This window comes from Ruditapes philippinarum, unplaced genomic scaffold, assembly GCF_026571515.1.
Source record: "Ruditapes philippinarum isolate M1 unplaced genomic scaffold, ASM2657151v2 ctg2432_1_1_1_1, whole genome shotgun sequence".
NCBI classification, from domain to species: Eukaryota; Metazoa; Mollusca; class Bivalvia; order Venerida; family Veneridae; genus Ruditapes; species Ruditapes philippinarum.
In genome coordinates this window covers 30,268-174,446 of record NW_026852842.1, presented here as the reverse complement: position 1 = coordinate 174,446, position 144,179 = coordinate 30,268, and the positions used below count along the sequence as shown (strand labels likewise).

Sequence of the window (144,179 nt, the reverse complement as noted above, 5' to 3'; positions counted from 1 at the left end):
ATAAGAAATAAACTGGGATACGCCTTTTTATTGTCTAGTTAAATGGTCTCAGCCCAAAGGGTGTCCAAAAAACATCTGAAATTTTAAAATAAATGATTTAGTTTGTATAAAACGTGTCGGGGAAACCCCCCACTTAAATTTATCCAAGATTCTTTCCCATCTGACTAAGGGTATGTTGCCAAGTGTGAGTTTGTCTCTGGATTCCCCGTAAGAAAAGGGGTACCCCATTTTTTTTTTTTTGACACCCCAAATTGTAAGGACCTAACCCCCCCCAGGGTAGGGTTTCCAAATTCCCTTTTTAACGGAATCGTCACTGTATTTAACTAGTTTTGTAAAGGCAATACTTTTTAAACCCCCTATTACAACACTTACAAGTAGGTTTTTTAAACATCAGACCTAGCTTAACACATCTTTGGGCCCTCTTTTTTAGATTTTTACCTTTTCATATAAGAGGGGGGCTCAAAACAAAAAAGGGCATCATAGTTTCATCAAAAGGGGTTCTTTGTAAGTACTTTGGGCATCTTGTCAGGGTATTTATATAACCAGGATTTATACCCAAACCCATTAACTTAAAAAGGGTGGGGGTGTTACAAATATAGTAAAATTTCCCGGGATTTTGGGTTTAAAAACCCGGAAACTGTACAAGACATCAGTAACTTTGAAATTTAAAATGTTTTAAAAGCCTTTAAAAATTGACATATATATAAACAAGAATCCAAAAAAAGTATTAAATGATATTCCCCTGCCAAAACTTTCTTTTGTGACGTTTGATCTATCGTTATAAAAGGAAAATTTAAAATGGGGCATTAACCCAAATTTTTCTTCGATGGATTAAATACCGGATTGGGCAATACTCGACAAAAGAGGGGCCTGGCTTAAAGCAATGGGGGTCTTCTTCGGTTATAAAATTTTTTTACAAATAAAAAGTAAAATGACAGGATGTTGGAAAATTTTTAAGCCAATACATCTTTTTGGGTTTTGCCCCCCAAGTTATATTCAAAATTTGGGTTCAGCATCAAATAAATTTTTAATAAAACTTCTGTAAGTAAAATGTTTTGTTTACGATTACTGGTAGCTTAAAGCCAGCAAATTAAGGTAAGTTATTATTTTTTCTAATATAAAAGTAGAAAACCTTTTAAGTAAGCCAAATAAATGGTTGGGAAGGGTATATTAAAAATATAGATAAAATCAGACGTAATACACTTAAGGCTCAAAGAAATTTAAGCTTTGTTGGGGGTTTGGTAAATTTCTCAAATTTTTACGGTTAGAAGAAGATGCCAAAAGAAAGACAGGGCACCCCCCCTATTTATAAACTTTTGGGGGGCTACAAAGAGGGGGCCCGCCCAAAGAAAAAACCCGGGTTTAAAATAGGGCCAAATGATCGTCTTTAACAATTATTTAACAATATAGCAATAACAATCAAAAGTTCTAACAACATAAGTAGCACAATATGGCTTTAATTGAAAAACCACAAACATATCTGAAATAACATTTAAAAATAACAATTAACAAAAAGCCGTCCAAAATACTCGAGCGCTAGTAATATATGCTAGACGTATTCTATTAACGCCAGATAAAAATACAGTTTCTCACTTAATAAAATATAAAATAATGACAGAAAAATCATCCGGCTCAAATCAGGCTTACAATTATTTTTACATAAATAAGAAATCCCTGAAAGTTTAAATGTAAACAAAAATAAATCATTCATAAAAAGCCAGACTGAAATAACAAATAAATACGTTCCAAAGTTCTCTGTGTCCCGCCATTTTTTAAAACATGGAAAATTGACAGAAGAAAGCGCCGTCTGAAATCTTCCAATAATGTCTGTAAATACACTTTGTGATAAATTATAGTAACTGTAAAATTTCCAAATTATAGATATTTCTCAGGGAAAAAAATTAGGGTCATCTGACCATTTGTGGCGAGAGTTATCTATCCAATGTGAACTTCTTAAAAGAGAACTGTCAAACAATGCTGAATTTCAAGTTTACGTTGTGTTTCGTGAAATAAAGTAAACATTTTGTTAAAAAGGTAGCCTATTTGATCATTTTAAAATTACATTTTAATAAGAACAGTCATGAATTTATGAATATATACCTGCACAGTTTGATCTGTCTGTTGAAATATAACGTAAAATTGTCATGTCATTTTTGGGAAATGTCCAAAATTTGTAAAAGGGAGGTATTCCCCATTACATTATCATGAAATTCTATTTCAACGCATATTGATGATTCTGTAAGTCACTTTCGCCAGCTCACATAAAGCGAAAGGAAGATCAATGTTGATCTTGTTATAAAAATATTATGCTAAAAATGAAAGTCAAATCATATTGATTAAAGAAAACTAGTTTTGATAATATACGTCTACAAACTGCATTCTTAATATTTTAATGCAATTTTAAACACTATATTTGGGAAATTTTTTAAAAAAAATTACTTTCGCTTCCTCTCCCTAACATTGAAAAATATCGAAAGTGAAAGCAAAAGTTAAGATCTCTAAAACGCTATATAAAAATAATGAAAAATGCATGAATATTAAAACCTCATAATGATTTTTAAGTATTTTTTATTCATTTCTGAAAACTATGCGTCTAAAAACTGTTCTATTAAGAATATTTTATAAAGTCACTTTTCGTATTTTTTCAATGTGAGCGAAAGGAAGATCTATGTAATAGTTGTGCAAAAAATAGCGATTAAATCATCATATATAAAATGATTTTTTTTGAAAAAATGAATATTAATCAAATTTTGATAAATATACGTCACTTTAGTATTTTTCAATGTGAGCGAAAAGGAAGATTCTGAACTTGTGTACAAAAATAATGCAAATAAATAGCGATTAAACATCAAATAATCGAATTTTTTTAAAAATAATACCCACAAGTTCGATAATATACGTCTAACAATTGTAATTTTAGGTAAAAAATTTCAATTAAAACAGAATATTTAATATTTTATAAGTCACTTTCGTATTTTTCAAATGTGAGCGAAAGGGGAAGATAATAAGAAACTTGTGTATAGAAAATTATGCAAATTAGTTAGCGAGATTAAAATCATCATTATGATATTTCTGTTAATAAATATAATTATTTTTCTAATAATATACGTCTACAAACTGCAAGTTTTTTTTGAAAAGTCTATTAAAATTTATAATTACTATTTTAAAAAGTCACTTTCGCTCACTTTCGCTCACTTTCGTCAAAAAATCATCACTTTCGTTTTTTAGGCATACCGTAATTAAATTACTTGTTGTTAATTAATTTAATTAATTGTCTGTACTATATAATAGGGCCGAAACGTCTCGCGGAAAAGGGTCGAAACGTCCTGGGGCCGATTTTTTCCAACTTGGGCCGATTTTGGTTTGGTGGCCGAAACAGTCCTGTTTGCTTAAGATTACCTTTTAGAAGTGCGCAGGGGACCACTACCACTTCGGGCGAATGCAGTTATTTCATTGGTTAAATCGATATATGTTAAACAAATAATGGCTGCCAATGGATGAAAAAGCGTACAAAATTTAGTAAATATTTCTGTAATTTTTACTTTTTCGAGAGGTTATATTTGCGAAATTTATTTTAAAAACCGAATATTTTAAATAATTGCCGGCAATTAATCATGACTACAAAGAGGACTGTTTGTTTTAGCCTCTTTGGGAATAATTAAAAATGTATCAAAAGCCATTGATTAAGATCCTCCCAGTAACGATTCGACCCCATATAATTCAAAGATTATATGAAATAAGATCATATTCAGAAAATGGTTGTGGCTTTTTTTCAAAAATGGTTATAAATTTATAAAACATCAAGAAAACAGTGTTTTCTTCTTTTTTACATCCATAAATAGCACAAGAAATCCAGGGACAGTTTCCTGCAGGGGGAAATTTCATTTTAAAACATTTTTCTTCCCCCTAATCAAAAATTTAAATGTTATTTCCAAATGGTTTTCAGTCATCACTAAAATGATTTTACAACACTACATAAACTTAAAGGCAAGAAAGTCTACTTCCTTGAACCAACTAGTACTTGTGTCATATGAAGAAACATGGTTTTGTGAATCCCAATTAGTGCTCAAATCCATGATCCATAATTTCAAATTCAATTAAATGTTTATTTGGCTTTCAACATATTTACAATGTTTATCGCCAATACATATAGTATTTCCTGGCGGCACAAAACAAAACAATATTATAGAGAGAGAGTAATTCGCCCTTGATTAATGGCGGCAACAATTTTTTTTCTCGAGTTTCTATAAATCTTGATATTTTGGATTTAACCTAAAGTTTTATGGCTCATTTTGATAAGAATTGTGGTTTTTCTGAACTGCGGAGGGTAATAGTTCTACTCTGAGAGGGGATATTGGTTCAATTGGCCATCAATTTACCCGCTGGATCTGTGAGATTGGAAAATCCTTTGTTCTTTGAAATTGTGTTGTTGTCAAGATGGCGGACTCAGAAGAAAACCTAATGTCGAGGCCATTATCTGTGCATTTTTCTAACAAAATTCATAAATCGAATATCAACGATGACAGTGTTATCTTCAATAACAACATTTATTGATAAAAAAGGATATTAAATCAATACAAATAACAGAAAGTGAATGTATTATCACATTGAGTTCAGCAGAAATCAAAAACAAGGTCATTTTACATGGATTGAGAATTCAAAACCGTTATATTTACATAACAGACGTTGAACAAATCATCACAAATGTAACCGTTAAAGATGCACCGTATGAAATGCCCGATTGTGTTTTGATGCAAGTACTGTCTCAATTCGGAGAAGCAAATCGAAAATAGTATTTTCACATGGAAAAAATCAAGGGCAAGGACATTGAGAGAAAGGCTCAAAGATATCTAAAAATCTTAAATTGTGTTCCGTTATTACCACACAAACTAGATATCGGTAGATTTTACCGTAAGACTATTCGCTGACAACAACAGAACCAAATGTAAACATTGGTGGCGCTACAACTCATCCGTACTTTTAAATGTCAAAACAAGGCCTGAATAGGCGACACAATCCTCCTCAAAATTGAAAATCAACGAAAATAAACTTTGCTACAATTGTAAAAGAACTGATCATCAAAAGAAAGGACTGTCCGTTCGAAATCATTTGTAGAAATTTTGCAATGAGGAAAGGTCATTCGCAAAAATAAATGTCCTAAGGAGAATCATGGCGGATACGCCTCCGAAGTAGATGAGAACCCGTGGCTTTTCAACAATCTCACAAACAAAACACTCAAAGTTTTAACATTCCGCAGCTCGGACGAACGAAACTCCAAAAATCTTCCATCCCTATTTTGATATTCCAAACTTCTTGTAAAGATACATCTTCAAAACCTGATTTGAGGAATACATCTTTCTATATTAATTGGGGACTCAAAACACAAAAAAACTTAAATATAACTGAAGAAAATATCAAATAAATCTGTTTTAACCAGGGATTATCATTAAATAACAACTGTGAAGACGTGATTGACTCAGTCAAAGACAATAATGTAAGTCGTTGATAATTCCATCTTGGAACAAATGATATGGTAGGAACGTAAAAAACAATGTTGTACAAAAAGCCAAAAAATGCACTTACTGCGGCCAATAAAAAGTGGCCAACTTGGGATTCCAATTCATTCTCTAGCATGCATTTCCGAGAATGGGGAAATTAGCGCTGCAGTCAAGCGTATCAAATTCCCTGATGCAAAAATTCGTAAATCAAAAAAAAGTTTTACAGTTTGCCAAAGTAATGGATATTACTTTTTTGGACAATGACAAAATTTTTTCAAAGAAAATAATAAAATAGTCCCATCTCTGTATGATGATAGTGATCCTACGGGTATTCATATTTCAAAATGTGGTTGCAGACCAATTTGTACATCAGTATGACTGCGTTTTTTCATTAATGGAAAAAACAGATCAGAGTGGCACACTTTAAACAGTACTCTCAACAAAAAAGACCCAGTCATAATGATTAACGGTGATACAGATGTAATTTACTTGTTTGATATTATCTCGAAAAATATTATGGATTTATTTTATTTAAAAAATCATATTTTTTTTACTGATGTCATATAACATCGCGCATCTATTAATGTAAACGGGTTAAGAGATAACAAGAAGAGATCTCTGATATTTCAATGGCTGAAAATGAAAAAATTTGATATTATTTTTTTACAAGAAACGCATTGCAAAAAATGTATAACGAATCTAAGCTCTGGGGAACTCAATGGGGTGGCGAACTTTTACTGGTTGTAATAATAACAACGGAAATCCGAGGCGTAGCGATCTTGATAAAACCGTTATTATCAACCCGGTAAAAAACATTTGAAAAAGATGACGGGGGTCGATACATCTCGCTTGAAATTGAGCGCAAATGAGAAAGTTTACCGCTTAACGAATGTGTACGCCCCGAACAAATGGAAGCGGAGCGCAAAGTTTTTTTTTTAACTCACTTTCGAATAAGTTTATGGATTTAACTGAAACGCATATAATTGGCGGGGATTTTCAATTGTTTTTAAACTCTAAAACTAGATAGAAATATTGCGGTTATAACAGATATGATAAAGCAGACGATGGTCTAAATGAACTTATTACAAATGATTCGTGAGTTAGATGTGGAAGACAGTTGGCGAAAACGCTTCCCTGACATAAAGCAATATACTTTTTAATGCGAAACGAGTCCAAATCAAGGATCGACTATTTTCTTACTTCAAAAATAATTGACAGCGGAAGTATCAAGTCCAAAAATACAAACATTTTATACATTCAGCATCATGATCTTGTTTCGTTGACTTTAAAAAAATCGATAATGTTCAAAGGGGTCCGGGTCTCTGGAAACTGAATGCAAGTATTTTAAAAGATATTGAATACGTTCAGCTCGTAGAAACATTTTGGAAAGAGTGGTCAAAACATAAAGCTAATTTTAACTCAAAACGCGAGTGGTGGGATATGACAAAACATAAAAATTAAACGCTTTCAATTGAATATACAACACACATTTCAAAACCACCACAGACGAATTAAAGTAATAGAAGAAAAAATCACAAAGCTTAAAGAAAACCAAATTCAGACCGAGGCCCAAACTGAAATCAAAAATGTTAATCAGAGGAACTAAACTTTTCTATTTATCAGAAAGAGCCTCGAAGCACTCAAAATTAGATCAAAAAAGCAAACACATTGGCTGAAAATCGAAACCTCTTCGAAGTATTTCTTCGACTTAGAAAAAAAGAGGGCAAGCAAAAATTATGGACGCAAATAAAATCCGAATCTGGAAAACTTAAAAAGCGACATAAATTCAATTTTAAAAGAAACAGTGTGCATTCTACAAGAAATTTTTTCTTCTGAAGGAATTGATCTCTGTTCGGCAGAAAAATTGGTTTCAAATATTACTACTAGTATTAAATAATGATGAGAAATTTGCCCCCCTTGATTCAGATTTTCGGGAGGAAGAAGTTTGAAAAGGTTATTATGGGTTTTAAACTCAACAAAATCCCCCGGTGAGACGGCCTCACTGCAGAATTTTATCAAAAAATTTTAGTACTTAATAATAAAACGACTTTCTTGAAGTAATTTTAGAAAATTATTGGTTCCTATAATTTATCAAATTCACAACACAGGGGTGTTTTATCATTGCTTATAAAACGGGGATAGGTCTGATCTTAAGAATTGGCGTCCACTTACACTTCTAAATGTCGATTACAAAATTATTTCGAAATGCTTAGCAGAAAGACTGAAACCATTATTATCGAAGTTGCTTCATTCAGATCAAAAAGGTTTTATTTAAGGGTAGAAACAAATTTCAGAGGCAAACAGACTCATACAAGACGTAATAGATTACACTGATCTAGAAAAGAAAGATGGTGTTATAATTTTTTTAAGATCAAACTAAGGCTTTTGATAGGGTAGAATGGGATTGGCTAGATATCTGCTTAAAAAGGTATGGTATAGGAGACAAATTCAGAAAAAATGGGTTCAAATGTGTTTAGTCGGCTCGGAAACAGCTATACAAACAAACGGTTTATTTCTGAATATTTTTCAAATTTCCCGCTCTATTAAACAAGGTTGTCCAATAGCGCCGTTTCTCTATATCTTACAAGCAGAACCAATGGCTTGTGCAATCAGAAATAAATATTAATATACACGGCATTAAATTGCCTTCGTTAAATGGCTATGAGCTTGAATTAAAAGTATGTCAATTTGTTGACGATACACAATTTTTTTGTGAGAATGAGTCTTCAGTTCCAGAAATATTTAATACTTTAAAAGAATATGAAGTTTCCTCTGGGGCCAAAATGAATAAGGATAAAACAACAGGCATCTTTATTGGAAAATCAAAAGACAGGACTCCGAAATTTAAAGATATAAAATGGACGAGAAATTATGTTAAAACTTTAGGAATTTGTCACGGCTATAATATAGATACGAACGAAATTTGGATGAAAAAGATAAACAAAATTAAAAATTGTCTTCAAGTATGGAAAGCTCGGGGCCTGACTTTTAAAGGGAAAATTCTTGTTCTGAAAACATATGTAGTTTCTATTATTAATTTTGAAATTGAAACGCGCGGTATACCGACAAAATACATAGAAGAAATAGAAAAAACTATGAGCGATTTTCTTTGGGAAAATAAGCGACCGTTAGTTTCAAAAAGCACAATTCTCCTTGACCTGAAAGACGGAGGCCTTAACTATTGTAATATTTCAAATATTCAAGCCAGTTTGGATGTTAAAACAATATACAAAATTATACACTCTGACATACAGAACTGGAACGCAATAGGAAAATATTTTTTACAAAAATATGATACTAATGGAGAAGATATAATTGATTATTTTCTATGTAAATGTTCCTCATTAGAAAATTTACCTCTCAAATTGAACATAAGTACGTTTTACAAATCCGCTCTCGAAAATTGGTGTCGGTTTAAAGCGAAGTTTAAGCCAAAGTCTCTGTCGATGTAAAAGATATATTTCTTTTTTGTAACTCTGAAATTCGTTTTCGCAAGAAAAACACTTTACTTCAATTCATTTGTTAAAAGTAATATATTGTTTTTAAAAGATATTTGGGACTTTGAAAATAATAATTTTATATGCATAGACACTCTTTTAAGGAAATTAAAATGTAAGCGAAACTGGATTGCCGAATGGCATATTCTCAAATCGAGCATTCCTAAAATGTATATAACTGCTTTAAAAGAACACCATTATGAAAACAGTGTCGAATTACACTCGCTTAGACGATATTGTATTAACGAGCAAGACGCAAACAAAAATATTGCCTGAAAATATTAAAATTAAACAAATTTCTCATATATGGAATCAAAAGACTGGTAAATTGAAAAGTGAAAGAAAATGGGAAACCTTACTTAATATGGAGTTACCATGGAGTAAAATATGGTGCCACGTTTATGATTCTTTTTCTTCATGCAAAGCTGTACAATTTCAGTGGAAATTTTTACACAATGTTATTTATACAGAACACAAGCTGTCTCTTATGAATTTATCTGACGGTAAATGTTGTATATGTAAATCTCACAGAGAAACTTTGTTTCATCTCTTTTTGGGAATGTGATTTTTTTCTAAGAATGTTTGGACATATGTAATTCAAAAACTTAAGTCCGCTAAAATTTTGGAAAATGATTTTTCAATTTCCCAATCTACTGCACTTTTTTGGATCTTTTGAACACGCAATTAATGATAAATTGATCAATACCGTTATATTCGAAACCAAATGGGCAATTTGGAAATATCGTAACAATTGTAAGCATAATTATTCATATCAAAAACCAATACCTATTTTTTTAAGAAATTTGTTCAATGATATAAAATACCAATTTGAATACAAATGTAGAAATAAAGACGATTCAGTGACAGAATTTTTAAAATATTTGTAATTTGTATGGACGCAACTCAATTGAAATTATAGATTTAATTCATAAAGAGTTAACTCGCTTTTCAACCTTGTCATTTTTCGTTTTTCGGACAAGTAAATGATACCTTTGCGAATTGTATATTTTTTACATTAACTATACTGCTTCTTATTTTGTAAGAAATCAAATATATATACTTGTATTATTGTAAGGCTGATAGGAGGATGCTCCTCGACCCCTATTATGCCAATGACGGGGAAAATAAATGGGGTTACCCTTAACTGGGCGCCCGAAACTGAAAAAAAAAAAAAAAAAAAAAAAAAAAAAAAAAAAAAAAAAAAATATATATTTTGAACATGAGAAAAGCATGATAATAACAATTATATACTTTGAACATAAAAAACATATAAATTATTTATGACATTACAACAAAGGTTACACAATACATAAATTATTTATAATCATCCTCTTAAAGAAAATGATTGGTATATATATTTAGCTAGCTTGATAATAGTACTGCTTTGAGAACTGTTAAGAAGATTTTTAAACTTAAATTAGGCCAATGACAATAATAATTTGGCAAACATTTGATACGTAATTTCTATAAAACGGACAAACTAAGAGGAAGTGATATTCATTTTCAATGACATTCATATGACATTCATATTACATTTGGTACAAATTCTAAGGTTTCTTTCTATATTTCTATGTCTTCCTTCTTCTATAAGTAAGTTATGTGCAGAGCATCTAAATCTGGTCAAACTAATTCTATGAATTTCATTCTTAACACAAGAAATATATTTTTCTGGTTCAAAATCTGTTTTCAGTAAACAATACGTTTCAAGTTTAGGTTGAGTTCTAAGATCAGAAAACCATTGTTGTAAATATTGGTCATATATGCGTTGTATTACATTTTGGATTTGCACATTAGACAAAGAGACATTATTCCATAGATATGTAAATCCAGTATCATCTAATATTTTTTTAACATTTTTCGACCACATACATATATGATTGCCATGTCTATCACGCATATTAAATAATTTGTACATAATTGAATCTGGACTTTTCGTAATTTTATACCAGTATCGGATAATTCTTATCTTACGTATAATAATCATAGGGAATCTACCTAATTCCCCGTATATTGTAGCATTGGGTGTTTGTTGTCTTACTTGCAATATTTGTTTCATGAATTTCATATGCAGCCGTTCTATATCCGGGGCCTTATGAAACCCCCATATTTCACACCCATAGTTCATAATAGAAGCAATCATGGAATCAAACAACTTAATTTTTTCCGATACAGTCAACGATACAATATCAAATAATGAAGCAAGAGAAAACATGGCTTTCATTGCCTGTTGCGATAAAGATTTTTGAGCCTGTAAAAAACAACCATTGGAAGATAATGTAACTCCAAGATATGTAAATTTTGTGACAATATTAAGTTTACAATTATCATAGAATAAATCTATATTTTCTGGTCTGTTGCCCTTTTTAAAAACCATAACAACTGTTTTATCTATATTAACACTTATCCCCCAATCTGTACAATATGTATGTAAGTTATTTAAAATATTCTGAAGACCATCTCTAGAATACGACATTAAAACAGTGTCATCTGCAAATAACAATAAATACATTCTAATTTCATCAATACAAAAAGAATCTATGGTATTATCATATATGCAATGTTGCATATCATTAATAAAAAATAAGAATAGTAAGGGCGATAAAGGTTCGCCTTGCTTAACTCCCTTTATACTATCAAAATTTTCAGTATACTGGCCATTAACACGAACACAACATTTTACTTGTTCATATATCTTTTGTAACATCTTGACTAATCTAGAGGAAGCACCACACTGTAACAATTTAAACCATATACCATTCCTGTAAACCATATCAAACGCTTTACGAAAATCTACGAATGCACAATAAAGTTTTTTCTTCTCATGGGAGATAACTCTTTCTATTATGGATGTAAAACAAATATACAGTCGACCGTGCTTTTGTTCTTCCTAAAACCAAATTGGAAATCGGACAATAATTCATTTAATTCGGCCCATTTACGAAGACGTGTATTTAAAAGTGTAGAAAATATCTTAGAAACAAGAGCTGTCCGTAAGACAGCGCGCTCGACTTTTTTATTGCTTGCCAATAAAAAAAGTTTTTGCAGTAAAAGGCAATACAAATTCAAATAAAATCTTTGACAGAATTACCTTCTCCTGGACATGTTTGGGAATCATGATTGTAAACAAGTATTCCAACTTTCAAATTAATATCTCAAACAGTTCAGTCAAAAAGTGGACTGGTACTAAAAACTTAACCAAGATTCTAAGTCGATAAAAGGCCTTAATTTTTAAAACAAATCCTTGACAGAGTTACCTTCTCTTGCGTACAGATGGGGGTAATGATGTGAAATAGCATTAAAAGTTTCAAAGCAATATCTCAAAGGGTTAAGGCAATAAGTGGATTTTACCCATATTCAATGTATTTTCTAAGTCAAAAAGGGGCATAATTCTGTCAAAAACCTTGACAGAGTTATGTCCTCTTGTCTGTTGATGAAGGTCGTGATGGTAAACAAGTATGGTCAGTTTCAAAGCAATACCTCCAATGGTTTTGAAATAAAGTGAGGTGGTACAAAAAACTTAACCAAGCTCAATACACTTTCTAAGTCAAAAAAGGGCCATAATTCTGTCAAAAACCTTGACAGAGTTATGTACTCTTGTCTGTAGATGGAGGTTATGATGGTGAACAAGTATGGTAAGTTTCAAAGCCATACTTGTAATACTTCTGAAATAAAGTGGGGTGGTACGAAAAACTTAACCAAGGTGTGACGCCGACGCCGACGCCGGGGCGAGTAGGATAGCTCCCCTTTTCATAGAAAAGTCGAGCTAAAAATGCTAGTAAGAGTAATTCCTCTATACTTATTCACATTATTTTGATCTCCTTTTTTAGGAACTGGGACAATTACACCTTTAGTCCAGCTTTCTGGGTAAATACAATTAATATACATATGGTTAAAAAGTTTACACAATAACGGTGCAAGTATATCGTTGCAATCAATAAACATTTCTGGAATAAGGCAGTCAATACCTGCGCTTTTTCTTCGTTTTAACTCTGAAATAGCTTGTAAAACTTCTTCAACAGTAAACAAAATGTCAAGTTGTTCTACATTATTAATATTATTATCATTTGACAAATCATTCTCAACATTTTCATTACAGAAATTATTATCACCAGAAAAAACATGTTTAAAATGACTAAAAAATTCTTCTGAGCTTATGCTACTATTTTGAGGCTTCTTAGATTTAAGCTTACGTAACTCTTGCCAAAACTGCTGGGGCTGTGACGAAGCTAGGTTATGTAAATGACTTTTTTGTTTGGCCTTAAAACATGCGAGAGCTTTACGCTTCACTGAACGGTACATTCGACGCTTTTCTAATAAAATGTTTCTGTTATAACTGGATTTATTTTTCCTATATGCTGTTTTAGCTGAACGAAATTCACGTTTAGCCCCTGTACATTCATGATTAAACCATGCATTTTTGATCTTTACTTTTGGTTTCGTCACATTTACTGACCTGCCAAAAATTGTATAAGCATTTTTATATAACACATTAGCAAATTGATCTATACCTGTATTCAAATCAATATTGGAAAGTACAATATTATCGACTATACATTCTAAATTAATAATTTGTGAGTCAATTAGTGTCGTATATTCATAGCTTTTATCATTGCTCCAGAAGAGCTTATCTATGAATTTATCATCCACGGTCGTATCGGGTACCATACTGTTAACACTTAGATTAATTTGAATAGGTGCATGATGAGAACATGTATATAAATCGTGAACAATAAAATCCGTTATATATTTGAAAAAATCATATGGCATAAGTACATAATCAATAAGACTATTTCCGTTCGATGACATATATGTAAAGCTACCGACACCAGCGTCATCACCAATACGCCCATTAACAATGTTTAAATTCGAACATAAACATAAATCAAGCAATTTGTTACCAGAAGAATTAACAGTTTTATCCATGCTAAACCGTTCAGGTAAATCATAATTAAAATTATCGTCTTCATTAGTTTCTAATGATGGAATATACTTGTTATAATCGCATACATTTTGTAAAATGTCCGATCTATCACCACATCTGGCATTTGTATCTCCAATAATTGACACTTTACCATGCTCCTGATACTTTCGAATGTTATGTTCTAATTTTTCAAAAAACCCAATTTCGTGATTTAAATAATAAACTGAGTTACTTGGTGGTATATATACAAAACAAATATATAAGTCATCTTCAAAACCAAAAAATGTTTTACACAACTTCACCCATATGAACCCTGCACTATCAGTCTCTTGTATTATTATTCCTTGCTTAAGACTGTGTTTATAGAAAAGACAAATTCCACCATGACCTCTCTTTGATTTTAAACTTTCAGGCCTAGGTACAGAAATAGACTCATACCCGTTCAATGAAAAATTGTTATTACTTTTTTGCCATGTTTCATTTAGAAATATTATGTCGAAATTATACACAAAGTTGAGAAAATCTGCGTCATTTATGCTGGTATTTAATCCCTCTATATTCCACGAAATAATGCTGACAGTGTCACACTTTTCTCCACCCCCTATGCATCATTTTTACCGCTATATTGGACATTGTCGATAAACAGTTTTTTTTTTAATTTGTAACTTTATTTTCTGATTTCACATACAAACATTATAACATATCTTGAAATTCACAAAGACATACAATAGTATATAAATGCATATAAATTCACAAGGACATTACATACTTATAGTATTTTCTAAATGTATATGAACAAACATTAGACATTTTCAGATACTTCTTTATAATTTACAGTTAACATTTGACCTATTCTCTATTTTACTATAAATGAATATAGCAATGTTTTTTTTTTTTTTTTGAGCTCGTAAAATCAAAACTGAACATTGATTTTCTTATAAACAAACTATTCTCTGAAATTGTTACAGTCTAAGTCTAAGTTCGATTGAATATTCAATATCACCTTTTCTGAGTATATAGGAAATTTAACATGTTCTGAGACCTTGTTACAAATTCACAAGTACATACAAAAAATTATAATCATATACAATTCTTAGTCATTATAAAAGACATTTATTAGGATATATATCTATTACTTATACCGAACTAAGAAAACAAAGATGGCTAGAGAGAATATTACATCCATTTACTGGAAAGGAAAAAAACAACAACAGTAATATGCCTTCTGAACAGTCATGAATAATAACTAATGTCTTTGTTAAAATTATTATAGTATATATACCTTGTTATAATGATTTGCCTGTAAGTCCAGATTGAATTTTTTTATATATACAAAAGAGTTATCTAAAATATGGAAAAACATATGCATTAAGGGGTCAATTTAAATCTTAGAATTATCTACATGAACTCAAGCAGAATGACACTATTCTTGCATAGTTCTAACAATATAAGATGTTAAATGCATAGTTCTAACAAAATCATATGAATGTTTAAAGTTTGAAGAAAAAAAAATAAGAAAAATAAAGGTTCAAGAGTGTCAGGTGGATATTTTTTATCTAGCTTGTTGAACAAAAAAAAAACATTTAAAAGATGGAGCAAACCAAAAGTCAAGCAAACCATGATTTAAACAAAAATCACAGCATAAAGTTATACATTAATTAAACACATATATAAAGTAAACAAATATACTACCTGTCCTGTGTCGGTGTAAGTGATGCTAGTGGGGCCCAAATTATATTAAACTTATTTAGATTAAAAGTTTGGACAGCGACCAAATGTTCTGCTTTAAAATAGGAAAAGAAATGCTTTTTAAAAGTTGAAAAATCAGGTACTGTCATTTTCATCTTACTCTGATATATATAGTATTTAGCAAGTATGATTAACTGGTTTATCACTGATTTATTTGTTTTATTACCAAGAATGATATCAAGTTTAGACCAATTAACATTTACCGAAGGGGAAGATTGGTTCAGCCATGTCTTTAAGTTTTGCCAAAATATATTCACCAAATTACAGTCAAAAAACAGGTGTGGTATAGTTTCACTCGCTGTGTGACAAAAAGTGCACAAGTCATCTTGTCGTAAACCCATCTTAAGCAAAAGTTGATTGGTGCCTAATATTCTGTGATTTATCCTATATTGGAACCACTGTAATTTAGTTTCATTTAAAATTTTAAAAGGTAACTTGTATATATTTTTCCAATCTAAATGATTGGTGTTAAGATCTCTTAACCATTTTGATTTAGAAACAATATTAGTGGATTTATATACAAGTGTATCATAGAATATTCTGCAACCCTTTACTGATGTATTCATCATCTTAATAAATAAAGGTTGTAATGGATTTACTTCTTTTATTGATTTATGGGAAATTCTTAAGGAATCTAAATATGATCTAAAAGAATGTATGATATTATTATATTGTAAAAAGTTTGTGGTAAAGAAATATTTGTTTTGAAATTCCTGTAGAGTATAAAAGCTGCCATTTTCATTCATAAAATCATTTATAAATATTATTCCTCTGTTAAGGTAAGATTTATCAATGAAGGATTTTCCACTTATCTTAAACTTATGATTATACCAAACAGGTAGAGATAAAATTCCTTCCATGACTTTATATTTAAAGATTCCATATAGGAAACATAGCCAGACCAAACATCTTTCCAGAATATATTTTTGATGTCCTTTATTTTATATTTTACAAAATCAGAAAACCAAATTTATCATATGATTTAATAAAAGGACATATAGCTTCAACTAAAGATAAGTATTTACCTTTACTATTATAAAGTCTCCTGAGCCATGTAAGTTTTAAGGCTGGTAAGAAGGATGTAAGATCTACCATTCTTATTCCCCATCTTCATAATTTTGAGTTATTACAATTCTTTTTATTTTATCAGGATTATTGTTCCATAAAAATTTATAAAATAAGCTTGGTATCTCTTTAATCAAATTGTCTGTAGGACTAGGAAGACCCATTATTAAATGGTTTAATTTTGGAAGTGCTAAAGTTTTAATTACTGTATTTTTCCCCAATGGTGTAAGAATTCTTTTTGACCAAATAGAAAATAAAGTTTTGATTTCTTCGATTTTTGAATTATAGTTAACTTTAATAATTTCATCCAAATTCAGTGTAAATATTACCCCTAAGAGTTTAAAAGATTTTTTTTTCCCATTTTAAATTTAGATGTGGACATAGTTCCATGTTATTATTTTTCCTAGATCCGATCCAAACTGCATTTGTTTTTTCAATATTAACATGCAGACCAGATATTTTAGCATAAAATTTTAAAACATTTATAGAGGTATTTAAAGATTTTTCTGAAACCATCCAAAATTAATGTAGTATCGTCTGCATACTGTGATATAAGAAATTCCTTATTATTTATCTTAACACCTTTAATGTCTTTATTTTGTTTGATTAGCATTGACAAAATTTCTGCGCAGAGAATAAATAAATACGGTGATAGGGGATCACCTTGTCTACAGCCTCTATGAATGAAGAACCAGTCAGACAAATGGCCATTTACAGTGACACAAGACTGAATGTTATTGTAGAAAATTTTTATCCAAGACTTAATGTCTTCACCAAAATTAAAAAACTCTAAAACCTTTTGACATAAATTGCCATGAAATAGAATCAAAAGCAGTGGGCAAAATCAATAAGTAAAAACATTGCTGGACGCTCATTTTGTTCAGTAAAATTCATTAGATCATATATTAATCTAACATTTTCACCAAGGAACCGACCTGGAATAAATCCTGTTTGATCTTCACTTATTAAAGAACTTAAAATAGGTTTTATTCTGTTAGCAATTGCAGCAGAAGCCATTTTATATGAAACATTTAAAAGTGAGATAGGTCTCCAATTTTTTTAATATTTGTTTATCTTTATTACCTTTTGGAATACAGGTGATCACACCTTGTTTTTGGGAGATTGATAATTCACCCTTTGTAAAAGCTGCATTCATTGAACGGGTTAAAAATTGACCAAGTTTTGACCAAAATACTTTATAAAAGGCGGCAGTAAACCCAGAATTGCCTGGTGCTGAATAATTTGACATTTTCTTTAAACTCAATAATAATTCATTAGATTTTAAATTTCCTTCCAGAGATAATTTTTCATTTTCTGATAATTTTATTTGAAATTAGGATGAATGATATTTTCAAGATCTATATCTTCAGTCTCTTTATAAGCATGTAAGTTTTTGTAATGATTTTCCGTTTCTCTCAAAATTTCATCTTGATTTTGTAACAATTCACCAGACTTAGAGTATATCGAATTCATTAGTTTTGAAGTAAAATTTCTATTTTCTAAGTTACAAAAATATTGAGTTGGTTTTTCACCTTCTAGAATCCATTTTGCTCTTGACCTTATAAGTGCTCCTTCTAATTTCTTTTGTCTTATTTCAAAAAGTTCTTTCTTTTTTCTTCTAGCAAGATTAAATCACTTGAATTTGAATTTTGGAGCATTGAAATGTCTTTTTTCAATTTTTTCTAACCGTTCCCTTTGGTCTTTAGATTTTTTTGAAGAATATGCTATGGTTTTGCCCCGTATTTCCATCAGTAATGTTTCAAAAAATAATTGATCACTTATATTCAAAATAATATCTGTATCGCTTATAATATCTGGGTTTAAATCAGATGTTTGAAACTCTGAAGTATACTGACTTCTTACACATTTAATAAGATTATTTATTTCAGAAACATATTGATGATCTTTAAGAAGAGAGTTATTAAATTTCCAGTAAGAATTTCCTTTTTTAAATTTAACAAGATCTAAAACTAAAACTACTATTGAATGATCAGTCCTATAACCAGGAAGGATGTCTGTGCGTTTAACACTTGTATATAAATAACTTGAAATTAAAAAGAAATCAAGACGGGCTTTTTTGACAGGGTTATTTTTGAACCATGTATATCTGTTAAGTTCAAGGTTTTGTTCTCTCCAACAGTCAATCAAGTCATTTTCCAAAATCATCTGTAAAACTACTTCCCTAGCTTTAGGATTATTTATTGATTTGTAATTAAAATAATCTATTAATGGATTCAAAACTAAATTATAATCACCTCCAAGTATACAATAATGATCTATGTTATTAAGTTTTTGTTGAATTTGACAATAAAAGTCTGGGTTGTCTCTATTAGGACCATATAAGCAAAATAGGCTAAATGTTTTTGAGTAAATTTTACAATTCAAAATCAAGAGATTACCATCAGTATCAGATTCTTCAGAAATAAATTCAAAATCAAAAATTATTATTTATCATTATAGCTACCCCTCTAGACTGACTATTAAAATTGCTGCAATAGCATTCAAATCCCCATTGACTTCTTATTATTTTCATTTCTTTTATCTGTAAAATGAGTATCCTGAAGAAAATATATATTAAAATGTTTGGCCCTTAAATAACTAAAAACATCTTTTCTTTTTAGTTTATCCCCAAGTCCTTGCACATTCATAGATATAAAGGAAACATTCTCAGTCATGGTCTAAAATAATTAATACCTTAGTGTTCATTGGTCTAGCATCACACACCGACACACAACAGGTCCTTTTCAATATACTGTATATAATCAATGATCTCACTAGATTTGTTCCATCTGTAATAGTAAAGAGTACAACATAGAAAAAAAGCCTAAGGAAATAACAAACATGTATACATAGAAAAAAATAAACATTTAAACACATGAGAATATATATATATATGAGATTGAAACAGCAAATTGAGTATATATAATCGATCATTTAACTAAAGGAAAACACCAAAATATTAAATCAAAAAACAAAAACCTAAGAAGAATATTCTGTTATTTAAATTTGCACAATGACAGCTTTAATTAAAGCCCTGACTTAATTTACTGTACTGTATAAGTTTTTTTTACATCCTTAGAATTTACATAAAAAATATTTGAAAAATGATAAAATCATAAATGTTTGTACAGTATATGGTTTAATAAATACTAAATTGTATAGATCTTACTCAGTTAAAAGCTTAAGTGTTAAATCTTTTTATTATTATAATAATTTTAAATTAATTCCAGTTATGTATAGCATTTAAAACCATTCATGTACATCTACACAAAAACTAATAATAATACAAAATGTATACCAATACTGTACCCTTCCAGTTCCATTATCTCGGGTCATATTTTGTACTTATCAATAGAATCCTCAGCCATACCATGCTGACTATATACAAATATGGCAATACATGTACTGTAAATATGTACTGTAAATATAATAAGTCTTTTCATTCACTGATCTAGATTCAAGAAAAAAAAAAGAAATCACATTTGAACATTTATAATATCTGACTCTATATTAAGCTACAACAACAGTGCAGTATATGAGTACATTTTGTATTAAATACCGTACTAAACTATTAAAGTTATTATGCATGTAGTACACGTAACATTAGGAAACTTCAGCGAGGTTGCGTTGCACATATACATGTACAGTAGTAAATACAGAATATTCCACACAGACTGAGGCATAATGTGCTGACAAAGAGTAAATAAACCCCTATTACATGTATATAAATATAGAGCACATCTCATACAGTATTATTTATAGAATCTATATTAATATGCATGGTCAGTCTAAAAACATTGTAATACATGTACATTACAGTATATTGTATACACGGATTATATGTAAACAAACATGTACAGTACACGCGCGCAATACATAACATTAGAAAAAAAAGAGCAAGTTTACAGTACAATATTTAAAACCGTCGAGCTACAGTAAATATTTATTCAATAAACGATATCTAAAATGTATCAACTTATGAGTACTTTATTCCACACTGGATAGTATACCTCAACAGTCAATTCCTCCACTCCAATTACATGTGTACATGTAGACTAGTCTGCTGCGTGAAAGCCTAGATACGTCATAGAAATTTGCGCAAACGTAAAACATTTTTTACACATGATTTTTCTATATATATAGACAAAAATCTATAAATACTTGTGTTTCGGCCATACGTCATAACATTATAGCCAATCAAGGTATTCCATTGTATTTGTGTAGTTATAAATGTAAACAAAAGCACGTGGTATCTGTCAAAGTTTACTTAGCTTTATTGTGGTCGTTGTAGTTCTGTTCGCGGGATAAATGGGCGTGATAAATCTGAATGAATGTCTAATCTATTGTCGATTGCTTTTCATGTAAAGTTTCATTCATTTTGTCAACATGACTTTTAAGCCTTTTATTTTCATCTTTCATTGATGCAAGTTCATGTGATATATCACTTACTTCATTTTTCAACGTATTTATTTCACTCTTTTGTTCCGAGATTTTTGATTCTAACTTTTGAATTTTCTCATAGATTTTGTTTGTTTCCTTTTTAATTTCATGCTTTATTTTGTCCACACTTCTATCTATCACGCTTTCCATATAATCTTTCGAGGCTAATTTATCAATCTTCGTTTCAAATGAGTTCATGAGTTCTATCACATCTTTCAATTGTAATTCTTGTTGTTCTTCTGATTGTTGAAGTTTTGCTGCTTTATTCTTCGGTCTACCTGACATTTTGACGACTTTCTAGTAAATATTTACACTCAATATTTATCATTACACACAAGATAGTTCTGTGTTAACGCCTGTGTGATAATGGCGCCGATAAAACCGGTTTGGTCAGTTTATGGTCAGATAATAATTCACAAAATTTAAACTTCAAAATATAACTCAATTTGCATGCTGCATATTTTCACAGTTCCATTGCGTATTTTCAAATGTTTCCCTAAATATACGTGTGTTTTTCTGCTTTAAATCCGTTGTATTTACTGAAAAACTGTCGATGAAAAACAAGCGATAAAAAACACGTCCTCCTCCATTGACTAACCTTGTCGATAAACAGTTTGTCTCTCACAAGAACAGCTCGTTTGCCCGATTTTCTCGCCTCAAGCATGACTGGGATCAACTCTTTACGCCGATCTTTGACTTCTTGCGGATATTGTTCCGACACGTTATAGTCGGTGTGTTGAAGCTTAACCTTTTTCAGAAAACTTTTGATTAACATCTTAGAGTCGGTATCAAATTTTGCCACAATTGGTCTTGTTTTACCAGGGGTTATCTTACCAATTCTATGTGCTCGTATTATACGAATTTTAGCCTTAGGATCACTGATGTGTAAAATTTTTTCACAAAATGTAAACACTTTTTCGGCACAATTTTCAGTTGATTCACTGGTACCAGAATATGTAGGAGGGTCGGAAGAAAATGTACTAGGGATACTATCCTGGGTGCATGTAAAGCCATTCTCAATGGATCCAGATTCAAAAGTCGAGACTATGGGATCGAACCTTGGGCCTTCGTTAACACCAAAAAACAACAGATTATCCCTCATCGAACGACACTTTAAATCAATGATACTTTCTGTAAATGAGTTATTGTCTAATTTCAACTCTGCATTTGCATCTGATAAAGACTTTACTTCAGCCTGACTTATCTCGCCCGAGCAGACGAAAAGTTGGTAAAGGGGGTGTGGCAATTCTGTGGCATAAGAGACTTGATAATTGTATTACGCCTTTAGCTATAGATTATGATCATATCATAGGTATTCAGATACAGATACAACCACAATCATATGTGTTTCTATTTCAGATATATTTACCATGTTCTAATCACCCTATAAATGTTTTCAGAGATTATATTGATAAACTTTATAACCTGTGGTATATGTATGCTGAAATTGGTATACCCATATTTGTTGGAGACTTTAATACTAATTTGCGTAGTAATTTAAGTGCTAGAGAACATATTCTATCTGGATTTTTAAATGATACAAACTTGGTCGCAATTGACATGTTAGAAAGTTGTCAGGGTGCTAGGAACACGTTTGTTTCATATGATAATTGTCAAGAAATCATTTATTGATCATATTTGCATGCCAATTGAATTTGAATATTGCTCTGTAAAATGTGAAATTATTGATGATGATTGTCTAAACGTCTCCCGACACAGACCCATTATTTGTTCATTGAAATTTCCTTTAACCCTACTGACGGCACACGTACGCTTGATAATGACTGTTCTTCTAAAGTCAACTGGAGTAAAGTTACTGCAGAGGATAAGCAACATTATACTTCCAAATTAGCAGAGCGCGTCGCCATAGAAGTCTTAAGTTTGGTCCCAACAGATACACACGGCATTGACAGGGCATATCAAACTTTCGTAGATAGCATAAATGTTGCATCGTCATGCCTACCCGTACCAAAATTTAAACGTCACGTCAAGCCGTACTGGAACGAGGAGCTAAACAAACTTCACAAAATAATGGAAAGGAAACGCGTTTCTTGGTGTATGGAAGGCCGCCCGCGTAACAATGACAATAGTGTTTATCGTGAATATAAAGACGCGAAACGCTTATTTCGACGAGCGCATAGACATTACACAGAACTATTTATGTCGAAAATGGATAGCGAAATTGACCAAGCAGCTGAAGTCGATTCTAAATCATTCTGGAAAATGGTGAACTTGCGGCGAAAATTATTAATTCTAGTGCAGGTGCAGGAATCAAGTTTAACGGAGATGTATACAGAGATCAGCAGGAGTTGACTGAACAATGGGCTATATACTTTCAAGACTTATATACGCCAACAGAGAATCCAGAGTATGATAATCAATGGCGAGATTCCGTTAACAGTTACGTGTCAAATGTTATCAACACCAGTGTTCCGGATACGAATGCAACTGTGTCTGCTACAACGATCGCTGACCTTATAAAATCTTGCCCCAAAGGAAAAGCATGTGGTCCAGACAAAATAACTTACGAACATCTCATAATAGCTAATGAGATACTTTCGCCTCTACTCGCAAACCTATTTACGGGTATGTTACGACTTTGTTATATCCCAAAAACAATGAAAATGGGTTCAATTATTACCTTACATAAAGGCGGGAAATAACGTAAAGATAACCCGAACAATTATAGAGCAATAACTCTTACATCCGTCGTTTTAAAACTGTATGAAATGGTCTTACTGCAACGATGTAAAGAAACAATATTGGACACCATAAGTACTCAGCAAGGCGGATTCCAGGAACAGCTAGGGTGTCTCATGACGTCATTTGTGGTACGTGAAAGTGTTCTCTACGCTGCTGAACAAGACAGCAAGTTATACATTTGCTTTCTAGATGGACGCCAAGCCTTTGACCGTGTATGGCATCAGGGCTTGCTATATAGACTACATGAAACAGGCATCGACAGCACTTCTTTTCTTAACTTTGTTGAAATGTATAGGGAAATTTCAAGTACCGTCAGAAATAGAGGTTACGTATCCAATCCGATTTCAATTCGCCAAGGCACACGTCAAGGCAGCAAAAGTTCGCCGTTATTATATTTATGCTTCATAAATGGACTAATCAAAGAGCTTGAGTCTTGTCAAGCTGGTTTTTGTATGTACAATATGAACATCTGTGCACCGACTGTAGCAGACGACATGATACTTGTAGCTTTCTCGAAACGAGGACTTGAACATATGTTAACTATTTGCAGCGAATATTCACGTAAGTGGCGCTACGATTACAATTCAGAAAAGTCTGGCATCATTGTGTTTAACAACCGTAACAAACACCCAGCAGAAAGAGTGTGGACATTAGGGTCACAGCATGTGAATGAAGTTGACGAATATACACACCTTGGAATTACTTGTGATAAAAATTTATCTTCAAAGAAATTCATACAAGAAGCTTGTTCAAAACTCAGAGGAACCTACTTAGGCATCGTGAACAGTGGTCTACACCCGGAAGGTCTTAATCCGTTGACATACAGAACTATATATGCATCGGTAGTTATACCCAAGGCTATGTATGGCTGTGAATTACTAAATAGTTATTCCAAAACTGATATGAACTTACTTGAGCGTTCGCATAGATTCTGCATTAAGTCAATATTGGGACTCAAAGGAAACACAAACACGAACTACAGTCTAGCTACAATAGATATGGACTCATGTGAAATTATAATAGACAGTAGAAAATTAACATTCTTTGGACAGCTCTGTCGACTACCGACTCGATATATGGCTAAGACTGTCTTCTTGAATCGTCTTACTAGATATTTGAACTGCGACGAACAAATAATGGGGTTTATTCCAGATATCTACAGAATTTTAGTGAAATACAACCTATTACATGTGTTACAAACATACACCTCAACCGGAATATTTCCATCTAAATGTCAGTGGAAAAATGTGATACAAAGATGTGTATCAATGCCTGCTAAATATGAAAGACTTAACGCCCTTGTGGAACTTCGACCATCTGCTCCAGAGTTCCTTCCAAAGGTCAACAATCCATGTGCACTTTTCTCTCGTGAAATATATTCAAAAGATGTGCGGCTATGGATTATGTCCCTTGTATCCGTCGTCGGGAACTTGTTCTCTAGACAATACATTCAGAGTTGTTCTCTGTGCAACGCCACGTGCATTAATATCGTGGATCATGTTCTAAACTTTTGTATTAAAAGGACAGATATTCGACAATTACTTTGGTCCTACATGTTTGAAACTATGGGGATTAATGCGTATGTAGAATGGATAATGTGTGCTCGAGAAAGACAGACAGATCAGCTTATAGCGTTTGCGTTTTATCAAGCGACTTGCCGTCAGTACACATTCTTGAAAATGCTCCATAACATGTTTAGAAATACATTTACTTGATTTTCTATGCTATAATTTGGAACTGTGTAATGTATATTTATGAACTTATTTGTTGGCATTTAACACTCGTACGCTAAGGTTACTTGTACAAAATTTAAGACAAGCAATATTGTATAAGCATTTGTATCAAAGTGTCAAATACCTTATGTCATTTCAGAAGCCTATACTTTTTTCGATTCGACCAGCATAGGTTATCGTTTAATATGGCAGACCCGATAGCATAAAATGTGCCTTACATAGACCAAGTTCTTTAAGTAATTTCGTTTTCGGCTTTAAGATATTGAATCTATATAAGACACAATGTTGTATTTTAAAGAAGTATACGAACCTATATGAAAAAAAAATCGTAACAGTTATTCAAAGTCAAAATGCAATAATAGTAGCAGCATTAGTAATATTTCTTTACTTGCAGTAATTTATATTGTTCAATTCTCTTGAATGAAGTCATAATGACTCTAATATGACAATGTTAATATCGTTATATGGTACATTTTTACTACTTATTGGTATACTAAGAAAGATACAGCTATTTTCCAAAATTGTCTCTCTAATTCTAAAATAACTTAAAGCATAATGTTTTCAATTTTGATAATAAATGACTGCTAAAGAACTAACCCAAAGTTCTATTACCATTTAAAATGTATTGTTAAAAATATTTGTTGAACACATTTTATTATTCTATTCTTAAACTTTAACAACGAGTTATATGCGTCCTTTTGTGGAGAGATGCTTTATGTAATTAAAACACCTGATGGCTTATGCTCATAATATTACATATGCATATATTTGTTTACCATTATAAGGAAACTTGAACGTAATTTATGTACATAAATATTTGTATATTATGTCAATGTCTTTATGCATGTATATATGTTCATTTGTTGTACTCTTCAAATTTGGAGGAATAAAAGAATCTATCTATCATGTTATTCAGTCGGTCCGTTATCTTACTGACACTAGCCTGTATGGTATTTAACTGACCTAGCTTGTTGTCCATGCTGTCTAGTCGTTGAATTATACTTTGTAATAAATCAGAGTTCATCAATGGCGGAGGCTGCATTGGCTGCATAGGAAATACAGGCGATGTGTGCTGATAGTAGTTAGGTGCTGAATACATAGGAGTCATTGGAGTCATTGGTGTTATAGGCGGTAACGCAGAAGATTGACTATTTTGAGATGAAATATTATTACCGTTATTACTTGACGCCATTTTCTTTTTTGGTTCTTTGTTCCCACTCGGTGGCAATGTATTGTCCTTTTTGCGCTTATTGGTCATCAGATTTAGTAAACTGAACTATCAAGTTAATAATAATATAATTGTAGTAAGTAATCCATTCAGTCTTTGTCCATTTATTATTGAAAAATGCATAGGTTGAAACGTAGAATCCTTAACACCTGCAGGCCACTGCCACTCTTAATTTTTTTTATTTCACACTGACCTTTCAAAAAATTAAATAAATGATTCAAGCTTCAGCCAAAATAGAGAGAAAGGGAGGAACAAGTTTTTGATTTTGTTTATATGACATTCAAAATTTTGATTTGATATTAAATTACTGGTGATAAGGTACTTCCCCACAAGAAATTATTAACAATATGCCACAATAACAATTTGCCAGAGTTAAATAGAGATTCACTATTGTATGATTAAAGCAAAAATTGAGTTAAATTAACTCAAGGAATGAAATTCAAAATGGAAAATGATTAATAGGATTTCAGCAACAGTTTGAAAATGCCCCATTATGGATGTGAAAAAAAGGTATTTAAACACATGGCGATTTGTTATGTGATGAATTTTTATAAATTTATTGTTGCGAATCATAAAAGTGTCAAGTGGAAGATTGACCTACAGACAATAGCATGTATTTGAAGCAGTTTTTGTCAACTTCACTTTTTTTTCGGAATCCACCAGCTTGCTTGAAGCCTTGTGAGCAACTAGCTATGACTGATAATATAATCCATGCTATCATCAATAATGATTTAGGATATTTATGTGAACTACCATATTTGGAATATTTATTTATTTATAAATTGTTTTTGTACATGTTCATAGTGTTAAAGTCTTAAAGAGCTTGAAATATAGATAAAGAATGAGGAGTAAGTAATAGGGAATTGATGGTCTACAGAATTTTATTTTATACGGGAAGTCAAGGGCCTTTGGGCTTTGGCTTGTCCAGACTACACATGTATATTTAAAAGGAAATCAAATAAGAAACAATTAAAATATATTTAGAATTCTATATCTATCAATAAAATTTTTCAGTCTCAGTTTTAATAGGGTGCCACTATATTAAATGTAACTCAATGATATGGCTGGGTTATCCGATAATGGAACAATCACAACTTTTCGGATCAATAATAACATAGAGTTTTCCAAGTGAAAACGGAAGTGGTACATGAAATACCAAATGGGAAAATGAGTAATAACCGACTTCCCTGTCCATAGACTTTGCCTTATTTCATATTAAATAATTCAAATCAAGCTTCAAATCAGGCTTCCTAAAAAATAATGCTTTTTTTTTCATAATTCCAAACTTTCTTCATGCATTCCTTCTACATGTTGACCTGTGCTTTTCCTACATCTAATTGATTTTTAAACAACTTATTTGTTTTTTTTTTTTAAACTTTTCATGCCTTTTCAGATTTTAAATATGTGTATGATCATATAATCTGTCACAAGTCAAAACAGTTAAATTTTTCTCAGGTCTTGAAACAGTTTTTTTTTATTGCTATTTGGATTCTTTCTTCTGAAATTGGGAAATTGAGGCTATTTTACCAGCCAATGGTGAAAATGTTTTGGAGGGGAGGGGTGTGCCGTGGTAGAATTAACCATCTACACAGTATATAAACGATTTGTACCCCAACCGGATTTTGTGAGAAGATATCAACATTACTGCCGTACAAAAAGGCGGTGTGACCCATAAAACTTTTTAAGACAGCTTGCATTTAATCTGTGATGGTATGTAAACATTTGAATCATATTAAGAAATATTTTTTCTTTGCTTATAGATACATCTATAACCAGCTTCTTTAAACTTATGCGCATAAAACGCTGTGCTCTTCGCTTCATGTTTTGTTTATGTCAACACACGCCGATTACACAAGCAAATTTATCCCTAAAATTGTTTTATTTCATTATAACTAATATCTGAATCTTAACTCTATTGTCTTACCTCTTGTTACCGCACAGACACTTGTGTAGATATCTTTGAATATTGATAAAAAACATAGTAAATAATAGAGGCGAACATTCTGATAACTGTACCAGTCTTGCTAAAACAATTTTAATGATCTGTACCCTACTTGTGTTTTCACTGAACCATAACTTGCGAGTCACCTTTGATGATTTTTATTGTTTTTGTCCTATGTTCCAAATTATATCTTGCAGAATATGAAGTTATTGTGTCACAAGAGCATGACACATCTTTTAGTTCTATATAAGTAACCAATACTGTACATGAATGGGCCATCATCATGTTTTCACTTTGCATGAAGTAGCTGGCAATACGAATTAGGAAGAAAATTATTTCTTGACAGGAATTATCAACCAAAAAATCTTATCTTCATTTACCATTCATTTTTCTTTGAAAAGATATAGAGCTAAGATATAACATAAGAACTATAAACGTTTCTACTAATAAGTCAACGGCATTGTTGTTGGTTTTGACGTGACCGTTGTATAACGTCACATATCAATCCATCCTCCTCGAAAGATCATCACAGGCTTTTTTTGGCAGATTACTTACTAGTATTTCAACATGTTGAAAGCTTTACACCTACCGTTAATTTCAATATGCTTTTTGAACCATGGTTTTATATTCTCATAAATGCCTAAATAGTTTACTGTGTTGCCAGTGTCTAAAGGTGCCCTCACACATAAACCACGACCTTACTGCGACCTGAAAACTAGTAAAATAGCATTTTTCTTTCGAAAATCGTTGGTTTTCTTTCAAATTTCTCTCGCAGACGGTCCGGGGCTCTGCAGTCTTGTGTTCAGTACGTTTTCTCTATGTCCTCAATACGACCCTTCTACGTCCATGGCGTTTCCACTGCGACTGTATTGCGTCCCCAAGGCGACCCCTAGACGATCATCGGCGACCCAGCTGCGACTGTGCTATGTTCTCTGCGTCCTTACGGCGACTCTACGACGACTATTGCGTTTGTCCGGCGACTGTCCTGCGACTGTACGACGACCCTACTACGTTCTTGCTACGTCTATAAAAACAATACTTTTTACCAGTAAATTTCATTCTGAGTCTGACCTTACGGCGTCCTTAGTACGAGTGTACTACGTCTATTGCGTTCTAATTGCGTCCTTACTACGATGCTACTGCGACTATGGCGACTCCACTGCGATCCCACGGCGACCTAACCAGGACTCAGCAAGAACGCAGAGTTTCTGCGACTGTTTTGTGCATGTTCAAAATAGTCGCCGACGGTCTGCGACCTTGTGCGTCCTTCTGCGACCTTGTGCGTCCTTGGGTTCCTCGCTACGACCTCGCTGCGTCCCTGCTGCGTCCATGGCGACTGTGCTGCGTCCTGGGTCGTAGCAAGGTCGCAGTAAGGACGCAGTAAGGTCGCGAGGTATGTGTGAGGGCAGTATTAGATAACTTGTTAGTTTTCTTTTCACACTACTTAAAAAGTTTATCATTGGCTATCATAAGTTATCTTAAAACAAAAGATATATCTAAACCCAGTTCCTTTCTATAAATTGCCATATACATGTATTTCAGATGGATTTGGATGAAGTATTTGTAGTTGAGGATCTCGACAGTAGCTTTCGTGTAACAAACACTCCCCTGAAAACACTATCATGACAACATAAATGTGGGATCTGTGGAATAAGTTGACACCAAGTTTAAACTTAAACCCTTCCTTATCTGTACTAAAAAACGTATCTTTGGTAAATGTGTGAACATCTTTAACAGGCGTTTTAATTTTTTGACATTTCTTGATTGGAGATTATTTTTCAAGTCCTTCTTGCCTTGAAATTTTTACTATTTTTGTAATATCACTTGCTTTTAAAGTCCTTTTTAATTTATTCAGTTCTTTTGGAATACATTGTAATTCTAAAGTCTTTTGAGTATGATTTTAATGTTTCTGTTATTGTGTTCAAACTGAGAAATGTTATTTTTTAAGCTTTTGTTCTGATGTCCAAATTATGAACAATAGTGTTTCCGAATTTTTTTTTGAAGAGAAGGGTGGCAATGAAGACAACAGAATTCTTCCATTTGCCTGTTAATAAACAAATAAATACGTTAAATAATAAACGTTCTCTCCATTAAATCTTTAAAAATACTCACAAGTCAGGGTACAGAAAAAAATTGTAAACTCACAAGTAGGGTTCACAATCACCAGCAAGTAACGTTCAGTTTACGGAATTGACCTCCTTGGTTAAACTCTTAATTTAATGTTCAAAATACAGCAATGTTTTTCGCAGATGACTAAATTATCGTTTGTTATTGATTATTTTAGAAGTTCGATATCACAATTCAATGTTTGACTAAATAAACCTTGAAACAAGACGGATTTTTGCTAGTGTACAGTGTTTATCACCTGAAAGCAGTTCGTGAGTTTCGATTATTTTATAGCTTTAATGCTAACATTTATATTTTGCATAACTTAAACTCTTAATAAAGTTTCTCTTCTACGATATAAATATAGATTAACTAACATAACGTCCATAAGTATCAATATAAATATCAATATATTAAACAAGTGAAGGGTCAGAAAATGGCTGACACTGACATCTTCTCACAAGATCCGGTTGGGGTTCAAATCGTTTACATACTGTGATCTATAATGAGGTATAAAACATTGAAGCTACAAGCCTACATTTGTGATAATGACAAATTAATGCTAGCTTTACCACAGGCACGAGTATTGGACCTAGCTGGGAAGAAAAAATATGACCAGATTGATGTTCATCTTAAAAGTGTCAAAAACCAAAAAAAAAAATGTAAATAATGACCCCCTTTAAAATGTACTATAAGTAAAGTATTAGTAAAGTATACTTTAAAGGGGGTCATTATTTACATTTTTTTTTTTTTGGTTTTTGACACTTTTAAGATGAACACAGGTTTTATTATCAATCTGGTCATATTTTTTCTACCCAGGTCCGATACTCGTCGAGTCGTGCGTGTGCTGTCAACTACATTGAAAATGAGGGCCGTGGGTTCAATCCCCAGAAGGGTCAACTTTTTTTTTCTTTTTAACATTATTTATGTATCTCTCATTTCCCATTTGGAAAGGAAAAAGTGTTTAATTATGATTTTTGTGTCGCCTCTACGGAGTAGTGGCGACATATAGGGATCACTTCTCCGTCGTCTGTCCGTCCGTCACAAAACTTGTCCGGACTACTCCTCATAAACTACTGGTGCAATTTCATCCAAACTTTACAGGAATGATCAGTACCAAGTCTAGTTGTGCATATTGTCAGCATTTTCCGGTTAAATGATTTTTGTCAGAGTAATGGCCCTTTAATAATTTTTAATTTTAAAGTTTGTCCAGACTACTTCTCTTATACCACTAATGCAATTTCAATGAAACTTTACAGGATTGATCTGTAGCTCAAGTCCTTGCGCATATTGCACGGGTTTTCCGGTTGAATGATTTTTGGCCGAGTTATGGTCCTTTGATAAAAAGATGTTTTTTTCTGTGTGTTGCCAGATACACAAAAGCTTGTCAGGACTACTCCTCATAAACTACTGGTGCAATTTTATCCAAACTTTACAGGAATGATCAGTACCAAGTCTAGTTGTGCATATTGTCAGCATTTTCTGGTTCAATGATTTTTGTCAGAGTTATGGCCCTTTAATAATTTTTATTTTTAAAGTTTGTCCGGACTACTTCTCTTATACCACTAATGCAATTTCAATGAAACTTTACAGGATTGATCTGTAGCTCAAGTCCTTGCGCATATTGCATGGGTTTTCCGGTTGAATGATTTTTGGCCGAGTTATGGCCCTTTGATAAAAAGGTGTCTTTTTCTGTGTGTTGCCAGATACGCAAAAGCTTGTCCGGACTACTCCTCATAAACTACTGGTGCAATTTTATCCAAACTTTACAGGAATGATCTGTACCAAGTCTTGTTGTGCACTGTCCGTCTGTCTGTCCGTCTGTCACAAAATTTGTCCCACCATGAAATTGGCCATCATGAGGCAACACATGTGATTACTGATTGCTCTTGTTTAATTTATATAGGTATTTATTGGCTAAATTATGCTAAATCACGTAATAAATATGGTACCTGATATTTTCAAAGACTAGTGTAATAAAATCAAAACTAGACGGTAAAAGTATTTCATATTTTACAAGATCAACCATTTAACTAATCTTTAAAAATTTAGGGAAACTTTGGGTAAATTTTAAGGATTTTTTAAATTAGGCTCCCTTAGTAGGAAAATGGTCAGACATGTGGTAAAAATGGGTGGGGTAGGGTAACATTTTTATACAGATTTCATAAAATTTATGTAGAAACCATAATTTTGCTTATGTGGATTGTTAGCTGAATGGTACTATTTGTTTCTTACCAAAAATTAAAGGGAAAACATTTTTCATTAGAATGTTATTGCAGATTATTTAAAGGTTCCTCATTTTTAAAAAAGGGCCTCATAACATCCTAGCTAGAGTTCAGAAAAGTGGCCATAACTTCCGTACGGTTAACTTTGTTTAAATTGTGCATACAGATGTACTTTAAGGTATATATCTGACCTATGATGTCAATTTTTTTAGTTCCTTATAGTGCCCATTAGGGTGGTAATACCTTAAGTGTACAATGACATAATATAACTAATAATGGAAATAATATGGAATAAAGTGAGCATTACTTGAACAATTCATGTTAGGACAAAGCATATGATTCGGATAACACATATTACAATATTGTCCTGTCTTTGTGGGGCTTTTGTATTCATTTATATCAAAAGACATATACCGATGTGGATTGTCCACCTTGTCGTTTTAGTTGTGCAGAAAATTTTCTGGTTCAGAAAATAACACGAGTGGAAAGGTCAAGAGGTGACAAAACAATGAGCATGAAATAGGCTGAGATATATTTTCCTTGTATATCAGACTGGCGTTTCCGTTAGTTTTACCCATGCCGGAAATTTCATCTGGCATAGGGGGTGTCATGGCATGCTGTACAGTGGTACACTTGGGATGACTTATTTTATTTACCATTATGAATGAAGTTGTAATTTCATATGCTGTTGTAAGAAAATAGTTGTGGGTGTAATGACATAAACTTCCATGGAAAATTGTTTTATTAAGGTAAAGGTTTTAAAATATAATGGAATATGGTAGAATATGCAAGAAATAATATCTGTCATATGTTGCAGTTCGGATCGGAATATCCTTCCCGAAGGGACCCGCCCATGGGGACAGATATTCAGATATGAACTGCAACATTTGACAAATATTATTTATCCACTTTCAACTAACACTAGAATCAAGAAGAACAAACAATTACATGATTATGTATACATTTATTTGGAAATATAAAGCATGACTAAATTCTATAGATAATCTAGATTCTACACATAGATATCTAAATAAATATATAATTACAAACTAACGAGTCTGACTCTGAAATAATAATCATGTGCTTGTCTATTTTGAAAAAAAATAAGATTATGAAAAATACTTTGAAATTCTTTTTTTAAACCTATATTGTGCTTAATGCTTATAATGGACTTACCCGACTTTAAATTTGGAACAGTCCATTCATAGTTCAAGGTCATTCAGTTACAGAATTAAACAGAACAGAACAGCATATAAAATAGACACATTACTAATGTCAAAATGCACAAAAACTAACCAGTAGCCTGGCCTGACCATAATGGAAGCATCAGTCTATTTATACTGTCACAAGACAGTCAAAGATTCTATATAATTTTATTAAAGGCACATTATGCCTCAGAAATCCATATTTTTTTCAATTCTTGTTAAATGTTAAACATGTGTTTAATAATGTTTTGACAATGGTTTACGAGTATGTAAATGATCAACAAGTGAAAAAAGGAGCGCTGAACATGCAGTTATGTGTCGCAAAGATAGCAAAATGTAAACAAAGTAGTATTTTGACTTTCATACAAAAAACTAATTCACTATGATTATACAAATTATGCCAACATAACAAAATCAGCAGAAGATAGTTTATGTATATGGCAAATGAGTATTTTTTGGAAACTTTTAAAATATACCAAAAATAAAACAGTTTTTGAGAAATAAAATGATGGTTATATCTGAGACATAATGGGTCTTTAAATAGGAATATATTGTAACAGAAAATGGCAAGATTTTTTAAATATTTCTTTGATTAAACCAATCAATCAACTAGAATGAAAGTAATACTGTAGCAAAATTGACTAGGTGAAATCTAGAATGATTTATCGTTGATTAAACCTAGAATATACCAGTTAAATTGAGTTATGTAAAAACAAACTTAAAATAAATATGGTTTATGCATAATATATAAGTGAGGACTAGTGCAGAATATTAAAACTAGAACTATCACTAAATGTGATTAATACCCCCACAAGACTGCTTTTGAAATGAGGATGTTACTAGTAACAGAATACCTTGTAAAAGAATTGAAATATAGAGTTATGGTTGTGGGCAATTAAAGATAGTTGTGGTTCTTGTATATTGCATTTCCTTTCAATGTGGTTGGCCATTGATGAAGTTTTATTGAATTACTCTGTAATAAGTCCAGAAAGACAAAGAAAAGGAACAAAGGGCAATAACTCTATAAACACTGAAGATGGAGTTATAGTTCTTGTGCACTGCACTTCCTCTTTTTGTGCTTGACCATTGTATGAAGTTGTTTTGAATTTCAACCAGTACGTTTTAAGTTATGCTCCAGACTAGGAAAAGTATCAAAGGGCAGTTACTCTGTATTTTGTCAAAATGGAGTTATGGCTCTTATGCACTGCACTTCCTTTTAATGTCCTTGACAACTGTATGAAGTTGTATTGAATTCCAAACAGTAGTTTTCAAGTTATGCTCTGGACAAGGAAAAGTAACAAAGGGCAATAACTCTGTAATTTGTCAAGATGGAGTTATGGTTCTTGTGCACTGCACTTCCTCTCAATGTGCTTGACCATTGTATGAAGTTATATTGAATTCCAACCATTAGTCTTCAAGTTATACTCCGGACAAAAGAAAGCAATGGAAAAGTAACAAAGGGCAATAACTCTGTAATTACTTTAGATAGAGTTATGGTTCTTGTGCACTGCACTTCCCCTTATTGTGTTTGACAATTGTATGAAGTTGTTTTGAATTCCAACCAGTAGTGTTCAAGTTATGCCCCGGACAAGGAAAAGTAACAAAGGGCAATAACTCTGTAATTAGTCAAGATAGAGTTATGGTTCTTGTGCACTGCACTTCCTCTCAATGTGCTTGACCATTGTATGTAGTTATATTGAATTAAGTTATGGTCCGGACAAGGAAAATGCAACGGATGTCTGGACCGACCGACCGCCCGACCGACCAAGGGGTGACTCCTATATACCCCCCCAAACTTCGTTTTTGGGGGTATAATAAAGGCAAGCACAATTTGTATATAAGTTTCAAGATTCTTGTGTTATTTTTTAGACTAGTGCAGAAAAAACAACAACAAAAAAACAGGAACATAATCATGAAGGAAAGCTTTAACAAACAAAATGTACACAAAAATCTTATAATAAAGCAACTATCCATCAAATATATAAGGGAATTCATGAACACTTTACAATATTTTACTCTTAAATACATTTTCCAAATATTTATGAATATTAGCAAGTATCTGGAGGCTTTAAAGAAAATGAAACACTACATGTATATAACTGTCAAAATATACAACAATAAAAATTGCACAACTTATATGATACACTAGTATTCCTTTCTCAAAAGAGATTGACACAAGAGTCCATATCGTCCCCTTTGTGCAGTAATTGATCAACCTCTTAATAATTAAGAAGTAAATTTATCGCAGCTAACCCATTACTGCACTAAGTTGGTGATATCTGTAATTTAATGCCCCATAGTATACAGGATGAAATTATTCCTAACAAAAAAAATCCATTTACATTGAAAGACAAGTTTGTCAATAATTCCACATCCCAGATTATAATTAAAAACATATCTTTTATTAATTCAGGTACTTTGCCTATAATGATGTAAGAATCCAAAAATAGAATAGGTGACCTGGGGGTGTATCTTTTGTGTGGTAGGGTGCCTGTGCAGAGGTGCATGTGTGGGGTGTTGCATGCAAGAGGGTGAGGGTGCATGTGTGTGTGTCCGGGTGAGGGTGGGTGGGTTTTGGGTGTGTGTAAGCAGTTGATATATACAAATGTATCCAATTTACCCAGATCCTTAACCAGTACTACCCTTTATTTCCTCTCAACTCATATTCTGCACATAAATTATTTGTAGCAGGATTGGAGAACAAAGGTTTCTGAGTTTGGTTCTTTTAAACTAAATCAACATATATCAATGTGCAAAATTTAAAAAAGGTATGTTATAATATGTTTTAATGAACCCACCTCAAGCAAAATCCATGTAAATTCTCCACTTGTTTATACAAACTATAAAACAACAAAATTTGTAAAAAAAAAAATCAGTATCGTATTGCAAAAGCATTCTGGTTAAAATCTAAAAAAGCATTTTATAGAAATGCAAAATTAATAACGAAAATCAAATAAAATAATGACAATAAGCGGAACACAATTCTGGTAATAAAAACAAATCAAATAATGGTTTGAGAAAACATATTAAAAATAAACCACTCTCACAATTTCAGCATAAATCAATGCATATAAGAGAAACAAAAATTGAAGAACATAATCACATAAACACATTGAAATAAAAGATAAAAAAATGAACTTAATTTTTACCATTCTTTCAAACACAAAAGATTTTGGTTTCTCTGCTTAAATTGGCACAACATTCATATATTGCTAAAATATAAATTAAAGATATTATAAGAGTTTTATATTGTCTATATGAAAAAATACAATATGACTTTAGTTTTACATGTCGGTAACAAAAATTCAATTACAATTAAATAAAAAAAATTTCATAAAGCAATTGGTAAGGATGTAATAACATGTATGAGGGTGGTCCTTAAATACAAATGTTTTGTAGACAAAGTCTGTTACTCAATCAACTATTACACAATAGAATAATCCAGCTAAGGAAAAGTCAATACACCTTCTATGGGTGTCTGCGCAAAATAAAAACAAAATACTTCCAAAGTTGACCGTGTTATCGAAATTTATATATTATCATATAATTATGGGAAAAGTACTTTAGGTAATTTACCACATCTGAATCACTATTGCAGCGGCTTTAACAGGCACAAGCAAATCTTTACGAGTACATGTTATCCATTGGCACTTCAAGCTATGTCTTTGAAAAACAAAAAACGAATCTGGAAAAAATTCCACTCTGTACAGGTTTTTTTTAAAGATATTTATTTAAGCTCAATTGCAAAACAAGTTCTTGCAACTTAAATTAATCACTTTCGAGTCTACTTTCAAGAACCAACCAGTAATCGTGTCATATGAAGAAACATGGTTGTGACCCCCAAGTAGGGCTCTTACCCATGATACCTGAGTTGAGAGGCAGACACCTTAACCACTAGGCCACTGCTCCCCATACAGGGGGTTAGTGACACACTTATGATATAAGTTGTCGCACCCAAACTCAAAACAGTGATGTTATTGAGCGATAAAATCACTGTTGGGGATATATCATTTCTTAAATAGAAATCAATGTCAAGGCAGTAACACCTTTACTCTTTACAATAATGAATGGTGTTTCTCCTTTACTGGTATAAGAGTAATTTTTATAATTGTGAGATATGTGAGATGAAATAAGTTGTTTAAAATACAATAATAAATAGAGGATATTCAAGTTTTTTCTATGAATACATGATTTATTTTCATCGAGTGGTATGAAAATTACCATATTTCATGAGTGGCGGTAGCCACGAGTGAAATATGGTAATTTTCATGCCACAAGATGAAAATAAATCATGTATTTATAGAAAAAACTTGAATTTTCTGTTTATTATGTACATTTTTCTCTTTTTTGCGATAAAATTTGAAAAACATTCCCTTAAATTTTGTGTACTGGTAGAATTTAAAAGAAAGTAGTCCGGCAAGACACCAGTGAAAATACGGAAAATATATTTCACTGCAGTGAAAAATAAATTTTTACAGTGAAAATACGGAAAATGAAAATACGCATTTTATTTCATCAATATTTCTCAATATTTCATTTATAAGTATATAATAAAAAGTCAACCCCCGCTAAGTAACCAATTAGGTCTTACAGAAAAAAGCAGCATATTAAAAAAATACATGAATAACAAATTTAAATTTCATATAAATTTGAATAACATAGAGACAGACTGTATTAGCACCAATACTTTCATATAAAAATAAAGATATATGTTGCTAAGCAACATGATTCAGGACAGTGATGCCATTTACTTATACAAAGCCAATGAAATATTTATTCAACAAAACAATCTTTCAATAAATGACCCAATATTACTAGACATACAAAAAATAATTTTGTACCATTGTTTACTTTTAAAAAAAACACACCCCCAAAAACAAGAGCTTTCAACTATTTTTGTGCGTCATAGTAAAATAAGAGCCTCGATAACAAAGAATTTATCAAGTTCAAAAAGGCCAAAATTCTGTCAAAATCCATATTGGAGTTATGGGCCCTGAACAGTGACCTCCTATTATGCACTAAAATAAGTGGGTAAAGTTTCATCCCACTCAGTAGTTTTGGAGATACCAACTTGCATGCAGAAACTTAACCAAATTATTAGGCATCGTCCACGCCTTCGAATAGTTGAACTAATACAAAATTTGGATTTCAGTCATTGTAATAGAGACAAAAAAAATTTAATATTGAGCAATCAATAAATTAGGAGGTCAAAAGTCAAGCAGTTTAGACTGCTAAATGTGACTTTTCTAAAACTGATATTATATTTCTCTTTACAAAATGTTCAAGGTCAAACAGTTCTGACTTTTATAAGTGACCTGGTTTTACTTCACGATTTTGAAAATTTCACAATTCCAATTTTCAAAATTTAAAATCATTTCATGGACATATATGTACTAGAAAGAGAATTGAAACACAATTTAAGGCTATCTGATTTGTCAGATATCAGTTTGACAAGTGTTTTGATGTTCCTCTCTTTTGTATCATAGGCAAAAAATAAGACCATAAAACGGAGGGGATAATGATAGAAAAGTCATATTCAGATGCTTGTTTATTGATTGGTTACTTTTTTCTGGAGTTTAGTATTGTGACAACAGGGAATATATTTTTATTTTTACCTATGATACAAAAGAGAAAGAACATCAAAACACTTGGCAATCTGATTAATACTCAGTGGCTACGCCCCCTCATACAAATCAGATATTCTCGTGTTTCGATGCTCTTTCTATTACTTTTACAAGTTTTGATACTCAACATAAATTTCTGATCAGTCTAATATTTACCTATTGTGTTTTTCAAGCATAATCTTATCTACACTTACCCTGACATGGACTAAAAGACATCTCAAGTACACAACCAAAATTGAGAACATCCCCTTATAACCATTTCCAACCAAAACATCTTAAAATTTTTAGACATGTCTACATTTTAAAATAACAATATTCCTATGCAATAAAAACAATAAATAACAGGTAATGCATTACATGGTTGTAGCAAAATTTTGAGCAATTTTTGACAGCATTCAACCTTAAAAAATGTTCCATAATTTCTTAATAATATAAATAGTAACAGACACCTCATCAAAATGCTACGCCTAAAATATCATATAAAAATATCATACAGACTTTGAGATTGTCATATATGCAATATTCAAATCATACAAAAATATATATGTAAAAATTCCCGCAATATTCAATTACAAGAGCAACACATGTGGTGTTAACACTCGTCTATTAAGGTCAACAAGATTTCACAAAAAGTTTAAAAGGGGCATAACTCCAAAAATTCAGCTTTCAGAATTATGTCCCTTGTCAAACAACTGCACTTTGTCAGGATAAGAAAATATTCCCATTTTCTTAACTTTTAAAATGACTGTATAATGGATTACATTAAATTTTTTGCTCATCGATGACGCAGCGATTATAATAGAGCTAATAATATACCATACTGTCTCATATTAATGGCTCGTGGGGCCTTGCATTTTTTCAGGGGGGGGGGGGGATAGGCACTTCTTAGATTCTTAGAACATTTTTTCTTAGAACTATAAAAATGTGCTTTAAAATATGTTTATTTAAAATAAAAATTCAATTATAAAAACCATTATTCATTATTATGTAATACATGATACAGGTCAGGATTTTATTTATTTAATGATTTTAAATTACTTGAGTGTCATTAATTGTTATTTTTAAATAAAAATATATATATTCCGATTTTTTTGGATTGCTCTTTCATTATGGATTAAAAAAACTATTAATTTTTGTCCCTCCAAATTGTGATAGGGGTGGGGAAAAAGAGGGCACTAATTAAAGAGGGGGGCGTTAATTTGCAACAATACGGTATATGTATTATGATTAATCAGTATTGACAGCAGTAAAATGTTGACTTGAGGTTTTTTTGGAGTTTATGGGATAAAATTTGTTAATTGCATAGAAAATCGAAACTGCATAAATATTATAAACTTTCACTTAGCTTAGATACAGCTATTTCATAAAACATACATACAATCATAAAATATCTTTAACAAGTTCAAGTTCTAAAAAAATCATTTATATTACAAGGAAAAGAAAAGTCCGTACGCAAGATTCACATAAAACATTTTTTCTAAAAATCAATAATGAAATTTTTTTACAAATGTCATAATCAATTAAAAAGGAAGTAAAACAACATCATTACACTTTGAAAGAGGTCGCGAAAAATGGTTATGTCATATCATCAGCCAACTTAGAATAAACAACCACCAAACAGCCAAACATACCCGGATGTCTGATTTGGATGGCTGTTTCAGCTCCAGATAACATCCCTAGAAATACCGTCTGTACCCAAGATTTATATTAAACATAAGTTTTTTTTTCTAAAATTTAAAACGTCTCAAAATATCAAATGACCTCTATTTACAACAAGCTCCCGTTTGAAAGGGATATTAAAGAGGCATTCTATATTTTTTCAAATAAATTCATGTCTACAAAATAATGCCTAATAAAACACTTAACTTCAATGTATAAATCATGTCAATATTTTAACTTCATAACATAAAAACAATCCCATCAAATCATTAATACATTGAGAACAGTTCAATGTAATGAAAGAATAATGAAATGTTACTAACATATCTTAAAAGCTCATTTGTTAAAGACAGCAAAACTTATTTCCAAAGGAAAGTTCTTTAAAAACAACAAACAAACAATAACATCATCCCTTACAATGTTTGTTTTACTACCCTGATTCACCCTGTTTTCTTCCAAATTTTAATGAAGGTCAATCCCCAAGGTCATTCTAACCATTTCCAAGTACTCATCTGTCACCTGATTGGCCGTCCACTCAAGGTCAAGGTCATGATTGTCTCCTTGGTGATCCATGTAGTCATGGTGATTGCTCAGGAATATACTATCAGCAACATCAAAATCTCCCATTGCGTCTGCTGAATCTTCGATATCCTGTATAGAAAATGTACCATTTTTATATATTTATTTTTTTAGTATAAAAAATCATTTTTCACTGCAGTGAAACATATTTTCTATATTTTTCACTGCTGGCTTGTCTGACTATTAAATTCAGCCAATATACAAAATTTAAGGGAAATTCTTTCCTCTAGTAATGCCCAAAAAGGGAGAGAAAAATGTATAAAGTAAACAGAAAATTCAAGTTTTTTCTTTAAATTCAGGATTTATTTTCATCTTTTTGAACGAAAATTATCATATTTCACTCAAATATATGAAATATTTATTTTCATACCACTTGATGAAAATAATTCCTGTATTTATAGAAAAAACTTGAATGTCCTCTATGTACATGTATTTGTAACTGATACATATGTACATATGTTCTTAAAGTATGGTTAACCCTTTCACTGCTTGGGTCGCATTAAGGTACCTGCAGTTAAGACTGCCATCAATGTGACTTTTATATGAATAAAATCACTAATTATGAGATATATTATTGTTATAATTTATAGCGACAATAAATCATGAATTATATTACTGATTAATTTAATTAATTTACAATCAAATTCAGCTTTTATAATAAATCAAATTAAGTATAGAGTACTTTCTGAATTTGTAGTTTTTTTCCAAAGATTTCCTTTACCTTAATGTTTGACAATAGTTTAAAAAAAAAATTAGCAAAAAAAAAAACCATAATTACTACAAAACAATATATACTAACAAATTGAGCTGTTAATTACGGCTCCCATGAGTTAAAAATTTTGAACAAATCTTTGATTGGGTTTTACATCACACCAACACAGTATAGGTCATATGGGGGTGTTCCAGCTTTACTGGTGAAGGAAGAGCTCAGGTGTCCTTCCGTGCATTATTTTAGGCTCGAACAGGCACCTGAGTAGAACCACCGATGTTCTGTAAGCTAGCTGGATAGCTTCCTCACATGAAAGAATGAAAAGTCCCTGTCAAGATTCGAACCCACAGCGTCCTCACATGTGACCTTGGAGTCAACGATCATGGATGCCACCCTTAAAATTGTGAAAAAATCTTTGTTTACATTACACTGAAGGGTATACCTGATGTATAGGTTGAAAGTCTTCTGGAAACAGAATGGCAACAACTTTCCTCATTATCTCTTTCTCTGACTGCCCCATGGCTGGAAAGAAATAAAAGCATTTTTCATAATTTGAAATGTTATGAAGCACCTCAAGACAAATGGTTAGTCTGGAACCCCATTGTAGCGATCTATTTACCTATAAATCACAACTGCAGTTAAAAAATTTAAATCTCCCTGAATCTTTATTATGTATCATTTATTTTGATCCTTTTGTCATAATATTTACATGGCAAACATCACTGATATATAGTTTTTAGCTTTGGAATATACGGATATTTACAAACATGTCAAACAGGTTGGAGAATTAGGTAACGCCATTATATCGATGCATTACTCAGTTAGTCAAAGTTTGGGAAGCCTGAACCATCTTTATGTTAGATTTTTCAGTCAATTAGAAACAAAGATCTATGTCTGTTTTAAAATGTCAGCATAAATTTAGGAACTTTTAAACAGATAGTAAATGTACTTATAATAAGAACACACTATTTATAAGTCTATTTATTATCTACAATGTCTACAGTACATGGAATCATGTTTTTGATCATTTTTACGGCACAAAAACAAATGCGAAAGATTTTCGTGACACTGTTGTAAATGTAAACAATTAGTAGAAGGTGCATTTTGCAAAACAAACAGGTGGAAACAGCAGTTCAGTTTATGATAATTGTTGGGTCTAAAGGCCTGAAAATATCATACATGTATTTGAAATTCTTACATAGATCAACAGCATGTGCATTATACAGTTAAACAGACTCTACTGAGTTTTTTTTGACATGACTGGAATTACTTTCCAAGATTTACATACCATCTGATGTAGTTCTTGTTTACAATTTTCAGATAATTTCTTTAGAATATAATTTAATATTATGCAAGATGAGCCAAATGACTTGTCACTGGGGCCAGGAACAGGAAAAACTATCAATTATCAATTTTATTCCGAGCATATTTTCTATCATTTGTAAATTGTTCCATTTTCACTCAATCTATGTAACAATTTAAAATTTAATGTTGTTACACTTTTTGTTGAAACCACAGGTCAGATGTCACTTCTACATTTGAAACACTAAAATCTAATAGTAAGCTGTTCAAAAAGCCACTTGCCAATCTAAAGACAACACATGCTCAAATCTAATAAAAAACTGTTAAAAATAACCCCAAAAAAACCCTGCTTTCCTAACAAATCAACAGTCTTTATAAAATTTTGTATTTTACCTTTTCCAAGTTCTGTCTTCACTTGTTGTCTATATTCTTCCACTTGATTTGGATGGACTACTTTCAGAGCAGCATCCACGAGACAAAATAGTTCCTTCCTGTCATCAACATTCATTTTCATCATTTCTGTAACCTGCAAATTAAAACATGTGTACACCTATTAGAAAACAAAGCTTTAAATATGAACAAGAACTTTCAGCATATTCTCAATGCTTGATAGTAAAATAAGTTCACCAAGGGGAGTAATTACAGAAATTGCGAAAAACCTTGACCTTTTCTCAGTAACCAATGTGTGCATACTTGTTACATAAATGTTTTATTTGTGGTGAATGTAGTTCGGCAAAATCAGTACCTGTGGGTTCCAAAGATGCCTTCACCAAGAGTTGTCAATCTCCTGGGTAAGTAAGAAAGGTCCCATATTGTATGCGCAGTAAGAGATTTTTATCTTACTAAAATCAATTAGAAATATGTCCAGAGAACATAGATGCATCTCATTTTGTCAGTCAAGAGATGGACAGACTGACAGACAGACGAGGGCAAATATGTATTCCCTCTTGCAAGAGGAAGGGGGGGGGGCATAAAAATATATATCCCTAGTCTGACAGTTTGCTTACAAAATAGTATAGTCACAGGTAAATTATTCTCATTTACTAACAAGCATCCCTTATAAACTCTGTAAGGGGAGAATGATAATACAGGACTCAAAAATTGGTAGTTTAAGAATTAGGTTTTGCTGCCATTATTTAGGTGACACATTGTTTTATACATATTCAACTATAATTTAACCATTTGTGTCATAATTTAGTCACACAAAATTTCATACGTATTCAACTAGGTAACTAGCCAAAAATAGATATCCTAAAGTGAGCACCACTAAAATTCAGAATTATAGCTGCAATATAACACTTTTGTTTTCAAAATAGAAGAAAAATCCCTGTCTTATAGCGGGGAATTATGGTACCTCCGTCAATTTGTCTTTCCAATTTTTACGAAGATCAAGCACATTATCAAATTCTAGCCCTCCAGTGTATAAAGCGCTAAACAGACGGACAATCTCCCCAATATCCGCATGAAATCCTCTATAATTTAAACCATTGTAGTCTTCCAATTTACGAGCCAAGCCGAAATCCAAAACTTTAACTCCAAGTTTCTCCTCTCCTGTTTTCTGAACCATAACATTACCACCTTAAACAAACATATTTATTCCATTAATTCAAAAGAAAAGAAATACTTTATTAAAAATTTATACATCTATTTTACAAAGCGCTATGAAGAACTTTATAGCTCAAAAGTTGATGATGAACATCTTATCGAGGGAAACTGTTTCTTAACATTATATCGGGGGAAACTGTTCCTTAACATTTTATCAAGGGAAACTGTTCCTTAACATTTTATCAAGGGAAACTGTTCCTTAACATTATATCAAGGGTAACTGTTCCTTAACATTTTATCGAGGGAAACTATTCCTTAACATTTTATCGAGGGAAACTGTAGAAGTTCCGAAATAAAGATGTATGCATTACATTAAAGACTGAAGAAGAAATTACGGGACCCTGAAAACTGTTCGGATTTCAGAAGTTTCCGAATTTTATAAGGTCCGGAATTTGAAAGTTACACTCTACAATAAATGTGATGAGCTAATAACAGGGTTCGTACAGACATTCAATGCCACAATTCAAGCACTTTTTAAGCATGTTTTTCTATTTTTCAAGCATAATTTGTTGACCAAATATCATTTGTAACCAATGATAGTTTATTAGCCATTTTTGTTGAATATACGTTTTCAAGTCAAAACAAAAGCACAACTACGATATATTCATACCCAAAACAGTTCGAATCAACTGCAATTCATCCCCTAATACTTATTACTGTTATCTTTGAGCAAACATTTCATTGATTTTGGTACTAAATAGGATAAGTTTTTTTTTTCTTAACTGTCGATTTTTACAAAATCGGATAAGTGTCGATTTTTACTGACACTATGTCATTCAATAATTTTCAAGCATATTTGCAGCAATATTATGCACTTTTTAAACACTATTCAAGAGAGTAATCAAATTCAAGGACATTTAAGCAATTTTATTCATTTTTAAGCACTTTTTTAAGAATGAGACTCAAATTTAAGCACTTTTTTAAGACTGTACAAACCCTGTAATAGAATGTACAAATTCCTCCAATCTTTCATTACGAGTATTTACCATGTAAATCATGATGAACCCATCCCTTGTTATGCAGCTGTGTGACAGCTTCAAGAGCCCCATCTAAGACGTACAATGAAAACGGCTTTACAAGAGATCTATTCTCTGCATTCTCGTAAAATCCTGCCATGTGCTCGTCTATAATACTGCGTAAAGTTTTAGCTTAAAATAAACAAAAATTTCAAATTCAGATTCTGTCATTGCAGTATTTTGAAAACTTTTTAATTCAATTTTTGTGTTTTTTTTTTCCATTTATGTCGCACCAACACAGTATAGGTCATATCTTGACTTTCTGGCTTAACTGTTGGAGGAAGCTCCTCTGTGAATTATTTCAGGCTTCAGGCACAAACGAGCACCTGAGTAGAACCACCAACATTCCATAAAGACGCAAAATTGATATTTCCTGATTGAAAATTCTAACTTAAAAAGGGGCATAACTCCAAAAATATTGCTTTCAGAATTATGCTCCTTGTCTAACAACTGCACCTTCGTCATGATAACCAAGTATTCCAAGATTCATGTTCATACTTTTTGAAATGTTTGAATAATGGGCTACATTAAATTCTTTACACAACCACAATGAGGACAATGCCACAGAGATCCTTATAGCTTGACTTATTCTACAGAACAGATGAGCTTAAAATGACAGCAGATGTTAGCTGCAAATGTTTCTAAATTCAAAATTTCACCACTTTCATGTTAAAATGTTGAATTATGCTTTAATCAGTGCTAGGTGGTTGGACGGTAGTTTGAATTTGACAATATCGTCCATGAACAGGCTTAATCAAACCGAGCCAGCAACATTTTCAATTCTGACTTTTTTTGACTTTCTTTATGGATTCCAATTTTTCTCAATTTTAAGGAGACTGTTTGAAGGATAGGTAGTCAAAATTTTTCCCTTAGAACAAACTGATATTAAAAAGAGACATTTTAGCAAAATTGAATAAAATGTAAGCATTTTCATTGGGTTACCATTTTTCAAAATCTCCATATGTATAGACACTTTGTTGTTTTCTATTTTGAAGAGGTACAGTGCAGGGACACAACCCGAATCTGACATATCCACCCAACATTTCACCTCCTCTTTACGAAAGTATGAGATCATCATCTGAAAATTAAATTGAATTCTATTTTCATACATTTTTTAGGTTATTATACTGTTTTTTATTTATATGCTTTTTAATATATTACTGAAATATTACAGTGAACACTGTAGCCAAATTATATTTAAGTGTTGCACATGTATTTAGCATAAAAAGCATACTGAACTTAAACAAATCTGTTAGCATTACATGTAAATCTATACATCAAACATCTTAAAATGATATGAAACCATTACTGTTTTATATGCATGTTCCTGGCCTGTCTTTTTATCTTTAACTACTACAATATCCCCTGCAGAGTTCCCTTTTCCAAGTATTTCCTTTGTCCGCTCAAACTCGTGCCCTAATCTATACTCTTTTGTTGGAGATAAGGAGATCTGAAATAAAATCATCAATTATCAAATAATTCTTTCACAAATATTTCAAACACCTTTTCACAAAATAAAAAAAAATGCTTTTGAAAGCAAGCACTTCATATTTTCCCAATACTGTGGAGCTAACTCCGTATTTCAACATGCATTGTAGAGCTGTCAGGGCAAAAGTTTGTTTGTACATTGGGATATATTATTAGATGGGAAAAAGTTCCCTATAATATCTGATGGGACAGGTATGCACATATACAATACCATGATATTTCTAAGAGAGTGTATGACAAAAGCCCTCCCAGACAAAAGCCCTCCCGTCCAAAAATGACAAGGTGGACAAAAGCCCTCCCATGAAAATTACAGGGGAGACAAAAGCCCTCCTGCAGCAAAGACATTTATGTACTGTATGTTGAATACTTTGTTTTTTCTTTTGGAAGGGAGGGCTTTTGCCTGGACGGCTTTAGTCTGTTTCCCTTTTTCAGCACATGGTTTCTTTGTCTGAGTGCCTTCCTATCTTAAATTACTATGAATACATCCTCTGAAAACTGCCTCATGAAGTTTTGGTTCTATGATCTAGTGGGTTGTCTTTGAGCCCGTTGTCATATTTACGATTTACAAATTTCACACCAGGAGGGCATTTTTCATACTCATTTGTGTCTTTCTCTTACAAATAGGGAATGTTCTTAACAATATATTCTAAGTAATATTTCTGTAAAATTTGTATGGATTTATTCATTTCTATACAGGGACTACCTTGAACTGAAAATTTATGGAGAAGTGACTTCCCAATTCAGGAAAAATAGGCTGAAGTTAAGAAATTAAGAGAAAAGTGATGCTTACTGTTACATCTGATCAAATAGAGCTTTCCCCGTAAAAAAAAATTTTTAAACATCAGAAAAAGTAATTCTGCCACTCACTTTAGTTTTATTCAATACAACACCAGAAGGAGGCTTCTCTGATTTCAGATAATCAATCAGCTCCAAACATGCATCGACCTTGACCTCAATGTCAAGGTCAGATTTCGGTTGAGCTATAACATGGGCGTTTGAGCCGTCCCAATGTATTTGTCTGGAAATAGGGGTGAAAATACAAGATAAAAGTAAAGAGGATATATCAATATGTACTTATATCAGAAATAATAACTTTTAGGGAAATGGCGATTTACTTCATTAATATTACAAATGCTGAAAAACACACAACAGCAACTAACCATTATACAAGCTAATTTTACATTAGAATAAGTAATATACACAAAAATGTAATGATTTTATCACATTGAAAACAAGTGAGGTCATGATATAATTATTATTTCAACTATTTCACAAGTATAAATTTATATAAGAGGATCATGGCAATGTATAAATTTATATAAGAGGACCATGGCAACAGATAAATTTATGTAAGAGGATCATGGCAACCATGAATCTCTACTACTGATCGATGAACTCCCAATATGCTCTTCCATGTATTATTCAAGGAGCAGATATAAACAGCTTAGTAGAGCTACCAACCTTCCATAAGTTAGCATTGACATCTTCCCTAGATAATGAATTCATTGTTCCTGTGATTGGTTTTGAACTCACTTAGATAATGAACTCATTGTTCCTGTGATTGGTTTTGAACTCACTTTGATAATGAACTCATTGTTCCTGTGATTGGTTTTGAACTCACTTATTTTATATACTCATTGTTCCTGTGATTGGTTTTGAACTCACATAGGTAATGAAGTCATTGCTCTGTGACTGGTTTTGAACTCACTTAGATAATGAACTCATTGTTCCTTTGATTGAGTTTGAACTCACTTATATATACTGAATTCATTGTTTCTGTGATTGGTTTTGAATTCACTTTGATAATGAATTCATTGCTCCTGTAATTGGTTTTGACTCACTTAAATAATTAATTCATTGTTCTTGTGATTGGTTTTGATCTTACTCAAATAATGTTTTGCGTTGTTCCTGTGACTGGTTTTGAGCTCACTAAGGTACAAAGAAATTAATTGTTCCCATGATTGGTTTTTCGAACTCACTAAGGTATGAGGAACGTAATTGTTCCTGTGATTGGTTTTGAGGTCACTAAGGCACTAGAAACTTAATTATCATAAACTTACTTTGCAGGTTTATATTCTATCTGAGCTCTTCCCTCTGCATCTTTGTCAATCAGGGCTGTAAACAACAATGTAGTATTTCAAACCACTTAATAATAACTTACCATACAACATCTTACCATACAACATATTCTAAATTTCTTTTTCTCTCACTGGTTATAACAATATTTAGTAAAACTTTTACAGTATAATGTAAAAAAGAGCAATGTTTATTGTCTCCTTATTATGACACCACTACTTGTTAAGGTTATGGTATGCACACCAACGAGTAATGGAATATTTCTTGACATTTTTGTGTCAAATAAAATGACAGATTCTCAAAAATTCTTTACAATAATCGCAAATATATTATTTCGATTCTAAGTCAGGTACATAGCCAGTATCATGGCCCAATATGAGTTGAAACTAGAAATGTGTCCATAGGACACAGATGCCCCCACACGCCACTGTTCTGTCAATCTTATGACTCTAGGTCAAATATTTTTTGGACAAAAAATCAACAAAGGGCCATAATTCTGTTAAATTTAGTCACAGCAAAAATTCTTTCCTTTACTAACATCTACACATTAAGGTTGTAAATCCCTGGAAGTTTAAGCAAAATCTGCCATCCGGTTTAAGAAAAGTTACGTTCACAAAATTTCTACAAAGTATATAATGAAAAAATCAACAAAGGGCCATAATTCTGTAAAATTTGGTTGCAGCAAAAATTCCTTCCTTTACTGCCATCTACACATTAAGGTTGTTCATCCCTGGAAGTTTAAGCAAAATCTGCCATCCGGTTTAAGAAAAGTTGCATTCACAAAATTTCTACATAGTATATAGTGAAAAAATCATCAAAGGGCCATAATTCTGTAAAATTTGGTCGCAGCAAAAATTCCTTCCTTTACTGCCATCTAGACCTTAAGGTTGTTCATCCCTGTAAGTTTAAGCAAAATCTGCCATCCGGTTTAAGAGGAGTTGCTTTCACAAAATTTCTACATAGTATATAGCTTTCACAAAATTTCTACATAGTATATAGTGAAAAAATCAACAAAGGGCCATAATTCTGTTAAATTTGGTCGCAGCAAAAATTCCTTCCTTTACTACCATCTACACATTAAGGTTGTTCATCCCTGTAAGTTTAAGCAAAATCTGCCAACCAGTTTAAGAGGAGTTGCGTTCACAAAATTTCTACATAGTATATAGTGAAAAAATCAACAAAGGGCCATAATTCTGTTAAATTTGGTCGCAGCGAAAATTCCTTCCTTTACTACCATCTAGTCATTAAGGTTGTTCATCCCTGTAAGTTTAAGCAAAATCTGCCATCCGGTTTAAGAGGAGTTGCGTTCACAAGATTTCGGGACGGACTGACTGACGGATTGACGGACGGACAAGTGCAACGCTATATGCTCCCACATTTTGGGGGCATAAAAAGATAGACAAACAATAAGAACAAACACAATAGAGGGTTATTGGGGTTCTACAGATGCAAATGCAAGGTGTAGTTCTGTTTTGATAATAAAAGTACTGAGGCCGTCATGGCATGAAGCTGTTTTTACATTGCACCCCGAGTCATGCATATTTAAAATGTGCAACAATGCCACATTGTAGAAGGAATATATAAGCCGTGTCACAACAAAACCAACATAATTGGTTTGCGACCACCATGGATCCAGACCAGCCTGCGCATCCGCCCAGTCTGATCAGGATCCATGCTGATCGCTTACCAACTCTATTACAAGTAGAGAAACTGATAGCGAACAGCATGGATCCTGATCAGACTGCGCGGATGTGCAGGCTGGTCTGGATCCATGCTGGTCGCAAACGCACTATGTTGGTTTTGTCGTGACGCAGCTCATAACTGTTAATGCATGTTTTCTTTTCCCGTTATTGTATACCTGTGTGGGCAGTTTTTATACAAGAATACAAATTATATCATATGACAGTATATTTCAACATTATTTACTAAATAATTTTTTTCTTCATTGGTCACACCAACACAGCTAAGGTTGTATGACGACTTTCCAGTTTTAGTGGTGGAAAGACCTTAGGTGCTCCTCCATGCATTATTTCAGTTACAAGAGGATAACTTAGTAGAACCACCTACCTTCCCTTTGCTAACTGGATAACTTCTTTCACCCCTTACATTACAAAATAGTAAATGGTTACTCTTATTAAATAAAAGAAAATATTTTCTAAAATTACCCGTTCCATTTGAAATACTTCTCAGCAGTACACCTAAATGTTCTTGTGTTGTTGGCGATAAATTTGAAATGTTCTGTACTAAATCAGCAACATCTGAAATACAAAAATCATGTTTTTATACTTTTAAATTAACATATTCCTTCTAAAATAAAGGTAATTATTGCTCAGAAAGTATATAGTATCAGACATTCATTTTGTAACAACAAACCACGGAAGATTTGTTTGTTTGTTTGTTTGTTTCATTTTACGCCTTTTTCAACAGTATTTCAGTCATATAGGCGGGTAGTTTCCTAACCATCGTTCCTGGAGAGTTACACCAGTACTAAACTACCTTCCTCCTCGCTAAACTACCAAAGCATCTCCCGGGGATCGAACCCACGCCAGAGAGGTAACTGGATTAGAAGTCATCGACTCTAACCCCTCGACCACGGAGGCGGTCTAAACCACGGAAGAATTAAACATGGAAGTTGTTGGCAAGTGTGAGATATATGATGGGATATATCATAGATTTTTATTATAAGTTATAAAGATTGTTGACAGGTTGGTTATATGGCCCTATATAAATGGCTGTTGGTAAATATAACCCGAGCCCCTAGGAGAGGGTTATATTGCAAACAGCCATTTATATAGGGCCATATAACCTGTCAACAATCTTTATAACGAATTTATAATACAGCAAGCATTATTTTGTACAGAAAAAGTAAGATATTTTCATAAATCGACAGCTGCCATGTATATAAATCTATATATATGTCACGATTATCCAATGAAAAGCGACATTACAAACGTGCAGTATTATAAAGCAGATAATAAAAAAAATTATAATGTTCTAGAACAAAATATTTTTACTTATCATATAAATGTTCATTCTACATCACTTAGAACTTTATTGGATTATATATATCCAAAGGTTCAGCTGTGTTTAAAGGGTATAAATCTATATCTTATGAAATATTTCTATGATATTTATCAACAGTAAAATTATGTTTGTTCCATTCTTATATGGTTGATTCCCGAAAAAGTTGTATGAATGTCTCTGTTATTCAATACACATGGATAATGTATGTAAACAGAATAATATGTTCAGGAACTGAACTTTGCTATTTTTAGTAGGGTTTTATCCGTTTGGCAATGATTTGTGCATGCCCCATTCGTTTTTAAGGCAATTAATACATATTTACTTCATACAAGCATTTTGGAAGTATTCTTTTATAGAAGTCAAACAATTATGATTTTTGCAGCAGCTTTATACACTTTTAAATTTGTGCAAGTTTCCTTGGATTTATAACACACTTCTATTAGATAGGATTTAGCAGACAGAGTAATTTTTATGTTTAAAGCAGAATGTCTCCAGATTCATGTTAATTTTCATGAAAATTTTGAAATGATGCTATTTATAAGTAAAATATTGTGATGTGAACAAAGAAGGTAATTTAAGCACTGAAAACAGCACATACATCCATACAAATGACCAGAAAGTGGTGCAAAATTAGCTCTTACTAAATTTGTCAAGCTGAAGAAATATGGTGAAAACTACAGGAAATTCAATCATTAATCTCACATACACTGTAAATTATCACTTCAGTCTTGAATCTTTTTACTTTTCATAAAATCTTAGAACATTTTTCTTACATTTGATTTTATTAAAATGTTTTGGCTCCTTTTGAGGCATGTATTTTTAAAAAATTTACCTTCTCCTTTTGTTTTGATATTCAGCTTTCCTATGTCTGGCTGTAGGCGTTCACTCACACCCGCCATATTCCATGTATCTAACAACTATCTATGTTTGTTGTCATCGAAAACTTTTTTGTGATGTTTATATTGGTATTCATTTACAACAAGCACAACTTGTCCCAAAGAATAACCTACGATTCATATTAAGAGTTTGTAAGTCTGGTCATCTAAAAATAAAGGAAATACACCATTACAGAGAATGAGTCAGAAAACAAACATTTATACAATAACGTGTACAGAAGCTTATCACTTTGACCGATTTTTATCTCAGCTTCTGTCAATACATTACATTGTTATAATAAGTCAATACATTAGTTGTAATTGATAATCAAGTTATTAATTGCCAATAATATTGAAAAATAACTGAAAACATTTGTTTCCCTTGTGTAAATTATGATTTTATGACTCATAGAAAAGATATTGTCACAGGAAATTTGTACAGTTTGTTACTGTATGCTGACATAATACTTAGTAATACAAATTATCATGTACCTTTGTCAAGTTACTGGAAAATTAATCTTAGAAATAAAAAGCGTACATTTTGTCAAATTTGCCAAGAAAATAACTGGACAGTAGTTAAAGGAACTCCACTGAGGTTTAAAAGTATAAAAACATATTAATTTCTTACACAGAGAAACTTTAAACAGAAAGATATGCAAAAGTTTATATAAGAAATATATTAAGAACTATATTGAAAATGACATTTTTGTGCTTTTCTTAGTCTTATTGGAGTGAAAAGCTATTCAATTTTGGGTTATTTTTCACAATAAGAAAAATGGAATAAATGAATTATCTGAAATTCTGCACACACATTATTGGTCTATATTTACAGAATATGGGACATTAATATCGAAATTTTTATCTCCAGTCCTATCATTTCAATAAACCCCCGTGGAGACCCCTTAAAAGTTGATGCATTTTCACTATAATCACCAAGAGCTGTTTTTACTTCATACAAGTTTTGGCTTTTTAATGCTCCTCCTACTCCTAGACAATGCTACAACAACTATTACTTCATCTTAATTATAGCACAAAGAAATTCCAGCCAATGAAACTAAGGGTTATGTTCTAAGCAGGGCCGGCAAAATCAATTGTCCGTATTGCCCAGGTTGTACGGAAAATGAAGATTTTCAAGAATTAATTATGAAAATATCATGATTATGGACAATTTAAAAAATGGTTCACATAAAAACAGACAAGTAAGTCAATATCAGATTTTGCTGGCCCTGCTAAGTCCTTTAGATCATGATAACTACAGTACATGTATATTTAATAATTACAAAGTTATTGATTACGGAGAAAGAAATCCACCCCGCCTTACCATACAAAGTTTTAATGCAGCATGCCTCCAGATACATGCTTATTTTCATTAAAATTTATTCAATTTTAAAAGTAAAATATTGTTAAATGATCGAGATATTAACTCATTAGTCACACATAAAATGTAAATCATTTCTTGATTCTTGAATCTTTTACACAATTTTCTTAAGAATATTTTGGCTTATCTCGAGGCATGGAGCTTTAACTTATTCTATCTACATTTGTATACTAACAGTCCATTATAATTCCATACAAAAATGTTTCCTTCCTGGCGGCATAATTCTAACCTGGGCCACTTTTAAGCAATTACTCACTTCACATATTATTACAATATAAATAACTTCACTTAAATCCAGCTTTACATTATTCATAAAAAATAATTATATCACATAAAACTACAAATAATTTTCTACCTAATGCAAACACTTACATCAGTATTTATATTAAGTAATCCATACTTAAAACACCCAAACAAATCACCCAATAAAAACAGTCGATAAAATTATGTCTCAACATTAAGCTATTATTTTTAGCTTAAATTACACAACCCATATATTTACACAGTATAGGGTGAAAACAATTTATATTTTATGGTGGGAACAATTTTACTATTTTATCAAACTTTGCTACAGTGTTTTACCCACAAAAGTAGTGGTTTAATGTACGATTTAACAATGTTTCAATGCTGTACAAAATTAAACATATTTTTTTTGTATTATTAATTTGCACGCCCGAATGGGTACCTAATGCTGGTGAAAATACATAATGATCAAGTTGATAGAACATTCAATTTGTATAAAAAATGTTTAAATACCCTTAAGGTTTAACAATTTATAAAAACATCTTGAGTCATCAGAATCTACACAATGTACAAAATCTAACAACATATTATTGTACTTCAGTGAAAAGAACAATATATTAAAGGCCCATTATGCCTAAAATGCTATTATATTCATTTATCAAAAACTTTTTCTTCATTTGGACGGTGTCCTGTAAAATTTTCAGGAAAAATTCTTATTGGTCATATAACTATACCATCTTTCACTTCTTTTATTTTTTTGGTGATTAGTGCAATTTTAGTGATTTATTATTAATATTAAGTATGAAAGTCAAATATAAATACCAATTTGATTACACTTTGTTACAATTTTGACAAATTATTTCACATTCTGGGATACATACTTTCAGTAACTCCATCCAATAATAATGTTTTAATTCCCTTTTTTAATTACATACATGTATTTGCCTTTTCTAAAGAAGAAAAGAAAAATCATTTCTATGGCAATATGTGCCTTTAAAGAAAAACTAGAGGTTGGCATAATAAATAAGCAAGTTTAGTACTTAGTTTAAACATATTTATTTCCCGAATATTTACATGATATACATAATACAATACAATCAGAATACAAATATTTAATATATTCAAAGAAAAGGATGAGAATGAAAGACTAAGTCTTATAAAATTCTTCTCCTTTAGTACTTGCTGTGGCACTAAATTTCAAATCATATTTTGCATACAAACGTACATTAATTGAATTATCAAGATTGTGGTTTACCTTAAAGGCACATGATACCTCAGAAATCAATATACAGAGTATATTTTAATTCTTCAGAAATGTCAAACACATGTTTAGTAATGTTTAAATAATGGATTAAGAGCATGGTAGATGTTTTTAAGAGAAAAAGTAGCACTGAACATGTATGTGCCGTAAAGGTACATGTAGCAAAATGTAAACAAAATAGTATTTTGACTTCCATGTAAAATACTAATTCACTATAATTACACAAATTGCCAACATAGAGTAAGATGCAAAAGATGGTTCAGGAATATAGCAAATTAGTATATATTTGGATACTGTAACAAGATAGCAAAAATAAACAGTTTTTGAGGGGGGAAATGATATGCTTTCTGAGACATAATGGGCCTTTAACAAAAGTATCAGTGAATGCACTTGTGTGAGAGTACAAGGAATTTAAAAACTTTAAAATAAAGAAGTTTTAATCCTACTTTAAACAGATGTTATTACTACTTGAAACTGAATTACTAGTGAGAAACTTTAATCCTTAATAAAAAACATCTATAAATAAACCATGTCTTAGTTGAATAGGAGCTTTTGTGGCAAAGTGGTTAAGGTTACTAACTTTAAATCACTTGCCTATCAATTAGCAGCTGCTGTGGATTTGAATCCCACCAGGACCATCCAGCTACCTGGCAGCAGACTCAAGCAACACAACCGAGCCAGACCAAGATCAGCTGGCACATTTAAACCCTAAACTTGCTGGAACCACTTAACAATAGTTGCATGCATGTATATTTCATATTCTTAATTTCATGATTAAGTATATATGAGCCCCGTCACGACAAAACCAACATAGTGCGTTTGCGACCAGCATGGATCCAGACCAGCCTGCGCATCCGCGCAGTCTGATCAGGATCCATGCTGTTCGCTTACAAACCCTATAACAAGTAGAGAAACTGATAGCGAACAGCATGGATCCTGATCAGACTGCATGGATGCTCAGGCTGGTCTGGATCCATGCTGGTCTCAAACGCACTACGTTTATTTAGTCATGACATGGCTCATATCAGATTGCTGCTACTGGGACAGTCTTAATGCTGAACCTTGACTATTTCCTCAATTTTTGTTTTAATTTTGCTTATTATGTTTAGTGTACATAAAATGCATTCTACGTGTAGTCTGTTGATTTATATTGTGATAATTAATAGTAGTCAATTATTTTATCCATATGTGCTTATTTACGGGTAATTCTTTAATATATTATAATATTTTACAGCTTTTATCACAGATGGACAATTGTCTCTTAATCTATTTTTTTCATACAGGTTATTTGTTTGCATGTTAAAGGATAGTCTGTTATGTCATGTTGGAAAATAGCTTTGTTAGTGTTATAATGTTTATTGTAACAGACTATAAATATAAATCTTATAGATAATAATAGATCTATTATTGATGTTGAAATGATTTTTTTTTAAAACAGCATTATGCAACTTTTATTGATATATATATTATATGTGCATGTGCTGTGATTGACAAATATACATTTTACTAGGAATCGAAGGCATTTGTAGCTTAAGGTCTTCAGCGTACCCAGTAATCGAATTCAGCCCTGGCCCCGTGGCCCATGGCCAGTGAAAATTAGTTAAGGCCAGTGAAAATTTTAAGAAAATTTAGCCATAGGGAAAGTACTGTTCTAGGACCCTCCTACTTCATATATAAATGACCTCCCACAAAACATAAATTCCCGTGTGTGCTTGCTTGCAAATGATACTGCAATATACATTGCTCTGACATCTGCAAACCAATTAGTTACCCTCCAAAATGACCTAGATCGGTTAGAAAAGTGGGAGTTGGAGTGTGATATGGAATTTATCATCTTCAAGTTATCCACATCACAAAAAGGAAATATTCTATCCCAACACAATACTACTTTGATAGAAATGGTTACCTCAGCTAAATACATAAACATGGATATATCAGAAAACATTACAAGGGATGCCCACATAAACAGGACATCCAAGCAAGCAAACCAAACCTTAGGAATCATATGTAGTGACAAAGGTTAAATCCCAATCCATTTTAAAGTATATTGCCTACCAGTTGTTAGTCAGATCCCAGAATGGTCTCCCAAAAGCAAAATACAAATAGATCAAATTGAAAATATCCAAAGAAGAGCAGTCCGATGGATTAAGCTAGATTATGTTCAGACCTCTGGTGTCATGGACATGCTTCACTCCCGTAAGCCTTGAAAAGTGGAACACATTAATATAAGTAGAGGCTGATGCTACAAGGTTCACCATGATCTGGTTGCTATCCCCAGAGAAACTTCACGCCATGGCCACCCCATTGTGTGATGTTGTGGCCACCCCCTGTTATTGGTTATTCACAGCTTCCTCAGACATATAAATTTTCCTTCTTTCCTAGGGCTGTATACCAATTGAACCACCTATCTCCTGCAGTTGCCCTACTCCCTACCCCAGAGCAGTTCATTGCAGCCATAGCTAGCATTGAACATGTCTAATCCTAGTTTTTCCAGTCTCAATTTTTACATCTAAATATCCTTGTTTTATCCTCTTTTAAACTTTCTTGCGATTTTGAAGCACAGCAGAAATGTCTACTTTTCCACGATTGATTTGACATAATTGGAAGATAAAGTTTTGGAAGCCAGAACTAAGGCGTTTGGAGCTCAACACCCTCTGTGTCATCAGACTGTCAAGTTATTAACTTACCAGGTTTTTTTTGGCCGATTTTATAGCCGTTATTTGGTCATTTTCACATGTTAAGTAGACGCTTGATTTCTCAGTATTAATTTGTCAAGCGTCTAACAATAGCGACGACCTTTGAAAGTGAAAGTAGATCAAAATGTCTCACAATTCAAAATATTACGTAAAAAAAACTTTAAAAAGGCACTGATAAAAACAGAAAAATTGATTAAATGTTTAAGCAAGCGATTCTCTCGGAAAAGAGTTGTACTTTGGAAACGTTTACGGCAAATGAAACTGCAAGTACTAGTGAGAAATTGCCTTCAACGGTGACCGTGAGTTACCACGATGATGTTCCTTTTCAGGGTTTTAAAAGTTCTAGCGACGAGTCTAAGTCAGATATAGTTGTCCCTGATCAAAGGCTATTTAGTTCCAACAAATATGAGTTGAAGTATGACTTGTTGTATTATAGTGGTGCAAAAGATGGGTATTGTTGCAAATTGTGCGAGCTTTTTTCAGCTACAGATGACAACGTCTTCATAAATGGTGCAGGTGATACAAACACAGTTCAAAAATATGAAAACCAGAGACCTTCTTTTGTGAACTAAATCCTATTAGAAAAGGAATATATTGCCTCAGGAAACTTGAAACTGTTGTGTTTTTTTCCCCAATTTTGGGCAAAATGACGCTAAAATTCCTAATCTCAAGGGTATGGGTCATGTTCCCAAAATACTGGAAAAAAAACCCTATTAGGTAGAGCTTTGGAATGTGAATCAGGCAACCATAATGGAGAGCCTGCCCAGGAATGAAGCAGTGGCTCCTCTGGTATATTTAATGTGGCTTACTGCCATGATCCTCAGTGAAAACTATCACCGCCACAACCCTTTGTGTCTGGGATTGCTTACAACAGTACAAGTTACACTTAGTCCAACTAATTGTACTGCGCTACGAGATATTGTGCTATTATCATGTCTGGACAATATCTCGCCTAGAAGCGAGATTCTGACCCAGAACGAAAATATCTCAGAATCAAGCTTTGGCATGTCAATATATTTTGACTTAAAAAAAACTTAAGTTACAGTAGATACACTAACTTGCGACATAAAATAATATTAATTAGAGTACTAATTAGTCATTTGTATGTTAAAATACATCACAATACTTTTTGTTTAAACGTGTAATCATATAACCTTACTCTTTTCAGTATAAAAATGCTCTAAACATCCTCCGAAAAAAATATTACGTCTTCTACTTCTTGTACTTTGTGGCGGCCATCTTGAACTGTCACGTGATTTACATGTGATCTGAAGCGGTAGATTTAAAATTAGACGTGCGCTTCGTTATTAAAACAATTCGCCCCAGTAACAATCAGTTGCTGTTTCAAAACAAATTGGCTCTGGCTTTTCAGCTATGTGATTAGTATTTGGAAAGGTGATTGGTTTCCAAATCATATAACGAATTAAATCTGTACTTGCTTCCAACACGGATTTATATTATTGTAATATAAATCCGTGCTTCCAATCAGAACTAAGCCGGTCGCACGGGTTAAGCCACGGATTTACTTTACTTTATCCAGCGTAGGGTCGCGAGATCAGAAATCTCTTGTAACCCCCTCAAGGTCTGACACCCAATAATTATTATCCGGTACAACAGTATATAATTTGTTTATCATAACTTTATCGAGTCTGTTTTTAACGAATTCAGCGTTGGTGAACATACTACAGTATCTGGTAATCTATTCCATTCTGGTACTGCTCTTAAATGAGAAAAAATGTTTTCTTATTTCCTTTTTAAATGATTTTATTTTCAACCTCATATAATTTCCTCTGATGTGATGATTATCAAGTTGTGCTTTTTCAAAAAATACATTATAATCTATATCTTCCTTCCCATTTAATAATTTCCATACTTGTATGATATCACCTCTAAATCTTCTGTAAGCCAAAGAAGGAATTTCCAGAATTTTTAATCTTTCTACATATGATAAATTTCTGATACATTGAACCATCTTTGTTGCTCTTTTTTGAACTCTTTCGACTGCTTCAATATCTTTTTTAAATCTTGGACTCCAAATAATATTTCCATATTCAAGGTGTGGTCTTATATATATGTGTTTTATAAAGTTTCCGAAATTGCTTTATATTTACATGTAAGAAGGTATTTCTAACCGATCCAGTTATTTTATTTGCTTTATTGATACAATTACTTATGTGATGTCGAAATTTCAAATCCTTATCATATAATATACCTAAATCTCTTTCTTCCTCACTAGACCTCAATTGTTTAGTTGTAAAGTCACTTTTCATAAAATATCTAAATGTCATTTAAAGTCCGTGGTTAAGCAGACCTCAAAACTAAACGAGTTATTGTTACTATGATTTTATTCCGTTTCTGTGAGTTATTTTGTTAAAGTTTTGAAAATAAGCATGAAAAAAGAGGGGTTGTGCAGCAAGAGTGCTTATGTAATTATCTTCAAGGGTCCTATATGTGGCTAAATTAGATGTGTTCTGTGGCACGTGCACATTGTCGGGTGTTAAGGCCAGGTTTGGCCACGTTTGTGTGTTTTTGCTTTTTTAAATATTGTGCTCACTGTTTTATAAAGATTAAACAGTAGGTTTATTATAAATTTATAAAGTGGTTTGAAAATATAGCTTATCTACAAACTTTCCGATAATAAATAAATAGGGTCCTCCTACGGATAACACTTAACTGGGAGGGCAATTCAAGCTCTTGGCAGCAATTAAATGATTCCTATGTATGCAGAAGAAAAAAACAGTAATGAAAGTTACCTTAATTTTAAAGTTTTCAAAGGAGCATTTAAAATACATTTCATTTTTAATAAATTTGGATAAATTAATCAGATAAAGAGCGCGCGGGCGTGCTTGCGTGTACATCCGCGCGCAGTACAGAAAACCAACGTGTTTTGTTTGTTTGTTGTTTGTTTTAATGTGTGTGATGACATGTATTGTTTTTAAAAGTTTCTTTTTATTATTAAGAGCTAGTACGTATATACATCAGATATGTACAGAAATTACTTTATTCCATGCATGAGAAGAGTGAACTATCAAGGTGTAACTAAAGCACAATTGCACCAGACATCGTGTCTTAAAATCGAACGTGAAAGACATTATCATATACATATGAAATATTAGTTTGGAAAGCAAGTGATCGGAGTTATGATCCCTGAACTTATTATAAACATTCACTAGACCATTGCATCTGTCCTCATCGCATGAAAAGTGTGTTACCTTAAATTTGTACATGGAAAGTTTGAACTAAATTCCATTATAATAAATGAATATTAAGCACAGCCCACTGATAAGCTTAACCTTGAAGTCGCAAATCATACTTTAGACAAATAGGTCACAAGATAATAGAATAATTTAGTTAACTTAAAAGATTGTAATTGCGGCATGCGTGTATGATATAGTAAGGAATAGGATAGCGTAAGGAAGACTTTACATTATTCAAGTAGGTAGCCTATATTGTTTACTCATTTCTATATATTTTGAACATTGTTTCTCATTGCTCTCTCTGCCAGATCATGTTAAGTTGTTATTTTTTTTTACAAATTACTGTAGTTTAAAACGTGACCGCCTTAGATAACTTGCCCTCTTGATAGAAGTCATTTTTTCTTATTTAAAGTACATGTACTTGCATAATTTTTTGGCACTAGTAACTACTGCTTACTTTCGTGATGTCTATCATTTATTATCATTATTATACCTTCTGTTAAGGCAAACAGGCATATTTTCCATATCTGCATGAAGTGAGTTACTTTTACCGAAAATGAATAAAAACAAGATCTTTGTACTTTCCGTGAAATAATTTTTATCCCATCATGCAATAACATATCACTGGAATCATTGCGTCTTAAAGTTAAACGAGACAAAATACGCATATTTAAGTCTAGACTCGTAGTAAAGGTTTTAGCACTTATTTTAAAATTGCCTGTAAAGGTTATGGAAGACAATGATTTGAAATACTTTTCGACCTGAACTAACATAGGTCTAAGGATAAAAACTTTTCAGGTTTTTTTTGTGTCTTGATTAATAAATGATGGCCTAGATAAGAGATCATTTTGTACAAACTTGGTCAAATGCTATTGTACATGTAGTACAAATTTGACTTTTCCGTAAAGATTTGTCAAGACCCCTACCTTTTGGGTCGGACTAGTTTATTAATTTTCCCATAGACTTACATTATAAGAAATGACTCGTAAACCTACCTTAAAACTTAGTATTCATGCTAAATATGTGATTTTTGTTTGACACATCAAAATGATCTTGTTATATAGGGATGATCAATTAAATTTTTTCGCAAAATGCCCCCAAAATTATAGCAACCCCTTTTATCCTGAAATTTTCTGCTGATTACAGGACTGGCATATACTTGTTTAAAATGAAAATATCCAAGTAAAAAATTATCCAAGAGACTTATGAAACAGTTCATTTTCTTAAGTAAACAATGCAGTGTTAGTTTCTTATATAAATTTTAAAATTTATTATATAAATACTTGTAAACAACGCATTTTCATCCAATCACCTGATGTCCTATTGAATCTTACGGGTTTCCTGAATTTTTGCTGCCAATCACTGGCCATGATACATTGCAGTAATCTGACCTTTGGTGTGGTGTTTAAAGTTAATGTTATTAGACCATTGTCGAAAAATGGCGCCAGTTTCTCTGAATACAAAACTTCATTAATTTATACATGCCTTTTATCTAATTACATAAAGTTCTAAACTATTTGTTGCCATTATTGTTCAAAGTACATTCAGCTTCAAAAATAAACACATTTTTATTTCCGTATAGAGATGACAAAACAACATTGTAATAATGGATTTTAATGTGGAAGCAAAGTGGTATTTTGACTTTCATACAAAATACTTAATCACTATAATACCTGTACTATATAGCAAAAATGCAGAAGAATAAAAAGATGACCCGGAAAAATGACCAACGAGTATAATTTTGGAAACTGTACAACAAAAAAACCTTTGAGAAATAAAAAAATACTAGCATTTTTGGCTGAATTTGCCTACTTTCTTAATTAAGAAAGCAATTCATTTATCCCTGTTGAAAATATTCATCGATTCATTAATTTAGTGTTCCTTTGAACATTAATTTTGGGTTTTATAAGATTTTTATATAACGTTCGTATGTATCTACATGTACACTAGCAACTCTTCGGCCCTTCCGTCAGTCTTCGAATAACAGCGAATGATAGCGAGTTGACTGTATAATCAATTACAGAGCCTATAATACTTATATTTCTTTTTCACAAAGTTACTGCAGCAATATGGCAGGGACACGTTTGGAAGAGTTCTATAAAGAAATTAGCGCTGATCTTGTGAGGACTGTACAATTCTGGTTGAAATATTCACATGACGATGAATATGGGTATGGAATCGAGATACATGAATACATTATATATTCCAATTAATTAATTGATATTTTTAGTTGTTTTTTTTTTTAAATTTAATTGATCAATATTTTCTAATTCAATTAATTAATTGCTATTATTGATATTGATTTTTTTGCTTTTGTTCAATCCATATTCTTTTTGTATAATATAAGTATTATTACAACATGAAATGACATTGGGAGACTGTATAATTGTTTGTGAATTGTAAAAGTCGAGATTTTATTTCAGTGGTTTCTTTAATTGTCTTGGACCATCTGGTCATGTTTATGACGACACAAAATACGTTTGGTTGCAGGCTCGCCAGGTATTGTGTAATACTTCGTTGATATTTGATATTTTGACTGTTAAATATTATAATTATTATTATCATCATTTGCCATTCGGGTTAATTAAGTAAATTATGTAAGGGCGTGAAAGATGTTGCATTTGTTTTACAGACGTTCGGAACATTTTCTGGTCAAATTATCATAAAATAATCACTTCTTGATCATCAAGAACAAAATTACTAACCAGCACCCATTTACTATATAAAATACATTTGTATATATTTTATATCATGAGGTGTTATTTCATGATAATTTGACCATTATTGGCATTGCAAATATGCCGAACGCATGTGTTTCTCATAAGCAGACACATTCAGAGTCTGAAATCTTCACTTATTGCTTAGTTTCCATTATACTATTTAAAGAAATTACAATTTAATTTTTCAGTATTATTCATGTTATCATGACAATTTATTTTATTTTACAGGTATGGATGTACGCACGATTGTATAATGAAGAGGAACAGTTTAGAAAGCCAGATATTATCAAGGCAGCTGTTAGAGGTTTCTTTATATAAATTAAGAACTATATATGGTTTAAAAAGATGGTTTGGAAATAATACTATTTAAAAGAATTGATATGTTTTCACAATTTTAATGAACAATAACTATTTTAATGTACACTGTACACAGAAATTTAAGAAGATTAAAAGTTTTTAATGAACAAGGTTTAATTAAAAAGGTCTAAATCCCGCACCAAATTTTCCTTTAATTCATATAAAGGAATTATCAAGTGGTTCTTATGAGAATCTGGTCATATTTGTCTTAATTTTTACCCTGTATCAAACTGAAGAGTTTTGTAGCCAAATGGCACCAGACACGCAAAGGTTTTTTGTATTTCTTTTATTTGTGTCAAAATGGAGAGTTTTGGTATTTGACTATTAGTCAAATGTCACCAAACACACTTAGTTTTTTTTTAATTTCTTTTAATAGTATCAAAATGGCGAGTTTTTAGTATTCGACTATTAGCCAAATGTCACCAAACACATGTGTTTTTAGATTTCTTTTACTATTACAATGTTTCTGTTCAAATTGAATGACAACCAATGACAACTCTGGAAAACTGTCGACCCATTAGATATTTTCGGAACTTCAAAAACATTAAATTTTATAAAACGCCATCAGTGGTTAAGCAAAGTATAATATTAGTCTATACCTATTATTACAGGTGTTGAGTTTCTGCAGAAGAACGCCAAAGACCCGAAAACATGCAAACTATGTCTTAGTTTAACGCGTCAAGGACAGCCTATCAAAATTCAGAGGTCTATATTCTCCGAGTGTTTCTACACAATGGCTTTGTCAGAGCTCTATCGGACAACACATGAACAAAAATATAAAGTATTCAAATTTTGAGAAACTATGATTATTTTTTTTGACATTTTCCAGTAAAACATATTTGTGACTAAGAGCGAAATGGATATTCCATGGTACTAATAAGCGGAACCGAATAAATGCACAACACACGAACAGAAATATAAAGTTTTTGAGAAACTATTAAGAGCCAAATGAATATTTCAAATGAACTTATAGTAAAGCGAAACCGAATGAATGCGTGTTTAACATATACTTTACTCATATACCTATATTTTTTAAAGCAGCACGCCTCCAGATTCACGCTAATTTTCATGGAAATTTTGAAAATGTATTTGAATGTATAATATTGTGAAATAACCAAAAGGAAGCAATTTACACATTATTAATGGCACTAACAACCAATTTAAATTACCAAAAAGTGGCCAAAGTATGCATAAATAGCCCTTACTGTGTTAGAAACATAGTAGAAATATAATTGTTAATACTGAAAAGTTAGTCATTTACCGCACATAACATGTGAAAAATTACTTGAATCTTGAATCATTTTACTTTTCCTAAAATCGTAGTACATATTTCTCAAGTTTGATTTTATTGAAATATTTTGACTCATCTGAAGGCATGCAGCTTTAATATAACAAATACATTATATTTAATCAACCTATCTGACTAAGCTGTTTTAAATACATTCTGTTTTGTAATCACTTAAAATGTAAATGTTACACAGAAGCCATGATAAAGTCTTGATTATTACCGGTATTTCAAAACTCATGCAATTGAAGAGCAGGGCTGCGTTTCATAGATAGTCCTTAGTCTGAAATCAGTAATAAGACCCATAACTGAAACAATTTCAAAGAAAATGTCCTAACTTATGACTCCTGTTTTATGACTCTTTTATATTTCTGCTAATGGGCATTTGCACATTGTGAATAAAAGGGTCTGTCATTACATTTCTTAACTTTTCTCAGGAGAATGAAAATGCATTTATTTATATTTTACAGTATGTGACTGAAGATAAAAATGATTATTGAAACTGTCTTATATTAGTTCTAAAGTTGGTTTTATGTCCTAAGACTTAGGATTCACGTGTAGGAATTACTATGAAAAGCAGCCCAGATTTGAAAGCAAACTAGGAGAGACTTTTATATTTTCTTTTACATATTATAGGATGAGGCAATAGAAATGTTTGACAAGATCATTTATTGGGTCAGAGAAGATCCAACAGATTTAAGGCTTGGGTTGTCTCCCCTCCCAGGGGTCACTCCAGTCAACTCTATGGCGGTTCCCATGATGCTCCTCTGTGTTCTAGATCAAATGGAAACAATGGATTCCTCCATGTCGGAAAATTACGCTGATGTTGCTGACTGGAGTTTAAAGCAGGTTCTTAATCACAAACAGGTTGATTTCATACAGTTAATATGTTTTTGTCATTACATTTTAAGATATAAAGCTACATATCTGCTGCATAAATAAATGTTTGAATTTTTTAAAAAGAAAGAATACTTCTTAAATGCTTGTATGAAAGATTTGTGGCAGTAAATTACCTTAAAATCGAATGGCACATGTTTGAAATAATTGCTAAACAGTTAAAACCCTACTCAAAATATCAAGAACAACTTTATGCTGTTACTTACAATATCATGTTAAATAACAGAGTAGTTCTATGTTACGATTCTTTCGAAAATCGACCATCGATCATATTATGCAAACAATATAATTTTACTGTTGATTAAAACTATATATAAAAATAATATGATATTGCTTTATACCTTTTAAGTTGTTTATATGTTATTTGATTAATCATTATATATTTCAGATACATATATATTTAATATACATGTACATGTTTTGTATCGATTCATAAAATTTTTCTTTTTGCAAATTTAATTTTTCTACCAACATAAAAACTTCATATGTATTTCAAAATTGCATATGATTTGTATAGAAATATGATGGATTTAACTTTAGATATTGAATTGATATGTTTTTGACTATAACTATGATTTTTGATCACTATTTTGATATCACATAACTTTGATATTTTATTTTGCCAGCGAGAAGGTTCTATAATTTTGGAAAATGTCAGCCCCTCTGGTGAAGAACTTCCGGGAAGTTTTGGAAGGCTGACTGTTCCAGGTTTTGTCATTTATTTGTTTGTCATTTATTTGTTTAGAAATACCTGTTCTATTATGGTTTATTTTATGTCATGTATAATATTACATTTAAGTAACTTAAAAACTTAAACTTCAAACTACTTATTACAAGTTTTGAACTAAGAAATATTACGCATATTCATGAATAAAATATGCTTCAGTTCCACTATTGATATTACTAATTTTAGAGAATAAAGGAATACAATTATGTAAAATAGTACGCGAAAGAGAGACTATTTAGAAATACATTACATGTAGAAAAATTCTTAGAAACTCATTGCTTAGCATGCAAAACATAGTAATGTATGATGAATTTATCATTTTTTGATAATTTGTAAGTGTTGCAGTGCTGTTGTTGTAATGTTTGTAAATAGTAATAATGATAATAATAATATCTTTATTTTATGAAGATAACACATAAAGTGGCAACTGAATATACCCAAGTGACTAGTTTATACCAAGATCAGCCGGTCAAGATCACACCTCAGTCCATGTATTTTGAATACTATTCTTAAAATTGAAATGTTTATTAGCAAATATTGAAAGATGGACTCGTGTATTTTAAATATTTAAAGAGGAAAGGGTTAAAGAAGACAAAGTCGCTGTCGTAAGCAATAGATAATTACAAACGTTATGATTACATGTTTGTTTACATTATTCTTTATTTTAAAACCAGGGCATGCCATCGAAGCAGGATGGTTTTTGTTACAATTTGCTAAGAAAAGAAATGACAAAGAGCTTAAAAAGACAGCAATAGAGGATTTTATTGTCAAAATGTTTGATCATGGTTGGGATACAAAATATGGTGGACTTTTCTACTTTTTAGATGTCGACGGTTACAGGTGATAGAGTATTTTCCTCCTTGAGAAATTTTTGAAAGTCATGCGATTGCTTTATTTCTTTGCCTCTATGATAGTGCAGTTGAATTCATACCTTCTTTATCAATATTGTCATAAAAGACAACATTCGGTTTTACGAGAAGATATCAAAATATGATTCATTGTAAAGGAATCCGTAATACAAAAAATTGAATATCTCGACATTGAAATGAAAATGCTTGTCCATTTAAAATACAAAAAGGTAGTTCATGTACATTGTCACTGTATGTACAAAGATCATATTTTTTTATCTTCATTCTAACACAGTCCTGTTTAAATATGAACTATTATTATTTGAATGGAGTTATTATTTCATACCTTTTATATATTCTTAAAAATAGCCCAGTACAGCTTGAGTGGAATATGAAACTTTGGTGGACACACAACGAGTCGATGATCTCTTTTCTGATGGCGTATCAGGAGACCAAAGATTTAAAAATGCTAGAGAAGTTTGAGCAGCTCTTCGATTACTGTTATTCAAAAGTACCTGTAGATTTTTATTGTTATCATATATCATAGTTATTTTTTTATAAAATTATATAATAAATCTTTAATTTTCAAATAACTTAAAAAAACTACTGTTGTATTGAGATAGCAGATAAGTTCTATGGAGAATCGATCATAAGATTATGGAACCAAGATAAGTTTACTGATGATGCTCATTATGGAAGTTTTGGTTAGGGCCAACTACATGTAGCTCAAATATTTGATATTTACCAACATGGCATTGGGTCTCCAGACATACCATACTAAAAGACCTTTTTACAGTACGATTTTTTCATAGCAACGGATGTTGCATTTCGCGCATGCGCATTCTGCGTTGGGCAAAAGCGCAATAACGATAGACTACATTTTAGCATATTTTAAGGCTTTAAAGGACGTGATTTCAAGTTATGTCCCACAGAAAACAGAAATTTTGGAATGAATTAAAGCGGTAAGTATATACTTAAAACGTGAATTGATATTTATAACAGATACAAAATTAGCGAGACTAATAATTCTGTTTAATGTATCTTATTTGATTAAAGTTCATTTTAAATGTATTGCCAGCATGTTGATAAAGAAAATGGTGAGTGGACAGGGTATCTTAACAGAGATGGAAGTATCTGCATGGATTTTAAGGGAGGTCCATGGAAAGGTGAAAGTCATTTATTTATTTATCGTGTACAAGTTATATTATGAAACCAATTTTATGATATTTCATTTTTCTTTGCAAAAAATGTTATAATTAGTTAAGAATAACTTGATGTGCAAAAATTAACTTGGAAGCTTCGTGTGTTGTATGAAATTAATATAATGGTTAGAATACACGTACATACAAATATATCATTTATTTTACAGGTTGTTTACACGTGCCACGTGCATTGCTGATGTGTAAACAAATATTGGGCGAAATTCTTGGAAAGTAGACCATTCAGTGAAACTAAAGAATGCAGAAGACTAACTTTTAGATCTCAAAATAACCGATAATAACTCCTAAAATAAAGGTCTCTACAAACATTACAAATAAAAAAACCTTTGTTTTTGGTGTACTAAGTCAAAATATTTTGACTGCCAAAGCTAATTGGGTCAGAATCTGCTAGAGATTTACAAAATAGCACAATATCTGCAGTAGAAAAAGTTGGACTCGTTTTTGCTGTTGTTGACATTGTTGTTCTATTTAAGGTCGTGTCACAATCGATAGAACTGAACCGAATATACAATGTATTTTCCTCTTTTTATTCTTCTTTCTTTTGGCTCCCTAAGGCTATAAGGCAGTAATGGCCTCATAATTTCAACGCTAGTGAGAAAGATTTCAAAAGGTGCTATACGCTGCTGGAAATGTTTGTCATCATGTTGCTAGTTTTCACTCCGGAATACGGCAGTAAGCCACATTGAATTTGCCAGAGCACAGCTCAGCAACCACATTGCTCCTGCTGGGAAAGCATTGACTGGCTTATGATTATAAAAATAAACGTTGTTGTGTCACTCTTTCTTCGTACAATTGTGCACTCGTGAATACGTGGAAGCATTCTTATATGAATTCAACTTAACAACATATGATGTCAATGTGTCTTTCTATGATGTCAACCTATCATTTGACGATGTGCATGTATGAATATATTATGTGGCAGCATCATTATATAGTGTCAACTTATCAATATATTATGTCAATCTTTCATTAATTATACCAACGCTAGATACATGTTGCCCTAACCGGAAGGCATGTGCTAATACTTGCAACGAATGTTATTATCTATTGATATATTATTAAATATTATCTATTGATATGTTATTATCTAATGATGTGTTATTATCTATTGATATCTAAAGAGACAAAAAATGATAAAAAATGAAAAAATGTTGGACCAGGCCTACCTAAAAGGGTTCTGATAAATGCATGTCATCATGAAAAATGCTACTATCATTTCAGCGTAAGTCTTGACTTCATTCGTGTTCAAAATAAATAAATAAATAAATAAATAAATGAATAAATCTTGCATAACAATTTGCAAACAGGCTGATTAACAGACGCTCTTCTGTCATGCAGTTTTAGTGTTCTTTTTCTTCATTTTTATATTTACATTTACACAATATTAAGTATATTTAATAATTGTAATAGTTTGTTACACTTTGGTTAACTAAACAGTTTAAAATTCGACCAGAGTTAAAAGTTAAAAAAAATGTGGACTAATATAATATTGAAGTATGAGGGTTGTCCCACAAAGTCTCGGACGATGGCTGTAAAACAAAAGTATACCGCCTCGGCCTAAAATGATTTTGCACAAGTGTATTTCCATCAATATAAGTTATAATAAAATACTTCTTTTCAAGAAAATATATACATTAAATATTAAAGCATTAATAAAGGCCATTTTACAACGTAAGACGTTTGCCTAATGTCATTTAATCCTGAGGTCGTAGAAGGCGAAATCATTGAATTAATTAAAGACAATTTGAAAAGGCTGTGGATCTGTCAAAAAAATTTTTAAATGCAAATTTTTATCAAACCCAGTGAAGTTATAATAATTAGTAAACAATAAACGAACAGATTCGCGTCCATGCAGTTATTTCAACAAGAAAATTTGTATGTACACGTACGTAAATATCGTCTATAAGATGTAAAAGAAACTGATATTGTGTATATGATAAATTGAGGATATACAAAAATATGGGAACTCGAGATCTCACAAAGAAGTGGATGACAAATAACAAGGGAAAACGCCCCCAAATCGGCCTATGAAGCTCAGCTTAGCATCCTTGATGATGTTACATGAACTAATATTATGTTATGACGTTGACATATATGTACCGTATGTATGACGTTTTATTGCAAAATTTTAATGAAATCTCAGGACATATATGTTTATTAGCAGTGCATCTTTTACTTCACACAGTGCTCATGAATACATGGGACTAATAATATATAATGTGTCTTTCTGTCCTAGGTACGAGCGAATTACAGTCAACCCGGCCCCAAGTTAACCCGGCCCCAAGTCAACCCGGCCTCAAAATTGGTCAACCCGGCCTCAAAATTGGTCAATCCGGCCCCACAGTATTTTTATTTGGTCAATGCGGCCCCAAAATTGGTCAATGCGGTCCCAAAATCGGTCATTCCGGCCCCAAAATATATATTTTCAAAGAAAATTATTTAAGTCATCTTGTTGTATGATGGAATAAAAATGATTTATTATTAATTGTACCAAATTTAACGATTATTTGCATGTTATTTCACTGTAATCCAGACAAAAAAAACCACTTACTTTATAAAATATTAGTCATATAATGATATTTGATATCTTCTGTTCTTCACGGATATGATTTTATATTATATAAAAAAAACAAAAACAAAAACAAATATAACTTATAACTTTTTTATTTATAAACCAAATTTAACGATATATTGCATATAAAATCATTTTATTATTAATCAAGAAAAGTTAATAAAAAAATAATCAATTTATAAAATATAAGTCATATTCGGTATCTTCTGTTCGCTACGGATATGACTTTTATAGAACGTAATTCGAATATAACTTATAACTTTTTTATTTATGGACAAAATTTAACGATATTTTGCATGTAAAATCATTTTATTATTATAAAACATCGTATCAAGAAAAAATAATAAAAAATAATTACTTTGTAAAATATAAGTGTTTATATTTTAAAGCAAAATAAATAATAAAAAAAATGGGGCCGGGTTGACCAGAAATAACATTGGTTTGGGGCCGGGTTGACCAATTTGGGGACGGGCTGACTTGGGGCCGGGTTGACTTGGGGCCGGGTTGACTTGTATGGGTACGAGCAGAAAAAAATACATCTAATAATTAAGTGAACCCTAGCTGTACGTCAATGCTCCAGAGTGGGTTATGTACAGTATTGGAAGAAGAAGAAGAAGCGAACATATGTGTTTTTTTTCAAAACAGCGTATATTAAATTGCATAGATTTCTATGATAAATTTATGTGCTGGAATTGACAAATGTAATTATTTTGGATTTTAAGGCGTTTACATGTAATTGGTACTCCAATTAAGTGTCTGTGCGTTTTATAAAACCAAAATTGACACTTTAAAAATATAAATAGCCCATCTATTTTTAGAGCAACTATATCCAATGAAAATTATTTCACAAATGCTATCTCTTTCTTTCATTAAAAATCTTTCTATTCATGGATTTAATCGATTACAAATGAGGCGATAAAACGCGCCATAATATTGCGTAATTTATGTAACCACGTTACTGTAACCGAAGTAGCCTCCCTTGGCTCTTTAATTTGACGGGTTCATAATTTATCGCATGTCAAAGGTCAAGCACTATAGTTTCACGCTACAAAGCGAAAAGCAGTCTGTAGCAGACATCATGGAGGAAAATAAAGAGGGCGATGAAGATCATTTTAGATTTATCAATGAAAAAGGGGTCGATGATATCTCTTTGGAAGTATTTTATAAACCTCATACAATCACTTTGTTGACTGTATCGATCTGCGGTCTCCTGTATTTTGCATTTACAAGGTCAGTGTGTAATTGTTGTTTTTTTTTTTGCGTAACTTGGTATCACATCGACACATGTTAACATCATTCATTCATCGATCAATCTTGACAGTGTGATCCTATTGTATTTCTGGAAATCGTATTGTTGTGTGGTCGGTTAACGATTCTGAACCTTGCAAAGTAGGCCACAGTGCCAGTTGTTCATATGTCAAATTTTGAATTCCCCAATATTTCTGAAGGAGAAAGATGGGGAGGGTGGTGTCCTTGAGTAGCCTAGGCCTATCGCAGCCCTAAGTCCAATTTGAGGAAGTGGGTGGCTGTCCTCATCAGGGCGAATTTCAGTGTATGGGGGATTTTTTTTCGGTCAAATATCAATTAAGTAATTAAATATCAGCATTTTTTTATTCATACAGTCATATTTTCATATATCCATTTATAGATACATTTTTAAAATTGACTATTCTGTCTTTCGTGTTTTTTTTTCTTTTTTAAAGCAATGTATATATTTTTTATACCACTTGCTAGTTTGAGACATTTTGAGGACGAAAGTCTTCCAGGTGCATTCATAAAGATATCGAAATAGAAAACAGTGCAGAGAAACTATACAATATTCCGCTGGCTGACAAAATTTACGTAAAACAGATTGATATTACTTGTCAAAAAGTTAAAACAGCATAACTTTTCAATATTTTCTGTTAGATTTTATATGTTTTGAGGGGAAAAAAAACATACTATTTTGGTGGATGACTTTGCAGAATATCGGCTGCAGATTTTGTAGATCGAGAATCCTGAACCAGCCAAAGAGTTTGAGAAAATAATAATTTTTTTGTATCTTTAAAAAGGGCAAACATGAGTTTTATAGTGTTTAAATGATGGTTTTAGTGCATGTAAGATACTTATCACCTGAAGAAAGTAGTATTTTGACTTTCATACAAATTATTAAATTACTATATAACTATACTAATTGCCAAAAAAAAAAAAGAACAACAGAACAAAAGATAGTTCAGATAATTGGCCAATCAGTATCTTTTTGGAAACTATGACAGGACACTGAAAGAAGGGTTTTTGAGGCCTTTAGGCCTTTAAATAAAATTTGTTTAGTAAACTGTTTAGACCAGTTAACTTGCTAGTAGGTAAGTAAAGTCATCAGTGTACATGTAATCTGTTTGACATGCAGGTACACAATCTCAGTTAAACCCATATGAATTCATGTATGTATATTTGGTTTAGTTTATATAGAATTCATTATAGTTGATTTTGTAGGAAGTTATTTATAAGGCAAAGCTTATTGAAACACTGTCGAAATCTGTTCCTGGAACTAACCAGTACTTAGCAATGAGTGTAATGTTTCTTGCTCAAGGAAACACGCCTCGCCTGTGGATGTTTCTTATAAGGATGAGCACTTGAATACATAGGGAATAGAATTATATTCTCTGTTATTTGAAAAATACTTTAACATTTTGTTCCTTTACAAGTTTTTATACTACCTATTATCAGGCTATCGATTAAAATCCGATCAATTAGTTTGTGCCAGTTTCGCAGTGACAAATCATGTCACTCAGATATTGAGTCTAATAGTCAGTTATTTCTCATCGCAGGTTACAAAATTTGGGGATTAGTTGTCGGTCACTTGTGGGGAAATTGGTAAATTGCATGTTAGTTATCCAGGAAGGCTTGTTTGTTTGATCTACGCCAAGATATGACCAAAAACATGTTGTTAAAAATGGTGTGAAAATTGTAAAAAACAACCAGATTCATACCGTCCGCCTTATTTTTATGAAGTACAGTCTGCATTGGCTTTATTCTGATAATATTGGCAAGTTGTTACATTCTTACAGTGTATATTCGTAATATTGCCTAGTTCGAGAGTGTTAATTTGTTTCAAATGTACATGTATCACGATTTTATTGTTCCCATAAGACCACATAACTATCTTATAATTATCTTAATACATGTATGTTAAAATCAATAATGTAACAGTAGATCAATACAAACAGGGCTTTTCTCGGACTACTGTAGCCTGGCAGTATGGTTGGTGTCCTAATTACTAGTATTGTATCATTTTCTCACAATTTTACGCGTTCATCCTCCTGCCAAATATTGTTAAACGAGGAGAGGAAACTTTATCGTCTTACAAGAACTTTTTATGAGTGTATGAATAATTTACACCCAAGGTGGAGTAAATTATTAATTGTGATGCCCTACTTTATTTTAAAGATTTTTTCTTCCTTATTTCTTTTTCAAGTTTAGAAAGGGAATTTAAAAGCGACAACTTAGATAGTTAAAGACACCAAAACCAACATTATACATGTAGGAAATTTTTCTTTTCAAGTATGGACTTGCTATTGATCTCAGATAAATTATGCTAACTTTAGGACATACGTAGTACTACTCTTGTATTTTCTTTTTATAAGCTTTTGAGGAAATAATAGACAAGGGATTTATAAGGAGATTTTAAATTGTTATGTCTTCCTTATTGGTATAAATTATACTTGTATATTGTCCAAGAATGTACGATTATAACAACAGTCCATTTAAATTACATGTTTACAACACTTGATAAAGATTTAAAAAAAATCCCCTTCATTTTGCTTCCACAGTGGAATTGGTTTATGCCACCCATCCAACAGAAAAAAATTAATGATAATGTTAATAAAAAGTAAAAAAAAAAATAATAAAAGAAATGCGAATTTTAAAATATCTGTGTTGCATGACAAAACAGCTTTAACTTCAGTGATTTTCCTACTTATATAACAGACTCCGAAAAAAGGCCTCTTCCCAAAATTTTTTGCAGTTTTCCCAAAAATCTGAAATTAAACCAGCTTTTTTACTTCCCAAATCAGCAATTTTAGCTATAATTTTTCCCAAAATCAAGCTTCCCAATTAAGTGAGATAAATCACTGAACTTGAGATTTCATTACATGAGCTGTGTGCGTTAAGCCAGTACCATAATTGTTAACTTGGTTACAATATTAAGGAGCATGTGAATAGATGTAACAGATGTCATCTTGATAGGAAGTTACTTTTTCTGTGACAAAGCGAGGGTTTTGTCAGCTGCAAAGTCAGTAATCTTGTATTATATTGATTCTATCAAAGCAGGGTATAAATAGAGGCTGAATCAGAATAATGTTATAGGCATTTGTCCAAATGACAATACTGCTCAAAATTCTTTTGTAGTTTTTTGTTAGTTGGATTTTTAGCTCACCTGTCACAAAGTGACAGGGTGAGCTTTTGTGATCGCTTTTCGTCCGGCGTCCGTCCGTCCGTCCATCCGTTGTCTGTCCTTAAACTTTTGCTTTAAATGACATCTCCTCATAAACCACTGAGCCAATTTCATCCAAACTTCACAGGATGTTCCTTTGGTGGTCACCTTTAAAAATTGTTCAAAGAATTTAATTCCATGCAGAACTCTGGTTGCCATGGCAACCGAAAGAAAAATCTTTAAATATCTTCTTTTAAACAACCCTAAGAGCTAGAGCTTAGATATTTGGCATGAAACATCTTCTATAGATTGTCTACCAAGTTTGTTCAAATAAAAGCCCTGGGGTCAAAATTGGCCCCGCCCCAGGGGGTCATTGATTTTCCCTATATGCATATAGTAAAAACTTAAAAAATCTTCTTTTAAAGAACCCAAAGAGCTAGAGCTAAGATATTTAACATGAAACATCTTCTAGTGAGTGTCTACCAAGTTTGTTCAAATAAAAGCCCTGGGGTCAAAATTGGCCCCGCCCCAGGGGGTCATTGATTTTCCCTATATGCATATAGTAAAAACTTAAAATATCTTCTTTTAAAGAACCCAAAGAGCTAGAGCTTAGATATTTAGCATGAAACATCTTCTAGTGAATGTCTACCAAGTTTGTTCAAATAAAAGCCCGGGGGTCAAAATTGGCCCCGCCCCAGGGGGTCATTGATTTTCCCTATATGCATATAGTAAAAACTTAAAAATCTTCTTTTAAAGAACCCAAAGAGCTAGAGCTAAGATATTAAGCATGAAACATCTTCTAGTGAGTGTCTACCAAGTTTGTTCAAATTAAAGCCCTGGGGTCAAAATTGGCCCCGCCCCAGGGGGTCATTGATTTTCCCTATATGCATATAGTAAAAACTTAAAAAATCTTCTTTTAAAGAACCGTAAGAGCTAGAGCTTAGATATTTAGCATGAAACATCTTCTAGTGAATGTCTACCAAGTTTGTTCAAATAAAAAGCCCGGGGTCAAAATTGGCCCCGCCCCAGGGGGTCATTGATTTTCCCTATATGCATAAAGTAAAAACTTAAAAAATCTTCTTTTAAAGAACCCAAAGAGCTAGAGCTAAGATATTAAGCATGAAACATCTTCTAGTGAGTGTCTACCATGTTTGTTCAAATAAAACCCTAGGGTCAATATTGGCCTCGCCCGAGGTCACTTGTCTATAGTAAAAACTTTAAAAAATCTCCTTTTAAAAAAGCTAGAGCTTAGATATTAAGCATGAAACATCTTCTAGTGAATGTCTACCAAGTTTGTTCAAATAAAAGCCCAGGGGTCAAAATTGGCCCCGCCCCAGGGGGTCATTGATTTTCCCTATATGCATATAGTAAAAACTTAAAAAATCTTCTTTTAAAGAACCCAAAGAGCTAGAGCTAAGATATTAAGCATGAAACATCTTCTAGTGAGTGTCTACCAAGTTTGTTCAAATTAAAGCCCTGGGGTCAAAATTGGCCCCGCCCCGGGGGGTCATTGATTTTCCCTATATGCATATAGTAAAAACTTAAAAAATCTTCTTTTAAAGAACCATAAGAGCTAGAGCTTAGATATTTAGCATGAAACATCTTCTAGTGAATGTCTACCAAGTTTGTTCAAATAAAAGCCCTGGGGTCATAATTGACCCTGCCCCAGGGGGTCATAGATTTTCCCTATATGCATATAGTAAAAACTTAAAAATTCTTCTTTTAAAGAACCCACAGAGCTAGAGCTAAGATATTTAGCATGAAACATCTTCTAATGAGTGTTTACTAAGTTTGTTCAAATAAAAGCCCTGGGGTCAAAATTGGCCCCGCCCAAGGGGGTCATTGATTTTCCCTATATGCATATAGTAAAAACTTAAAAAATCTTCTTTTAAAGAACTCAAAGAGCTAGAGCTAAGATATTTAGCATGAAACATGTTCTAATGGGTGTCTACCAAGTATGTTCAAATAAAAGCCCTGGGGTCAAAACTGGCCCCGCCCGGGGGGGATCATTGATTTTCCTTATATGTGTATAGCAAAAACTTAAAAATCTTCTTTGAAAAAACCCAAATAGCTAGAGTTTAGATATAAAGCATGAAACATCTTTAAGTAAATATCTACAAAATTTGTTCAAATAAAAGCCCGGGGGTCAAAACTGGCCCTGCCCCAGGGGTGTCATTGTTTTTAACTATATGTGTATAGTAAAAACTTAAAAAATCTTCTTTTAAAAAACCCAATGAGCTAGAACTTAGATGTTTAGCATGAAACATCTTCTTATGGGTGTCTACCAAGTCTGTTCAAATAAACAAATAAAAGCCCTTGGGGTAAAAATTGGCCCGGGGGGGGGGGGGGGCTATATACAGGTGAGCGACCTCAGGGTCATCATGGCCCTCTTGTTAGTCATAGCAACACTTTCAAGTAAATGCTAACCATTAGTATTTGTTCTTATTTCTGAGCCTGCCAAATTTTAGTGAAGGGTTTGTCTTAAATTGAATTTAGAAGGGTCCATTGCGAGTTGTAGGGATGATGACTAGCAAATAAATAACAGTCAGTAAAGAGTCTGGTTGTGTTAGGTTGTGTTGCAGGGATGGGTAGTTGGGGCTAGCTGGTTGTATTTGTTGCCATTTAGGTCAACCTTAAAAAACATTTTTGTTGAAATTTTGAAGATAATCTTATATGTAGACAGTTTTTAGTGAAAAATTGTGCCATGCCTTTTTGAACAATAAAGGGGATGTAGTCTCTGTCCATCTGTTTGTTTGTCGCACTTTTGTGTCCATTTTTGTTTGTAGAAGAGGACGATGTGTCAGGTGCAGCACTCAGACCCCTGCCTCAAAGGTCAAGGTGTCTCTTGGTAATTAAAGGTCATCATTGTCTGTATTGTATTGATTTCGTATTTCATATAATTTGTCACATTTTGTGGTTTTGAAATGGTTAATACAAATGTATTTTTGTTGACACATACACAGGAGCTATTTCATTCTATTTTAAATCTTTAATGAATTTATGCATGTGCAGATCTATCATTGATCAAGATTTTGCACTGAAAACCCAGATCCATACTTCAATCTTTAAAAATAGCACAATTTTGAGCTTAGTTTAAAACTTCCCTTAGGTGGGCAATTTTGGTTACTCTGTTTCAAATTCTTGTTATTATATAAGTTACATAAATTATACATGCATGTGTTTAACCAAGTTGTATCAGCCTTGAAATAAATAAATGAAATATGTCATAAAAACTGACAGAATTATTATCCCATCTCTTGTTGTGAAAATGTAAAATTATGCATTGTCTTGAGATATATTTGAATAGTAAATAACATTCAGCTTTAATGGAAATACACTTTAAATCTAAGTAGAAATAGGTCACGAGTGTGAAAAAGGCAAAATATTGAGGAATTTTTTTTACGGTTTTTGTTGGGTTAGTGAGAAGTGCATTTTTTCCCAGGGAATGTTTGTGTATGTATTTTCAATATTTAATTATTTTTCATGGGAAGAAGTTTTAGGGATTATAAGTCGACTGCCTAAGTGTTGAGCCTGCTTGGAAAGCACAGATTTGGTGGTGGTAGTGCTGGTAGTTTTCACTCCCGATCATGGCTGTAAGCCACATTAAATTTACCAGAGCACTGTGAGTTCTGCCACCACATTGCCCAGGCTGTCAAGCAGTTTACCAGTACTAGTTGCCTTCACTTTCGCAAGGTACTGAAAACATCTGTACATACCTGTTACAGCAAAATGATTTTATCAAAGTAAAGGCTAAGATAAAAATATATGAGAATAAAGATGCAGCATAATGCTTACAAGAAATTATCACATTTATTTACATTGGGTTGATATCTGTTTATTGACTGCTTGAACCCTAATCATAGACTGGTACTGTATGCAGATAGATTATACAAAAAGCAATTATCAGATAATTATGTTATGTTAAGGTGTATTATTAGAAATTATTCAGATGCTGCGATAAGATGTTCGGAACATTCTGATATATGCTAAGTTTTCCCGTTTTCCCATGAAAGTGCTTTACCCTGTGGTGTAGGCTTCCTATAGGCCATGTAGCCAATGGCGTACAAGTTTTTCCAGGAAAGTAGAAAAAATAAATACTATAAAAAATTATCAGGACTCCCTCAAACTTTGGCTGTATTTTGATAATATGCAAATTCAATTTTGACAATATGGGAAAAAAATCATTTAATTTAATAAACATTGTTTTAAAATGTATATAATGCATAATTTTTATGTCTCACTGGGTAAAAGAAACACCCCGTGAATAACTGGCCAGTTTATGTAAAATTGCCAATTTGAGCCAAAGCGATGCATTTTTTCCCCTAATTTGTTTGGTACCTGCAACATTCCAAAAGCAGTTGGAAAAAATAAATGCTGCTAACACACAGTTATATAATTTATGTGTCTAGTCATTTCCCCTGCTTTTTCAACTTGCTAATTTCTTACAAGATAATTCTACTTAAGGAAACTATTGATCCTAGAAATACCCCCCACATTTAACTGCTTAAAAAGTCTGTGATAAGTACCCCCTCTTTAATATACTTTTCTTCAATTTTACATTTTGTATCCTGTTTTTCCCCCCTGCATCAGTGTTAATATTTTCTAGATTTAGTATTATTATTCCCCTTGGTCAGCTAGAGACAACTGATTCTACCCATGCGACGATGCAAACTAAGAATCAGTGTGTATAATTAGTAAAACCATAGTGGGGGATGGGTTGTGGGGGGGGGGGTATTCATAGCTCGGTTGCATAGATAGCCATAGGAAGTTATTCTAATTTTTAGAATAGGGAACTAAAGTAAATATGTAGTATCCTATATAATGAGATAAGTCTATGGAATGGAAATAAGTGAATCTTGAGTTATTTAAATGACTGACTAGGGAAGTGGTCAGTTGTTATGTTATTTTAATGACTGACTGAGGAAGTGGTCAGTTGTTCCTGTTAAGAATAGGAGGTTTCCTTCAGCTGATCTAGAATGACCTTATACATGAGGTAAAACTTTTATTAGTTTATAATCATTGTCAATGTTCTTAACCAACTGTACGAGAAAATGGTAAGAGAATATATAGATATTGATTGAATTTAATCAGATGAATTTGTTGATCTCTAGCATAGATGTTTTTCTTGTTGATGTTGAATAATTGCATATTTAAACTATTACCGCATGAGCATTTTGTGAAAATGGCTGCTTTCACTGAAAAGTCTCCAGTTACTAGTTCAAATTGCTATTAAACTATCAAAAATGCTTCAATACTTATCAAACTTGGCACAAATGTTGACTGTACCATTGCCTTTGTAACGACATGCTCAGTCTTAAATTTCCTGTTACCATGGCTACGAGGGGACATCTCGAAATTGCCAAAAATCACTTTTTTGCATTGATTTTTTCCATCAAATTTGATTTCTCTGATTGAAAAGCTCAGCCATGTGTTCTAAGCCAATTTGTTAGTAATGTCTTTTTTCTTGTTTTGATTTCAGAGATGATCACGTACAAGAAGCAAACATTTGGCGGGGATTTTGTTGCGTTATATTCTTCTTTCTGGTGATCAGTGTTTTAGCCTTCCCCAATGGTATGTACAACTATATTTTGTTTTTGATAATAAGACAAGGATTGTTTCTTCGGAATTAATATGCCCTTTAACTGTGTAATAATATGCTTGTTACATGATGTGTATGATGATTTAAGGCTCATGCATACAATATCTTTTATGGTACATATCTGCAGAAGAAAAGGGCAGTATTAAACCCATACCATGGTTAATATCTAAAATGGACTTGTCCATTTGTCAATCTGGACAAAACCATTTTCAATTTTACAAAAGTTTCAAGAAATTTACTGAAGGAATAGCGGACAGTGCAGACCCTGATCAGGCAGCACTGGTGCATGTGTATACTCACTTGCCAACAGAAGGATATAAAGGATGATTTATTTGAACTTTTAAGTAGCCTATACTTCTTAAAGTTTTCTCTGATTTAAGGTGAAGAACTATTTGAAATTAATGAGTTATTTATTGCCTTCTTTGAACAACTGCTTACATGCTATAAAAATAATAAAGGGAGACGTGGGCTCATAAATCCAAGGATTTTGCTTTTGTTAACAAGCAAGGTTCTTCAGAAGATTTGATGTTGCGGTCTAAATTTTTGGATATGAAATCCACGAAAATTAATGTCCCACAAATATTACTGATTTTACAGTATTTATGTTTAAAAAATGCAAATATTTGAACTTTGTTTTTTATTACAGGCCCTTTCACAAGACCTCATCCTGCACTTTGGAGAATGGTCTTTGGTAAGAATCTCTAGTTTCTTTTAAATGCTATTAAACTATTATATTTCTATATTTCTCCATATACTTATATGCACCTCCTTGAGTCTTTCTTTTGAAATACAAAAGAATAGAATAAATTTTATTTCCAATCAAGAGTCATATATAATTGAGAAATATAAATTGCAAGGTATCATGTGGTGATACGTGGTGGTGGTAAATTACTCCGGATCATGGCAGTAAGCCATTTTGAATTTACCAGAGCACGGTTTTAGCCACCACATTGTTCCTGAGCGTTATAACTGGGTGCCAGTTTATTTAGAGACAGTGTTGATATGGTCATTAAAATCATTTCTAGTTTTGAAAGTTTGTTATTTAAACACATAAAGAAGTACTTTTGTATATTTCTGTTGTACTGTTGAGTTTCAAATTCATCAAATTCTTTTCCCACAGGTCTCAGCGTGGTCTACTTTATGCTACTGTTATTTATTCTGTTCCAAAATAGACGAGACGTGAGGAAGATGATAGAATGGTTATACCCAGACCTTCGAAATCATACACTCAGAGAAAAGGTTTGCTAGTATTCCTAAATTTTAATGCTTAAGTACCTGTAATACAATGTGACCAGTCAGGGATTTTTTTGGCTTGTTTTTTAGGCGATATTTGGTCATTCCCAATTGAAAATAGTATATTATTTTCCCAATCCACAGGAAAAAATTCCCAATGAAAAGTTACGAAATAAAAATATTGAATTACAAATTCTAAAATCTTTGAAAATAAGGGCTTCTCCACTGTTATGGTGCTAAAATGTTTGAAGATGCCATCCTAGACAGTGATTCTTTGCAAAATTAAGTCATGCGGTTTTTCCCAATTTTTAACAAAACATTGCTGAAATTCCCAATTCCATGGGTATGGGTCACATGGAAGTATTCTGACATTGTAATTGTTTCAAACCATCCATTGTGTTTATTGTCATTGTAATTGATGGCAATTTTTGGAACTATCCATTGTTTTGATGGACGTTTGGGAACCATTTGTTGTAATAGATGGAGATTCGAAACCATCTATTGTAATTCTTTGGGATTTTCAACATGAAAATGCTTAAGTTTTGAAAGTTATTAGGTATAGAGTTTTGTCAGAGTGCTGGCTGGCCTGTCTTGCAACAGGGTACTTCTTATTTCCACTGTAATTGAAAGTCCTGAAAAAAAATTTGTTTGGAATATTAAGCCATGTGGGTGGCAACTCCTACTAACAGTTATTAAATGAAACGGTTCTGGATGTAATATTGATCAATGTAGTTGTTACTATGGCAATGGTTTGTTTGATTTGAATTTTGATTTGCAGCACTAATTGATTGTTTTAATTTACAAACATGAACATTTTTCCTTTTTCATGAAGTTGATAAAAGTGATAAGGTCATTATTCATTATACCTGGCATGAGTGATGTTGATATAGGACGATAGTTGAAAATGATATTTGTTTTATATCCCGAGTTGCTTACTTGTCAATTAATTTACTAAGGAATATTATTTATCAAAGTATTGATGTAAATTGATTAAAATGTATGGTTTCTGAAAAATTTCAATTTTCCCAATTTTTATGTATCGCTAGGACTACTTTTGCCAATATGAGGGGATAATCTATTATTATGTTATTACTATTATCCCATTATCTTGTATTCTGTTGTTATGTTATGGACATAGATCATGGCATTTGTATACAATACCTGTCATAATTGTATGAATAGAATAATGATATTTTTTACCGAAATCATTTTAAACAGGTATGAAAGTGAATTATAGACAAGTCAGTATCAATATATAGGTGTATCGTCGATATCTGTCATCTGATATCATTATATGGTTGATTTGCTTTGCACTAAATCAATGACAGTTCTTATTATCAGTCCCTGAAAGTGTGTTAGAAATATAAGAATAATCTTGTTACAATATGAAAAAAAACCCACCTTAATTGATATAAATATATTTTAGTTTGATTGTGTTAGAAGCTATGCAACAAGTGTAAAGTTTCTTGCTGAAGGAAACAACGGCTTGCCCCTATTGGGGTTTGAACCTGTCTTAAGATTACTAGTCTCTAACTTTAACCACTTGGCCATGCCGCTACGAAAAAAACAACGATAAATTTACCTGTTTTTCTTTTTTTACAGGAGTATGCAGTAAACTGTACAGATATCACACTGACCCGTCTGTGGGGTCATATAGACGTGTTTGCGTTCGCACATTTCACAGGCTGGGCACTGAAAGCACTACTAATAAGGCATTATGGGATACTGTGGACTATCAGCATTATGTGGGAAATCACAGAGGTAATTTCTTCATAGGATTTTTTTCTTAAAAAAAAAATATTGTCTCCTGTTACTGTATATATTTAGGTTCTCATTGGCCGACTTTTATTGACCTACTTTTGACTCAAAATTCATATTTTTGGCTAATACTCAAAGGAAATTGCATAGAGATGAACTATCACCACTTTGTTTTTCAGAATTAACCCTTAAAGGGCATGACTGGTGACATGTCCGGGGTCTGTTCTCGAAAGCGCAAGCTGCTTTTTGTGCCTTAATGGGTGAATGGACCCTCTTTAAGTATAGAATACATACCATTCCATAACATACCATAATACTATACATATTGAACAGATAATTTCCCATACACCCCCACCCCCTAAAAAAAACAAACAAAAAAACAACAAAAAACAGTTTTCTAAATGGAAGAAGAAAAAAACTGACATTGTTTAGGACATAAATAAAAACTGGGCAAAAAGTTAAATGAGATGATGGAAATAGAGAAAATATTCTGTTATCCAATATCCAATTTTTATTAATTCCTGTATTTAATAAATCAAAATGTACATTTATATAATATTTAAAATTGTAAGTATGCTTGGAAGAAATATTTGTGCAGTATTATTCATACATGAAACATTAAACATATTTTTCCAATTTTATTTGCACATGTACTTTTTTTCCCCACGAAATGAAAACATGTCATTGTGAAAAGAATAAAAAAGGAAGTTTCAATGTTTATGAACCTAACAAGGTGTTTTCCCCATTCTTTTGCCATTGTATCTTTTAACAATTGAGAAGAACTCCACATAAAATGAATATGGAAATTCTAAAGAGGAAAAACAAAATATGCATTAAACTTGTAGACTGCAAAATGAATTGCAGAGAAAAAGTGCATATTGATGAATTGAAATAAGCTCGGCGTTAGATCAATTGTATAACAGATTCATTCCAGAATATAGTCAATACGACATAATAAAAGTAAATGCAAATATGAAAGTTTTCATTTAAATCATTATAATGATTGTCCTAGAAGTACGATTGTATTGGAAAGCAGTGAATAAGGTTTGATAAAAGAAAATTTGAGCCGTGTCATGACAAAACCAACGTAATGCATTTGCGACCAGCATGGATCCAGACCAGCCTGCGCATCCGCGCAGTCTGTTTTAGGATCCATGCTGTTCGCTAGCAGTTTCTTTACTTGTTATAGGGTCTGTAAGTGAACAGCATGGATCCTGATCAGACTGCGCGGATGCGCAGGCTGGTCTGGATCCATGCTGGTCGCAAACCCATTATGTTGGTTTTGTCGTGACACGGCTCAAATCTTATTTGAATGTGCTAATTCATACACATGCGGTTTTATTTCGCTGATGAAAATTTATTGAACGCATGGTTTAACTATTGACAGTTATTTAATGCCTGACAGGTCTATTGGTTAATATCATTGTTATTCACTAGGGAGTTGTTTTGTGGAGATTAGAATTGTGTCACATCATAAAATCCAGTAGTAAATTTACAATCCTGATCTGATGAAATTTTATCTTTTAATTGAATTTTTTTGAATTCAAGGTGTTTAAACTCAGGTTGGATGATAGTAGTTCTATCCACAAGGAGATTTTTTTGGGGGAGGGGGGGGATTTCACTTCCAATATTATGTCAAATTTTAGAATTGTGCAATGGTTTAAACTGCACAAAATACCCCTTTAACCCTCCACCCCCTGTACATAATGGTTGACTTATGATTAATAATAAAAACAAGTTAATGTTCAATTGAAGGTTCCTAACGCACCCATTATAAAACCCTTTTTATTAACCACATTAAAGGCCCATTTAGCCAATTAATATATGGTTAGTCAGTATACCACTTTGTTTACATTTTGTAACTTTCCTGACAAATAATTCCACATTCAGGTCAACTAGCATCTCACAAGTCATATTGTTAAAGATAAACTATGCTCAAATTTGATATTTGATAACAGTACAGATCCAAAAATGGATAAACTTTTTTCTGTAGAGCTGCACTATTAGCGATCAGATAACATGTATTTAGGAATAAAAAACATTGTTGAGTACAATTAAAATACACACAAATTTTCATATCTTGTTTTAAAAATTAAGGTACAGTTTAGAATCAATTTAAAACTGTCTCGATATTTTGTCTTATACTAACATTTGGTTACCGGTTATTAAATTTTCTCATCGGTTTTTAGCTAAAAACCAACTGTACCTGATAAACCCTTGACCATGGTTGCTGCTGGAATATCACTTCCCTGTTTGAATTGTATCAACATTTCATTGCTTAGAGCATTGGTTTATACAGAATTTATTTTAGTTAGATTGTGTAGGAAGTTAAAGCTTATAGACACACTTTCGAATCTGTTCATGGAACCAACCAGTACTGAGCAATGAGTGTAAAGTTTCTTGCTCAAAGAAATGACTTGCCCCTGACGGGGTTTGAACCCATGCGGCTAGTGATCATGAGATTACTAGTCTGACGCGTTTACCACTCAGCCATGCAGCCACACATGCTTAGAGCATTGCTAATGAAGATGAAGGAAACAAGGACAGATTCTCCTGTAAATTTTTTTGTTTTTAGTAACAATGTTATATAGATTTTTTATTTTTAGTGACAAATTTTACACAGATTTTCTATTTTTAGTAACAAATGTTACAATCTCATTCCTCTCTATTTTATCAGATTGTTTTCATGCATCTGTTGCCAAACTTTGCGGAGTGTTGGTGGGATTCCCTCATACTGGATGTACTGGTATGTAATGGTCTGGGTATATGGATTGGTATGGTGTTGTGTAGAGCTCTGGAGATGAGGAACTACCACTGGGAGAGTATAAAGTAAGTGTTTTAGCTTGTAGTTTGCAATGGATACTCAATCGAGCATTGGCATAGCTCAATAGGGAGAATGTTGGGTTTGTAATCCAAGGATCGCTGGTTCAATCCCCGATCAAGACGTCATTTCACTTTGACAATTAGTTTAAACATATTAATTTTAGCACGATCGCGATACAAGTTCTTGCAACTTATATTAATCACTTTTGAGTCCGCTTCGTGGAACCAACCAGTACTAGTGTCATATGAGGAAATATGGTCATGACCCTAGTAGGGCTTGAACCCATCACCCCTGGTTTGAGTGGCAGACACCTTAACCACTAGGCCACCACTTTTGTGACAATTCAAGGAAAACTGTCCGTGAATCTGGTTAATCACCAAATTGTATGAGAAAACAACAATTATTGATCAATACCGGTACTAACATTTAACTGAAATTTGATGCTTGAAAGTCAATTTGTATCTATATTGTTACAAATAATTGTATCTCAACCATTCTAATCTGGAAACATGTCTAATCCAAACTTTTCTTTTGGTCAGGACGAGTTCGGATGAGACTGGTTCCACTGTATAATATATTTTCTATATAGAATTAAATAAAAAAAAAAACACTTTTTTTGTATTCTTCAGAGATATTCATTCGACAACGGGTAAAATTCGACGAGCTGTGTTACAGTTCACGCCAGCTACGTGGACACATGTACGATGGTTAGACCCTAACTCAGGATATATGAGATTTGTGGCGGTAACAATATTGATCGTGGTATGGCAGGTAAACTTGCTTTATGGGCATACTTTTATTTTCAATAGGTCTTCTAAAGGCATTTTTAATTTATGATAAAGCCAAAGATGCTAATTTATCAGAAAAAAACCAATCCGGCTCTACGTGGGATTTCAAACCCAATGACCACAAGGTGATGACTTTAAGACGCTTTCAAAGTAAAGAGGCAGAATCAAAACTGTTCAATAAAATTTCTTTAGATTTTGCATTTTGTTAGAATATGTTAACAGAAACATTTGCCTTTGAATTAAGCAAAAAAGTCAAATTCAGGGGGAGGTAACTCAAAAATGAGATGGGTGACACTCAGCTTCTTTTTTTTCGCTCAAAGAATTTCTGTTATGATATTCCAAGAACATGCCGAGTTAAAAGAAATTTTATTGAACAGTTTTAAATCTGCCTTTATATCTATATAAACTATATTAAAATATCCAAGAATGTCTTTAAAGTTCATGCATTCAACAGGAAAATAAAAGACTGAAAGTCTAAGTTTTTCAGTTCAAAATATTTTCAGTAAAGTTAAAAAATAAAGATAAAATGAGCTTTTTCATATCCAATCTTTATCATTATATTGTATATAATGGGGCGTCCATTGCCCCTCACAGCTGTGGGTTCGTATCCCAACAAGGGCTTTGGATTCTTTCATGTGAGGAAGCTATCCAGCTATCTTACGGAACATTGGTGGTCCTACTGAAGTGCCCATTTGTGCCTGAAATAATGCACGGAAGAGCACCTGAGGTCGTCCTCGACCAGTAAAGCTGGAAAGTCGCCATGTGACCTATACTGTGTCGGTGTGACGTAAAACTCAATTAAACAAACAAAATATTTTATATAATGAAGTGAAAAGGTAATATGTTTTTGGATAGCATGTTACATTTGTATTGCATATAACTTTGGCTTAAGTATATTTTTTTTCCTGACAGATTTTTGCCCATTATATAATTATATCAAGCAATGCATTTATTTATAGCTTGCAGAATTGAACACATTTTTCCTGAAGCATATATTTGAGATACCACCTCCTCATGCACTAAACTGGATCAGACTGGCTCTCATTAGCAGTGTATCTGCACCAACTATAAGGTAAGTGTTCACCATAAAAACCTCCTGGAACCATACATGCTAGCCAGCTTGCTCCTCCGTGTTCAGTCTTAAACTGCTGGAACCCATCATGATAAGCCTTTGTGATGAGTATAGAGCCAGGCAAGCCTGTTCCTCTGTGTTCAGTCTTAAACTGCTAGAACCCAATGTGATTAGTCATTGTCACAAGTATAGAGCATGGCCAGCCAGTTCCTCAGTGTTCAGTCTTACACTGCTAGAACCCAATCATGCCAGTCTATCCCTCTGTGTTCAGTCTTAAGTGCTGGTTGAAAAATAAGTACTTTGCCACAAGTAAAGAGTCAGGCATGCCTGTTCCTCCATGTTCAGTGTTAAACTACTGGAACCCAACATGATAAGCCTTTTTCACCAGTATAGAGCAAGGCCAGCCTATTCCTCCATGTTCAGCCTTACACTGCTTGTACCCAACATGATAAGCCTTTGTAATGAGTATAGAGCCAGGCAAGCCTGTTCCTCTGTGTTCAGCCTTACACTGCTGGTACCCAACATGATAAGCCTTTGTAACGAGTATAGAGCCAGGCAAGCCTGTTCCTCTGTGTTCAGCCTTACACTGCTGTTACCAAACATGATAAGCCTTTGTCATGAGTATAGAGCCAGGCAAGCCTGTTCCTCTGTGTTCAGTCTGAAACTGCTAGAACCCAATGTGATTAGTAATTTCATGCCAGTCTATCCCTATGTGTTCAGTCTTAAGTGTGGGTTGAAAAACAAGTACTTTGCTACCAGTATAGGGTCAGGCATGCCTGTTCCTCCATGTTCAGTGTTAAACTACTGGAACCCAACATGATAAGCCTTTTTCACCAGTATAGAGCAAGGCCAGCCTATTCCTCTGTGTTCTGTCTTACCATGCTCTATAATATTTAAAGCTTAATAATTGTATTTTAAAATATATAAATCCCTTAACATTGCATAGACTGTTCCAAATTTAAAGCAAGGTAGATCCTTTACACAAATACAACATGTTTATGGTTAACTATCATAAAATACATAAACAATAAGGAAACCCCTTGATACCTCTAATCAACCGGTCCACTCTCTATATGTTTATTAGTAAAATAGACAATTCGTTACCCAATCATCTATTTATAGAAATGAACATTTAATCAAACCTCTACTCATCAGTCCTGGAAACATGTAACTTTTATTTTTAAGTTCTTTAATGCATGAATTTGAATAATGACATTTCTTAAAAACAATAAATTCTTACTATCAAAAGTACTATAAATTTATGTTATATTTACAGACAGTTTTATGTGTATGTAACAGATACGAGATGTAAACGAGTGGGAACACAATGCTGGATGTTCTGGTAAATGATGAGATCTTTATATATTTTATTTTAGAAAAAAAACAAAAAAACCAATATTGTCTCTCTAATTTAAGTATTTTTAAAGGCACAGTATGCCTTAGAATCAAATTAATTGTTACTTCTTTAGAAAGGGCTAACATATTTTATGAATTTTATCATGTTTAAATAATGGTTTAAGAGAATGTTAGATGCTTTTTACCTGAAGGAATAAGTGATAAATGTTGAATAATTTGTTATGAAAGTAGCAAAATGTAAACAAAAATATTTTGACTTTCATACAAAATACTTATTCACTATAACTGTACTAATTGCCAAAAAGCAACAGAGGAAAAAAGATTTTAAGGTAATTGACCAATGAGCAACTTTTTGGATATTATCTTAGTACATTAATATCAAAAAGGTTTTGAGAAATTAAATAAAAGCATTTCTTTAAAAGCCTTTAAGAGGAATTTTTAAAAGCATGTCCAACATGCTTTCTAATTACAATTGTTATTTTGGGACCAGAGACTTTCACTTTAAATTGTTTATATAGTACTGGAAATCATGTTCTTGAGAGGTCAGCATCTTGGGTCTTTAGTTATACAAAAGACAACCATAGAAGTTGTTACAAAAGACACAAAACCAAAGAAGTGGTAATAATAGTTTTAGCTAGGCTATTTGTAGAATAGGGAGAGCTATTTTATTGCACCCAAGCGTTGGTTCACACTTTGGTTAAATTTTTACGTGCTATGGTATGTCTTACTACTGAAGGGGCTGGGTTGAAACCTCAATCACTTATTTAAGAGCATAATAGGAGGTCACTTAATCCATGGCTAATAACACTGATATAGATTTTGACAGAATTGGTCATTTTTGACCTTAAACAATTTTACATTATCAAGGCACTTTGAACTTAAAATTTTTTACATTATCCAGGCTCTTGCTTTACTATTAAACACAGAGAATAGTCAAGCATGTTGTCCTACCAACGTGTGTTGTTTCCTCTTCGACTTTTGTCAGCTTTGAAGATTAATATTGAATTTTTTTATGTTTTCATATACAATGTATCTACTGTAGATAACCCAGTGAAAAACTTAATAATTCAAAACTTAAATAAAATGAGTCGTGCCATGACAAAACCAACATAATGCCTTTGTGACCAGCATGGATCCAGACCAGCCTGCGCATCTGCGCGCGCAGTCTGATCAGGATCCATGCTTTTCGCTTGCAAACCCTATTACAAATAGAGAAACTGATAGCGAACAGCATGGATCCTGATCAGACTGCCCGGATGCGCAGGCTGGTCTGGATCCATGCTGGTCGCAAACACATTATGTCGGTTTTGTCATGGCGCGTCTCATGTGTAAACAATCTTGTTAGAATATGTAAAGATAAGTCATCAATGTCAATAACAAAAAACTTTTTCTGTTCACAGCGCTATCACATTTACAGAAGCCATCATCTGTTTGAAGTTTGGAATGGAGCTTTTCCAGCAGACAGAAATTACATATGTTTTAACATGGCTGATTATTCAGGTACAAATTAATTGAAACCCTATGTTTTGTATTGAATAATTATGTGAATGGTATATATTATGTATTGAATTTCATCACTGCACGAAAGCACCATCCTGTTAGCTCAATAGGTAGAGCGTTCAACTGTGAATCAGGCACACAACCATATAACCCAACCAGACATCTTTATAAATAAAAATGATCTTTTTTCAATTTAACTGCTCTTTGGTATAAAACAAACAGATCTTCTTGTGAAGACAGAGATGCTCTAGTAAATTCAATGTTGGCTTACTGCTGAGATCTGGAGAGTAAACTACCAATACCACAACCACTTGAAGACTGAGGTGGTGTCATGTCTGAGGTGTTGTCATGTATGAGGTGGTGTCATGTCTGAGGTAAAGTCATGTCTGAGGTGATGTCATGTCTTGATGTGGTGTCATGTCTGAGGTTGTGTCATGTCTGAGGTTGTGTCATGTCTGAGGTTATGTCATGTCTGAGGTGGTGTCATGTCTGAGGTGGTGTCATGACTGAGGTGGTGTCATGACTGAGGTGGTGGTCATGTCTGAGGTGGTGTCATGTCTGAGGTGGTGTCATGTCTGAGGTGGTGTCATGACTGAGGTGATGTTCATGTTTTTAAAGGGTGGGGGGCCCATGTCTGGGGTTTGGTGTCATGTCTGAGGGGGTTTTCATGTCTAAAGGGTTGTGTCATTTTTTCTGAGGGGGGTGTCATTTTCCTGAGGTTTGTTCATGCCCTGAGGTAGTGCTTTGGTCTGAGGGGGGGTATGATTTGAGGGTGGTGTCATGTTTTGAGGTGGGGTTCATGTCTGAGTTTGGTGTCATTCTGGGGTTTGGTGTAAATTTTCTGCTATTTTATAGTTTAAAAGGCGGGAATGAAAAAGAGATTATACAATCCCACCCTTTTGGGTTTCTAAATTTTATTTTTAAAAAGGATACTACAGAAAAAGGGGGGAATGCCAGGTAATTTTTTAAAGGGGGGGTTATCAGTAGGGGGAAAAATACTAGCTTCCCAAAATAGCGATTTTCAATTTTTTAGCAGGTGAAAACATTTTTTTTTTCACCTGTTTTTGTTTTTATTTTCCAGACATTAAGCAGCTGCCTATGTGTATATTTGTGTGTGGTTTATGCCAGAAAATGTTGGAAGGTTAGTTAACAAAGTTTATTTAATTGTTTATCATGTTGCATTGTACTCAAGTTGCATTTATATTTCCCTAAGTAGAAATAATGCTCACTTTATTGAAGTGATGTCACAAATTTTCAAGTGTATACATGTATATTTTTTAAGTTAAATCCAACTAAAAAAAATTGGTTTAATGGTGCTTTTTTTTCTTTAATTTTTATGGGACAATTTTATTGTTAGAAAGGAAAAAGAAATGCATGAGAATTGACTTATACAGTATTGAAGCTGCCTGTAAAACAAGTTTCCCAGTAAACAAAACCTTCCTTAGGCTTTAGAATTATTTAAAAGACTGCATATATTTTCATGTAACAAATTTTGTGATTTGAACATCTATAAAAGTAACTATTGACAATTTTTAAAAGTAAAAACCAGAAATTTCAATGAGAAAGGGTTTTGGACTAATAGAATTATGAGAAAGAAAAAAACGCTGACCAAAACATGTTTTTTTAAACATGTCCTAATATATGAAATGGTGTTGACTTTTTCACCTTAATGAAGAAACATAAAATAGAAAAATTAAAATAGCAACTTTGAAAAAATATATGAAAATTCTCTCAATTTCATGTAAAATATTGGTGTGAAATTTTATTTATCCATTGTTTCTAAAAATCTTCGTCTACCCTCCATGCATGAAATAATTATTAGATAAAGTATAGGTGTAAGGAATGTTTGCTTGATTTTTTACGTAAATGCATGTACCGTCTGCTTTCCTTTTGAAGCTGACACAACGTTGTTGGGCTGACACCTTGGCTTACATCCCCTTTTAATTTCAAAAATTCAGATTTTTTTTGAAAAAATTATTTTTTTCAATTTTTTTTTTCTGCATCTGTGGATTTTTTTTCCTGTGCACTTAAGGGACTTTTGGTACATTGTTTATAAATATAGTTGTATATTTCTTGCATATCAGACAGGATTATCTACAGTTTACACCAGTGCTGGAAAAACCCGTCTTACACCCCCCTGCCCTGTGTAAGACAAGTCTTCTACTTTAAATGACGTCATTCCCGCGCACCTTTAATAAATGAATTGCGCTTTTAGAATGAAACCATTTTGAATGAAGTTGTAAATACATACACTACTATACGAAAAAAGTGCTAAATGAAAATAATTAGTGATCTCAATTTTTTCCAAAATTATTAAGATCTTATATGCAAGAAAAAGTTATATGTAAGAAAAAGCATCAAATACCGCCTGTCGTCACAGACCGGAATATCTAGCTTTTAGGTAACTGTTTAGCTGAATCTCAGCTAGAGCATTGTTACTGCCGTTAACAGTTACCCTCAAGCTAGATATTCTGTACTGGCAGTCAGTGTATGATCCTTTTAATAAAAAACTGTTACCAAACTGTTTTTCCCTCTAGTAAGTTATAACCAGACTTTGTATCATTGAAATGTTCATTGAATGTTTATAGCTTGATCAAGGTATATGTTTTTATAGCTATACAGCTGACTTAAACTTAAAACAAATTAATCCTTTATGAAATACATACATGTATATATATACATTTTGCTGTTTAACAAAAATATAAAGTTTCTTGTGTGGTATAACATAAAACCCCTCTGTTCTAAAATTCTTAATCTAAAAGGTATAACAGCACATAAAACCCCTCTGTTCTAAAATTCTAAATCTAAAAGGTATAACAGCAGATAAAACCCCTCTGTTCTAAAATTCTAAATCTAAAAGGTATAACAGCACATAAAACCCCTCCGTTCTAAAATTCTAAATCTAAAAGGTATAACAGCACATAAAACCCTTTGTCCTAAAATCCTTAATCTAAAAGGTATAATAGCAGATAAAAGCTTTTGTCCTAAAATTCTTAATCTAATAATATGATACTCTTCTTGCATAAACATACTGTTCTTGCATAAACATAGCTCCAGATTCTAAAGATTTAATTGTGAAACAGACTGCTCTAGAAGAAAATTAAGGGGAGACAACTGTGAAGAAATGACATAGAAGATTAGATATAAAGGGAAATAACTATTGATACAAAATAAATAAAAGGTTATTAAACAAAAAATGAGAAAACACAAAATATATAGCAGTTAAAGGGAAAGTACTACTGATTTGAGGAGGGAAAATGCCTTTATCAATTATCATATACTGTTGCACTTTTGCGACTTGGTTAAAAAGGTGTTTTGCATAAATTTTGACATGCCATCTTAAAAATTTTGCAATTTACAAACAGTGTAAAAGCGCACTACATTCATTCCCAGGAAAAAATAAAAGAAATCTACATGTTAAATGGTGGCTTCTGGTGCATTTTAGCTGCACATTTTGAGACTTTTGAAGTTACATGTTATTTTTGCAAAAGTGGAAGAAAAACAACTCAATGCTAACTGATTTCTAGGGGAAAAGTATGATTTTAAAAGAATTTTTCAGACTGGCATATGCTTTTTAAATGGTCTGATAATGTATAACATAAACCCTAAAAAAATTGATGGTTTAGAAATGGTGTATGTGAAAAGAAGCAAATGGGTGAAACTAGGACATAGAAGAAGTATAGTTTCTATAGTACCAGAAAGTTTTATGCATGCATATCTATTAAGCATGGGATATGTTTATTGCAATTGCATGAGATCATTGTTTTAATCAGCCAAAAGTCAAACACTCTTAAAGTTGCATGCCTCCAGATGAGTAAAAATATTTCAATAATTTCAATCTTAAGAAAACTGTACTAAGATTTAAAGAAAAGGTAAAAAAGATTGAAGATTCAAGTAATAATTTACATATTATATGTGATTAATGACTGATTTTGCAGTATTGATCACCATATTTTTATTGCATTACTAATGCAGAAATGGCTTTTTTTGTGTGGATTTTTTTTATCTCTTTTTGGTAATTTACATGGATTGTAAGCACTGTTTGCAATGTGTAAATTAATTTCTTTGATGACTTCGTAATATTATACTTTTCAATAAATTTTCAAAACTTTCATGAAAATTAGCATGAATCTGGAGGAATGCTGCTTTAAAATTATTTAACTGACAAATTCACATTTTTTACTATTTTGTGCATTTGGTTAACATTGAATGAAAGTCTGCAGTATAAAGAGACAATTACTTTATATATCTCAGGGTAAAACTGAAATTTTAAACTATTTAAATATTAAGATTTGATTTAATTTCAGTGAAGTGGTTAGGGAAATTTTTAAGATGAGTTTTGACTTCTGGCCGCCTATGACTGATCTATGATTTATTTGTTGATTTATGTGTGTTATTTTTGTTGTTTCATTGTTTGGTAGGGAATAATTAAGAAGACGAAGGTAAGAAACCCTCTCACTGTGTGTTAACTTTCTTCATGTAAACTTAAAAAGTAGATAAAAAAAACTAACTTGTGAACCAGTCAACCTCATGCTTTCATCTGATTGGTTGACATCTGTTTCCAAGTTTGAAATCGACCAATGATAAGTTACTATGCATAGACTGGTTTTCAAGTTTGGTTTTATTTGGAATGTAAGCCCTAATAAAAGGTTTAAAGAATTTAACTTACTCTCTTCTCTTTCCTGTTACTTTGTACATGTATTTGAATCTCTTCATATGGATAATCTTGTCAGTAGTCTGTAAGGGTGTAACGGTTTACCGGTATACCGATATATTGCAATATGAAAAAATAAATTTCGAACCGCGGTACGATTTTTGGAAAACCGGTATTTTATAAAAATCATCATTTTCAATTAATTGCCTTCTAATTTTGTACAAATTCACATAAAATCTTTAATTGGCAAATTTTGTTGGCGCCAACATAAGATAAAAGTATCCGACAACTAGTACACTTGAAAGTCAATAAGCGGCCGCATAATTTACATAAGCGGCCCAGATGTGAAAGGTCACACGCGACTAGTTTTGTTGATCAAATTGTGTGACACTACTTTCTATTTATTCCTTACATTTTTATTAAGTTTCTACTAAAAAAATATACATATAATAATAATATATAAATGTTACTCCATCTTTACATCAAAACATATAGGCCCCTACACGACAATACGTATTGCAATATATTGCAATTCGCTTCAGCAAAATGGCAATATATTGCAATACAGTTTTTGCTGTATTGTTACACCCCTAGTAGTCTGTAGAGACTCATAGATTGTTTATGACAATTCTTTACAATGTATAGAAAAATGAATTTAACACTGTTCTGTTCTTTTTAGAGTCTTAATTGAGATTTTAACATACTCTCATTGAAGTAGAATAAAATTTTCTTCCTTTTCAAAGAAAATAAAATATCTCACTTCGCCTTCAAACTTTAGGTTTAGAGTTAGCTGTATGTGAAGATGGGTAGTTATGATTTAATTTGGCAGCTAGTGAAAGTTTTTATTATTCAAATCTTCTGGTACTATTAAATCACTTAATGTATGTTTTTGTTGTGCCAATTAAATATAACAGAACATTGAAATACCTTAAGTTGTCCTGGTCAAATTAGACAAGGTCACCAGTTTTTGTGTACTATAAAACAGAGATCTGTGTTGCCTGATCTTGGTTAGCACGGTTCCCTTTTCAGTCAATACTTATTTTGACATATTCTCGTGAATATGACCAATGGTTTATCCAGATTGAAAAATAATGGACCAGTCTATTTAAGTTATAAAGCATGTAAGGGAAGCTGTCTGGATAGCTCAGTAGCTGTTAATCTGATGACCTGGTTTCGATTCCAGGATGGTGTAGGTCACTTTTGTTGAGATTGATCAGAATAGAATCCTTTCTACAGTCTTTCTCACTGTACCTCTGCTCCGGCATGTACAGAAGTTATGTGAAAGAGAAGGCAACAAGTACTCGTAAACTGCTTGACAGTCTGCCAAAGAATAATGCAGTAGTTGAACTGTTCTCTAGTGAATTCAATTGTGGCTTACTGTTGTGATCCGGAGTGAAAACTATCAATGCCAACTCCACCAAACAGCTAGGAATACAGAAAGAACAATGATAATTTGAATGTATCACTTTTAAAGTAACAAGCCAGCTTCGGTCATTAGCTATCTGTTCAGAGTCTATACTATCAGCTTCTCACTTTTAATACTTGATTATCGAAACTCCTTAATCGAGCAACCAGTGATCCAGGGGTCACTGGTTTGATTCTTGCGGAAGGCGTAATTTCTATTTGACAGTACACATGATACAATATAACTTATTTATGACTGATCTCGGACAGAGAGTCATATGGTCATTGGCCTAGAATAAGAAATCATAGGATTAGTAGAAGGTTCCTGTCAGAGAAATTATATGACTAATAAAATGTCTAAAAATTGGTATAAGAAAACAAACAAAGAAAACAATTGGAAATCAAAGTTTAAATTATTTTTTAATTGTTCTGTCTTAAAATTGGCATAAGAAAACAAACAAAGAAAACAAGTGGAAGTTTGATATTTTTTAATTGTTCAAATAGTTAAAAATGTCTTAAAGGGATTCTCAGGCAAAATAATGGCAAAAATATAAAAATGGTTTTCTGTACTCAAATCACCCTAAAATGTCATTTCTTAAAGTCCCAACATGAATTTCTCTATAAATTCTATATATTTTGGGTTTGAAGTTTAAATATATCTATATATGTTGAACGAAATTTTGACGCGAACAGAATCACCGAATAGTTTAAAAACAAGTCATGCGATTTGAACAAACCCTGGAAGTTACAATAACAAATATTGTGGATATTGTATGATTGAAACAAGTCTAATTGATTTGACATGTTTTTTTAACATTTCCAGAGTACAGAGTGACAACTATTGTGAAAATTTAGCCCTCTAACCTGACCCACGCGGGTCAAGTTAGGAAAACACCATTTTTATTCTTTATATGGAGAAAAGTTTTGTTCCTTTGACTGTTTAGTGTATTCATTTTGAGGACATTTACAGAATAATGAATGAAAATTTCAAAACTAAGAAATGAAAATTTTGCCTGTGTCTCCCTTTAAAATTGGCATGAAAAAACAAAAAAAACAAAAAACCAAGTCAAGGTTTAATATTTTTTCATTGTTCAGGAAGTTGAAGGTTAAATTAAGTATAATACTTTTTGGCCTTCTTCACATATTTGTTATCTCATTGATGCAAACCGCCGTAAAATAATAGTATTTGTGTTATGCTATTTCTTCTCTGCTTGTAGACTAGTTGTGTAACAAACTGCTTTCTTCTTGAATTCATTGTAATCTTTATACTACAACATTTTATATAAATACCCCCAAAAAGTTTTGAAAAATGTTCAATATTTTTTTTTGTTGTTGATGAAATATATAACCCTAAACCACTGGTTATTTTTACTTAAAGCTGTTATATGGCAATTCAATTTTGATTTTTTTTAAAAGGGAAGAACTTAAATCTATTTTAAGAAATTAGTTTTCTCAATATCTCCAGTACAAATTTGAGCACTATCCTTTTTTTTATCTTTTTACATGCAATAATCCCCTCCTTACATAACTGGGACATGCTTACATAATTTTAATATTTTCCTTACATTAATTAATATCCCTGAACATAATAGAGTACTCCCTTCATGAATCAAGTACTCACCGTTTGACATTAACTTGTTTCTTCTAATAATGAACTTGAGTACTTCCCTGTACATGAACTCAGGTACTTCCCTGTACATGAAACAATCCACTGAGGCATACCATAGGTTTTCCTGCACCAGTAACTTGAATACTCCCTGAACATGAACTAGAGTACTCTCCTGTACATGAACTCGGGTACTTCCCTGTACATGAAACAATCCACTGAGGCATACCATAGGTTTTAATGCACCAGTCAAGTAGGAAAGTTGCCTTGTGACCTTACCAGCCTTGATGTGAAATCGGTATCTACTAAATCAAATGATGATTTTATTTATTAAAGTCTTGAGCTGTAAAATATCTAGTGATTGTTTTTTGTTTTTTTTTTGCTTACAAAAGGAACAGGAAATTCTGTTGAAATGTTATAAAGAATCCAAGAAAGGTTTGATGTACAAATCTTTATTAAAAACTGATAGAAAATGTACATTTAAATTCTTATGTTGAAACTCACATTTTGATTATTTTAAAATTTCTTCTTTACTCTGAAGTATTCTGCTCACATTTGTTGGTACTAACCAAAATTAGTTTTATGATTAGAAACATAATTTTGTTGTCATACCTCAGCACCATGCACAGATCAGTGATCACAATTGTTAATTATTAACACCAATATTTGTTGCTCCAAAACTTCAACAACTGTACTTGTTACGGCTTAACCCATTACTTCATATACACGCCTTTTAACGCCTTTTTCACCCCCCCCCCCTTTTTGTTGTCTCAAATGATGAAAAAATGCCGTATTAAGGCCCCAAACACTTGTTTTTGTTTGAGAAATTTTGTTAAAAAAAGTGACCTCTTTTTCGGCGCGGCCCCCCAACCAAAAGATACATCAGGGGGTTGCCAGAAGGGGGATGTGCCCCCTTCTGTTTGGGGAGTTTGAAGGGGGGCGGAGTCCCCCTCATCGCCAAGAAAATTTTGGACTTGTGAGAGGCTGTAAATGACCCCAGATTGATCATAAGGTAACGTGTAACCAACGCTGAAAAGCATTTGACTCTATCTCAATCCATTGAGAAGTTGCAGCACTTTGAAATCAATTTTGATGGAAAAAATCAACGCAAAATAGTGATTTTTGGCAATTTTGAGATGTCCCCTCGTTGCCATGGTAACAGAAAATTTAAGCCTGAGAATGCTGTTGCAAGGGCAATGGTCCAGTCAACATTTGTGCCAAGTTTGATTAGTGTTGAAGCAGTTTTTATAGTATTATAGCAATTTGAACTTGTAACGGGAGACTTTTCAATGAAAACAGCCATTTTTCACAAAATGCTCATGAAGCAATGGGTTAAGTTACACACCAGTACTTATTACCAAAGTTGTTGTTGAGGACTTGCCTTTTTGGGTCGAAGCATCAGAGTTACAGCCACAGATTGTCCCTACGTGATTGTAAAAAGGGACTAAATTGCTTCAAATTATTGGGAGTCTATGTGTCTCTTAGCTCAAGCAAGTGAGGTGGTTTTGACCTCTGGTGTTGCTTTAATTTTTAGCTCGACTATTCGATAAGAATAAGTAGAGCTATTGCAGTCACCCGAGCGTCGGCCGTCCACGTCGGCGTAACCACTTATGTTAAAGTTTTTGTAATAGTTCAAAATATTTTCAAAGTCCATAGACATATGGCTTTGAAACTTGCACACTTGTTCACCATCATGACCCCAACCTGTAGACAGGAGGAGGTCACTCTATCAAGCATTTTGACAGAATTATGCCCCTTTTTCGACTTAAAATTTACGTTAAAGTTTTTGTAATAGTTCAAATATTTTCAATGTCCATTGACATATGGCTTTGAAACTTTGCACACTTGTTCACCATCATGACCCCAACCTGTAGACAAGAGGAGGTAACTCTATCAAGCATTTTGTCAGAATTATGCCCCTTTTTCGACTTAGAATTTACGTTAAAGTTTTTTGTAATAGTTCAAATATTTTCAAAGTCCATTGACATATGGCTTTGAAACTTTGCACACTTGTTCACCATCATGACCCCAACCTGTAAACAGGAGGAGGTAACTGTATCAAGCATTTTTTTTACTTTCAAGCACTAAGAATAGTCGAGCGTTGTTGTCCTACCGACAGCTCTTGTTTAACATTTGAGTTTAGCCAAAATAGTTTTTCCTGTTTTGGAGCAAAATGACCTAAACTGTGCTGATGTATCATAAAACCAGATAATACCAAATCAAACAAACTAGTGAAACACCAGTCTTTGTTACTTCCAAAGTGCCCATTTTACACACCAGTACTTATTACTGCCAAAGTGCCAATGTTACACACCAGTACTTATTACTGCCAAAGTGCCCATGTTACACTAGTACTTGTTACTGCCAAAGTGCCAATGTTACAAACCAGTACTTGTTACTGCCAAAGTGCCAATGTTACACACCAGTACTTGTTACTGCCAAAGTGCTAATGTTACACTAGTACTTGTTACTGCCAAAGTGCCAATGTTACAAACCAGTACTTGTTACTGCCAAAGTGCAAATGTTACACACCAGTACTTGTTACTGCCAAAGTGCTAATGTTACACATCAGTACTTGTAAGTGCCAATGTGACACACCAGTACTTGTTACTGCCAAAATGCCAATGTTACACACCTGTATTTGTTACTGCCAAAGTGCCAATGCTACACACCAGTTCTTGTTACTGCCAAAGTGCCAATGTTATACACCAGAACTTGTTACTGCCAAAGTGCCAACTTACACACCAGTACTTATTACTGCCAAAGTGCCAATGTTACTCACCAGTACTTAATACTGCCTAAGTGCCAATGTTACACTAGTAAGGTACTTATTACTGCCAAAGTGCCAATGTTACACACCAGTACTTGTTACTGCCAAAGTGCCAATGTTACACACCAGTACTTATTACTGCCAAAGTGCCAATGTTACACACCAGTACTATTACTTCCAAAGTGCCAATGTTACACACATGTACTTGTTACTGCCAAAGTGCCAATTTTACACACCAATACTTGTTACTGCCAAAGTGCCAATGTTGCACACCAGTACTTGTTATTGCCAAAGTGCCAATGTTACACACCAGTACTTGTTACTGCCAAAGTGCCAATGTTACACACCAGTACTTGTTACTGCCAAAGTGCCAATGTTACACACCTGTACTTGTTACTGCTAAAGTGCCAATGTTACACACCAGTACTTGTTACTGCCAAATTGCCAATGTTACACATAAGTACTTGTTACTGCCAAAGTGCCAACGTACACAATAGTACTTTTTGCTGCCAAATTGCCAATGTTACACCAGAACTTGTTACTGCCAAATTGCCAATGTTACACATCAGTACTTGTTACTGCCAAATTGCCGATGTTACACATCAGTACTTGTTACTGCAAAAGTGCCAACTTACACACCAGTACTTGTTTCTGCCAAATTGCCAATGTTACACACCAAGTACTTGCTACTGCCAAAGTTCCAATGTAACACACCAGAACTTGCTACTGCCAAAGTGCCAATGTTACACACCAGTACTTGTTACTGCCAAGGTGCCAATGTTACACCAGTACTTGTTACTGCCAAAGTGCCAATGTTACACATCAGTACTTGTTACAGCCAAAGTGCCAATGTTACACATCAGTACTTGTTACTGCCAAAGTGCCAACTTACACACCAGTACTTGTTACTGCCAAGGTGTTAATGTTACACACAAGTATTTGTTACTGCCAAAGTGCCAATGTTACACACTAGTGCTTGTTACTGCCAAATTGCAGATGTTATTTATCAGTACTTGTTTCTGCCAAATTGCCAATGTTACACACCAGTACTTGCTACTGCAAAAGTTCCAATGTTACACACAAGTACTTGCTACTGCCAAAGTGCCAATGTTACACACCAGTATTTGTTACTGCCAAAGTTCCAATGTTACACACCAATACTTGTTACTGCCAAAGTGCCAATGTTACACACCAGTACTTGTTACTGCCAAAGTGCCAATGTTACACACCTGTACTTGTTACTGCCAAAGTGCCAATGTTACACACCCGTACTTAATACTGCCAAAGTGCCAATGATACACACCTGTACTTAATACTGCCAAAGTGCCAATGTTACACACCCGTACTTAATACTGCCAAAGTGCCAATGTTACACACCAGTATTTGTTACTGCCAAGGTGCCAATGTTACACACCTGTACTTGTTACTGCCAAAGATGGGGCGTCTGTGGCCAAGTGGTTAAGGTCGTTGACTTCAAACCACTTGCCCCTCACCGCTGTGGGTTAGAATCCCGACAGGGACTTTTGATTCTTTCATGAGAGGAAGCTATCCAGCTAGCTTACGGAACGTCGGTGGTTCTACTGAGGTGCCCGTTCGTGCCTGAAATAATGCACGGAAGGGCACCTGAGGTCTTCCTCCACCAGTAAAGCTGGAACGTCGCGATATGACCTATACTGTGTTGATGTGACGTAAAACCCAAAACAAACAAACAAAAGCCAAAGTGCCAATGTAACACACTAGTACTTGCTACTTCCAAAGTGCCAATGTTACACACCAGTACTTATTACTGCCAAAGTGCCAATGTTACACACAAGTATTTGTTACTGCCAAAGTTTCAATGTTACTACACACCTGTACTTGTTATTGCCAAAGTGACAACATACACACCAGTACTTATCAACTTGTCAATATGAATGGTGTGAATTTTTGGTTGCACTTCCAATTTTAAAGGTTGCGATGTTATAACTTTCTGAAAATACCGGTAACTTAAATCTTTAATTTGACAATTTTATGAAACAATTTATGTAAAAAACAAACAAATTAAACCTTTAGGAAAGTTGAAGGCCCCTCTAAACAAACAGTTTAAATCTTTTTATATAATGCATTCATATATTGGGCATCTTGTAGGTATAAATGTAACGCATTTACTTATTGAGAAGGTTTATTATATAAAGTTTATATAGAATAAGTGTTTGAAATTATTTTTTTGTCCAATAGGATTACAGTATTTCAAATGAATCGTAACACAATACTTTGGTAAATCTGCAAACTGTTAATCATTCTAGTAAATTGAATGTCTGTAAAAATAATTTAAAACACTAAGCCGGTTAAAATTTATTAGTATGCATTTACAAAATTAAATTGGTCGTGTGGCCTGACCAACTTAATTTTGTAAATACGTACTAATAAAACTTTAACCATACATAATGCTAAACTTTAATGCAATAATGGCTATTGAAGAATGTTTAAGATTAAGATTTTTTTCAGTTGAATTATTTTTACCTCTTCAGATATTTGACGATGCCAGTGACAAATGTGAATACGAGTCTTCAGAACCCTCCACACCAGTTCGGCAAGTGAAAAATGGTACCCAGCTCAAAGCCTCTCCAAAAATAAATACAGGGAACCAGTTTAGCTCCCTGAAGGGATCTCCAAAGTATAATCTCCGTAAACGTGAGAAAAGTACAGTCAATGGACATATATAACACACAAAGCAAATCTAACGGAGGATATTTGCCAACTGATCTGTTTTTAAAGTATCTCAGTGAATGATGTTGAAATCTCAATGTTAGAAATAAGGCTTCTTCTGATTGGCTAATTATTTTGAAATTGACCAATGGTAGAGTTGTTCTTTGTCAGACTGGTTTTCTTTATCAAAACTTGAAAATCTTATTTTTCATTGCTGATATGAGAATAACATTTGGAACCATTCTATGACTAGCTTTTGATTGGTCAGTTTTTGAACTGAATGAAATAATTGATCATTCATGTGCTTGAATGTGAGGACTGATGTGTACTGGTAATTTAAAAGTGCAACTTTGAAGATATTTCATTTGTTATGAACTTTTGCACAGTTGGTCTACTTTATTCCAACTTAAGTTTGTGTCTGATTTGAAAATGCCTAATATTAGAAAATAGCATTGTTATGGATTGTCTTAACAACTTTATAGACAACAAAATTTTACAATTTATAAGAACACATGTATATTTATATGTAGATATTCTAGACATTATGATGTGTGGATTTTATATTTTATTGATTCTTGTGAGTTGTTTTATCACTGGTAGGGTTCGTACAGTCTTTAAAAGTGCTTAAATTTCAGTCATTTTCATAAAAAGTGCTTAAAAAAGTGCTGAAAAGTCCTTGAATTTGATTACTGCCTTTAAAAGTGCTTAAATTTGCTGCAAATGTGCTTGAAAATGGTTGAATGACATAGCGTAAGTTAAATTAATCAGTAAATTCAACAGTAAACAAAAGAGCCCCCCCCCCCCCCCAAAAAAAAGATCTGATTTAGTATCAAAATCAATGAACTGTTGCTCATTGTAACAACTAGGGGACAAAGTGCAGTTAATTCAAATTAGTTTGGGTACAAATATACTGTAGTTTATAATGCCCTTTTGTTCTATAGAAACTGTAAATTGGTGGCCGGAAAATGTGTATTCAAGTTCCCTTATCATTGGTAACAAATGATGTATGAGCAACAAATTGTGCTTTAAAAATGGGAAAACATGCTTAAAAGGTGCTTAGAATTTGAGTGCTTGAATTTTGGCATTGGATGTACGAACTCTGACTGGAAATTGAAGATTTCACTATACATGTTATAATGATTTTTTTAATGCAGGTGAACTTTAAGGAAAAACAAATTTGAATAAAAACTGTTAAAATGGTAAGCACCAATGATTAAAAGTCTTTGCCATCAGTATAGAAGTAGGTCATTTTTACAATGCTCTAAATTATTTGTTACTTAAATTTTTGTATTTTTTATTTATAATTTTTGATACTGAAATACATTATAAAGTTTAAACTTATTATGATCTTTACAATTTTCATATCAAAGCAAGTCAATCTGATGTTATCCTGAACTCGGTAAATGTGGGTTTTTACCAGCTATACCATAGGTTCAAACAAACTTACTGTTAAAGCTTAACAATGCACTACTGGTCACAAAGATAAGTCAACCTGTTGTGCTTACTTTCGAGGCTGTAACTGTAAAAGTCGGATTAGTATATTTGAAGCTGGCTGGTCTGAGCATTGGGTGATGTAAAACTTCTGTACGACAATAGAAATTATTTTTTTTATTGTTTAGGACATTGAGTCTCACAGTCAATGGTAATTCAGAAATCATGTAGAATTAGTAGTGGGTCACTTGCAGAGAAATCAGTAATTACTGGTTAGTTATCCAGAATAAGCTTGTTAGGTGGATCGCCTGATGAGATATGAACAAATTATGTGTTAAAATCATGGTTAAAAAAATCCCAAACAAACTGAAAAATAAACAAGGCAAAGATTTAAGACATTTTTTACTGTTTGCATGCATTTTTTTAATGAAAAATTAATCATTTAAATCATGTTTCATTTTAAAAAACAGGAGAAATAATTTAGATATTTTTTATTTTGCATACTTAAAAGGATTTCATGAAATGACATGTTTTCAGTTGATTTACTTAATATCTGAGTGCTCTGTTTTTCTAAAGGTTTTTCTTCATTGTCTTTTGTTTTGTAGTTTCTATAAAATGGACCAAGCCTTTTGGTTTGTCTTTTATATAAAATGCTGTTTTTTGAATGGTGTTCCAAAAAGTGTTGATATTGTATTTTAAGTACTTTTCTATGTATTCAAATTTTGTGTTCTAACCTGATTGTTTATATATTTATATATACAAGTTCTCCATTATATTTATTGTGTTTTAGATATAGATCATTAGATATGTCAATTTGGATTGTGTTTTTCTCAGTTGTTTAGTTTTTCTGTTGTTTAATTTTCTTACAGTATGTTCTCAATTCACTCTTTTTTTTCTTCTCAGGTTTTTCATATACAGTAAAATTCCTATTAAATGCCCCTCTCTTATCAATCCCCCCACCCCCTGGTTTTTTGATAAGGAAAAAATCTACTTGTAAGTGCTGAACTCAAAGAGTAAATAAGTAATTTTATTCGAAACCTTTTGAATCTGTGGTATTTTATAGTTTTTATAGTACATGTAGTAAACAAAAAAGTGTATCAGATAAACTTACAAACTTTGAAAACTTTTTTTATGTTATTAAGAGAACTTGTTTAACACAACATATTAACAGTGATTTTTGGATCTAGGAAAAACTTGTGTTTTAATAAATGTCCACCCCTTCCTTCAATGGACAATGTTTAGCATCCAGGGTGTTTAATTGGAATTTTATGGTACATTGTTTTTTATGTGAAAATTCCAAATAGTCATTTTTATTAAATGTGGGTAAAATAACTGTTTCATTATATAATGTGGTTGGTCACCTTTAACATTTTGCAGGTGTCTTGAGGCGACTTTGATCATTCCAAGATAAAATTGAGAATTGTCCACTGTGTATCAATAACTGCATGTAAGCAAGAATCATCATCTTGTATCATTTCAATGGATGTGACTTTTGGTGACTTTACTTTTTAACCTGTCCAAAAATTGCAAATTTAGTACAAAAACTAGTCTGTAAAGTGTGATATTGTAAAGAATGATCATTCATAGAGGGCATTTCATGCATAAAATTAGGGTGTTATGATTTAAAAAGGCATTTTACTATATTATTTCATATACCTTGAAGGGAGGTAAATCTGTTTTGTTCATGAAATACCCAAATAATTACCTATAAGGGGATATACTGGTACTATCTTTTTCCAAAATATACTTAAAAAATGGTTACTTATTGGTTCAATTTGATTCATCTACATGACTCTCGGGAATTTCTATAAATGTTTTGAACTATCTGTAACATTTGAGTGATAAAAGAAGAGGGGCAGTATTTTTGAATTAGACATGTTATATTTCACTTCTAAACTGATAGGTGAAAGATTTTAGGATTATTTTTTTTTACATTTTTATTTTCTACTTGTGTCAAAGTGTTTTTTTAATTTTTTTTGGTCACTTTCATGTATTCTTGTGTCACTTTTATAATATATATATAGCTAAACTTGACTTCAGAAATTGAACATATGTATCATTTTAAAGAACAGGGACTCTCTTTTAAGAAGCATATAAAAAGGTTTCAAAACAGTATTGGTTGTCTTCTTTTCGAAGTAGTTGAGATCAGGGAGTCTTTCAGAAACTTAACATTCTGTAAATTATTGAGTCTAATCTTTTTGATCTGGATGACAATATAAACAAAGTGCACAACAAGGAATTTCTAATTGGCCACTATGTATTTACTAAGTAAATAAATCTGAACTATGGTTATTTTAGTATTGAACTCTCCATCTTATTGTTTCACAGAAAGGACCAAGTAACACCCTCCCCTGGTGGCTCAGAGGCTGCCTTTTAGGTTGGAAACATCAGAATTGTCCCCACTGTTTATTCCAGGGTGGTTGTAAGAGGTGACTTAATGGGTTCGAATTACTGTTGTTTATAATTCATCTCTTAGCTCCAGGTGAGGTGGTTTTGACACCTGGTGTTGCTATAAGTTTGTAACACCCGAAATCATATTTCCTGTTTTGGCGCCATATGACCTAAATTGTGTTGGTGCGCCGTCAAACAAAATAAAACAAAGTTACTCATGCAAAACAACACATATGAATATACTCAAAATAGCCAGTTTACATGTATATCTCATGCATAGCATGGTATTTGTTGTTTTGGTACAAATGTGTTTTTCATTTAATGTCATTTATTGAAAACATTTAACATAACTAGAATGAGCAATACAGAAGGCTGTTAAGCCTAATTACTCATAAGGGGCAGCTTTACATGTTACGTTTTGCTGTAAAAGTTGCAGGGTCTTAGGCTCGTTTTTCATCAGATGTTTGGGCCTGTTCCACAACAGTATCCACAAAGACACAATAACATTAATGAGAGAACATGGTCCTTTTATGTAATTTCTGCACTGGGTGGAGATACAGGGTATTGAAAAATAATTGAACTTTGCGTGATAACACATTTTGCAGTTTTTGGGTGACCTTGTTAAAACTCTGTGTTACGTTTGTTCCTTTAAGTAAATGGTAATGAATAAACAATATTAAACATATATTTGGTTATTTATATTTTTCTCCTGATGTTATTCTTAAGATATGATAAGAAAAGGTGGCGGCCAATTAGAAATTTATTGAGGTGTATATATTTTAGATATAACTTTATATGCATGCATCTTTTTGAATTAATTTTAAAGGCCCATTATGCCTCAGAAATGCTTTAATTACTCAAATACTTCTTATTTTCGATGTCCTGCTATAATATCAAAAAAGTTACTATTTGGTCAGTTACTTAAACCATCTTTAGCTCTGTTGCTTTTTTGGCAATTAGTACAGTTATACTTGTAGTTATTTTGTATGGAAGTCAAAATACTACTTTGAATACATTTTGCTTCTTTATAACAATTTATTTCACATTCATCGCTACTATCTTCAGGTGAAAAGCATTTAGCATGCTGTAAAAAAGCATTATTTTCACATTTTAAAACACATGTTTGCCATTTATAAAGAAGCCAAAACTAAATGGTTTCGGAGGCATAATGTGTCTTTAATACATGTGATTTTATGTGCTTCTTAATATTTGAATTAAGTCAAGCATTTATATTGTATCTTTCATAAATTGGTTCCTTCTTTATCTTTTTAAGTGTCAGCAATGCCATTAAATGTCAGCAGTCTGACAAAACAGTACAGTGACCTCCCACTGCTTCCTGAGCAGGCAAAAAATGTTTTTATCAGACTGCTAAAATTTAGTGGTGTACATGTACGAAACATGCATTATACAGGTTTAGTGCTCCAAATTTTTTTTGAACAATTATGATTTTTTTCCTCGTTGAACTTTTACCATTATTTTCTAGAAAAGTGTGGCATTATATATGAAATAGGACATGGTAGACTTCTTAGCATTATATAGTGATTTTCAAGTTGACTCCAGACATTGAACAGATCATGGCAATGTTTGTGAGCTGACTGACTGGTCACTATATTGGTATAGGACCCTCTGTGCTGTGCACTATTTTTCTTAAAGTAAACATGATTACGTCATGAAACTTTACTGTTTACATGATTTATAAGCATATAAGTTTTCAGTGATTATGTCTGGAAAAACATTCCTGTAGATATTTTTACTCTGGGACATGTTCTTACAAATATATGTAAATGTTTTTGCAATATGTGTCTTTACAAAAGCAACATGTAGGTTTGTCTTTAAAGTTAATGTTTGCTACTGTAAGTGTACCTCAAGAGTTAATGGCAGCATTGTTTTTGACTCGGTTTGAGTTAAAGGACTTGTTACCATATGTGTAATTAAACTGTAGGGGGATTTAACCTTGACCTAGTTAATGATGAAGTTGCTAATGGTGATGACCTTGCTAATCAAAAAGTTACAAATATATATTTATCTTTCTTCAACCTAGATGAAAAGTTACAAATCTGTAATTGTTTTTCTTCAGCTTAGCAATATGACCAGCTACCAGCTTTTGGCCTATTTGACAGTAATGATTTGTTTAAGTTGTATATATGTATACTTAAAAGTAATTTATCCATCATAGATAAGGCTTCTACATTACTCAACAACAACGTTTATCAGCTTGGCCATGTATTATTTTTCTTGGACTCAACTTCAACATTAGAGTATTTACTTGTAACTTTCCACATTTATGGTATGGGTACATAATGTCCGTACTCGTGTCGAGGTTAGACGACTTTATCATTACTCTCTGGCGCGGTTAAATCCGAAATGCTTGTATTTTAGCGAGGGAGTTTTATACTTGTAACTCTCCAGACAATGTTAGAACTACCCCACCTATATGATAAATACTGTGGAAGGTGTCATAAATGAAAACAAACAACCTTGTCCTTGGGTGTGCATGCATGTGTGTGTTGGGAAAAGTATATGACCAGTGACCAGTTCATAATTTTGGCATTTATTTTGGTATGTCATCATTAATATGGTTCCAATTAAAGATGATGTCTTTTATCCAAGACTTATGTCACTATATCAAAGGTCAAGATCACAGCAAGGGATTTAACTTTCTCATATATTTCTTATATTTTCTTAAATGGAGCTTTGGTCTGTGTATGGATTTCATTAATAATTTGTTCACTCGGCCATCATGATTGGATGATGAAACAAGTATAACACCCAGGCCCTTAGGTCAAATGTCATGGTCACAGCAGATCCAGACCCTTTGGTTAAAGGGCAAGGTCTCAGCAGATCCACATCCTTTGGTCAAAGGGCAAGGTCATGGTAGATCCAGGCCCTTTGGTCAAAGGTCATGGTCACAGCAGATCAAGACCCTTTGGTCAAAGGTCAAGGTCACAGCAGATTGTGTGCAGTTTTGTTGGGGATAATTCCTTTCTTGTATATGATGGAAATTCTTTATTTATTGTAGCATACAACCAAAAGTAGTAAAGACACATATCTGAAGTTATTTTAATACATTCTTAAGATTGGGGTAGTGTTCTCTTTTATAAGATGCAGTCCACTAGTCTAGAGATCAAAGACACAATAAAAACTTGCATGTAAACACTATTAAAAAGATTACAGCAATGTTTGCCGACTTTAAACCACTTTTTGTTCTTTGAATTTTGACACATATGGAGCATAGCAATCATAAATGCACATATGGAGCATATGTGCACATATGGAGCACATATTTTGACACATTTTTTTTTCTGAAGCATAACTCAAGAAGTATTGGAGATAACAATTCAGACAGATAAATCTCAAGAACTGCAATGCTCTGTGTAATTTTTTCGTACTTAGTTTCAAGTTTGTATGATGTGCCAATATGAAATTTGATTAAATTGCATGCTTAAGTTTTTGCGCTAAAACAGTCACAGTTTTAGTTTCAATGTAAGTTATATAATTTTATATTATTGGATGGATGAACTTATGTATGGTACAATGTTGTCAATCTGTAGTTGTTAGCTCTAAAGAATTGTTAAAACATGTTTTTTTTCTAAAGTCCAAATTTTAATGGTATTTTCAATATAAAGTATTATTTTATTTATATCTAATCTGTAGTTGTTAGCTTGAAAGAATTGTTCATACATGCTTTTTATTACAGTCAAAACTTTATTCGTATTTTCAGTATAAAGTATTATTGTATTTTTTTATAATCTTTGAAAGTATTTGTTTCTGAATAATTGTGTAACATGGTACATTTCTTACATATGCTATGTGGGTTTGAAATAGCTCAATTTCCTAAAGGACCGATGTTGTTTACTTGACTTATATTGGTATAAAGGACAAATTAACTGTTTTATAAAGGGAGTTTATGTAGCACAAGTCTTTATCCCATTTAAACATACTGTCTGTTTCATAAAGAGTGGTAATATATTGTAAGATAATATAATTCATTTTAACAAATCGTTTGTTTTATATGGGGAGGTTATATATATCGTAAACTTATATGTCTCATTCAAACAAGTTGTTTGTTTCATAAGGGGAGGTAGTATAGCCAAAGGTAATATATGTCATTCGAATAAATTGTTTATTTTGTAAAGGGAGGTAATTTATCATAAGGCAATAATATTTTATCTTATTCAAACAAATTGTTTGTTTTATAAGTGGATGTAATATATCCTAAGGTAATATATCAAATTGGAACAGATCATCTCTTATAAAGGGAGGTAATTTATTGTAAGGCGATATATATCTCATTCAAACAAATCGTTTGTTTTATAAAGGGAGGTAATATATCCTAAAGTAATATAATTCATTGGAACATACTGTTTGTTTCATAAAGGAAGGTAATATTTCGTGAGGTAATATATTTCATTCAGACAAATTGTATGTTTTATAAAGGGAGGTAATATATTTAAAGTCATATATCTCACTCACACAATTCATTTGTTTGTAAAGGAAAGTAATATGTTGCATGTTAATTTATCTTTTTGCAATGTTTGATTTATAAAGGGAGATAAAAATTATGTAAAGTATGCACTGTATAAGACAAAATTTTAAATATAAAATGTTCAAGAGAAGGCGTAATTTTTTCACAAAACATGTAACTATTTACCTCCCTTGACAGAAGTGGCAGTCGTTTTTAGAGTCATTCTAAAAATAATTATTGAAAACAATATGAAAATAAGCAAAGTAAAGAGATTATTTAGGTAAATATTTTGGGATATATGAAGAAAATATTAATATTTATGTATAGTTCTTAATAGTTATCACTGGTTTTCACTCACATTTATTTAAGGCATCATGTATAAAAATGAAAAGCTGTTGATTTTTTGATAAAAATGTAATCAAATAGAATCTATTTAAAAGACCCTGATGCAATGTATTTATATCTTAATATTGTTGAGTTCATTTGTACATTTTTTTTTGCTGGTGGTCTTTTTTATGTCGATTTTACACGTTTTAAGGGCATTTTCATCATTTTCATTAATTATTAATATTTTTTTCTATAGATTATTTGTTGAAAGAAACATCATGATTTGGATACATATTATGATTTTGATTGCGTTATAGCAATATATATATATAAGCCACACCATGACAAAACCAACATAATGGGTCTGTCTGTGCAGTCTGATCAGGATCCATGCTGTTTGCCTACAAACCCTGTAACAAGCATAGAAACTGATTGCCAACAGCAGGAATCCAGATCAGACTGCGCAGATGCGCAGGCTGGTCTGGATACATGCTGGTCGCAAACCCACTATGTTTGTTTTGTCGTTACACGCCTCATATATAATCCATTAACCCCTTAGTCTGCTGGCATTGTCTGAATTAATCCTTGCCACCAGTGCAGACCATGTTCAGTCGGCTCATTTATGTAGTCTGATCATTTTCTGCACTGTTTGCTATTCTGTCAGTATGTATTTTGTGAAATTCCCTAAAAATGATGAATGGTTTTGTCCACATTGAAAGATGGACAAGTCCATTTAAGATATTTAGTGTAGGAAGAGTAAATGTAATAAGATTTGATCTTGATGACAATATTTCAATATAGATTTAGTGTTGAAAGATCTAGAATATCTTAACATGATAATATTTGTTGAATGTTTTCTTTCCCTGTACACAAGTAAATATTGCTGAAAGATTCATTTTATTGTGATATAAAGGTAATGTTAGATTATTTCATTGTCAACTTATATTATCTTAATATAGAGCATTGTGAAAGGTTTACAGTTATCTCAGTGTAGACCTAGTGGTGAAAGGTTTACAGTTATCTCAGTGTAGACCTAGTGGTGAAAGGTTTACAGTTATCTCAGTGTAGACCTAGTGGTGAAAGGTTTACATCTACCTCTGTAGACCTAGTGGTGAAAGGTGAACATTTACCTCAATGTAAAGTGTGTGTGGTGAAAGGTTTACTTTATCTGAGTGTAGACCTAGTGGTGGAAGGTTTACAGTTATCTCAGTGTAGACCTAGTGGTGAAAGGTTTACACTTATCTCAGTGTAGACCTAGTGGTGAAAGGTTTACACTTATCTCAGTGTCGACCTAGTGGTGAAAGGTTTACAGTTATCTTAGTGTAAAGCTAGTGGTGAAAGGTTTACACTTATCTCAGTGTAGACCTAGTGGTGAAAGGTTTACTTTATCTCAGTGTAGACCTAGTGGTGAAAGGTTTACACTTATCTCAGTGTAGACCTAGTGGTGAAAGGTTTACTGTTATCTCAGTGTAGACCTAGTGGGGAAAGGATTTACAGTTATCTCAGTGTAAAGTATGTGGTGAATGGTTTACTTTATCTCAGTGTAGACCTAGTGGTGAAAGGATTACTGTATCTCAGTGTAAAGTGTGTGATGAAAGGTTTACACTTATCTCAGTGTAGACCTAGTGGTGAAAGGTTTACTGTTATCTTAGTGTAGACCTAGTGGTGAAAGGTTTACTGTTATCTCAGTGTAAAGTGTGTGGTGAAATGTTTATTTTATCTCAGTGTAGACCTAGTGGTGAAAGGTTTACTGTTATCTCAGTGTAGACCTGGTGAAAGGTTTACTGTTATCTCAGTGTAGACCTAGTGGTGAAAGGTTTACTGTTATCTCAGTGTAAACCTAGTGGTGAAAGGTTTACTTTATCTCAGTGTAGACCCAGTGGTGAAAGGTTTACTGTAATCTCATTGTAGACCTAGTTGTGAAAGGTCTACACTTATCTCAGTGTAGACCTAGTGATGAAAGTTTTACATTATCTTAATGCAAAGGTAGTGGTTAAATATTTGGATTTCTTGGTGAAAGGTAAGTATTGATAAGTTAACATTGCCTCAGCATTAATGTAGTATCTATAGAAAGGTAGGAATGAAACCAAAGGAAACTTGGTAATTTGTATGACTTTTGCCAGTATTGAGTTCCACTGGAAGAAATTACATTAACTCAAATGAAAAAAATTGATTGATGCCAAAGTTATGAACTTGTGATATTAGTATCACAGTATTATACTAGTAATAACATAAATGGATAAAGTAGAATCTCATGGTAGTAATGGTGATAGAAATATGCTTTATTGCAATTAAACATTAATGTTTTACCACTTTCAACTAATTAATGTATGTCATATTTCATTGAAAATACTGAAAAATTTATTTGTTTTGAATAAAGCTATGTAGTGGTAGTGATTGAAAGTATGCTTTATTACAATAAAATATTACATTTTTACCAATTTCAATTTATTAATTACTAGTATGTCATTATGTCACAAATATTGTTTATTAGTTCAAAAAAGGTGTAATTGTGATTGTAATATTGTATAATGATGATTTATAAAGTGAGAAAAGTTTTTTTATATTTTGTTGTTTTTTTCTTGACCATTGTCCTCTAGTTTGAGAAATTTTCTATTGCACTGCTTGAACCTATAGAGATAAGACTTTGTCTCAAGTATAGAGTCAGGGCTGGCAGCACACCCGTGCAGTTTGGCCAGGTTTTTATAAATAATTGCAGACTAACTACACATTTCGATCTTGATAACCAACTTGAATGATTTGACACATTTATAAAAAGTGATTGAATTGTGACACTGCGGTTGACTTGTGATGCTGCAGTTGAATTGTGATGCTGCAATTGACTGGTGGCACTGTGATTGAATTCTGATGCTGTGATTGAATTGTTATACTGTGATCGAATTGTGACACCATGATTGAATTGAAACACTGGAATGATGAAACAATGAAATTTTTGAAAAAGCTAATGACAGAAACATCTGTTTGAACTGATTATTATCCCCCGCCAAAAAGGCGGCGGGGGATATAGAAATAGTCTCCGTCCGTCCGACCTTCCGTCCTTCCTTCTGTCCGACATTTTTGTCCGGAGCATATCTCTAAAAGTATTTGAGTTATCAACTTGAAACTTCATAGGTGGATAGACCTCATTGAGGAGGAGTGCAGTGCACAAGAATGATAACTCTACCCTGCATAATTTTTGTGTTATTGCCCTTTGTTATTTTTCAAAATTGATTTTTGTCCAGAGCATAACTCCAAAAGCCTATGAGATATCAACATGAAACTTCATAGGTGCATATATCTCACTCAGGAGGTGTGCAGTGCACAAGAATGATAACTCTACCTGTCATAATTTTTGAGTTATTGCCCTTTGTTATTTTTCATACTTAATTTTTCACCTGAGTGGAGCAAAACTCAAAAAGTTTTTGAGATATCAACATGAAATGTCATAGTTGGATAGATCTTATTGAGGAGGAATGTTGTGTGCAAGAATGATAACTCTTCCTATACAATTTTTGAGTTATTGCCCTTTGTTCTTTTTCATGCTATTTTGTCCAGAGCTTATCTAAAAAAGTATTTGAGGTATAAACTTGAAACTTCATAGGTGGATGGAACTCATTGAGGAGGAGTGCATTGCACAAGAATGATAACTCCACCCTGCATTATTTTTGAGTTATTGCCCTTTGTTATTTTTCAAAATTAATTTTTGTCCAGAGCATAACTCAAAAAGCCTTTGAGATATCAAAATGAAATATCATAGGCGCATAGATCTCACTCAGGAGATGTGCAGTGCACAAGAATGATAACTCTACCTTTTATGATTTTTGAGTAATTGCCCTTTGTTATTTTTCATACTTAATTTTTCAATTCAATTTTTTTCTCAAAAAATATTTGAGGTATCAACTTGAAACTTCATAGGTGGATAGATTTTACTGATTAGGGATGCAGCACACAAGAATGATAACCTACCCTGCATTATTTTTTAGTTATTGCCCTTTGTTATTTTCAGCCGTCAGTATTCACATAGGTTTCAAGTCTGTAATCACTATAGCCATCAGTTTTCATTACCAAAAGACCTCTTAAAATGGAATTATTCTGCTCTACTACATATACATTCTTCCAATGAGCAAACACATTCGGCTGGTGATGGCCATGTTGACATGGCTCTTGTTATAATTGTTATTTATAATTTTAACAAAGCAATCATGACTAATTAATGTCCATTAAAATATTAAGTGTTTTCTATATCAAGTTAAAAAAAATCGCAGCCAAAAGCATAGAGCTTTGGCAAAGTTCTCTGATGTTCAGGCTAGCTTGGTTGTAAGCTGGTTTCAAAGGCTTATCAGGTTTGGTTCCAGCAGATTAAGGGTTAAATGCTGCCAGTTACAATGTATTCTTATGACACATCTGAATTTGTATTTTACAAATGATATTTATATCATAGAAAAATATGCACATTGCTATTTAATGTTTATCAATGTGATAATGTTACATTGTTTATCAATATAACATTTTATTTATCAAAGTAATATTTTCCACATTGTTTATCAATATAAATGTAATACATTGTTTATCAGTGTAATAAAGCAAGATTGTTTATCAATGAAATATATTGTTTATCAATGTGAGAAAACCACATTGTTTATCAATGAAATGCATTAATTTATTAATGTAAGAATGCAACATTTTTTTATAAATAAAATACTTATCAATGAAATGAAGCCACATTGTTTATCATTATAATGCATTGTTTATCATTGTAGTAAGCAATGTTGTTTATCAATGCAATAAAACAGCATTGTTAATGAATATAAAACACTGTTCATAAATGTAATAAACAACATTGTTTATCAATATAATACATTGTTTATCAATGTGATAACATGTGGCATCAGTGATATATGATGTATATTACTTACTGTGAAAGAAAATCTATTGTTATACATAAACACATATATATTCATATGATATTTGAGACCAGAAAATGAATTTCATATAGATCTGAAGATTGCTGTAGATTGTTGCGTTTAATCATTTCAGTTATTTCATTGAAATGTTTCTCAATTCTATAGCTATATGTAAAGGGACCAAATGTTGAGTAATGTATGGTGGTTTGATAACTTTGATGGCTGTATTTTGTTATACAGTCTCTTGTATGGATGGACATAAAAAGCAATATCTCATATTTTTCACAGTAGTTTAATTCTATGTTCACTATTGTTAAGTTGTAAAATTAAAGAATGTTGTCTGCATGGTTAATCCAAAACCTGCTCAAAGTGTATAATGAATTTTCCCTGCTTTGAATTGAGTACAAGGACCTCTCTGGCTGAGTGGTTAAGGTCGCTGACTTCAGACCATTTGCCTCACCTTGCTATAGGTTCGAGCTGCCCAAAGGTCTTCAGATTCTTTTATGTAAGAAATTATTCAGCTAGTTTATGAAACGCTAGTTGTTCTACTCTGGTGTCCGTTTGTGCCTGGAAATAATGCACAGAAGGACACCTGAGATCTTCCTCCACTGGTAAAAGCTGGAAACTCGCCATATGACCTATACTGTGTTGTGTTGTGTTTTGTTGTTGTATATGATACATAAAACCAAATTAAAAAATGAGTACAGTCTATTTATATGATTATATCAATAAGGATTCGTGATCGTAAGAGGCGATTAATGTGGAGTCTATGCATGTCTTAGCTCCAGCAGGTGAGATGATTTTGACCCCCTGGTGTTGCTTTAAGTTTGTAACACCCCATGTGAGCCAAAATCATCTTTCCTATTTCGGCAACATATAATCTATACTGTGTTGGTGCACCGTAAATCAAACAAACAAAAATTTTATAACCTGGCCAGACTACACAGACTGGTCTGGCAAGGGCCAATCATTTTCTGTTACAGCAAGGTAATAGATAATTTTAATGATAGTTAGATATTTGTCTTAAAAGATACATAAATGTTCAGTTTGCAATATTGATGTGAAATTAGCTTTGTTAATGTGCAAATGAATAATTTTAGCAGGTTTTAAAAAAAACAAAAAACAAAACAAAAAACAATGTAACTGCATTTTGTAATTGATTGGGGAATAACAGAGAAAAAAAGCTTATATTGTTTGAAATTATTATGAGTTTAATTTCCTGCACTATCATCTTTGAATACAGAAAAAGAAACAGAATATATAATTTTTGTCATTGGTACCATATTGTAGATTAAGTTATAGACAAAAAAGGATATATTGATTAAAATTTAACGTAATTGAAAAAATCCCAACTAAAACAACATCTTTTTTCCACACAAAAAATCTGCCTTACAGTGTCTTACTCTTTGATGAAATTATGATGCAGTTTTTTCCTTTTCCATTTTTTCCTTTCCCCATATTTCTTTTTCCATTTTTTTCCTTTTCCAATTTTTCTTTTTCCATTTTTTCTCACTATTACATCATGGTCAGTATAGTAATTTTAAAGACAATGTCTTGTTTTGTGACTTTTATCCGTAATTAGTATCATTCAGTTGAATAAACTTTGCTAATATAAATTGTGTTCCATTTGTATTATTACCTTTAAGTTTAAATAGACTCCGTTGAGTTTGTTTTACATGATGAGACTTGAAATAATTTTTGAACTTTCCCATTTGATGAAGGTCTAGAACAAAAACTTGTCTGCAAAATTTCAGATCATTCTCCGTTTTACCAGAATGATTATCCAAATTGTTAAGAATGACCCAAAATTGAAATGCCTTTCACTCGTATCGGGCTAAGAAGGGCATCTGGGACAAAAAGTACAAATTTCAATCCATTTATCCAAGTATATTTCTTACCTATTTTTTGCATATATTTCTGATTTATGTGCCCTGTAAGAAAAAAAATGTTTTTTAGGCTTTTGGACCAGTTCAGTTCCTTTGAAAAAAAGGGACATGTTCATGTGAATATCAGAAAGAAATAAAGGCAATAATTGTTCCTCGAACCTGCACATTTGTCAATACATATCAGTCAAATAATAAAACCGGTTAGAGTAAAAGTTATAATGACCTTGACCCAAGTGACCCCTAACTTCAGCCAAATTTAGATACTATATATGAAGTTCATTCAGCCAATAAAAAGTTGTTATTAGCAAGAGAATAAAAATATATTTTAGCACTTGTGACCTTAACCCTTGTGTCCCCAAACTCCATCTAATGTTAGAGGACCACCACAAATAAGTACCTACAAAATATTGAAGGGGCCCTCTTTGGCCTAGGTAAAGTTTGAAATTCACTGTATTTACAGAGTCGAAGTGACTTGAAATACAAACTACCAAATATCAATGACATCGGTCACTGAACGAAGGCTTAAGGAGCGAATGCAGCAATCTGTTTGAAGCACCAGAGTGACGTTGACCAAAGTGACCCCTATCTATCAGTATAGGTATGTTTTTACCAGATATAAAAGATATCAGTGGTGGTGTTGGTAGTTTTCACTCAAGATAACGGCAGTAAGACACATTGAATTCACCAGAGCACAGTTCAGCCGCCGCATCATTCCTGGCCATGCTGTCAAACAGTTTACCAGAACTGCATTCACTTTCGCAAGGAAATAGTAACTTCTGTGCCGCTTCTTTGCTTTGGAGCACTTTTATAATTTGCACGCACAAAATCCATGTTTTATAATCTTACACATAAACCCCTAACCCATAACACTAGCCCACACAAGAAGTTATCTGATAGACTTTGTAGTGAAACATAAATATTGAAGAATATATATATAATTGTCTACCTTTTGAAGTATGAATACTTTAAGTAGAGTATTATTTTTCCTTGTATATTGGCTAGGGGGAGGATGATTTTGCGTAAGATTTTTAAGTTTGGCGGTTTATAGTTGTTATTTAGTGTTGAGACGACAACAACAACAATAATAAAAACAACAACATTTTATTTTGGAATGAAAGTAAATATACAATATAATCAAAACAGATATGCATATTTAGCTTAGTCTACAATACAAGTTGTTATCCTTATTCTATTAGTTATCAGTTCATGAACAATAAAAACATTTTCTATATTTTTTCTTCATTTTTAGTTGCAATCAAATTACAAAAATTATGGAATGTATAATCACGACTGTTCCATGTAGACATATAACATTGTCTTTGTTGGGAAAATCTGTTACAAATAAAAAGATACACGAAATTCATATTCAATAAAAAATTGTTGTCATTTTGCTATTTTGTTGGCAAATTCGCTTATATCTTGGTATATCCAAATGTCACCCAGTTTCTATTTATAACTTATGACTAGAACATCTAAATTTGGATAATGTTTTTTTTACATAAAATATTAATTGATAAATATTTCTCAGGATTAAACATAGATTTGAAAAAATATAGGTGTCACAACGGGGTGAATTCTAAATTTCTTCCATCCAATTTTTCTGTATTACAATCAATAATCCTTTGTTTAAATTGATAAATAAATAGACTGATATCTTCAATTTCTTGACTAAGCCATACAAAAACAAACCCATAAGTTTTCCCCACGTTTTTAACTGAGGTAGCCCAATTTTACTTTTCAACATTGTCTCAAATAACAATTTCTAGGATATCTATGTTCTGGCATACAAAGAAGTTTACACCAATATTTGATCATTTTTACATGATTGTCAATACATAAAGGCATCCTTCAACATTCTCCCAGTGCAACATTATATTATTATTAACAGAGTAATTTACATCTAGAAAATCTTTACAATATTGTATTTGGACTTGTTCAAGAATTTCGGAGTTTTCACTTTGAAATTCATAAATTTCAGCACTATAGATAAATATAGGATTTACCATAAAGTCAAATGAAATTAAATAATCAGAGTACAAAGAACTTTTCCCAATTTCTTTGATATGATTTAATGGCATAAATAGATTTCCTAGCTTGTGCAGCAAGTTTAAATTTTTCTTTAGTCCAATATAATTAAGGTGTAAATAAAAGACCCATATATTTATACATTGAGAAGACATTTACCGACTGCCGTTGTAGAGTCATTTTTGCATATGGTCTGAGCGGTCCACCATTTCTAAATACAATAATGTCGGTTTTCTTCTCATTAATAGACATACCGGTATTATAAAAAAATCTGAAATTGTATTTGAGACTGGCGTTCCGTCATAGTATCGGCGTAATTTGTTACGAGTACATATATATGTAATATCGGGAATTTGGTCATTACGTACAAAGGGAGATAACTAATTTATATATAAGTTAAACATGTTCATGGTGACCCATGTTCATACTCGTTACGTCCCCTTGCCTTGTACCTATTTTACATCACGGATTTATGTCGAAATTGTCGTAGAGCTACGTATTTAAGCTGCTTAGTTGTTTCACATTCTCGGTCCCTCCAGGGTTGATTTTTTTTGGGACGAAGTAAAATTAACCGGGAAGGACTGAATACAAAAAGAATATTCATTGGTCAATTTAAAATTGCAAAATGAAATCGGTGAATCTCATTGGTCATTCTTAAATGTAAAGTAAGGGACAGTTCTATCCATTCTAAAATGAAATGTAAAGGATAGTTCTTTCCATTCTAAAATAAAATTTTAAGGATAGCTCTTAAATAAAATGTAAGTGATAGTTTTTGCCACTATAAAATGAAATGTAAAGGACAGTTCGAAAATAGAATGTACAAGACTGAGGATAGTTCTTTAACTTTTGGTTAATTTGTAAATGATTACAAAAAGTAAAACATCAAACAAGTGAAAGAGACACCTAAAACAGAAGTTACCCTACTTTGAAAAATCATCGATATAAATATGCTTTAATTTAATTTCAATGTCTATAAAATGGGAATTATCAAGCTACAAAAAATAATCATTATGTCATTGTTACGCAAGCACTGCTAACATTTTTTTTGTATTGAAATCTTAGAAATTACATAATTTTGCATGCTAACCAGTTTTACTTCGGTCGCGTATCTTTTTTAAAGATACTGCTTGATAACACTTTTTCGCGCCAAATATCTAACGGTCATTTTTGCTGATGATTTTTTTATATAAATATTAATGATTTGATTAACTAAGAGTGTCTCTAGCCTTTGCTATTTGTATTATTTACGTTATTGTACTGTATAAGGCGTCAAAGAACTTTCGATCCCTAATTAAAGTTCGTTTGTCACGGAGATATGTCAGTTGGTTTAAGCAGCTTACGAGTTCCTTCCCCTTACTCTACTTTAGGCAGAGAACCAGACTTACGTTGATTAAGCCTGGAGTTCCTTCCCCTTACACTAACGTTGATAAAGCTTCATGAAGAAACTTTCAAATACATGTATACAAATCTAATGAAAGAGATATCACTGAAGACCAATGGCAACAGACCTGGCAAGATATTGCAACCTCGATTCCATTAACTGACGAGAGATAATGAATGGTGCGGGATCTCTAAAGACCCCTAGCACCGGCTTTGAAAACAATATATAAAGCTGTTTCTTAAATGTTCAACATTAAAACCCATTTATGAATGCAATAAAAGTTAAATTGATGATCAAAAGTTAAACGTCAAACGTAGTTAAAAATGTATGTTTTTTTTTCTTCTAAATTTAGTTGACCAATTTACATTGAAAAACAAAACGAAACAGATCAACAACAGCAACAAAAAAAATATGTATATACAATGTATAAATAATTTTAACAATGTTTAACATGATTGAACTTTAAAATCAAAATCTGCATTTAACAAGATCTGTAACCATCAAACTTAACAAAAAGACAAAGTAAATTTGACTGAACATTGTTTAAATTAACTGACAATACTAAATAGATTCATTCTTGTAGTTAGAAATAAACTGATAATTACGAAAGACCGGTGGGGACATTTTAACTTCATGAACTCCCGATTTCACTTTTATGATTTCCCGATTTCAACTTCACGAATTCACGATTTCAACTTCACGAAATTACGATTTCAACTTCATGAATTAACGATTTCAACTTCATGAATTCACGATTTCAACTTCACGAATTGATTAACCTGTACTATTTAAGGCACATGCTTGTAGAATGGAAAATAAAATCCCTTTAAACTTGGTCATTTAACATTACTCTTATGGTAAAACTCGAATTCAGTCGCTGTGTGAATTTGTACATACTAGGGCGCCTATAAAATATGGTTTGGTGTACTGTTGACTCAAAGTTTGATAAACGTTTCATATCAAAATGAAATGGTACTCATCCTCAATGTCAGATGTACCACCGTTTTGACAAGTTCTTTGCGTTCTTTCAAATCGATATCTGCATGTCTACCGGTTTATTTTCTGACATGATTCGTGTCAATGACTGCAATATGCAATAAGTATTATAAGTGTAGGAGAATTATTGGAAAGGATCAGAAAACGAAAACCCCGCCAGTGTTGCAAATACTTGGGATTTCTCTACAGCTAAGAAAACGTACAAAAAAGCAAGGCCTGATTGAGCTTTATTGAAGGTCTTTAACCACTTTCGAAATATAAAATCACGTGTTTTATTTAGGGTGGTGGCAAATTGTTATTTTCCATGTAATTATTTTCACAAATTTTGATTTAATGGATATGAATAAAATCTTTTTTGAAACTTAAGGAAAAAGTAAAAGTCGAGGGTTGTAGACAAAGGGAAGAAACTCTTGGGTGCGAACGCTAATGATCTAGTAATATTACTTTTGCTCTCCCCTTTGAAGTAAAAATGAAAATATATTACAATTTTTGCGGTGAAGAAGTATAAGTACAGAATGTTATCGTACATGCTACAATTTACAAATTATAAAAAGCATTTCAAATATTCAAGTAATATAAGAAGGAAAGACAAACTGTCTTATAATATTCTTCTCCTATAGTGAATACAGTTAAAGGTACTCCTCTGACGGTTTATTAACATGACAGGACTGGAAATAATTTTTCGAGATTAATATTCCATTTGATGTAGGGTCTATACCTACTACTTGTGTGCCAAATAACAGATCATTCGCTCACTCTGTTTTTCCCTAGAACATTTATTATGATTCAAAATGGGAAAAAAAATGATCCAAAATTGAAAAGCGTTGCAATGTCTGACAATTAAATCGAAATTGAAATCTTTGGCAAGTAAAAATTGAATTAAAATCAGTACAAACTATTTCAATGACTGTCCATTATAAAAGACAGAAATAACATTTACTGTATATTTAATGAAGCTTTTCTTCTACAGTATTAGCAATAACTGACTTGCAGCAACAAAACACAGATAAATGGTTGTGACACTTTTTCCCGCGTTTTTTACCCCTTTCATACAATCCAGAGTCCTCTATACTAATTCTGGCGTGACTTTCGGTTAAAGTGTTGCTACGCACGAGTGCAAACTGTTTATCAAACAAGACACGCTTTAATGTGTAGATATACAGGGCATTCTTGGCACTGTTCAGCAGAAATTCCGATGGTTCAAGTTCAACTTGGTTGCAAAAATATAACCTAGAAATAATGTGTTCTTTCTGATATATAGCATAAGTGCTATAAGCTTTTATATACTGTGACCATTCAAGAGCCGTTGATAGGTTATAGAAACCGTCTGCTTTGTTCAGATAGGGCGAACGCATAGAAAAATCTTGTGACTTCAAAACAACCGTGGTATTCCGTAAACGCATTATCCACTCTTTCCCGATCATTTTCTTTATGTTTCCTATTATGGTGTCTGGTTTTACAATTGGAAGTTTTTTATGCATTACAATAATAAGATTATTTGTTAAATGGGGCTCGTCCATCACTCTGTAATATACAGAATCCATGAACCATTTTTTCATCCATACTGATTGTAGAGGAGGTAGAACTGTTGAATAACCGTATGAAATACCAAATGCTTCAGTTACGTTTATTATTGTATCTAATGTTAGATTTATATATACGGCATAGTTTTGATTGTACCAAAGTTTATTCGGATAAACACACTTATTACGTTGGTTTCTAAGCTTACCAGTTGGACAGAAGACTTGACGACAGCCATGTACCTAGAATATACAAATGAAAAAAATACTTATTAAGTTCAAACACTGGCCATTTGGTAGACATCAATCTTGGAAAATGTTTTAATGTTCATAGATCAAAATAATTAAAACTCAGAAATTGCATTACTTGATTTTTTTATTTCGACTATCATTACTTAAAGCCAAACAATTTTTTATTAATATTAAATATATTAACCCTTTCCCCCATGAGCATATTGTGAAAAATGGCCATTTTCACTGAAAAGCCTCCTCTTACAAGTTCAAACTGCTATGAAACTATGAAAAATGCTTCAATACTAATCAAACTTGGCACAAATGTTGACTGGACCATTGTAACGACATGCTCAGTCTTAAATTTTCTTTACCATGGCAACGAGGGGGCATCTCCAAATCGCCAAAAATCACTTTTTTGCCTCGATTTTTTCCATCAAAATTTATTTCTCTGTGCTGCAACTTCTCAAGGGATTGAGATAGAGTCAAAGGCTTTTCAGCGTTGGTTACACGTTACCTTATGATCGACCTGGGGTCATTTTAAGCCTCTCACAAGTCCAAAATTTTCTTGGCGATGAGGGGGACTCCGCCCAATTCAAACCCCCCAAACAGATGGGGGCACATCCCCCTTATGGCAACCCCCTGATGTACCTTTTGGATGGGGGGCGGCGCCGAAAAAGTGCTCACTTTTTTTAAGCAACATTTCTCAAACGAAAACATGTGTTTGGGGCCCAAATAGGGCATTTTTCACTATTTCAGGCCTAAAAAAAGGGGGGGGGGTCGAAAGTGCGTTGTTTCGCGTATATATGTGGTAAAGGGTTTTAGTTTTAGTGACATTCCTCAGAACTAATCTTTGAATATCATTCCTCAAAACTACTTTTTATTCGAATAATATTCATCAAAACTACTTTCTATTTGAATAACATCTGTCAAAATGACTTTTTATTGGAATAACATTCCTCAAAACTGCTTTTATTTATTGAAATAGCATTCATCAATACTATTTCAAAATTCCTTAAAACTACTGTTAATTAGAACAGCATTCCTCAAAACTACTTTTTATTTGCATAACATCCATCAAAAAAACTTTTTTTTATTAGAATAACATTCTTCAAAACTAGCTTTTCTTGGAAAACATTCGTAAAAACTATTATTACATGCCAAACTACTAATTAATCGAATAGCATTCCTCAAAACTACTACTCCCGTAAGAACAATATTCATTAAAACTGGTTTTAATTAGAAAAGCATTCCTGAAACTATTCTTCCTATTAAAATAGCATTCCCCGAAACTACGTTCTACTGAAATATCTTAAACTATTTTAAAATCGTATTGTTTCATCTTGACAAAAAAATTAAGGTGAAAGGCGAATGTAAAATATTGACTCGCTTTTGGTCAGCTAGTATAAGCCACTCGCTGATAAGCCCGGTCTGAAATAACCTGGCATCACCTTTGTGTACCATCATTGGTAAATAGATTTAAAACCAAACGGCTGCGTTGTTGAATATCTCATCCCATGTTTGTCCAGTGACTAAAATATAGCATTAAAACCTTTTCAATATAATCATATATTAACATTGTATTTTTCATCCTTCTTAAGCATTATAGTGATGAAACTTTGCCTTTCTTTTGTTAACGAATAAGTAAAACAACTTACATCTTTAACAGAACATGCAGTAGGTATATCTTGGTGAATGAAATGACGGTTATCTCTACGCTCTGTGATAAACTTATCATCAATCAGTGCTATAAAGCCATCTCCAAATCCACCTCTAGAGTCTGAAAATACTGCATACTTGTTGCAAAAAGTGTGTCGAAAAAATGGTTCCGCATTGCATATGTGACAAAACACATTGGCATACATTTCAGATGCTAGGTACGGTGAACGAAAACCACTTTTTGTACACAATGTCCTGATTTCATCTGTGGAAACATTTGTCCCTTCAGGCACCTGCAAATCCTGAGATTCCGAACAAGTGTCTATGAGGTTGATGTAACACATCAACGGCTTTAAAGCATCATAACTACTAGGAAAGATAAAGTCTACTCGACAGCTTTCAGGAAACGAATTTGTGTCTATTCCAGTTGCAGCCAAGTCAACTCCGTCAGTGGGTTGCACTTCTTGACAGCTGATAACGGCATCCCAAAGTATGACGCCATCATCTTCAACGTCTTGTCTAGCGCATTCTATATTCTTATATATTTGTTTTGACTTTGCAGAATAGACGGGGTATAAACTTCCCCATGGAGCAACATTTATATCCCCGCAAGATAAACTAGATAATCCTTTCAAACTGGCTGTTGAAAAATTCTGAACAGAAGACACCATAAGAAATGATTGATATAGTCTTTGGTTCGTTTCTGGCTGTGGAAACACTGGAAAGAGGCAAACTTGACTGAAATTTCCATTGAAAAGGTTTTCAGATAACACCGTGTCCGGAAAACAACAGTTACCATTTGTGAAACAATCGGCTGCGCAGGAACATTCTGTAATATAACGTTAGCAGATGTCAAAGTTTGCCATTTATGTATCAAGTCTCCAAATCATGATACAAATATTAAATACATTTTACTCGTCATCGTAGATACAGCAAGAAGAATGTTTAATTTACTATCTTTGAAAATTCACAGAAAAATGACGTTAAGGGTCGTTTTTCTCATGCTGGCGTTCATATAGGATAAAATGAGTAGTCTAATTCGTGAAACTTTATTAATAAATTTATTGAACTCGTTCAATAAAATAATGTTATGCTCGTGACAAGCTCGCAATTTCATTAAACTCTGTCAATAAATTCTGTATTGAAAGTATACACCTTTTCAATATCCTCTATGTATTGTATCAATTACCGAAAGGTTGCTATCAAATAATCAGGAAAAATATAAACATAATAATATAATTACCAGCACAGCAAGATTCTCCTCCCATGGGAAATGATATTTTGTCGTCTGCAGCTTTTAATGAACGGTTGCCTGAGCAAGCGTCACTTCCGGGGCAAAGATGGTTAATAAGGTCTGGTATTCGTGCAAAAAGTGGTGATTCTACGTTTCCTAAAACGTATCCCACATACAAACAAACTAATATTGACTCCAGTTGAAACATCATTGCATTCTATGTAAGTGAAAGAAATAAATGACAATATTAGAAAATTAAAGGGCTGCAAGCTCTGTGATATTTTCTGATCTTTGCAAAGTAAATATATTCTCTAAATTACACTGTTATCTGTGTATTTATTTTCCTGTGCAAGGTTATCTTGATATACTACAATTCATTGTGCAGGTCACCTAGTATCATTATTTGATCCTTATAGTGTTTTTAGCGAAATTTCGCGTTCGTGAACTGTAAAACCCCTCAATTAAGACCAGTATCGGGACTGGATCAAAGTAATCTTAATTGCGGGGTGGTCTTAATTGTGGATATTCTTATCATTGCTTACATACTTTAAGACTATGGTCAATTTTAGTCAATTTGTATGACAAACAATATATTTATCTTAACCTACATTATATAATATACATATTTTACCTATCACATAAGAAATAAATTCTTTGCAGAATAAATGTTATGGAAGCAACATTGAACCACATTAATTCTAAAATTTACTTTCATATCTTATTTCATACAATAACCTCATAACCTCATAAACAAAAACAGTTTTTGAATCCTTATTATATCAAGTGTCATGCTTAAGAGTATTCAAGCAGATCATAACAACAAATATGTGATCTTGACAGGTGTTGACTTTATAATCAGTGGACTCAATAGTGATTTCAAATAAAGAATAAATAAAAGAATTGGGACTGAATCTGGTGGTCTTAAAAGTGGATAACCGGTATGGTCTTAATTCTGGAGACATAAGAACAGAAAATTCTGTTCTTTTAAAAAATGGTCCTAATAGTGGGGTGGTCTTAAATCTGAGTTGGTCTTAAGTAGGGCTTCTACAAGTAATGCTGTTCGGTGCCAATTTAATGGTCGCTTCACAATGTAAAAAGTATTTCATTACTAAGAGTATCATCGTATCGTCCAACTTCTACTGGAAGTTTATGATTGGCTGTTCTAAATTTGAATAAAGATATATAATCAGATTGCTCTAAAAATTCTCAGAATTATGATCGTCTTTAATTGTCTTTATAATTTAACCTTTTATTTGACTGCTCAAACTGCTAGTATCAAGACTATTTGTATTGGTCCTTAAGCGTTTGTTAAATAAGATTATGTATATGCACGTGATTTATTATTTATTTGGGCCTGGTTTTGCAAAAGATCAGGGCGACCAACAAAATTCAGAATTTTCTTATCTTAGAAATCCATTTAAACTCATGATAAGAAAAACTTGAATTTGTAAAGTTGAAACAGTATTTATTATCCATCCCCTTAATTAGAAGGTCCAAAAATGAGATCATCCTAGTTTTATTATTATAGATTTTGGATACCGTCCAAGTTCGCTCATTTGTTTGCATGTATGGGGGTCAATTTACGAGATTTGGTTATTTTACGTTGAAATGCATTATGAACTTTTCCTAATAGATCTATATCTAAATTTTCAAATCCATTATTTCCAATCCATACGTCAAAATTGGTACGACAGTCTGGTCAAATAGTAAAATAATTTTAATTAGTACAGTTAGTAAAAATATTGCCTTAGATGATTTAAGGGCTACGTTCTCTCTATCCATTGCAAACGAATGTCAACCCTAATTAATGATAAGAATCGGATACCTCAATATTTTCATCTCTTAAATAAAATCTAAAATTCCAGGTTTCTCGAGCTCAAAAATTAGTATTCTAGTTTTGTTAAAGTTCACCTTTATATACCAATTACTACAGTAATCTTTAGCATTGCCTAAGCCAATTTGGAGATCATCAGCGGTTTTCCGTAACAGGATAGTGTCGTCCAAGAATGAAGCCATTAAGGAGATCGCCGTGATTGAATTATTCTACCTAAACAGTGTCACTGTTCTGTAAATAAGTTTGTGGATCATTTAAGTTATTTTTAAACTTTGAGTGTGTTATAATTCATTCTATACTCTAAAAAGATTAAAATATTCTTTCTTTTACATCATTTGTTTAAAACTGTTTTGAGAACTACTTTGTGTTGTATGCCTTGCAGGAAAGCACTGTTCCAGATATTGAATGTCAGTTTTCTGATCAGAACATACAAAAAGGAATTTCTACATAGTATAATCACAGTACTCGACAAAAAGGTGTTGAATACTAAAATACATGACAAACATGGAGAGTATGCGTCTACGAAAATTATTAACTGAAATACCCGTATTTCGTTTAATAGTATCTTCAAGTTAAAACATATTTTAGATTCGGCACCGGATGTAGGCATATTCTACGTATATACAATTTGCAATTAATTCACTTTAAAATGTTTTACTGAGAAACAACTTCTACAAAAATCTATTTCAGTATCGTGCATTATCATGATAAAACATATCTAATACAATATATTAAAAAATAGTAAAGCAAAACATGTATTAGAAATGAAACTACATATAACTGCATACGAAGAATTGCGGAAAAGGAAAGTTAATCTCTTATTTTCCTTGTAGAAGTTATAGTTCTTGTTTTGAATATTGCTTTTCTCTATGCGAGAGGATTTCAATTATTTCTCAAAACGACATGGAAATTGCAAAGATCATTATAACAGTTATGATTATAATCATTACTATTATCCGAATGTAAGGACGTGTAATTGTAAAATGAGATTAAACTCTCGTCTTTAGCATTGCTATATGTTTCGATCATTAATTAACTATCACTTAACAATAGCTAATAAAGGTGTTTACTTACTTTGGTTTCAATCCGAATCCCCTGTCAAGAGAAACCTGTAAGATCAGCTTTAGCTATTCTTCAAAATTGTTGTGATGGAAAATGGCAATAAAGTGCGTTTAAATGTAAAATGCTTTCAGATTAAGCATATTTCATTGGCTGGCCGAGAAAGTTTTATGATGGTAAATTCCGCATAACTGAATGTCTATTGGTTTTTCATTTGTTTGTCAACGCCCATTAGTTCCTGGTGAAGATGGTATTCTATCTAATATTATTGTAATCCTATAATATGGTTTTCTTTGACTGAAACGCAAATTCAATTAATGACAATGACCTCCTGATATATGAACCATCCCTTCCCTTAACAAGAGCTGTCACAGGAGACAGCGAAGCTCGACTAATAAAATACTGGACGCAGTAAGGAGGACAAAACTATGAAAGAAAAATCAATTATGTATAATTATGTATTAAGTTATAGTAAAAAAATAACATTTGTTTACATAAATTCCAAGATCAAGGGGAATAATTCTAGAAATAGTCATGCTAGAGTTATGGACCTTTTCACACAACATTTGTGTAATGATAAGAAATATATATTTGAAGTTTGAAGTAGATACCTTAAAAAGTAAAGAAGTTTATATTTCTTAAAGAAAATCCTAAGTTTAAAGAGAGATAAATTTATTAATATTGCTTTAAGAGTTATGAACATTGTCACATAAAATGTAATTGATGATAAGGAATAAGTATTTAAAGTTTGAGGTAGATACCTTTAAAAATAAAAAAGTTGTAATAAAAAATAACATTTTTCTAGTAAAAAAATCTAAGTTAATGGGGAGATAATTCTTGCAATATTGGTGCTAGAGTTATGAACCTTGTCACATAAGATGTGGATGATGATAACGTAAATATATTTGAAGTATGAAGTTGATCCCTTTAGAAATAAATAAGTAACAGTAAAAAATAATATTTTTTATGGAAAATCTAAGTTCAAAGGGAGATAAATCTAAAAATATTGGTGCTAGAGTTATGAACTTTGTCACATAAGATTGGGATGATGATAAGGTACATATATTTGAAGTATGAGGTTGATCCCTTAAGAAATAAAGAAGAAACAGTAAGAAATAGCATTTTTGAGGAAAATTCTAAGTTCAAGGGGAGATAAATCTGAAAATATTGGTGCTAGAGTTATGAACATTGTCACATAAGATGGGAATGATGATAAGGTACATATATTTGAAGTATGAGGTTGATCCCTTAAGAAATAAAGAAGTAACAGTAAAAAATAATATTTTTTAAGGAAAATTCTAAGTTCAAGGGGAGATAAATCTGAAAATATATGTGCTAGAGTTATGAACTTTGTCACATAAGATGTGGTATATGATAAGGAACATATATTTGAAGTTTGAAGTTGATACCTTAAGAAAGTTATAGTGAAAAATATTTTACTGCACAAAACTTTAATCTAAAATCTGGACGCCGACGCCGACGTCGACGCCGGGGCGAGTAGGACAGCTCTCCATATACTTCGTATAGTCTACTAAAAATGATAATAAAATACGAAAAACAGATAATGCCTTGATAATTATGTAGGGTGCTTTGCGGGTTGATGATTTAATAGTCACGATGTACATGTGGAAGTAGATAGTGCGGGTAAAGGTGCGAGATAAGTAACAGAGTAGTGCATTTTGTGATCAAGCAGTCACGAGATATGTACATGACACGTATATTTAGCGGTACATTTGTGATTTAACAGTCGCGAGGTATGTGCCAGAGAAGACAATCGCCAGATGTGTACAACAGTATGTAATTCAATGATTTAAGCAGCCACGAGATAAAGTGATACTATATAAATAACACATAGGTTTGTGGGTAACGGTAAAAAATATCATCCCGAGGAAAATACAGTTACCCGAGTCGTAATACTGTGATGATTTGAAATTGTCAACTAAATCTAACTGTAACAAAAACAAACAAAACCAAAAGTAACAATTTCTAAATTGTTCTTACCTTTTAAGTTTTAAGTGTACTGTAGGCCTACTAGAGAAGATTTTTTTCTTTTATTCTTTAAGCAAGCTATGATATCTATAAATCATAAACATACAATAAGCTGGGTTTTATTTAGAAAACAAAACACTAAACCATTTATACGGTGATGATAAGTGAAATCTGATATTTCTGTATCCAGAATATTCTTCACATGGTTTTTGTTTTGACCTATGTGTTTTCAAAATAACGATGATATTCTATGTCTGTCCAGTATATCTGTAATGTTTCACTGATTAAAATTGTTAAATAATTCTTTATTCGACTGAATGTTTCAGTTTGACATATAATTCATGTTGCAATTACTTCCGGTGAAAACGGATGTTTACTTTTGGACTATTCAACAAAAAGACATTTTATACGCGTAAAGCACTCCAGGATGCAAGCAACTAAATTTTATGGGTGGTCATAGTAACGCTAGTGATGCGCTATTGTGGTAAAATTCGAAAATAACAATGAATCGAGAGAAAAATTGTTGCCATTTTATTTCAATTTATTTAGAAAATAGACCACGTGACCAGATTTTATACTGTTAAAAAGTACTGTTACCCCTGTAACAGCATAAATTTTTTGGTCACGTGGTACACTTGCATTAACAGTAAGAATAACAGCCAGAGGTCTATGGGAAATTAACATTACGAAAAAAGTGAGGGGTACTAAATTTAGTTATCTGGCAATCACGAGATAGTAAGAAGGTTTAGCGATTTTATAATCGCGAGATGTGTAAAAGAGTTTAGCTTTTAGTGTTTCAACAGCCACAAAATATGTATCTTCCTTTCAGTATTAAACATTAAGTTAATAAACAGTCACACGAATTAACTAAGACAGTAGTTTATTTAGCGTGATTTTTATGTAAGTATAGTATTAAGCTATTCAACAGTCAAAAAAATGTGTAAGCATTTAGTGAATAAATAGTAAAGTAAGATTTGTTACTACTTTACAGACGCAGGATTTGCTTACTGTAACGATTAATCAGCCCCTTCATCTCTTAAACAGTCGAAACTTGAAGGACAGATACATGTGCATTTTGCAAATTAAATAGTGTTTTGTTTTTCTAACATTAATGTTTTTTGCAATACCTTTTTTCTCGGAATGATCGTTTGAGTTTACGCCTTGAATTCATGTTTCCACACATTCATCTTCATTTTTTCAAAAAAAAAAATATTTGTGGTGAAGCAATATTTCATATTCTGACCATTCAGTGACTTTTAGATAAAAATGAACATCCAATTTTAGATTAAATTACTGATTCGTCCAAACTCATCTAAGATGAAAAAGTAAATTCCATTTATTATAATAAGTTCTGTTTTCATGCTCATGTTATTAAATGTCTCTTTGAACGGACTACAAAAATAATTAAGGGTTTAATATATCACGGAAATAAGAATGTATTTATGAAACATAATACTATCATAATCCAATTTTCCATCGAGACACAACAAAAGATGCCGTGATTATTTATTAGTTTTAAATGAACAAAAGCGACTAAATCTTTAATCATTTAAAAAAAAAATAAAATAACGAAACAAAATAGAATAATGAATAACCAAAGAACATAGAACTTTGACGTGGTTAATACTTAAAATAGATTGGCCGATATATGAAATTGAATTTATTCTAATACGAATCATACTTAAGTAATCTATATTTATAAGATTTATTTTTCTACCTTAACGGAATTAAAATGCATTGGTTTTCTTTTCATGTATATTTTCAATATTTATTTTTTCGTGGTTTTTTTTTAATAAAATCAAAAAACATTAATATATATTAACAGACGTTGCTGTTTAAGACGGACAATAAAAAAGGAAATTTCTTCTTGACTAACTCATCTTTTTCTTTTACTAACAAAAAAGGAAAAAATGAACAACAACAAAAAAAAAGAAAACATAAAAAACACACACAAACACAAAACACTTAAATATCCATTCTAGTTTGCCCGTAACCAGAATATAAATAGAAATCATGCAGATGTCTTGACATCATTTGCTAAGAAGCTGTCAGGATTTGATAATTGAATTGCTTCCTAAACTTGGAAACTTGCAGAGGTCATATCATTTACCAGAAAAAAGTAAGTACGAGAAAAAGCGAAGAAAGTGATAAGCGTTAGCATCAAAATCAGTGGAGATTTAGATATTGAATGCATAAGTATTGTCTTCAGCAGATATGTGATTTTGTTGCAGATTAGATTGGTATCACTTTGGAGGTTCTTCTTTACAACAATGTAGGGCATAATGTTCCACCCCAAGGAATACAGCTTTTCAATTGTCGGCGTGGCATGGTCGTTTTATTAAACCGACGGTTTTTTCTTTCCATATATAAAATCATTTGCGTAAAACTCACACTTCTCTGGTGCCAACCGTGGAAACACCGTTTGAGTGATTTCGTTGCGATGTGGATAAAATTTTCTATAAGTTCGGAGGTTCTTCATTACAGCAATAGAGGGCGCTAAGCTCTAGCCAAGGGGATATGACTTGAAGATCTCCGCGTAGCATTGTCGTTTTTATGGACCAAGGAATTTTCTTAAAAGTCACCATTTCCTGGTGTCAATCTTGAAAACATCATTTGAGTGAGTTCGTTGTGGTTTAGATTTTCTATCATTTTTGAGGTGTTGCTTTATAGCAATATAGACCTAAGCAATATGACCTTTCGTTCACTCGAGTGATTTCGTTGCGGATAAGAATTTGTATCAGTTTTAAGGTTCTTCTATGCAACAATATAAGGCACAAAGCACAAAGCCAAGCAATGTGACCTTTCGTTTACTCGTGTGATTTCGTTGAATTAGAATGTGAATCCGTTAGATGAAACCAATGAAGACTTCGTACAAAAAATGATCATTGACATTACGTAATATATTTCACAAGAGGAAATACTCGCACACATACAGGACATCACAAAACTATAAAATATTGGAGTTTTGCTAAATTTAATACAAAATCATTTCAACGTCATTTGTTTGTTTCTAATTTTGGTTGTAAAGAAACACTTAATGATCCAAAAGAATCTATTGAATTGTTTACAATATGATGAAAAATATTCTGGTGAGGCATGCGCCATTTGAAAATAATTAAGCGTATACAAATTGTACACGACCAAATTTATACAATAAAGAAATTAAAAAATGCACGCTTGAAGGGAGATAATTATAAAATTTCTAGTCAGTTAGATTTATATTAACTGTCGTGGAATAAAACAAGTAATTTGCTTAAACAACACAAAGAAATTACTTCAATAATGCCGTCAAGGATAAGAAAGATCAAGTACGCTTAATAACACAATGGTGACAATGTCCCTCGTGTATTTAGTGATATGGTAAAAATGTTTGTTTTGTTGTTATCACACCTCAGCTTACAGTTTATATGGAGAGCGAGTGAGATGCATTTTGAATTTTATCACGGCATTATATTGATTTCTGTTGATAAAGTGCATGATACCTCATCATACGTAATGAAAAAAAGAGAATATAATACTTTCCTTACAAATTTAAAAATATTAAACTGATAAACTTTGAACCGAATATAAATAATTTTATTTTCAAGACTCTCTTACATTTGACTTAAATCATTTTGGACTATTTCTTAGAGATTAGACCCTTTGCATATTATTGCGCGCGGCATGAACTCAATCAGTTTTTGTTTCATTTGAAATTTAAAGAAAGAAACACATATTGAATATTATTTACCACATAGATTTTGTTATACATTGTATCAGACACTAGCATGATTTTCTCTATACTCTACGGGTATATGCCAATGATAAAATCTATACTACACTTTCCAGTATGCTAGACGGACATATCCCCGTCTGGGCAGTGTCTCCTGATCTCTCTGCGATGAGCGGTTACAGTAGTAAAGTTGTGCATTAGTAACATTTATCTAATATACGTATGTTTTTCGAAGATAATCTTCTTATTACATAAATCAAAAGAAATCCTTCCATAGTGTAGATATACTTTATTTAATGTCAAAACAAATATACCGAACAACGTCAAAATTTATAAGCTAAATACTTGTACATACATTCGTAACTTCAACGGCATTCAGAGGATATTGTAAAATAAACTTATAATTGCCGTACAAATATATCACAATAGTCACAAATAGTCATAAAGAACGTGTAGAATTTATAACACAAGCCATGTACAAAAAGTAAAGCAAATAGCTATACGAATATCAGCTGAAGTATAAACAATACATGCAATACTGTACTAGAGTTTTACAACGGTTTATCCTCGCCTGTCTGCAGGGCGTCTAGTTCTCACATTGACTAACTTGTCAAAACGAATAACAGAGGAAAAAACACATCATTAAAATGTACATACTGTTTTTTAACTAATCAAAAATGGCCTCTGATTTTTAAGTAAGACATAATCTGGAATTTAATCTTTCACATTTTAAAGTAATTCAAATGCTGGTTCTCAGTCATGTCTAGATAAAACATTTTAATATCCAAGAATGTAAAGACCGTTCATGAATGAATTCAGTCTACAAAACAATTACATAATTTCATATGTGCTAGATAATTTGTTCATAACATCATTCATTTATTTATTTACTAAGTAAGTTATTTATTTATATATTCACTTATCTATAAAGATTCATTCATCTGCTGTGAAATACTACGAAAGGTTCGATAGTATTAAATTGCGAGAAATAGGCATGAGACTCGAAATGAAAGATAATTTCTGTCAAATTTGCACAATAACAAAAGATGTGTAAGTCTATAGAAATGGAACAGGTAAACAGCTTTTTTTATAAATGCAATTTGTTTAAATTCACTAAAATTATTTTCATAAACTTGAACAGTAACAAAATGAGAGTTGGTCTTTAGAAATGAAACAGGTAAACAGCGTTTGATCGATGCAATTAGTTTTATATGAAATGAAATTCACTGTATAGTCCGTGGACCATGGAATAAAATTACGTAGATACCAATATGCAAATGTATGACATTAAACATACTTGTTACTTTTGTTTCTTTGCTTACCAGTTGGACAAAATACTTGATGGCAACTCTGTATCTAGAATATATAAAATCATTAATATAATTCAAACAATGGTCATTAGAAAGGCATCACAAATGTTTAAACTATTACGCTCCAAATGAGAAGCCATAATAACTTCAGTCAGAATTGAATTTCTTTAAAAATAATATTTTTTACTATTATTCATTAAAGCCACCACCAAATTTTTATTTATCGCGTAGGATTGAAAAGAAATTGACAATCTCAAGTCATCTTATAAAAGAAAGGTCAACAATTGAAAGAATACAATCTTTCAAAACAAACATAAGAAAAATTATCTCATAAGTCCATCTAAATAAATTTGATTTATAAACAACATTCTTCAAAAGTACTTTTATTTGGTATTATATTTCTTAAAACGACTTTTTAATAGCATTCATCAAAATTTCACTTTATTGCATAAAATTTTCCTTAAAACTTCCTTTTTTATAGAAATTGATTTTAAGTACCTCTATATTTTGGAATAGCATTCCACAAAGCTACTCTTCCTGTTAGAATCAATAATCATTCGAATTTTTCAAAACTTATATCTGTTTGAATAACATTCCCAAAACTACTTGTCCTTAAAACTACTTTTTATTGGAATAGCATTCCTCAAAACTACTCTTCCAGTTATAATAACATTTCTCAAAATTACTTCTATTGGAAAAGCATTCCTGAAAAATATTTGTTTTGAATAGCATTCCCTCAGATGAAGTAAAATGATATACATGCTTATTAAATTAAGTATCGTATTGTGTCACCTTGACAAAATTTAAGGGTACATAAAAATTATAATCATCGTATTTGTTTATCTTTCTAAATCATTTAAGTCTCGACATTTTGCCTTTCGTCTGTTAACGAATAAGTAAAACAACTTACATTATCTTTAACAGAACATGCAGTAGGTAAATCTTGGTGAGTGATATGACGGTTATCTCTACGCTCTATTATAAACTTATCATCAATCAGTGCTATAAACCCATTTACAAATCCACCTTTAGAGTATGAAAGTGCTACATACTTGTTGCAAAAAAAGTGTCATGAAAAATCATGCGCATTGGAAATGTGACAAAACATATTGGCATACATTCCACGTGCTCGATATGGTGATATAAAACCACTTTTTGTACACAATGACCTTATATCATCTTTGGAAGCATGTGTCCCTTCGGGCACCTGGGAGTTATGAGACTCAGAACAAGTGTCAATGAGATTGATGTAACACTTCGACGGCTTTAAAACGTCATCACTACCAGGAAAGATAAAATATACACGACAGCTTTCAGAAAAAGAATTTGTGTCTGTTTCAGTTGCAGCTACGCTAATACCTTGAGTTTGTCCTATATCTAGACAGTCGATCACGGCATCCCAAACTATGGCATCGGCATCTTGACTGTCTTCCCTAGCATATTCTATATTCTTAGAAATTTGTTTTGCAGAATAAATAGGATATAAACTTCCCCACAGAGCAATATTTATATCTCCGCAAGATAAACTAGATGATCCTTTCAAACTGACTGTTGAAAAATTCTGAACAAAGGACACCATAGAAATGATTGATACATTATTTGCTCTCTGACTGGCTGTGGTAACACTGGATACAGGCAAGTTCTATTGTTTTGTAAATTTCCATTGAAAATGTTTTAAGATGACACATCGTCCGGAAAACAGCAGTGACTATTTGCGGAACAATCGGCTACGCAGGAGTATTTTATAATATAATGTCAGCAGATTTATTTTGATGGTAAAACAAATTGGAATATGAAGGCAATCATTGGTGACAAAAAGTTGGTTTTTTGGCTTCGGCTGGGAAATGAAATATTTTAACAAAAACTCAAATACGTAAACTTTGGTATTTTTAAAACCTTTCATCATGTTTATAGATAAACAGATTGTCAACGCATTAATATCATTAGAAAATACATATACACGTACAAGCATAATCTTTTTATCTATGCAGAAAAATGATAAAATACTCGTTCACTAAAAGATATGAATAATAGAAAGACAATCGAAACAGAGGCTATCTGATTTGTTCGAGGGGTCGTAGCTCCTAAGTAAAAATCACATTGCCGGGTGTTTTGATATTTTTTCACTTTTGTATCATAGGCAAAAAATAAAACACAATACCTGTCGTCACAATTATAAACCCAGAAAAAGTAACCCATTTACGGGCATCTGAATATGACTTTTCTATCATAATATTTTTACCTTTCGTCATAATTAGTGAACCCCAGAAAAGAATTGAGTAAATCAACGAACATTCTGATACTGACAGTGAGTGTAGATAACTTATCTCAACCCACTGTGTATGGTATACGATTTAACTTTGACATTTTTTCATTTGTAAAATCTTCAAATAATGATACAAATAAATATATTTTTCTCGTCATTGTAGATACAACCAGAAGAATTTTTATTGTGCTATCCTTGGATTTCAAAGGAAAATGGCGTTCGCATA

General features: G+C 32.3%; 3 protein-coding genes and 2 long non-coding RNA genes across 7 annotated transcripts; 3 read left to right on the top strand and 2 right to left on the bottom strand.

The window, feature by feature from the left end:
• Window positions 1-41,626: 41,626 nt before the first annotated feature.
• Window positions 41,627-50,480, bottom strand: LOC132725941 (uncharacterized). The gene is made up of 10 exons (XM_060711166.1): window positions 50,456-50,480; window positions 50,355-50,409; window positions 49,162-49,312; window positions 48,116-48,256; window positions 47,749-47,884; window positions 46,777-46,938; window positions 45,540-45,763; window positions 44,579-44,711; window positions 43,326-43,405; window positions 41,627-42,246 (listed from the first exon to the last, which is right to left on the bottom strand). Exons 1-10 carry the CDS (start codon window positions 50,478-50,480, stop codon window positions 42,058-42,060), a joined length of 1,296 nt encoding a protein of 431 aa, XP_060567149.1. The 3' UTR covers window positions 41,627-42,057.
• Window positions 50,481-52,520: 2,040 nt separating this feature from the next.
• Window positions 52,521-56,165, bottom strand: LOC132726002 (uncharacterized). Its single transcript, XR_009625135.1, has 3 exons — window positions 56,020-56,165; window positions 54,227-54,436; window positions 52,521-52,628 (listed from the first exon to the last, which is right to left on the bottom strand). It is a non-coding gene; the product is annotated as an uncharacterized LOC132726002 (long non-coding RNA).
• Window positions 56,166-63,136: 6,971 nt separating this feature from the next.
• Window positions 63,137-72,084, top strand: LOC132725921 (N-acylglucosamine 2-epimerase-like). Of its 2 annotated transcripts, none has more exons than XM_060711126.1 (11): window positions 63,137-63,282; window positions 65,101-65,214; window positions 65,468-65,543; window positions 65,993-66,068; window positions 66,733-66,902; window positions 68,043-68,273; window positions 68,930-69,011; window positions 69,705-69,870; window positions 70,248-70,389; window positions 70,957-71,044; window positions 71,248-72,083. In XM_060711126.1, exons 2-11 carry the CDS (start codon window positions 65,114-65,116, stop codon window positions 71,313-71,315), a joined length of 1,200 nt encoding a protein of 399 aa, XP_060567109.1. In that variant the 5' UTR covers window positions 63,137-63,282; window positions 65,101-65,113; the 3' UTR covers window positions 71,316-72,083. The 2 variants fall into 2 exon arrangements, with proteins under 2 accessions (XP_060567109.1, XP_060567119.1); XM_060711136.1 differs by having other exon boundaries at window positions 63,166-63,282; window positions 65,110-65,214; window positions 71,248-72,084.
• A 2,594-nt stretch (window positions 72,085-74,678) lies between these two features.
• Window positions 74,679-108,135, top strand: LOC132725985 (phosphatidylserine synthase 1-like). Of its 2 annotated transcripts, XM_060711216.1 has the most exons (13): window positions 74,679-74,900; window positions 83,561-83,652; window positions 84,327-84,371; window positions 84,801-84,919; window positions 86,516-86,674; window positions 89,349-89,500; window positions 90,125-90,266; window positions 91,243-91,355; window positions 92,632-92,697; window positions 94,112-94,211; window positions 95,293-95,352; window positions 98,633-98,653; window positions 107,156-108,135. In XM_060711216.1, exons 1-13 carry the CDS (start codon window positions 74,686-74,688, stop codon window positions 107,348-107,350), a joined length of 1,479 nt encoding a protein of 492 aa, XP_060567199.1. In that variant the 5' UTR covers window positions 74,679-74,685; the 3' UTR covers window positions 107,351-108,135. The 2 variants fall into 2 exon arrangements, with proteins under 2 accessions (XP_060567199.1, XP_060567207.1); XM_060711224.1 differs by lacking the exon at window positions 98,633-98,653.
• Window positions 108,136-113,637: 5,502 nt separating this feature from the next.
• LOC132725977 (uncharacterized) lies at window positions 113,638-118,505 on the top strand. The gene is made up of 2 exons (XR_009625134.1): window positions 113,638-117,619; window positions 117,837-118,505. It is a non-coding gene; the product is annotated as an uncharacterized LOC132725977 (long non-coding RNA).
• Window positions 118,506-144,179: the final 25,674 nt, after the last annotated feature.

Excerpts from the sequence above, each read along its gene's own strand:
- LOC132725941 (XM_060711166.1), bottom strand. The coding sequence starts at position 50,480 with ATGTTGTATGGTAAGATGTTGTATG. Across the intron at positions 46,939-47,748 it reads TATGGAGATTTTGAAAAATG|CTAAAACTTTACGCAGTATT; the intron begins GTAACCCAATGA and ends GTTTATTTTAAG. Across the intron at positions 43,406-44,578 it reads GAAGACAGAACTTGGAAAAG|CCATGGGGCAGTCAGAGAAA; the intron begins GTAAAATACAAA and ends ATTTCTTTCCAG.
- LOC132725921 (XM_060711136.1), top strand. The coding sequence starts at position 65,114 with ATGGCAGGGACACGTTTGGAAGAGTTCTATAAAGAAATTAGCGCTGAT. Across the intron at positions 65,544-65,992 it reads TTTGGTTGCAGGCTCGCCAG|GTATGGATGTACGCACGATT; the intron begins GTATTGTGTAAT and ends TTTATTTTACAG. Across the intron at positions 66,069-66,732 it reads TATCAAGGCAGCTGTTAGAG|GTGTTGAGTTTCTGCAGAAG; the intron begins GTTTCTTTATAT and ends CTATTATTACAG.
- LOC132725985 (XM_060711216.1), top strand. The coding sequence starts at position 74,686 with ATGTCAAAGGTCAAGCACTATAGTTTCACGCTACAAAGCGAAAAGCAG. Across the intron at positions 84,920-86,515 it reads ATCATACACTCAGAGAAAAG|GAGTATGCAGTAAACTGTAC; the intron begins GTTTGCTAGTAT and ends CTTTTTTTACAG. Across the intron at positions 89,501-90,124 it reads TACCACTGGGAGAGTATAAA|AGATATTCATTCGACAACGG; the intron begins GTAAGTGTTTTA and ends TGTATTCTTCAG.